A 144,179-nucleotide genomic window follows, 5' to 3' on the forward strand; every position below is an offset into this window, starting at 1 on the left:
TCGGCCGTGACTCGGTTTTTTTAGCACGAACTTCAAACGTCCCAGATTAGGGTTTCCGAATTAGGGTCTCGATTTTATGCACTCTTTTACTGTTTTATGCACTCCGTTTCTTCAAAATTCTATTCTAAATCATCACGCCTAATCATTCCCTACAAAATTTTGGAAAAAACGTCGGCCATGGCACGATTTTTTTAGCACGTCCATCAAACGTCCCAAATTAGGGTTTTTCGAATTAAGGTATCGATTTTTAGCACTCTTTTACTGTTTTATGCACTCCGTTTCTTCGAAATTCTATTGTAAATCAACAAGCCTAATCATTCCCCACAAAAGTTTTGAAAAACGTCGGCCGTGACTCGGTTTTTTTAGCACGAACTTCAAACGTCCCAGATTAGGGTTTCCGAATTAGGGTGTTAATTTTATGCACTCTTTTACTGTTTTATGCACTCCGTTTCTTCAAAATTCTATTCTAAATCATCACGCCTAATCATTCCCTACAAAATTTTGGAAAAAACGTCGGCCATGGCACGATTTTTTTAGCACGTCCATCAAACGTCCCAAATTAGGGTTTTCGAATTAAGGTATCGATTTTTAGCACTCGTTTACTGTTTTATGCACTCCGTTTCTTCGAAATTCTATTGTAAATCAACAAGCCTAATCATTCCCCACAAAAGTTTTGAAAAACGTCGGCCGTGACTCGGTTTTTTTAGCACGAACTTCAAACGTCCCAGATTAGGGTTTCCGAATTAGGGTGTCGATTTTATGCACTCTTTTACTGTTTTATGCACTCCGTTTATTCGAAATTCTATTATAAATCATCAAGCCTAATCATTCCCCACAAAAGTTTCCAAAGACGTCGGCCGTGACTCGGTTTTTTTAGCACGTCCATCAAACGTCACAGATTAGGGATTTCGAAATAAGGTCTCGATTTTTAGTACTCTTTCACTGTTTTATGCACTCCGTTTCTTTGAAATTCTATTATAAATCATCAAGCCTAATCATTCCCCACAAAAGTTTTGAAAAACGTCGGCCGTGACTCGGTTTTTTTAGCACGAACTTCAAACGTCCCAGATTAGGGTTTCCGAATTAGGGTCTCGATTTTATGCACTCTTTTACTGTTTTATGCACTCCGTTTCTTCAAAATTCTATTCTAAATCATCACGCCTAATCATTCCCTACAAAATTTTGGAAAAAACGTCGGCCATGGCACGATTTTTTTAGCACGTCCATCAAACGTCCCAAATTAGGGTTTTTCGAATTAAGGTATCGATTTTTAGCACTCTTTTACTGTTTTATGCACTCCGTTTCTTCGAAATTCTATTGTAAATCAACAAGCCTAATCATTCCCCACAAAAGTTTTGAAAAACGTCGGCCGTGACTCGGTTTTTTTAGCACGAACTTCAAACGTCCCAGATTAGGGTTTCCGAATTAGGGTGTTGATTTTATGCACTCTTTTACTGTTTTATGCACTCCGTTTCTTCAAAATTCTATTCTAAATCATCACGCCTAATCATTCCCTACAAAATTTTGGAAAAAACGTCGGCCATGGCACGATTTTTTTAGCACGTCCATCAAACGTCCCAAATTAGGGTTTTCGAATTAAGGTATCGATTTTTAGCACTCGTTTACTGTTTTATGCACTCCGTTTCTTCGAAATTCTATTGTAAATCAACAAGCCTAATCATTCCCCACAAAAGTTTTGAAAAACGTCGGCCGTGACTCGGTTTTTTTAGCACGAACTTCAAACGTCCCAGATTAGGGTTTCCGAATTAGGGTGTCGATTTTATGCACTCTTTTACTGTTTTATGCACTCCGTTTATTCGAAATTCTATTATAAATCATCAAGCCTAATCATTCCCCACAAAAGTTTCCAAAGACGTCGGCCGTGACTCGGTTTTTTTAGCACGTCCATCAAACGTCACAGATTAGGGATTTCGAATTAAGGTCTCGATTTTTAGTACTCTTTCACTGTTTTATGCACTCCGTTTCTTTGAAATTCTATTATAAATCATCACGCCTAATCATTCCCCACAAAAGTTTTGAAAAACGTCGGCCGTGACTCGGTTTTTTTAGCACAAACTTCAAACGTCCCAGATTATGGTTTCCGAATTAGGGTCTCGATTTTATGCACACTTTTACTGTTTTATGCACTCCGTTTCTTCGAAATTCTTTTATAAATCATCAAGCCAAATCATTCCCCACAAAAGTTTCGAAAAACGTCGGCCATGACTCGGATTTTTTAGCACGAACTTCAAACGTCCCAGATTAGGGTTTCCGAATTAGGGTCTCGATTTTATGCACTCTTTTACTGTTTTATGCACTCCGTTTCTTCAAAATTCTATTCTAAATCATCACGCCTAATCATTCCCTACAAAATTTTGGAAAAAACGTCGGCCATGTCACGATTTTTTTAGCACGTCCATCAAACGTCCCAAATTAGGGTTTTCGAATTAAGGTATCGATTTTTAGCACTCTTTTACTGTTTTATGCACTCCGTTTCTTCGAAATTCTATTGTAAATCAACAAGCCTAATCATTCCCCACAAAAGTTTTGAAAAACGTCGGTCGTGACTCGGTTTTTTTAGCACGAACTTCAAACGTCCCAGATTAGGGTTTCCGAATTAGGGTGTCGATTTTATGCACTCTTTTACTGTTTTATGCACTCCGTTTATTCGAAATTCTATTATAAATCATCAAGCCTAATCATTCCCCACAAAAGTTTCGAAAGACGACGGCCGTGACTCGGTTTTTTTAGCACGTCCATCAAACGTCACAGATTAGGGATTTCGAAATAAGGTCTCGATTTTTAGTACTCTTTCACTATTTTATGCACTCCGTTTCTTTGAAATTCTATTATAAATCATCAAGCCTAATCATTCCCCACAAAAGTTTTGAAAATCGTCGGCCGTGACTCGGTTTTTTTAGCACGAACTTCAAACGTCCCAGATTAGGGTTTCCGAATTAGGGTCTCAATTTTATGCACTCTTTTACTGTTTTATGCACTCCGTTTCTTCAAAATTCTATTCTAAATCATCACGCCTAATCATTCCCTACAAAATTTTGGAAAAAACGTCGGCCATGGCACGATTTTTTTAGCACGTCCATCAAACGTCCCAAATTAGGGTTTTCGAATTAAGGTATCGATTTTTAGCACTGTTTTACTGTTTTATGCACTCCGTTTCTTCGAAATTCTATTGTAAATCAACAAGCCTAATCATTCCCCACAAAAGTTTTGAAAAACGTCGGTCGTGACTCGGTTTTTTTAGCACAAACTTCAAACGTCCCAGATTAGGGTTTCCGAATTAGGGTGTCTATTTTATGCACTCTTTTACTGTTTTATGCACTCCGTTTATTCGAAATTCTATTATAAATCATCAAGCCTAATCATTCCCCACAAAAGTTTCGAAAAACGTCGGCCGTGACACGGTTTTTTTAGCACGTCCATCAAACGTCACAGATTAGGGATTCCGAATTAGGGTCTCGATTTTATGCACACTTTTACTTTTTTATGCACTCCGTTTCTTCGAAATTCTTTTATAAATCATCAAGCCTAATCATTCCCCACAAAAGTTTCGAAAAACGTCGGCCATGACTCGGATTTTTTAGCACGAACTTCAAACGTCCCAGATTAGGGTTTCTGAATTAAGGTCTCGATTTTATCCACTCTTTTACTATTTTATGAACTCCGTTTCTTTGAAATTCTATTATAAATCATCAAGCCTAATCATTGCCCATAAAAGTTTTGAAAAACGTCGGCCGTGACTCGGATTTTTTAGCACGAACTTCAAACGTCCCAGATTATGGTTTCCAAATTAGGGTCTCGATTTTATGCACACTTTTACTGTTTTATGCACTCCGTTTCTTCGAAATTCTTTTATAAACCATCAAGCCTAATCATTCCCCACAAAAGTTTCGAAAAACGTCGGCCATGACTCGGATTTTTTAGCACGAACTTCAAACGTCCCAGATTAGGGTTTCCGAATTAAGGTCTCGATTTTATCCACTCTTTTACTATTTTATGAACTCCGTTTCTTTGAAATTCTATTATAAATCATCAAGCCTAATCATTCCCCATAAAAGTTTTGAAAAACGTCGGTCGTGACTCGGATTTTTTAGCACGAACTTCAAACGTCCCAGATTAGGGTTTCCGAATTAGGGTGTCGATTTTATGCACTCTTTTACTGTTTTATGCACTCCGTTTCTTCGAAATTCTTTTATAAATCATCAAGCCTAATCATTCCCCACAAAAGTTTCGAAAAACGTCGGCCATGACTCGGATTTTTTAGCACGAACTTCAAACGTCCCAGATTAGGGTTTCCGAATTAAGGTCTCGATTTTATCCACTCTTTCACTATTTTATGAACTCCGTTTCTTCGAAATTCTATTATAAATCATCAAGCCTAATCATTCCCCACAAAAGTTTGGAAAAACGTCGGCCGTGACTCGGATTTTTTAGCACGAACTTCAAACGTCCCAGATTAGGGTTTCCGAATTAGGGTCTCGATTTTATGCACTCTTTTACTGTTTTATGCACTCCGTTTCTTCAAAATTCTATTCTAAATCATCACGCCTAATCATTCCCTACAAAATTTTGGAAAAAACGTCGGCCATGTCACGATTTTTTTAGCACGTCCATCAAACGTCCCAAATTAGGGTTTTCGAATTAAGGTATCGATTTTTAGCACTCTTTTACTGTTTTATGCACTCCGTTTCTTCGAAATTCTATTGTAAATCAACAAGCCTAATCATTCCCCACAAAAGTTTTGAAAAACGTCGGCCGTGACTCGGTTTTTTTAGCACGAACTTCAAACGTCCCAGATTAGGGTTTCCGAATTAGGGTGTCGATTTTATGCACTCTTTTACTGTTTTATGCACTCCGTTTATTCGAAATTCTATTATAAATCATCAAGCCTAATCATTCCCCACAAAAGTTTTGAAAAACGTCGGCCGTGACTCGGTTTTTTTAGCACGTCCATCAAACGTCACAGATTAGGGATTTCGAAATAAGGTCTCGATTTTTAGTACTCTTTCACTGTTTTATGCACTCCGTTTCTTTGAAATTCTATTATAAATCATCAAGCCTAATCATTCCCCACAAAAGTTTTGAAAAACGTCGGCCGTGACTCGGTTTTTTTAGCACGAACTTCAAACGTCCCAGATTAGGGTTTCCGAATTAGGGTCTCGATTTTATGCACTCTTTTACTGTTTTATGCACTCCGTTTCTTCAAAATTCTATTCTAAATCATCACGCCTAATCATTCCCTACTAAATTTTGGAAAAAATGTCGGCCATGGCTCGATTTTTTTAGCACGTCCATCAAACGTCCCAAATTAGGGTTTTCGAATTAAGGTATCGATTTTTAGCACTCTTTTACTGTTTTATGCACTCCGTTTCTTCGAAATTCTATTGTAAATCAACAAGCCTAATCATTCCCCACAAAAGTTTTGAAAAACGTCGGCCGTGACTCGGTTTTTTTAGCACGAACTTCAAACGTCCCAGATTAGGGTTTCCGACTTAGGGTGTCGATTTTATGCACTCTTTTACTGTTTTATGCACTCCGTTTATTCGAAATTCTATTATAAATCATCAAGCCTAATCATTCCCCACAAAAGTTTCGAAAAACGTCGGCCGTGACTCGGTTTTTTTAGCACGTCCATCAAACGTCACAGATTAGGGATTTCGAATTAAGGTCTCGATTTTTAGTACTCTTTCACTGTTTTATGCACTCCGTTTCTTTGAAATTCTATTATAAATCATCAAGCCTAATCATTCCCCACAAAAGTTTTGAAAAACGTCGGCCGTGACTCGGTTTTTTGAGCACGAACTTCAAACGTCCCAGATTATGGTTTCCGAATTAGGGTCTCGATTTTATGCACACTTTTACTGTTTTATGCACTCCGTTTCTTCGAAATTCTTTTATAAATCATCAAGCCTAATCATTCCCCACAAAAGTTTCGAAAAACGTCGGCCATGACTCGGATTTTTTAGCACGAACTTCAAACGTCCCAGATTAGGGTTTCTGAATTAAGGTCTCGATTTTATCCACTCTTTTACTATTTTATGAACTCCGTTTCTTTGAAATTCTATTATAAATCATCAAGCCTAATCATTGCCCATAAAAGTTTTGAAAAACGTCGGCCGTGACTCGGATTTTTTAGCACGAACTTCAAACGTCCCAGATTATGGTTTCCGAATTAGGGTCTCGATTTTATGCACACTTTTACTGTTTTATGCACTCCGTTTCTTCGAAATTCTTTTATAAACCATCAAGCCTAATCATTCCCCACAAAAGTTTCGAAAAACGTCGGCCATAACTCGGATTTTTTAGCACGAACTTCAAACGTCCCAGATTAGGGTTTCCGAATTAAGGTCTCGATTTTATCCACTCTTTTACTATTTTATGAACTCCGTTTCTTTGAAATTCTATTATAAATCATCAAGCCTAATCATTCCCCATAAAAGTTTTGAAAAACGTCGGCCGTGACTCGGATTTTTTAGCACGTCCATCAAATGTCACAGATTAGGGATTTCGAATTAAGGTCTCGATTTTTAGTACTCTTTCACTGTTTTATGCACTCCGTTTCTTTGAAATTCTATTATAAATCATCAAGCCTAATCATTCCCCACAAAAGTTTTGAAAAACGTCGGCCGTGACTCGGTTTTTTTAGCACGAACTTCAAACGTCCCAGATTATGGTTTCCGAATTAGGGAATCGATTTTATGCACACTTTTACTGTTTTATGCACTCCGTTTCTTCGAAATTCTTTTATAAATCATCAAGCCTAATCATTCCCCACAAAAGTTTCGAAAAACGTCGGACATGACTCGGTTTTTTTAGCACGAACTTCAAACGTCCCAGATTAGGGTTTCCGAATTAGGGTGTCGATTTTATGCACTCTTTTACTTTTTTATGCACTCCGTTTTTTCGAAATTCTATTATAAATCATCAAGCCTAATCATTCACCACAAAAGTTTCGAAAGACGTCGGCCGTGACTCGGTTTTTTTAGCACGTCCATCAAATGTCACAGATTAGGGATTTCGAATTAAGGTCTCGATTTTTAGTACTCTTTCACTGTTTTATGCACTCCGTTTCTTTGAAATTCTATTATAAATCATCAAGCCTAATCATTCCCCACAAAAGTTTTGAAAAACGTCGGCCGTGACTCGGTTTTTTTAGCACGAACTTCAAACGTCCCAGATTATGGTTTCCGAATTAGGGAATCGATTTTATGCACACTTTTACTGTTTTATGCACTCCGTTTCTTCGAAATTCTTTTATAAATCATCAAGCCTAATCATTCCCCACAAAAGTTTCGAAAAACGTCGGACATGACTCGGTTTTTTTAGCACGAACTTCAAACGTCCCAGATTAGGGTTTCCGAATTAAGGTCTCGATTTTATCCACTCTTTTACTATTTTATGAACTCCGTTTCTTTGAAATTCTATTATAAATCATCAAGCCTAATCATTCCCCATAAAAGTTTTGAAAAACGTCGGCCGTGACTCGGATTTTTTAGCACGAACTTCAAACGTCCGAGATTATGGTTTCCGAATTAGGGTCTCGATTTTATGCACACTTTTACTGTTTTATGCACTCCGTTTCTCCTAAATTCTTTTATAAATCATCAAGCCTAATCATTCCCCACAAAAGTTTCGAAAAACGTCGGCCGTGACTCGGTTTTTTTAGCACGAACTTCAAACGTCCCAGATGAGGGTTTCCGAATTAGGGTGTCGATTTTATGCACTCTTTTACTGTTTTATGCACTCCGTTTCTTCAAAATTCTATTCTAAATCATCACGCCTAATCATTCCCTACAAAATTTTGGAAAAAATGTCGGCCATGGCTCGATTTTTTTAGCACGTCCATCAAACGTCCCAAATTAGGGTTTTCGAATTAAGGTATCGATTTTTAGCACTCTTTTACTGTTTTATGCACTCCGTTTCTTCGAAATTCTATTGTAAATCAACAAGCCTAATCATTCCCCACAAAAGTTTTGAAAAACGTCGGCCGTGACTCGGTTTTTTTAGCACGAACTTCAAACGTCCCAGATTAGGGTTTCCGAATTAGGGTGTCGATTTTATGCACTCTTTTACTGTTTTATGCACTCCGTTTATTCGAAATTCTATTATAAATCATCAAGCCTAATCATTCCCCACAAAAGTTTCGAAAAACGTCGGACATGACTCGGTTTTTTTAGCACGTCCATCAAACGTCACAGATTAGGGATTTCGAATTAAGGTCTCGATTTTTAGTACTCTTTCACTGTTTTATGCACTCCGTTTCTTTGAAATTCTATTATAAATCATCAAGCCTAATCATTCCCCACAAAAGTTTTGAAAAACGTCGGCCGTGACTCGGTTTTTTTAGCACGAACTTCAAACGTCCCAGATTATGGTTTCCGAATTAGGGTCTCGATTTTATGCACACTTTTACTGTTTTATGCACTCCGTTTCTTCGAAATTCTTTTATAAATCATCAAGCCTAATCATTCCCCACAAAAGTTTCGAAAAACGTCGGCCATGACTCGGATTTTTTAGCACGAACTTCAAACGTCCCAGATTAGGGTTTCTGAATTAAGGTCTCGATTTTCTCCACTCTTTTACTATTTTATGAACTCCGTTTCTTTGAAATTCTATTATAAATCATCAAGCCTAATCATTGCCCATAAAAGTTTTGAAAAACGTCGGCCGTGACTCGGATTTTTTAGAACGAACTTCAAACGTCCCAGATTATGGTTTCCGAATTAGGGTCTCGATTTTATGCACACTTTTACTGTTTTATGCACTCCGTTTCTTCGAAATTCTTTTATAAATCATCAAGCCTAATCATTCCCCACAAAAGTTTCGAAAAACGTCGGCCATGACTCGGATTTTTTAGCACGAACTTCAAACGTCCCAGATTAGGGTTTCCGAATTAAGGTCTCGATTTTAACCACTCTTTTACTATTTTATGAACTCCGTTTCTTCGAAATTCTATTATAAATCATCAAGCCTAATCATTCCCCATAAAAGTTTTGAAAAACGTCGGCCGTGACTCGGATTTTTTAGCACGAACTTCAAACGTCCCAGATTAGGGTTTCCGAATTAGGGACTCGATTTTAAGCACTCTTTTACTGTTTTATGCACTCTGTTTCTTCGAAATTCTATTCTAAATCATCACGCCTAATCATTCCCTACAAAATTTTGGAAAAAACGTCGGCCATGGCTCGATTTTTTTAGCACGTCCATCAAACGTCCCAAATTAGGGTTTCCGAATTAAGGTATCGATTTTTAGCACTCTTTTACTGTTTTATGCACTCCGTTTCTTCGAAATTCTATTGTAAATCATCAAGCCTAATCATTCCCCACAAAAGTTTTGAAAAACGTCGGCCGTGACTCGGGTTTTTAGCACGAACTTCAAACGTCCCAGATTAGGGTTTCTGAATTAGGGTGTCGATTTTATGCACTCTTTTACTGTTTTATGCACTCCGTTTCTTCGAAATTCTATTCTAAATCATCACGCCTAATCATTCCCTACAAAATTTTGGAAAAAACGTCGGCCATGGCTCGATTTTTTTAGCAGTCCATCAAACGTCCCAAATTAGGGTTTTCGAATTAAGGTATCGATTTTTAGCACTCTTTTACTGTTTTATGCACTCCGTTTCTTCGAAATTCTATTGTAAATAATCAAGCCTAATCATTCCCCACAAAAGTTTTGAAAAACGTCGGCCGTGACTCGGTTTTTTTAGCACGAACTTCAAACGTCCCAGATTAGGGTTTCCGAATTAGGGTGTCGATTTTATGCACTCTTTTACTTTTTTATGCACTCCGTTTTTTCGAAATTCTATTATAAATCATCAAGCCTAATCATTCAGCACAAAAGTTTCGAAAGACGTCGGCCGTGACTCGGTTTTTTTAGCACGTCCATCAAATGTCACAGATTAGGGATTTCGAATTAAGGTCTCGATTTTTAGTACTCTTTCACTGTTTTATGCACTCCGTTTCTTTGAAATTCTATTATAAATCATCAAGCCTAATCATTCCCCACAAAAGTTTTGAAAAACGTCGGCCGTGACTCGGTTTTTTTAGCACGAACTTCAAACGTCCCAGATTATGGTTTCCGAATTAGGGAATCGATTTTATGCACACTTTTACTGTTTTATGCACTCCGTTTCTTCGAAATTCTTTTATAAATCATCAAGCCTAATCATTCCCCACAAAAGTTTCGAAAAACGTCGGACATGACTCGGTTTTTTTAGCACGAACTTCAAACGTCCCAGATTAGGGTTTCCGAATTAGGGTGTCGATTTTATGCACTCTTTTACTTTTTTATGCACTCCGTTTTTTCGAAATTCTATTATAAATCATCAAGCCTAATCATTCACCACAAAAGTTTCGAAAGACGTCGGCCGTGACTCGGTTTTTTTAGCACGTCCATCAAATGTCACAGATTAGGGATTTCGAATTAAGGTCTCGATTTTTAGTACTCTTTCACTGTTTTATGCACTCCGTTTCTTTGAAATTCTATTATAAATCATCAAGCCTAATCATTCCCCACAAAAGTTTTGAAAAACGTCGGCCGTGACTCGGTTTTTTTAGCACGAACTTCAAACGTCCCAGATTATGGTTTCCGAATTAGGGAATCGATTTTATGCACACTTTTACTGTTTTATGCACTCCGTTTCTTCGAAATTCTTTTATAAATCATCAAGCCTAATCATTCCCCACAAAAGTTTCGAAAAACGTCGGACATGACTCGGTTTTTTTAGCACGAACTTCAAACGTCCCAGATTAGGGTTTCCGAATTAAGGTCTCGAGTTTATCCACTCTTTTACTATTTTATGAACTCCGTTTCTTTGAAATTCTATTATAAATCATCAAGCCTAATCATTCCCCATAAAAGTTTTGAAAAACGTCGGCCGTGACTCGGATTTTTTAGCACGAACTTCAAACGTCCGAGATTATGGTTTCCGAATTAGGGTCTCGATTTTATGCACACTTTTACTGTTTTATGCACTCCGTTTCTTCGAAATTCTTTTATAAATCATCAAGCCTAATCATTCCCCACAAAAGTTTCGAAAAACGTCGGCCATGACTCGGATTTTTTAGCACGAACTTAAAACGTCCCAGATTAGGGTTTCCGAATTAAGGTCTCGATTTTATCCACTCTTTTACTATTTTATGAACTCCGTTTCTTCGAAATTCTATTATAAATCATCAAGCCTAATCATTCCCCATAAAAGTTTTGAAAAATGTCGGCCGTGACTCGGATTTTTAGCACGAACTTCAAACGTCCCAGATTAGGGTTTCCGAATTAGGGTCTCGATTTTATGCACTCTTTTACTGTTTTATGCACTCTGTTTCTTCGAAATTCTATTCTAAATCATCACGCCTAATCATTCCCTACAAAATTTTGGAAAAAACGTCGGCCATGGCTCGATTTTTTTAGCACGTCCATCAAACGTCCCAAATTAGGGTTTCCGAATTAAGGTATCGATTTTTAGCACTCTTTTACTGTTTTATGCACTCCGTTTCTTCGAAATTCTATTGTAAATCATCAAGCCTAATCATTCCCCACAAAAGTTTTAAAAAACGTCGGCCGTGACTCGGTTTTTTTAGAACGAACTTCAGACGTCCCAGATTAGGGTTTCGGAATTAGGGACTCGATTTTATGCACACTTTTACTGTTTTATGCACTCCGTTTCTTCGAAATTCTTTTATAAATCATCAAGCCTAATCATTCCCCACAAAAGTTTCGAAAGACGTCGGCCGTGACTCGGTTTTTTTAGCACGTCCATCAAATGTCACAGATTAGGGATTTCGAATTAAGGTCTCGATTTTTAGTACTCTTTCACTGTTTTATGCACTCCGTTTCTTTGAAATTCTATTATAAATCATCAAGTCTAATCATTCCCCACAAAAGTTTTGAAAAACGTCGGCCGTGACTCGGTTTTTTTAGAACGAACTTCAAACATCCCAGATTAAGGTTTCCGAATTAAGGTCTCGATTTTATGCACTCTTTTACTGTTTTATGCACTCCGTTTCTTCGAAATTCTATTCTAAATCATCACGCCTAATCATTCCCTACAAAATTTTGGAAAAAACGTCGGCCATGGCTCGATTTTTTTAGCACGTCCATCAAACGTCCCAAATTAGGGTTTTCGAATTAAGGTATCGATTTTTAGCACTCTTTTACTGTTTTATGCACTCCGTTTCTTCGAAATTCTATTGTAAATCATCAAGCCTAATCATTCCCCACAAAAGTTTTGAAAAACGTCGGCCGTGACTCGGTTTTTTTAGCACGAACTTCAAACGTCCCAGATTAGGGTTTCCGAATTAGGGTGTCGATTTTATGCACTCTTTTACTGTTTTATGCACTCCGTTTATTCGAAATTCTATTATAAATCATCAAGCCTAATCATTCCCCACAAAAGTTTCGAAAGACGTCGGCCGTGACTCGGTTTTTTTAGCACGTCCATCAAACGTCACAGATTAGGGATTTCGAAATAAGGTCTCGATTTTTAGTACTCTTTCACTGTTTTATGCACTCCGTTTCTTTGAAATTCTATTATAAATCATCAAGCCTAATCATTCCCCACAAAAGTTTTGAAAAACGTCGGCCGTGACTCGGTTTTTTTAGCACGAACTTCAAACATCCCAGATTATGGTTTCCGAATTAGGGAATCGATTTTATGCACACTTTTACTGTTTTATGCACTCCGTTTCTTCGAAATTCTTTTATAAATCATCAAGCCTAATCATTCCCCACAAAAGTTTCGAAAAACGTCGGACATGACTCGGTTTTTTTAGCACGAACTTCAAACGTCCCAGATTAGGGTTTCCGAATTAAGGTCTCGAGTTTATCCACTCTTTTACTATTTTATGAACTCCGTTTCTTTGAAATTCTATTATAAATCATCAAGCCTAATCATTCCCCATAAAAGTTTTGAAAAACGTCGGCCGTGACTCGGATTTTTTAGCACGAACTTCAAACGTCCGAGATTATGGTTTCCGAATTAGGGTCTCGATTTTATGCACACTTTTACTGTTTTATGCACTCCGTTTCTTCGAAATTCTTTTATAAATCATCAAGCCTAATCATTCCCCACAAAAGTTTCGAAAAACGTCGGCCATGACTCGGATTTTTTAGCACGAACTTAAAACGTCCCAGATTAGGGTTTCCGAATTAAGGTCTCGATTTTATCCACTCTTTTACTATTTTATGAACTCCGTTTCTTCGAAATTCTATTATAAATCATCAAGCCTAATCATTCCCCATAAAAGTTTTGAAAAATGTCGGCCGTGACTCAGATTTTTTAGCACGAACTTCAAACGTCCCAGATTAGGGTTTCCGAATTAGGGTCTCGATTTTATGCACTCTTTTACTGTTTTATGCACTCTGTTTCTTCGAAATTCTATTCTAAATCATCACGCCTAATCATTCCCTACAAAATTTTGGAAAAAACGTCGGCCATGGCTCGATTTTTTTAGCACGTCCATCAAACGTCCCAAATTAGGGTTTCCGAATTAAGGTATCGATTTTTAGCACTCTTTTACTGTTTTATGCACTCCGTTTCTTCGAAATTCTATTGTAAATCATCAAGCCTAATCATTCCCCACAAAAGTTTTAAAAAACGTCGGCCGTGACTCGGTTTTTTTAGAACGAACTTCAGACGTCCCAGATTAGGGTTTCGGAATTAGGGACTCGATTTTATGCACACTTTTACTGTTTTATGCACTCCGTTTCTTCGAAATTCTTTTATAAATCATCAAGCCTAATCATTCCCCACAAAAGTTTCGAAAGACGTCGGCCGTGACTCGGTTTTTTTAGCACGTCCATCAAATGTCACAGATTAGGGATTTCGAATTAAGGTCTCGATTTTTAGTACTCTTTCACTGTTTTATGCACTCCGTTTCTTTGAAATTCTATTATAAATCATCAAGTCTAATCATTCCCCACAAAAGTTTTGAAAAACGTCGGCCGTGACTCGGTTTTTTTAGAACGAACTTCAAACATCCCAGATTAAGGTTTCCGAATTAAGGTCTCGATTTTATGCACTCTTTTACTGTTTTATGCACTCCGTTTCTTCGAAATTCTATTCTAAATCATCACGCCTAATCATTCCCTACAAAATTTTGGAAAAAACGTCGGCCATGGCTCGATTTTTTTAGCACGTCCATCAAACGTCCCAAATTAGGGTTTTCGAATTAAGGTATCGATTTTTAGCACTCTTTTACTGTTTTATGCACTCCGTTTCTTCGAAATTCTATTGTAAATCATCAAGCCTAATCATTCCCCACAAAAGTTTTGAAAAACGTCGGCCGTGACTCGGTTTTTTTAGCACGAACTTCAAACGTCCCAGATTAGGGTTTCCGAATTAGGGTGTCGATTTTATGCACTCTTTTACTGTTTTATGCACTCCGTTTATTCGAAATTCTATTATAAATCATCAAGCCTAATCATTCCCCACAAAAGTTTCGAAAGACGTCGGCCGTGACTCGGTTTTTTTAGCACGTCCATCAAACGTCACAGATTAGGGATTTCGAAATAAGGTCTCGATTTTTAGTACTCTTTCACTGTTTTATGCACTCCGTTTCTTTGAAATTCTATTATAAATCATCAAGCCTAATCATTCCCCACAAAAGTTTTGAAAAACGTCGGCCGTGACTCGGTTTTTTTAGCACGAACTTCAAACATCCCAGATTATGGTTTCCGAATTAGGGAATCGATTTTATGCACACTTTTACTGTTTTATGCACTCCGTTTCTTCGAAATTCTTTTATAAATCATCAAGCCTAATCATTCCCCACAAAAGTTTCGAAAAACGTCGGACATGACTCGGTTTTTTTAGCACGAACTTCAAACGTCCCAGATTAGGGTTTCCGAATTAAGGTCTCGAGTTTATCCACTCTTTTACTATTTTATGAACTCCGTTTCTTTGAAATTCTATTATAAATCATCAAGCCTAATCATTCCCCATAAAAGTTTTGAAAAACGTCGGCCGTGACTCGGATTTTTTAGCACGAACTTCAAACGTCCGAGATTATGGTTTCCGAATTAGGGTCTCGATTTTATGCACACTTTTACTGTTTTATGCACTCCGTTTCTTCGAAATTCTTTTATAAATCATCAAGCCTAATCATTCCCCACAAAAGTTTCGAAAAACGTCGGCCATGACTCGGATTTTTTAGCACGAACTTAAAACGTCCCAGATTAGGGTTTCCGAATTAAGGTCTCGATTTTATCCACTCTTTTACTATTTTATGAACTCCGTTTCTTCGAAATTCTATTATAAATCATCAAGCCTAATCATTCCCCATAAAAGTTTTGAAAAATGTCGGCCGTGACTCAGATTTTTTAGCACGAACTTCAAACGTCCCAGATTAGGGTTTCCGAATTAGGGTCTCGATTTTATGCACTCTTTTACTGTTTTATGCACTCTGTTTCTTCGAAATTCTATTCTAAATCATCACGCCTAATCATTCCCTACAAAATTTTGGAAAAAACGTCGGCCATGGCTCGATTTTTTTAGCACGTCCATCAAACGTCCCAAATTAGGGTTTCCGAATTAAGGTATCGATTTTTAGCACTCTTTTACTGTTTTATGCACTCCGTTTCTTCGAAATTCTATTGTAAATCATCAAGCCTAATCATTCCCCACAAAAGTTTTAAAAAACGTCGGCCGTGACTCGGTTTTTTTAGAACGAACTTCAGACGTCCCAGATTAGGGTTTCGGAATTAGGGACTCGATTTTATGCACACTTTTACTGTTTTATGCACTCCGTTTCTTCGAAATTCTTTTATAAATCATCAAGCCTAATCATTCCCCACAAAAGTTTCGAAAGACGTCGGCCGTGACTCGGTTTTTTTAGCACGTCCATCAAATGTCACAGATTAGGGATTTCGAATTAAGGTCTCGATTTTTAGTACTCTTTCACTGTTTTATGCACTCCGTTTCTTTGAAATTCTATTATAAATCATCAAGTCTAATCATTCCCCACAAAAGTTTTGAAAAACGTCGGCCGTGACTCGGTTTTTTTAGAACGAACTTCAAACGTCCCAGATTAAGGTTTCCGAATTAAGGTCTCGGTTTTATGCACTCTTTTACTGTTTTATGCACTCCGTTTCTTCGAAATTCTATTCTAAATCATCACGCCTAATCATTCCCTACAAAATTTTGGAAAAAACGTCGGCCATGGCTCGATTTTTTTAGCACGTCCATCAAACGTCCCAAATTAGGGTTTTCGAATTAAGGTATCGATTTTTAGCACTCTTTTACTGTTTTATGCACTCCGTTTCTTCGAAATTCTATTGTAAATCATCAAGCCTAATCATTCCCCACAAAAGTTTTGAAAAACGTCGGCCGTGACTCGGTTTTTTTAGCACGAACTTCAAACGTCCCAGATTAGGGTTTCCGAATTAGGGTGTCGATTTTATGCACTCTTTTACTGTTTTATGCACTCCGTTTATTCGAAATTCTATTATAAATCATCAAGCCTAATCATTCCCCACAAAAGTTTCGAAAAACGTCGGCCATGACTCGGATTTTTTAGCACGAACTTCAAACGTCCCAGATTAGGGTTTCCGAATTAAGGTCTCGATTTTATCCACTCTTTTACTATTTTATGAACTCCGTTTCTTTGAAATTCTATTATAAATCATCAAGCCTAATCATTCCCCATAAAAGTTTTGAAAAACGTCGGCCGTGACTCGGATTTTTTAGCACGAACTTCAAACGTCCCAGATTAGGGTTTCCGAATTAGGGACTCGATTTTATGCACTCTTTTACTGTTTTATGCACTCTGTTTCTTCGAAATTCTATTCTAAATCATCACGCCTAATCATTCCCTACAAAAGTTTTGAAAAACGTCGGCCGTGACTCGATTTGTTTAGCACGAACTTTAAACGTCCCAGATTATTATTTCCGAATTAGGGTCTCGATTTTTAGCACTCTTTTACTGTTTTATGCACTCCGTTTCTTCGAAATTCTATTGTAAATCATCAAGCCTAATCATTCCCCACAAAAGTTTTGAAAAACGTCGGCCGTGACTCGGTTTTTTTAGCACGAACTTCAAACGTCCCAGATTAGGGTTTCCGAATTAGGGTGTCGATTTTATGCACTCTTTTACTGTTTTATGCACTCCGTTTATTCGAAATTCTATTATAAATCATCAAGCCTAATCATTCCCCACAAAAGTTTCGAAAAACGTCGGCCGTGACTCGGTTTTTTTAGCACGAACTTCAAACGTCCCAGATTATGGTTTCCGAATTAGGGTCTCGATTTTATGCACACTTTTACTGTTTTATGCACTCCGTTTCTTCTAAATTCTTTTATAAATCATCAAGCCTAATCATTCCCCACAAAAGTTTCGAAAAACGTCGGCCATGACTCGGATTTTTTAGCACGAACTTCAAACGTCCCAGATTAGGGTTTCCGAATTAAGGTCTCGATTTTATCCACTCTTTTACTATTTTATTTACTCCGTTTCTTTGAAATTCTATTATAAATCATCAAGCCTAATCATTCCCCATAAAAGTTTTGAAAAACGTCGGCCGTGACTCGGATTTTTTAGCACGAACTTCAAACGTCCCAGATTAGGGTTTCCGAATTAGGGACTCGATTTTATGCACTCTTTTACTGTTTTATGCACTCTGTTTCTTCGAAATTCTATTCTAAATCATCACGCCTAATCATTCCCTACAAAATTTTGGAAAAAACGTCGGCCATGGCTCGATTTTTTTAGCACGTCCATCAAAGGTCCCAAATTAGGGTTTCCGAATTAAGGTATCGATTTTTAGCACTCTTTTACTGTTTTATGCACTCCGTTTCTTCGAAATTCTATTGTAAATCATCAAGCCTAATCATTCCCCACAAAAGTTTTGAAAAACGTCGGCCGTGACTCGGTTTTTTTAGCACGAACTTCAAACGTCCCAGATTAGGGTTTCCGAATTAGGGTGTCGATTTTATGCACTCTTTTACTGTTTTATGCACTCCGTTTATTCGAAATTCTATTATAAATCATCAAGCCTAATCATTCCCCACAAAAGTTTCGAAAAACGTCGGCCGTGACTCGGTTTTTTTAGCACGTCCATCAAACGTCACAGATTAGGGATTTCGAATTAAGGAATCGATTTTTAGTACTCTTTCACTGTTTTATGCACTCCGTTTCTTTGAAATTCTATTATAAATCATCAAGCCTAATCATTCCCCACAAAAGTTTTGAAAAACGTCGGCCGTGACTCGGTTTTTTTAGCACGAACTTCAAACGTCCCAGATTATGGTTTCCGAATTAGGGTCTCGATTTTATGCACACTTTTACTGTTTTATGCACTCCGTTTCTCCTAAATTCTTTTATAAATCATCAAGCCTAATCATTCCCCACAAAAGTTTCGAAAAACGTCGGCCATGACTCGGATTTTTTAGCACGAACTTCAAACGTCCCAGATTAGGGTTTCCGAATTAAGGTCTCGATTTTATCCACTCTTTTACTATTTTATGAACACCGTTTCTTTGAAATTCTATTATAAATCATCAAGCCTAATCATTCCCCATAAAAGTTTTGAAAAACGTCGGCCGTGACTCGGATTTTTTAGCACGAACTTCAAACGTCCCAGATTATGGTTTCCGAATTAGGGTCTCGATTTTATGCACACTTTTACTGTTTTATGCACTCCGTTTCTTCGAAATTCTTTTATAAATCATCAAGCCTAATCATTCCCCACAAAAGTTTCGAAAAACGTCGGCCATGACTCGGATTTTTTAGCACGAACTTCAAACGTCCCAGATTAGGGTTTCCGAATTAAGGTCTCGATTTTATCCACTCTTTTACTATTTTATGAACTCCGTTTCTTCGAAATTCTATTATAAATCATAAAGCCTAATCACTCCCCATAAAAGTTTTGAAAAACGTCGGCCGTGACTCGGATTTTTTAGCACGAACTTCAAACGTCCCAGATTAGGGTTTCCGAATTAGGGACTCGATTTTATGCACTCTTTTACTGTTTTATGCACTCTGTTTCTTCGAAATTCTATTCTAAATCATCACGCCTAATCATTCCCTACAAAATTTTGGAAAAAACGTCGGCCATGGCTCGATTTTTTTAGCACGTCCATCAAACGTCCTAAATTAGGGTTTCCGAATTAAGGTATCGATTTTTAGCACTCTTTTACTGTTTTATGCACTCCGTTTCTTCGAAATTCTATTGTAAATCATCAAGCCTAATCATAACCCACAAAAGTTTTGAAAAACGTCGGCCGTGACTCGGTTTTTTTAGCACGAACTTCAAACGTCCCAGATTAGGGTTTCTGAATTAGGGTGTCGATTTTATAAACTCTTTTACTGTTTTATGCACTCCGTTTCTTCGAAATTCTATTCTAAATCATCACGCCTAATCATTCCCTACAAAATTTTGGAAAAAACGTCGGCCATGGCTCGATTTTTTTAGCACGTCCATCAAACGTCCCAAATTAGGGTTTTCGAATTAAGGTATCGATTTTTAGCACTCTTTTACTGTTTTATGCACTCCGTTTCTTCGAAATTCTATTGTAAATCATCAAGCCTAATCATTCCCCACAAAAGTTTTGAAAAACGTCGGCCGTGACTCGGTTTTTTTAGCACGAACTTCAAACGTCCCAGATTAGGGTTTCCGAATTAGGGTGTCGATTTTATGCACTCTTTTACTGTTTTATGCACTCTGTTTCTTCGAAATTCTATTCTAAATCATCATGCCTAATCATTCCCTACAAAATTTTGGAAAAAACGTCGGCCATGGCTCGATTTTTTTAGCACGTCCAACAAACGTCCCAAATTAGGGTTTCCGAATTAAGGTATCGATTTTTAGCACTCTTTTACTGTTTTATGCACTCCGTTTCTTCGAAATTCTATTGTAAATCATCAAGCCTAATCATTCCCCACAAAAGTTTTGAAAAACGTCGGCCGTGACTCGGTTTTTTTAGCACGAACTTCAAACGTCCCAGATTAGGGTTTCCGAATTAGGGTGTCGATTTTATGCACTCTTTTACTGTTTTATGCACTCCGTTTATTCGAAATTCTATTATAAATCATCAAGCCTAATCATTCCCCACAAAAGTTTCGAAAAATGTCGGCCGTGACTCGGTTTTTTTAGCACGTCCATCAAACGTCACAGATTAGGGATTTCGAATTAAGGTCTCGATTTTTAGTACTCTTTCACTGTTTTATGCACTCCGTTTCTTTGAAATTCTATTATAAATCATCAAGCCTAATCATTCCCCACAAAAGTTTTGAAAAACGTCGGCCGTGACTCGGTTTTTTTAGCACGAACTTCAAACGTCCCAGATTATGGTTTCCGAATTAGGGTCTCGATTTTATGCACACTTTTACTGTTTTATGCACTCCGTTTCTTCTAAATTCTTTTATAAATCATCAAGCCTAATCATTCCCCACAAAAGTTTCGAAAAACGTCGGCCATGACTCGGATTTTTTAGCACGAACTTCAAACGTCCCAGATTAGGGTTTCCGAATTAAGGTCTCGATTTTATCCACTCTTTTACTATTTTATGAACTCCGTTTCTTCGAAATTCTATTATAAATCATCAAGCCTAATCATTCCCCATAAAAGTTTTGAAAAACGTCGGCCGTGACTCGGATTTTTTAGCACGATCTTAAAACGTCCCAGATTAGGGTTTCCGAATTAGGGTCTCGATTTTATGCACTCTTTTACTGTTTTAGGCACTCTGTTTCTTCGAAATTCTATTCTAAATCATCACGCCTAATCATTCCCTACAAAATTTTGGAAAAAACGTCGGCCATGGCTCGATTTTTTTAGCACGTCCATCAAACGTCCCAAATTAGGGTTTTCGAATTAAGGTATCGATTTTTAGCACTCGTTTACTGTTTTATGCACTCCGTTTCTTCGAAATTCTATTGTAAATCATCAAGCCTAATCATTCCCCATAAAAGTTTTGAAAAACGTCGGCCGTGACTCGGTTTTTTTAGCACGAACTTCAAACGTCCCAGATTAGGGTTTCCGAATTAGGGTGTCGATTTTATGCACTCTTTTACTGTTTTATGCACTCCGTTTATTCGAAATTCTATTATAAATCATCAAGCCTAATCATTCCCCACAAAAGTTTCCAAAAACGTCGGCCGTGACTCGGTTTTTTTAGCACGTCCATCAAACGTCACAGATTAGGGATTTCGAATTAAGGTCTCGATTTTTACTACTCTTTCACTGTTTTGTGCACTCCGTTTCTTTGAAATTCTATTCTAAATCATCACGCCTAATCATTCAACACAAAAGTTTTGAAAAACGTCTGCCGTGACTCGATTTTTTTAGCACGTCCATCAAACGTCCCAGATTATGGTTTCCGAATTAGGGTCTCGATTTTATGCACACTTTTACTGTTTTATGCACTCCGTTTCTTCGAAATTCTTTTATAAATCATCAAGCCTAATCATTCCCCACAAAAGTTTCGAAAAACGTCGGCCATGACTCGGTTTTTTTAGCACGAACTTCAAACGTCCCAGATTAGGGTTTCCGAATTAAGGTCTCGATTTTATCCACTCTTTTACTATTTTATGAACTCCGTTTCTTCGAAATTCTATTATAAATCATCAAGCCTAATCATTCCCCATAAAAGTTTTGAAAAACGTCGGCCGTGACTCGGATTTTTTAGCACGATCTTAAAACGTCCCAGATTAGGGTTTCCGAATTAGGGTCTCGATTTTATGCACTCTTTTACTGTTTTATGCACTCTGTTTCTTCGAAATTCTATTCTAAATCATCACGCCTAATCATTCCCTACAAAATTTTGGAAAAAACGTCGGCCATGGCTCGATTTTTTTAGCACGTCCATCAAACGTCCCAAATTAGGGTTTTCGAATTAAGGTATCGATTTTTAGCACTCTTTTACTGTTTTATGCACTCCGTTTCTTCGAAATTCTTTTATAAATCATCAAGCCTAATCATTCCCCACAAAAGTTTCGAAAAACGTCGGCCATGACTCGGATTTTTTAGCACGAACTTCAAACGTCCCAGATTAGGGTTTCCGAATTAAGGTCTCGATTTTATCCACTCTTTTACTATTTTATGAACTCCGTTTCTTCGAAATTCTATTATAAATCATCAAGCCTAATCATTCCCCATAAAAGTTTTGAAAAACGTCGGCCGTGACTCGGATTTTTTAGCACGATCTTAAAACGTCCCAGATTAGGGTTTCCGAATTAGGGTCTCGATTTTATGCACTCTTTTACTGTTTTATGCACTCTGTTTCTTCGAAATTCTATTCTAAATCATCACGCCTAATCATTCCCTACAAAATTTTGGAAAAAACGTCGGCCATGGCTCGATTTTTTTAGCACGTCCATCAAACGTCCCAAATTAGGGTTTTCGAATTAAGGTATCGATTTTTAGCACTCGTTTACTGTTTTATGCACTCCGTTTCTTCGAAATTCTATTGTAAATCATCAAGCCTAATCATTCCCCATAAAAGTTTTGAAAAACGTCGGCCGTGACTCGGTTTTTTTAGCACGAACTTCAAACGTCCCAGATTAGGATTTCCGAATTAGGGTGTCCATTTTATGCACTCTTTTACTGTTTTATGCACTCCGTTTATTCGAAATTCTATTATAAATCATCAAGCCTAATCATTCCCCACAAAAGTTTCCAAAAACGTCGGCCGTGACTCGGTTTTTTTAGCACGTCCATCAAACGTCACAGATTAGGGATTTCGAATTAAGGTCTCGATTTTTACTACTCTTTCACTGTTTTGTGCACTCCGTTTCTTTAAAATTCTATTATAAATCATCACGCCTAATCATTCTCCACAAAAGTTTTGAAAAACGTCTGCCGTGACTCGATTTTTTTAGCACGAACATGAAACGTCCCAGATTATGGTTTCCGAATTAGGGTCTCGATTTTATGCACACTTTTACTGTTTTATGCACTCCGTTTCTTCGAAATTCTTTTATAAATCATCAAGCCTAATCATTCCCCACAAAAGTTTCGAAAAACGTCGGCCATGACTCGGTTTTTTTAGCACGAACTTCAAACGTCCCAGATTAGGGTTTCCGAATTAAGGTCTCGATTTTATCCACTCTTTTACTATTTTATGAACTCCGTTTCTTCGAAATTCTATTATAAATCATCAAGCCTAATCATTCCCCATAAAAGTTTTGAAAAACGTCGGCCGTGACTCGGATTTTTTAGCACGATCTTAAAACGTCCCAGATTAGGGTTTCCGAATTAGGGTCTCGATTTTATGCACTCTTTTACTGTTTTATGCACTCTGTTTCTTCGAAATTCTATTCTAAATCATCACGCCTAATCATTCCCTACAAAATTTTGGAAAAAACGTCGGCCATGGCTCGATTTTTTTAGCACGTCCATCAAACGTCCCAAATTAGGGTTTTCGAATTAAGGTATCGATTTTTAGCACTCGTTTACTGTTTTATGCACTCCGTTTCTTCGAAATTCTATTGTAAATCATCAAGCCTAATCATTCCCCATAAAAGTTTTGAAAAACGTCGGCCGTGACTCGGTTTTTTTAGCACGAACTTCAAACGTCCCAGATTAGGGTTTCCGAATTAGGGTGTCCATTTTATGCACTCTTTTACTGTTTTATGCACTCCGTTTATTCGAAATTCTATTATAAATCATCAAGCCTAATCATTCCCCACAAAAGTTTCCAAAAACGTCGGCCGTGACTCGGTTTTTTTAGCACGTCCATCAAACGTCACAGATTAGGAATTTCGAATTAAGGTCTCGATTTTTACTACTCTTTCACTGTTTTGTGCACTCCGTTTCTTTGAAATTCTATTATAAATCATCACGCCTAATCATTCCCCACAAAACTTTTGAAAAACGTCTGCCGTGACTCGATTTTTTTAGCACGAACATGAAACGTCCCAGATTATGGTTTCCGAATTAGGGTCTCGATTTTATGCACACTTTTACTGTTTTATGCACTCCGTTTCTTCGAAATTCTTTTATAAATCATCAAGCCTAATCATTCCCCACAAAAGTTTCGAAAAACGTCGGCCATGACTCGGTTTTTTTAGCACGAACTTCAAACGTCCCAGATTAGGGTTTCCGAATTAAGGTCTCGATTTTATCCACTCTTTTACTATTTTATGAACTCCGTTTCTTCGAAATTCTATTATAAATCATCAAGCCTAATCATTCCCCACAAAAGTTTCGAAAGACGTCGGCCGTGACTCGGTTGTTTTAGCACGTCCATCAAACGTCACAGATTAGGGATTTCGAATTAAGGTCTCGATTTTTAGTACTCTTTCATTGTTTTATGCGCTCCGTTTCTTTGAAATTCTATTATAAATCATCAAGCCTAATCATTCCCCACAAAAGTTTTGAAAAACGTCGGCCGTGACTCGGTTTTTTTAGCACGTCCATCAAACGTCACAGATTAGGGATTTCGAATTAAGGTCTCGATTTTTACTACTCTTTCACTGTTTTGTGCACTCCGTTTATTTGAAATTCTATTATAAATCATCACGCCTAATCATTCCCCACAAAAGTTTTGAAAAAAGTCGGCCGTGACTCGGTTTTTTTAGCACGAACATCAAACGTCCCAGATTATGGTTTCCGAATTAGGGTCTCGATTTTATGCACACTTTTACTGTTTTATGCACTCCGTTTCATCGAAATTCTTTTATAAATCATCAAGCCTAATCATTCCCCACAAAAGTTTCGAAAAACGTCGGCCATGACTCGGTTTTTTTAGCACGAACTTCAAACGTCCCAGATTAGGGTTTCCGAATTAGGGTGTCGATTTTATGCACTCTTTTACTGTTTTATGCACTCCGTTTATTCGAAATTCTATTATAAATCATCAAGCCTAATCATTCCCCACAAAAGTTTCGAAAGACGTCGGCCGTGACTCGGTTTTTTTAGCACGTCCATCAAACGTCACAGATTAGGGATTTCGAATTAAGGTCTCGATTTTTAGTACTCTTTCACTGTTTTATGCACTACGTTTCTTTAAAATTCTATTATAAATCATCACGCCTAATCATTCCCCACAAAAGTTTTGAAAAACGTCGGCCGTGACTCGGTTTTTTTAGCACGAACTTCAAACGTCCCAGATTATGGTTTCCGAATTAAGGTCTCGATTTTATCCACTCTTTTACTATTTTATGAACTCCGTTTCTTTGAAATTCTATTATAAATCATCAAGCCTAATCATTCCCCATAAAAGTTTTGAAAAACGTCGGCCATGACTCGGATTTTTTAGCACGAACTTAAAACGTCCCAGATTAGGGTTTCCGAATTAGGGTCTCGATTTTATGCACTCTTTTACTATTTTATGCACTCTGTTTCTTCGAAATTCTATTCTAAATCATCACGCCTAATCATTCCCTACAAAATTTTGGAAAAAACGTCGGCCATGGCTCGATTTTTTTAGCACGTCCATCAAACGTCCCAAATTAGGGTTTTCGAATTAAGGTATCGATTTTTAGCACTCGTTTACTGTTTTATGCACTCCGTTTCTTCGAAATTCTATTGTAAATCATCAAGCCTAATCATTCCCCACAAAAGTTTTGAAAAACGTCGGCCGTGACTCGGTTTTTTTAGCACGAACTTCAAACGTCCCAGATTAGGGTTTCCGAATTAGGGTGTCGATTTTATGCACTCTTTTACTGTTTTATGCACTCCGTTTATTCGAAATTCTATTCTAAATCATCAAGCCTAATCATTCCCCACAAAAGTTTCGAAAAACGTCGGCCGTGACTCGGTTTTTGTAGCACGTCCATCAAACGTCACAGATTAGGGATTTCGAAATAAGGTCTGGATTTTTAGTACTCTTTCACTGTTTTATGCACTCCGTTTCTTTGAAATTCTATTATAAATCATCAAGCCTAATCATTCCCCACAAAAGTTTTGAAAAACGTCGGCCGTGACTCGGTTTTTTTAGCACGAACTTCAAACGTCCTAGATTAGGGTTTCCGAATTAGGGTGTCGATTTTATGCACTCTTTTACTGTTTTATGCACTCCGTTTATTCGAAATTCTATTATAAATCCTCACGCCTAATCATTCCCCACAAAAGTTTCCAAAAACGTCGGTCGTGACTCGGTTTTTTTAGCACGTCCATCAAACGTCACAGATTAGGGATTTCGAATTAAGGTCTCGATTTTTACTACTCTTTCACTGTTTTGTGCACTCCGTTTCTTTGAAATTCTATTATAAATCATCACGCCTAATCATTCCCCACAAAAGTTTTGAAAAACGTCTGCCGTGACTCGATTTTTTTAGCACGAACATCAAACGTCCCAGATTATGGTTTAAGAATTAGGGTCTCGATTTTATGCACACTTTTACTGTTTTATGCACTCCGTTTCTTCGAAATTCTTTTATAAATCATCAAGCCTAATCATTCCCCACAAAAGTTTCGAAAAACGTCGGCCATGACTCGGTTTTTTTAGCACGAACTTCAAACGTCCCAGATTAGGGTTTCCGAATTAAGGTCTCGATTTTATCCACTCTTTTACTATTTTATGAACTCCGTTTCTTCGAAATTCTATTATAAATCATCAAGCCTAATCATTCCCCATAAAAGTTTTGAAAAACGTCGGCCGTGACTCGGTTTTTTTAGCACGAACTTCAAACGTTCCAGATTAGGGTTTCCGAATTAGGGTGTCCATTTTATGCACTCTTTTACTGTTTTATGCACTCCGTTTATTCGAAATTCTATTTTAAATCATCAAGCCTAATCATTCCCCACAAAAGTTTCGAAAAACGTCGGCCGTGACTCGGTTTTTTTAGCACGTCCATCAAACGTCACAGATTAGGGATTTCGAATTAAGGTCTCGATTTTTAGTACTCTTTCACTGTTTTATGCACTCCGTTTCTTCGAAATTCTATTATAAATCATCAAGCCTAATCATTCCCCACAAAAGTTTTGAAAAACGTCGGCCGTGACTCGGTTTTTTTAGCACGAACTTCAAACGTCCCAGATTATGGTTTCCGAATTAGGGTCTCGATTTTATGCACACTTTTACTGTTTTATGCACTCCGTTTCATCGAAATTCTTTTATAAATCATCAAGCCTAATCATTCCCCACAAAAGTTTCGAAAAACGTCGGCCATGACTCGGTTTTTTTAGCACGAACTTCAAACGTCCCAGATTAGGGTTTCCGAATTAAGGTCTCGATTTTATCCACTCTTTTACTATTTTATGAACTCCGTTTCTTCGAAATTCTATTATAAATCATCAAGCCTAATCATTCCCCATAAAAGTTTTGAAAAACGTCGGCCGTGACTCGGATTTTTTAGCACGAACTTCAAACGTCCCAGATTAGGGTTTCCGAATTAGGGTCTCGATTTTATGCACTCTTTTACTGTTTTATGCACTCCGTTTATTCGAAATTCTATTATAAATCATCAAGCCTAATCATTCCCCACAAAAGTTTCGAAAAACGTCGGCCGTGACTCGGTTTTTTTAGCACGTCCATCAAACGTCACAGATTAGGGATTTCGAATTAAGGTCTCGATTTTTAGTACTCTTTCACTGTTTTATGCACTCCGTTTCTTCGAAATTCTATTATAAATCATCAAGCCTAATCATTCCCCACAAAAGTTTTGAAAAATGTCGGCCGTGACTCGGTTTTTTTAGCACGAACTTCAAACGTCCCAGATTATGGTTTCCGAATTAGGGTCTCGATTCTATGCACACTTTTACTGTTTTATGCACTCCGTTTCATCGAAATTCTTTTATAAATCATCAAGCCTAATCATTCCCCACAAAAGTTTCGAAAAACGTCGGCCATGACTCGGTTTTTTTAGCACGAACTTCAAACGTCCCAGATTAGGGTTTCCGAATTAAGGTCTCGATTTTATCCACTCTTTTACTATTTTATGAACTCCGTTTCTTCGAAATTCTATTATAAATCATCAAGCCTAATCATTCCCCATAAAAGTTTTGAAAAACGTCGGCCGTGACTCGGATTTTTTAGCACGAACTTCTAACGTCCCAGATTAGGGTTTCCGAATTAGGGTCTCGATTTTATGCACTCTTTTACTGTTTTATGCACTCCGTTTCTTCGAAATTCTATTCTAAATCATCACGCCTAATCATTCCCTACAAAATTTTGGAAAAAACGTCGGTCATGGCTCGATTTTTTTAGCACGTCCATCAAACGTCCCAAATTAGGGTTTTCGAATTAAGGTATCGATTTTTAGCAATCTTTTACTGTTTTATGCACTCCGTTTCTTCGAAATTCTATTGTAAATCATAGCGCCTAATCATTCCCCACAAAATTTTTGTAAAACGTCGGCCGTGACTCGGTTTTTTTAGCACTTACTTCAAACGTCCCAGATTAGGGTTTCCGAATTAGGGTGTCGATTTTATGCACTCTTTTACTGTTTTATGCACTCCGTTTATTCGAAATTCTATTATAAATCATCAAGCCTAATCATTCCCCACAAAAGTTTCCAAAGACGTCGGCCGTGACTCGGTTTTTTTAGCACGTCCATCAAACGTCACAGATTAGGGATTTCGAATTAAGGTCTCGATTTTTAGTACTCTTTCACTGTTTTATGCACTCCGTTTCTTTGAAATTCTATTATAAATCATCACGCCTAATCATTCCCCACAAAAGTTTTGAAAAACGTCGGCCGTGACTCGGATTTTTTAGCACGAACTTCAAACGTCCCAGATTATGGTTTCCGAATTAGGGTCTCGATTTTATGCACTCTTTTACTGTTTTATGCACTCCGTTTCTTCGAAATTCTATTCGAATTCATCACGCCTAATCATTCCCTACAAAATTTTGGAAAAAACGTCGGCCATGGCTCGATTTTTTTAGCACGTCCATCAAACGTACCAAATTAGGGTTTTCGAATTAAGGTATCGATTTTTAGCACTCTTTTACTGTTTTATGCACTCTGTTTCTTCGAAATTCTATTGTAAATCATCAAGCCTAATCATTCCCCACAAAAGTTTTGAAAAATGTCGGCCGTGACTCGGTTTTTTTAGCACGAACTTCAAACGTCCCAGATTATGGTTTCCGAATTAGGGAATCGATTTTATGCACACTTTTACTGTTTTATGCACTCCGTTTCTTCGAAATTCTTTTATAAATCATCAAGCCTAATCATTCCCCACAAAAGTTTCGAAAAACGTCGGCCATGACTCGGTTTTTTTAGCACGAACTTCAAACGTCCCAGATTAGGGTTTCTGAATTATGGTCTCGATTTTATCCACTCTTTTACTATTTTATGAACTCCGTTTCTTCGAAATTCTATTATAAATCATCAAGCCTAATCATTCCCCATAAAATTTTTGAAAAACATCGGCCGTGACTCGGATTTTTTAGCACGAACTTCAAACGTCCCAGATTAGGGTTTCCGAATTAGGGTCTCGATTTTATGCACTCTTTTACTGTTTTATGCACTCTGTTTCTTCGAAATTCTATTCTAAATCATCACGCCTAATCATTCCCTACAAAATTTTGGAAAAAACGTCGGCCATGGCTCGATTTTTTTAGCACGTCCATCAAACGTCCCAAATTAGGGTTTTCGAATTAAGGTATCGATTTTTAGCACTCGTTTACTGTTTTATGCACTCCGTTTCTTTGAAATTCTATTATAAATCATCAAGCCTAATCATTCCCCACAAAAGTTTTGAAAAACGTCGGCCGTGACTCGGTTTTTTTAGCACGAACTTCAAACGTCCTAGATTAGGGTTTCCGAATTAGGGTGTCGATTTTATGCACTCTTTTACTGTTTTATGCACTCCGTTTATTCGAAATTCTATTATAAATCATCACGCCTAATCATTCCCCACAAAAGTTTCCAAAAACGTCGGTCGTGACTCGGTTTTTTTAGCACGTCCATCAAACGTCACAGATTAGGGATTTCGAATTAAGGTCTCGATTTTTACTACTCTTTCACTGTTTTGTGCACTCCGTTTCTTTGAAATTCTATTATAAATCATCACGCCTAATCATTCCCCACAAAAGTTTTGAAAAACGTCTGCCGTGACTCGATTTTTTTGGCACGAACATCAAACGTCCCAGATTATGGTTTAAGAATTAGGGTCTCGATTTTATGCACACTTTTACTGTTTTATGCACTCCGTTTCTTCGAAATTCTTTTATAAATCATCAAGCCTAATCATTCCCCACAAAAGTTTCGAAAAACGTCGGCCATGACTCGGTTTTTTTAGCACGAACTTCAAACGTCCCAGATTAGGGTTTCCGAATTAAGGTCTCGATTTTATCTACTCTTTTACTATTTTATGAACTCCGTTTCTTCGAAATTCTATTATAAATCATCAAGCCTAATCATTCCCCATAAAAGTTTTGAAAAACGTCGGCCGTGACTCGGATTTTTTAGCACGATCTTAAAACGTCCCAGATTAGGGTTTCCGAATTAGGGTCTCGATTTTATGCACTCTTTTACTGTTTTATGCACTCTGTTTCTTCGAAATTCTATTCTAAATCATCACGCTTAATCATTCCCTACAAAATTTTGGAAAAAACGTCGACCATGGCTCGATTTTTTTAGCACGTCCATCAAACGTCCCAAATTAGGGTTTTCGAATTAAGGTATCGATTTTTAGCACTCGTTTACTGTTTTATGCATTCCGTTTCTTCGAAATTCTATTGTAAATCATCAAGCCTAATCATTCCCCACAAAAGTTTTGAAAAACGTCGGCCGTGACTCGGTTTTTTTAGCACGAACTTCAAACGTCCCAGATTAGGGTTTCCGAATTAGGGTGTCGATTTTATGCACTCTTTTACTGTTTTATGCACTCCGTTTATTCGAAATTCTATTATAAATCATCAAGCCGAATCATTCCCCACAAAAGTTTCGAAAAACGTCGGCCGTGACTCGGTTTTTTTAGCACGTCCATCAAACGTCACAGATTAGGGATTTCGAATTAAGGTTTCGATTTTTTGTACTCTTTCACTGTTTTATGCACTCCGTTTCTTTGAAATTCTATTATAAATCATCAAGCCTAATCATTCCCCACAAAAGTTTTGAAAAACGTCGGCCGTGACTCGATTTGTTTAGCACGAACTTTAAACGTCCCAGATTATTATTTCCGAATTAGGGTCTCGATTTTTAGCACTCTTTTACTGTTTTATGCACTCCGTTTCTTCGAAATTCTATTGTAAATCATCAAGCCTAATCATTCCCCACAAAAGTTTTGAAAAACGTCGGCCGTGACTCGGTTTTTTTAGCACGAACTTCAAACGTCCCAGATTATGGTTTCCGAATTAGGGTCTCGATTTTATGCACACTTTTACTGTTTTATGCACTCCGTTTCATCGAAATTCTTTTATAAATCATCAAGCCTAATCATTCCCCACAAAAGTTTCGAAAAACGTCGGCCATGACTCGGTTTTTTTAGCACGAAATTCAAACGTCCCAGATTAGGGTTTCCGAATTAAGGTCTCGATTTTATCCACTCTTTTACTATTTTATGAACTCCGTTTCTTCGAAATTCTATTATAAATCATCAAGCCTAATCATTCCCCATAAAAGTTTTGAAAAACGTCGGCCGTGACTCGGATTTTATAGCACGAACTTCAAACGTCCCAGATTAGGGTTTCCGAATTAGGGTCTCGATTTTATGCACTCTTTTACTGTTTTATGCACTCTGTTTCTTCGAAATTCTATTCTAAATCATCACGCCTAATCATTCCCTACAAAATTTTGGAAAAAACGTCGGCCATGGCTCGATTTTTTTAGCACGTCCATCAAACGTCCCAAATTAGGGTTTTCGAATTAAGGTATCGATTTTTAGCACTCGTTTACGGTTTTATGCACTCCGTTTCTTTGAAATTCTATTATAAATCATCAAGCCTAATCATTCCCCACAAAAGTTTTGAAAAACGTCGGCCGTGACTCGGTTTTTTTAGCACGAACTTCAAACGTCCTAGATTAGGGTTTCCGAATTAGGGTGTCGATTTTATGCACTCTTTTACTGTTTTATGCACTCCGTTTATTCGAAATTCTATTATAAATCATCACGCCTAATCATTCCCCACAAAAGTTTCCAAAAACGTCGGTCGTGACTCGGTTTTTTTAGCACGTCCATCAAACGTCACAGATTAGGGATTTCGAATTAAGGTCTCGATTTTTACTACTCTTTCACTGTTTTGTGCACTCCGTTTCTTTGAAATTCTATTATAAATCATCACGCCTAATCATTCCCCACAAAAGTTTTGAAAAACGTCTGCCGTGACTCGATTTTTTTGGCACGAACATCAAACGTCCCAGATTATGGTTTAAGAATTAGGGTCTCGATTTTATGCACACTTTTACTGTTTTATGCACTCCGTTTCTTCGAAATTCTTTTATAAATCATCAAGCCTAATCATTCCCCACAAAAGTTTCGAAAAACGTCGGCCATGACTCGGTTTTTTTAGCACGAACTTCAAACGTCCCAGATTAGGGTTTCCGAATTAAGGTCTCGATTTTATCTACTCTTTTACTATTTTATGAACTCCGTTTCTTCGAAATTCTATTATAAATCATCAAGCCTAATCATTCCCCATAAAAGTTTTGAAAAACGTCGGCCGTGACTCGGATTTTTTAGCACGATCTTAAAACGTCCCAGATTAGGGTTTCCGAATTAGGGTCTCGATTTTATGCACTCTTTTACTGTTTTATGCACTCTGTTTCTTCGAAATTCTATTCTAAATCATCACGCTTAATCATTCCCTACAAAATTTTGGAAAAAACGTCGACCATGGCTCGATTTTTTTAGCACGTCCATCAAACGTCCCAAATTAGGGTTTTCGAATTAAGGTATCGATTTTTAGCACTCGTTTACTGTTTTATGCATTCCGTTTCTTCGAAATTCTATTGTAAATCATCAAGCCTAATCATTCCCCACAAAAGTTTTGAAAAACGTCGGCCGTGACTCGGTTTTTTTAGCACGAACTTCAAACGTCCCAGATTAGGGTTTCCGAATTAGGGTGTCGATTTTATGCACTCTTTTACTGTTTTATGCACTCCGTTTATTCGAAATTCTATTATAAATCATCAAGCCGAATCATTCCCCACAAAAGTTTCGAAAAACGTCGGCCGTGACTCGGTTTTTTTAGCACGTCCATCAAACGTCACAGATTAGGGATTTCGAATTAAGGTTTCGATTTTTTGTACTCTTTCACTGTTTTATGCACTCCGTTTCTTTGAAATTCTATTATAAATCATCAAGCCTAATCATTCCCCACAAAAGTTTTGAAAAACGTCGGCCGTGACTCGATTTGTTTAGCACGAACTTTAAACGTCCCAGATTATTATTTCCGAATTAGGGTCTCGATTTTTAGCACTCTTTTACTGTTTTATGCACTCCGTTTCTTCGAAATTCTATTGTAAATCATCAAGCCTAATCATTCCCCACAAAAGTTTTGAAAAACGTCGGCCGTGACTCGGTTTTTTTAGCACGAACTTCAAACGTCCCAGATTAGGGTTTCCGAATTAGGGTGTCGATTTTATGCACTCTTTTACTGTTTTATGCACTCCGTTTATTCGAAATTCTATTATAAATCATCAAGCCTGATCATTCCCCACAAAAGTTTCGAAAGACGTCGGCCGTGACTCGGTTTTTTTAGCACGTCCATCAAACGTCACAGATTAGGGATTTCGAATTAAGGTCTCGATTTTTAGTACTCTTTCACTGTTTTATGCACTCCGTTTCTTCGAAATTCTATTATAAATCATCAAGCCTAATCATTCCCCACAAAAGTTTTGAAAAACGTCGGCCGTGACTCGGTTTTTTTAGCACGAACTTCAAACGTCCCAGATTATGGTTTCCGAATTAGGGTCTCGATTTTATGCACACTTTTACTGTTTTATGCACTCCGTTTCATCGAAATTCTTTTATAAATCATCAAGCCTAATCATTCCCCACAAAAGTTTCGAAAAACGTCGGCCATGACTCGGTTTTTTTAGCACGAAATTCAAACGTCCCAGATTAGGGTTTCCGAATTAAGGTCTCGATTTTATCCACTCTTTTACTATTTTATGAACTCCGTTTCTTCGAAATTCTATTATAAATCATCAAGCCTAATCATTCCCCATAAAAGTTTTGAAAAACGTCGGCCGTGACTCGGATTTTTTAGCACGATCTTAAAACGTCCCAGATTAGGGTTTCCGAATTAGGGTCTCGATTTTATGCACTCTTTTACTGTTTTATGCACTCTGTTTCTTCGAAATTCTATTCTAAATCATCACGCTTAATCATTCCCTACAAAATTTTGGAAAAAACGTCGACCATGGCTCGATTTTTTTAGCACGTCCATCAAACGTCCCAAATTAGGGTTTTCGAATTAAGGTATCGATTTTTAGCACTCGTTTACTGTTTTATGCATTCCGTTTCTTCGAAATTCTATTGTAAATCATCAAGCCTAATCATTCCCCACAAAAGTTTTGAAAAACGTCGGCCGTGACTCGGTTTTTTTAGCACGAACTTCAAACGTCCCAGATTAGGGTTTCCGAATTAGGGTGTCGATTTTATGCACTCTTTTACTGTTTTATGCACTCCGTTTATTCGAAATTCTATTATAAATCATCAAGCCGAATCATTCCCCACAAAAGTTTCGAAAAACGTCGGCCGTGACTCGGTTTTTTTAGCACGTCCATCAAACGTCACAGATTAGGGATTTCGAATTAAGGTTTCGATTTTTTGTACTCTTTCACTGTTTTATGCACTCCGTTTCTTTGAAATTCTATTATAAATCATCAAGCCTAATCATTCCCCACAAAAGTTTTGAAAAACGTCGGCCGTGACTCGATTTGTTTAGCACGAACTTTAAACGTCCCAGATTATTATTTCCGAATTAGGGTCTCGATTTTTAGCACTCTTTTACTGTTTTATGCACTCCGTTTCTTCGAAATTCTATTGTAAATCATCAAGCCTAATCATTCCCCACAAAAGTTTTGAAAAACGTCGGCCGTGACTCGGTTTTTTTAGCACGAACTTCAAACGTCCCAGATTAGGGTTTCCGAATTAGGGTGTCGATTTTATGCACTCTTTTACTGTTTTATGCACTCCGTTTATTCGAAATTCTATTATAAATCATCAAGCCTGATCATTCCCCACAAAAGTTTCGAAAGACGTCGGCCGTGACTCGGTTTTTTTAGCACGTCCATCAAACGTCACAGATTAGGGATTTCGAATTAAGGTCTCGATTTTTAGTACTCTTTCACTGTTTTATGCACTCCGTTTCTTCGAAATTCTATTATAAATCATCAAGCCTAATCATTCCCCACAAAAGTTTTGAAAAACGTCGGCCGTGACTCGGTTTTTTTAGCACGAACTTCAAACGTCCCAGATTATGGTTTCCGAATTAGGGTCTCGATTTTATGCACACTTTTACTGTTTTATGCACTCCGTTTCATCGAAATTCTTTTATAAATCATCAAGCCTAATCATTCCCCACAAAAGTTTCGAAAAACGTCGGCCATGACTCGGTTTTTTTAGCACGAAATTCAAACGTCCCAGATTAGGGTTTCCGAATTAAGGTCTCGATTTTATCCACTCTTTTACTATTTTATGAACTCCGTTTCTTCGAAATTCTATTATAAATCATCAAGCCTAATCATTCCCCATAAAAGTTTTGAAAAACGTCGGCCGTGACTCGGTTTTTTTAGCACGTCCATCAAACGTCACAGTTTAGGGATTTCGAATTAAGGTTTCGATTTTTTGTACTCTTTCACTGTTTTATGCACTCCGTTTCTTTGAAATTCTATTATAAATCATCAAACCTAATCATTCCCCACAAAAGTTTTGAAAAACGTCGGCCGTGACTCGATTTGTTTAGCACGAACTTTAAACGTCCCAGATTATTATTTCCGAATTAGGGTCTCGATTTTTAGCACTCTTTTACTGTTTTATGCACTCCGTTTCTTCGAAATTCTATTGTAAATCATCAAGCCTAATCATTCCCCACAAAAGTTTTGAAAAACGTCGGCCGTGACTCGGTTTTTTTAGCACGAACTTCAAACGTCCCAGATTAGGGTTTCCGAATTAGGGTGTCGATTTTATGCACTCTTTTACTGTTTTATGCACTCCGTTTATTCGAAATTCTATTATAAATCATCAAGCCTAATCATTCCCCACAAAAGTTTCGAAAGACGTCGGCCGTGACTCGGTTTTTTTAGCACGTCCATCAAACGTCACAGATTAGGGATTTCGAATTAAGGTCTCGATTTTTAGTACTCTTTCACTGTTTTATGCACTCCGTTTCTTCGAAATTCTATTATAAATCATCAAGCCTAATCATTCCCCACAAAAGTTTCGAAAGACGTCGGCCGTGACTCGGTTTTTTTAGCACGTCCATCAAACGTCACAGATTAGGGATTTCGAATTAAGGTCTCGATTTTTAGTACTCTTTCACTGTTTTATGCATTCCGTTTCTTCGAAATTCTATTATAAATCATCAAGCCTAATCATTCCCCACAAAAGTTTTGAAAAACGTCGGCCGTGACTCGGTTTTTTTAGCACGAACTTCAAACGTCCCAGATTAGGGTTTCCGAATTAGGGTGTCGATTTTATGCACTCTTTTACTGTTTTATGCACTCCGTTTATTCGAAATTCTATTATAAATCATCAAGCCGAATCATTCCCCACAAAAGTTTCGAAAAACGTCGGCCGTGACTCGGTTTTTTTAGCACGTCCATCAAACGTCACAGATTAGGGATTTCGAATTAAGGTTTCGATTTTTTGTACTCTTTCACTGTTTTATGCACTCCGTTTCTTTGAAATTCTATTATAAATCATCAAGCCTAATCATTCCCCACAAAAGTTTTGAAAAACGTCGGCCGTGACTCGATTTGTTTAGCACGAACTTTAAACGTCCCAGATTATTATTTCCGAATTAGGGTCTCGATTTTTAGCACTCTTTTACTGTTTTATGCACTCCGTTTCTTCGAAATTCTATTGTAAATCATCAAGCCTAATCATTCCCCACAAAAGTTTTGAAAAACGTCGGCCGTGACTCGGTTTTTTTAGCACGAACTTCAAACGTCCCAGATTAGGGTTTCCGAATTAGGGTGTCGATTTTATGCACTCTTTTACTGTTTTATGCACTCCGTTTATTCGAAATTCTATTATAAATCATCAAGCCTAATCATTCCCCACAAAAGTTTCGAAAGACGTCGGCCGTGACTCGGTTTTTTTAGCACGTCCATCAAACGTCACAGATTAGGGATTTCGAATTAAGGTCTCGATTTTTAGTACTCCGTTTCTTCGAAATTCTATTATAAATCATCAAGCCTAATCATTCCCCATAAAAGTTTTGAAAAACGTCGGCCGTGACTCGGTTTTTTTAGCACGTCCATCAAACGTCACAGTTTAGGGATTTCGAATTAAGGTTTCGATTTTTTGTACTCTTTCACTGTTTTATGCACTCCGTTTCTTTGAAATTCTATTATAAATCATCAAACCTAATCATTCCCCACAAAAGTTTTGAAAAACGTCGGCCGTGACTCGATTTGTTTAGCACGAACTTTAAACGTCCCAGATTATTATTTCCGAATTAGGGTCTCGATTTTTAGCACTCTTTTAATGTTTTATGCACTCCGTTTCTTCGAAATTCTATTGTAAATCATCAAGCCTAATCATTCCCCACAAAAGTTTTGAAAAACGTCGGCCCTGACTCGGTTTTTTTAGCACGAACTTCAAACGTCCCAGATTAGGGTTTCCGAATTAGGGTGTCGATTTTATGCACTCTTTTACTGTTTTATGCACTCCGTTTATTCGAAATTCTATTATAAATCATCAAGCCTAATCATTCCCCACAAAAGTTTCGAAAGACGTCGGCCGTGACTCGGTTTTTTTAGCACGTCCATCAAACGTCACAGATTAGGGATTTCGAATTAAGGTCTCGATTTTTAGTACTCTTTCACTGTTTTATGCACTCCGTTTCTTCGAAATTCTATTATAAATCATCAAGCCTAATCATTCCCCACAAAAGTTTCGAAAGACGTCGGCCGTGACTCGGTTTTTTTAGCACGTCCATCAAACGTCACAGATTAGGGATTTCGAATTAAGGTCTCGATTTTTAGTACTCTTTCACTGTTTTATGCACTCCGTTCCTTCGAAATTCTATTATAAATCATCAAGCCTAATCATTCCCCACAAAAGTTTTGAAAAACGTCGGCCGTGACTCGGTTTTTTTAGCACGAACTTCAAACGTCCCAGATTATGGTTTCCGAATTAGGGTCTCGATTTTATGCACACTTTTACTGTTTTATGCACTCCGTTTCATCGAAATTCTTTTATAAATCATCAAGCCTAATCATTCCCCACAAAAGTTTCGAAAAACGTCGGCCATGACTCGGTTTTTTTAGCACGAACTTCAAACGTCCCAGATTAGGGTTTCCGAATTAGGGTCTCGATTTTATGCACTCGTTTACTGTTTTATGCAATCCGTTTCTTCGAAATTCTATTCTAAATCATCACGCCTAATCATTCCCTACAAAATTTTGGAAAAAACTTCGGTCATGGCTCGATTTTTTTAGCACGTCCATCAAACGTCCCAAATTAGAGTTTTCGAATTAAGGTATCGATTTTTAGCAATCTTTTACTGTTTTATGCACTCCGTTTCTTCGAAATTCTATTGTAAATCATAGCGCCTAATCATTCCCCACAAAATTTTTGTAAAACGTCGGCCGTGACTCGGTTTTTTTAGCACGAACTTCAAACGTCCCAGATTAGGGTTTCCGAATTAGGGTGTCGATTTTATGCACTCTTTTACTGTTTTATGCACTTTGTTTATTCGAAATTCTATTATAAATCATCAAGCCTAATCATTCCCCACAAAAGTTTCGAAAGACGTCGGCCGTGACTCGGTTTTTTTAGCACGTCCATCAAACGTCACAGATTAGGGATTTCGAATTAAGGTCTCGATTTTTACTACTCTTTCACTGTTTTGTGCACTCCGTTTCTTTGAAATTCTATTATAAATCATCACGCCTAATCATTCCCCACAAAAGTTTTGAAAAACGTCTGCCGTGACTCGGTTTTTTTAGCACGAACATCAAACGTCCCAGATTATGGTTTCCGAATTAGGGTCTCGATTTTATGCACACTTTTACTGTTTTATGCACTCCGTTTCTTCGAAATTCTTTTATAAATCATCAAGCCTAATCATTCCCCACAAAAGTTTCGAAAAACGTCGGCCATGACTCGGTTTTTTTAGCACGAACATCAAACGTCCCAGATTATGGTTTCCGAATTAGGGTCTCGATTTTATGCACACTTTTACTGTTTTATGCACTCCGTTTCTTCGAAATTCTTTTATAAATCATCAAGCCTAATCATTCCCCACAAAAGTTTCGAAAAACGTCGGCCATGACTCGGTTTTTTTAGCACGAACTTCAAACGTCCCAGATTAGGGTTTCCGAATTAAGGTCTCGATTTTATCCACTCTTTTACTATTTTATGAACTCCGTTTCTTCGAAATTCTATTATAAATCATCAAGCCTAATCATTCCCCATAAAAGTTTTGAAAAACGTCGGCCGTGACTCGGTTTTTTTAGCACGTCCATCAAACGTCACAGATTAGGGATTTCGAATTAAGGTCTCGATTTTTACTACTCTTTCACTGTTTTGTGCACTCCGTTTCTTTGAAATTCTATTATAAATCATCACGCCTAATCATTCCCTACAAAATTTTGGAAAAAACGTCGGCCATGGCTCGATTTTTTTAGCACGTCCATCAAACGTCCCAAATTAGGGTTTTCGAATTAAGGTATCGATTTTTAGCACTCCTTTACTGTTTTATGCACTCCGTTTCTTCGAAATTCTATTGTAAATCATCAAGCCTAATCATTCCCCACAAAAGTTTTGAAAAACGTCGGCCGTGACTCGGTTTTTTTTAGCACGAACTTCAAACGTCCCAGATTAGGGTTTCCGAATTAGGGTGTCGATTTTATGCACTCTTTTACTGTTTTATGCACTCCGTTTATTCGAAATTCTATTCTAAATCATCAAGCCTAATCATTCCCCACAAAAGTTTCGAAAAACGTCGGCCGTGACTCGGTTTTTGTAGCACGTCCATCAAACGTCACAGATTAGGGATTTCGAAATAAGGTCTGGATTTTTAGTACTCTTTCACTGTATTATGCACTCCGTTTCTTTGAAATTCTATTATAAATCATCAAGCCTAATCATTCCCCACAAAAGTTTTGAAAAACGTCGGCCGTGACTCGGTTTTTTTAGCACGAACTTCAAACGTCCCAGATTAGGGTTTCCGAATTAGGGTGTCGATTTTATGCACTCTTTTACTGTTTTATGCACTCCGTTTATTCGAAATTCTATTATAAATCATCAAGCCTAATCATTCCCCACAAAAGTTTCGAAAAACGTCGGCCGTGACTCGGTTTTTGTAGCACGTCCATCAAACGTCACAGATTAGGGATTTCAAAATAAGGTCTGGATTTTTAGTACTCTTTCACTGTTTTATGCACTCCGTTTCTTTGAAATTCTATTATAAATCATCAAGCCTAATCATTCCCCACAAAAGTTTCGAAACACGTCGGCCGTGACTCGGTTTTTTTAGCACGTCCATCAAACGTCACAGATTAGGGATTTCGAATTAAGGTCTCGATTTTTAGTACTCTTTCACTGTTTTATGCACTCCGTTTCTTTGAAATTCTATTATAAATCATCAAGCCTAATCATTCCCCACAAAAGTTTTGAAAAACGTCGGCCGTGACTCGGTTTTTTTAGCACGAACTTCAAACGTCCCAGATTATGGTTTCCAAATTAGGGTCTCGATTTTATGCACACTTTTACTGTTTTATGCACTCCATTTTTTCGAAATTCTTTTATAAATCATCAAGCCTAATCATTCCCCACAAAAGTTTCAAAAAACGTCGGCCATGACTCGGTTTTTTTAGCATGAACTTCAAACATCCCAGATTAGGGTTTCCGAATTAAGGTCTCGATTTTATCCACTCTTTTACTATTTTATGAACTCCGTTTCTTCGAAATTCTATTATAAATCATCAAGCCTAATCATTCCCCATAAAAGTTCTGAAAAACGTCGGCCGTGACTCGGATTTTTTAGCACGAACTTCAAACGTCCCAGATTAGGGTTTCCGAATTAGGGTCTCGATTTTTAGCACTCTTTTAACTTTTTATGCACTCCGTTTCTTCGAAATTCTATTGTAAATCATCAAGCCTAATCATTCCCCACAAAAGTTTTGAAAAACGTCGGCCGTGACTCGGTTTTTTTAGCACGAACTTCAAACGTCCCAGATTAGGGTTTCCGAATTAGGGTGTCGATTTTATGCACTCTTTTACTGTTTTATGCACTCTGTTTATTTGAAATTCTTTTATAAATCATCAAGCCTAATCATTCCCCACAAAAGTTTCGAAAGACGTCGGCCGTGACTCGGTTTTTTTAGCACGTCCATCAAACGTCACAGATTAGGGATTTCGAATTTAGGTCTCGATTTTTAGTACTCTTTCACTGTTTTATGCACTCCGTTTCTTTGAAATTCTATTATAAATCATCACGCCTAATCATTCCCCACAAAAGTTTTGAAAAACGTCGGCCATGACTCGGTTTTTTTAGCACGAACTTAAAACGTCCCAGATTAGGGTTTCTGAATTAAGGTCTCGATTTTATCCACTCTTTTACTATTTTATGAACTCCGTTTCTTCGAAATTCTATTATAAATCATCAAGCCTAATCATTCCCCATAAAAGTTGTGAAAAACGTCGACCGTGACTCGGATTTTTTAGCACGAACTTCAAACGTCCCAGATTAGGGTTTCCGAATTAGGGTCTCGATTTAATGCACTCTGTTTCTTCGAAATTCTATTCTAAATCATCACGCCTAATCATTACCTACAAAATTTTGGAAAAAACGTCGGCCATGGCTCGAGTTTTTTAGCACGTCCATCAAACGTCCCAAATTAGGGTTTTCGAATTAAGGTATCGATTTTTAGCACTCGTTTACTGTTTTATGCACTCTGTTTCTTCGAAATTCTATTGTAAATCATCAAGCCTAATCATTCCCCACAAAAGTTTTGAAAAACGTCGGCCGTGACTCGGTTTTTTTAGCACGAACTTCAAACGTCCCAGATTAGGGTTTCCGAATTAGGGTGTCGATTTTATGCACTCTTTTACTGTTTTATGCACTCCGTTTCTTCGAAATTCTTTTATAAATCATCAAGCCTAATCATTCACCACAAAAGTTTCGAAAAACGTCGGCCATGACTCGGTTTTTTTAGCACGAACTTAAAACGTCCCAGATTAGGGTTTCTGAATTAAGGTCTCGATTTTATCCACTCTTTTACTATTTTATGAACTCGTTTCTTCGAAATTCTATTATAAATCATCAAGCCTAATCATTCCCCATAAAAGTTTTGAAAAACGTCGGCCGTGACTCGGATTTTTTAGCACGAACTTAAAACGTCCCAGATTAGGGTTTCCGAATTAGGGTCTCGATTTTTAGCACTCTTTTAACTTTTTATGCACTCCGTTTCTTCGAAATTCTATTGTAAATCATCAAGCCTAATCATTCCCCACAAAAGTTTTGAAAAACGTCGGCCGTGACTCGGTTTTTTTAGCACGAACTTCAAACGTCCCAGATTAGGGTTTCCGAATTAGGGTGTCGATTTTATGCACTCTTTTACTGTTTTATGCACTCTGTTTATTTGAAATTCTTTTATAAATCATCAAGCCTAATCATTCCCCACAAAAGTTTCGAAAGACGTCGGCCGTGACTCGGTTTTTTTAGCACGTCCATCAAACGTCACAGATTAGGGATTTCGAATTAAGGTCTCGATTTTTAGTACTCTTTCACTGTTTTATGCACTCCGTTTCTTTGAAATTCTATTATAAATCATCACGCCTAATCATTCCCCACAAAAGTTTTGAAAAACGTCGGCCATGACTCGGTTTTTTTAGCACGAACTTAAAACGTCCCAGATTAGGGTTTCTGAATTAAGGTCTCGATTTTATCCACTCTTTTACTATTTTATGAACTCCGTTTCTTCGAAATTCTATTATAAATCATCAAGCCTAATCATTCCCCATAAAAGTTGTGAAAAACGTCGACCGTGACTCGGATTTTTTAGCACGAACTTCAAACGTCCCAGATTAGGGTTTCCGAATTAGGGTCTCGATTTTATGCACTCTGTTTCTTCGAAATTCTATTCTAAATCATCACGCCTAATCATTACCTACAAAATTTTGGAAAAAACGTCGGCCATGGCTCGAGTTTTTTAGCACGTCCATCAAACGTCCCAAATTAGGGTTTTCGAATTAAGGTATCGATTTTTAGCACTCGTTTACTGTTTTATGCACTCTGTTTCTTCGAAATTCTATTGTAAATCATCAAGCCTAATCATTCCCCACAAAAGTTTTGAAAAACGTCGGCCGTGACTCGGTTTTTTTAGCACGAACTTCAAACGTCCCAGATTAGGGTTTCCGAATTAGGGTGTCGATTTTATGCACTCTTTTACTGTTTTATGCACTCCGTTTCATCGAAATTCTTTTATAAATCATCAAGCCTAATCATTCCCCACAAAAGTTTCGAAAAACGTCGGCCATGACTCGGTTTTTTTAGCACGAACTTAAAACGTCCCAGATTAGGGTTTCTGAATTAAGGTCTCGATTTTATCCACTCTTTTACTATTTTATGAACTCGTTTCTTCGAAATTCTATTATAAATCATCAAGCCTAATCATTCCCCATAAAAGTTTTGAAAAACGTCGGCCGTGACTCGGATTTTTTAGCACGAACTTCAAACGTCCCAGATTAGGGTTTCCGAATTAGGGTCTCGATTTTTAGCACTCTTTTAACTTTTTATGCACTCCGTTTCTTCGAAATTCTATTGTAAATCATCAAGCCTAATCATTCCCCACAAAAGTTTTGAAAAACGTCGGCCGTGACTCGGTTTTTTTAGCACGAACTTCAAACGTCCCAGATTAGGGTTTCCGAATTAGGGTGTCGATTTTATGCACTCTTTTACTGTTTTATGCACTCTGTTTATTTGAAATTCTATTATAAATCATCAAGCATAATCATTCCCCACAAAAGTTTCGAAAGACGTCGGCCGTGACTCGGTTTTTTTAGCACGTCCATCAAACGTCACAGATTAGGGATTTCGAATTAAGGTCTCGATTTTTAGTACTCTTTCACTGTTTTATGCACTCCGTTTCTTTGAAATTCTATTATAAATCATCACGCCTAATCATTCCCCACAAAAGTTTTGAAAAACGTCGGCCATGACTCGGTTTTTTTAGCACGAACTTAAAACGTCCCAGATTAGGGTTTCTGAATTAAGGTCTCGATTTTATCCACTCTTTTACTATTTTATGAACTCTGTTTCTTCGAAATTCTATTATAAATCATCAAGCCTAATCATTCCCCATAAAAGTTGTGAAAAACGTCGACCGTGACTCGGATTTTTTAGCACGAACTTCAAACGTCCCAGATTAGGGTTTCCGAATTAGGGTCTCGATTTTATGCACTCTGTTTCTTCGAAATTTTATTCTAAATCATCACGCCTAATCATTACCTACAAAATTTTGGAAAAAACGTCGGCCATGGCTCGAGTTTTTTAGCACGTCCATCAAACGTCCCAAATTAGGGTTTTCGAATTAAGGTATCGATTTTTAGCACTCGTTTACTGTTTTATGCACTCTGTTTCTTCGAAATTCTATTGTAAATCATCAAGCCTAATCATTCCCCACAAAAGTTTTGAAAAACGTCGGCCGTGACTCGGTTTTTTTAGCACGAACTTCAAACGTCCCAGATTAGGGTTTCCGAATTAGGGTGTCGATTTTATGCACTCTTTTACTGTTTTATGCACTCCGTTTCTTCGAAATTCTTTTATAAATCATCAAGCCTAATCATTCCCCACAAAAGTTTCGAAAAACGTCGGCCATGACTCGGTTTTTTTAGCACGAACTTAAAACGTCCCAGATTAGGGTTTCTGAATTAAGGTCTCGATTTTATCCACTCTTTTACTATTTTATGAACTCGTTTCTTCGAAATTCTATTATAAATCATCAAGCCTAATCATTCCCCATAAAAGTTTTGAAAAACGTCGGCCGTGACTCGGATTTTTTAGCACGAACTTCAAACGTCCCAGATTAGGGTTTCCGAATTAGGGTCTCGATTTTTAGCACTCTTTTAACTTTTTATGCACTCCGTTTCTTCGAAATTCTATTGTAAATCATCAAGCCTAATCATTCCCCACAAAAGTTTTGAAAAACGTCGGCCGTGACTCGGTTTTTTTAGCACGTCCATCAAACGTCACAGATTAGGGTTTCCGAATTAGGGTCTCGATTTTATGCACTCTGTTTCTTCGAAATTCTATTCTAAATCATCACGCCTAATCATTACCTACAAAATTTTGGAAAAAACGTCGGCCATGGCTCGAGTTTTTTAGCACGTCCATCAAACGTCCCAAATTAGGGTTTTCGAATTAAGGTATCAATTTTTAGCACTCGTTTACTGTTTTATGCACTCTGTTTCTTCGAAATTCTATTGTAAATCATCAAGCCTAATCATTCCCCACAAAAGTTTTGAAAAACGTCGGCCGTGACTCGGTTTTTTTAGCACGAACTTCAAACGTCCCAGATTAGGGTTTCCGAATTAGGGTGTCGATTTTATGCACTCTTTTACTGTTTTATGCACTCCGTTTCTTCGAAATTCTTTTATAAATCATCAAGCCTAATCATTCCCCACAAAAGTTTCGAAAAACGTCGGCCATGACTCGGTTTTTTTAGCACGAACTTAAAACGTCCCAGATTAGGGTTTCTGAATTAAGGTCTCGATTTTATCCACTCTTTTACTATTTTATGAACTCGTTTCTTCGAAATTCTATTATAAATCATCAAGCCTAATCATTCCCCATAAAAGTTTTGAAAAACGTCGGCCGTGACTCGGATTTTTTAGCACGAACTTCAAACGTCCCAGATTAGGGTTTCCGAATTAGGGTCTCGATTTTTAGCACTCTTTTAACTTTTTATGCACTCCGTTTCTTCGAAATTCTATTGTAAATCATCAAGCCTAATCATTCCCCACAAAAGTTTTGAAAAACGTCGGCCGTGACTCGGTTTTTTTAGCACGTCCATCAAACGTCACAGATTAGGGTTTCCGAATTAGGGTCTCGATTTTATGCACTCTGTTTCTTCGAAATTCTATTCTAAATCATCACGCCTAATCATTACCTACAAAATTTTGGAAAAAACGTCGGCCATGGCTCGAGTTTTTTAGCACGTCCATCAAACGTCCCAAATTAGGGTTTTCGAATTAAGGTATCGATTTTTAGCACTCGTTTACTGTTTTATGCACTCTGTTTCTTCGAAATTCTATTGTAAATCATCAAGCCTAATCATTCCCCACAAAAGTTTTGAAAAACGTCGGCCGTGACTCGGTTTTTTTAGCACGAACTTCAAACGTCCCAGATTAGGGTTTCCGAATTAGGGTGTCGATTTTATGCACTCTTTTACTGTTTTATGCACTCCGTTTCTTCGAAATTCTTTTATAAATCATCAAGCCTAATCATTCACCACAAAAGTTTCGAAAAACGTCGGCCATGACTCGGTTTTTTTAGCACGAACTTAAAACGTCCCAGATTAGGGTTTCTGAATTAAGGTCTCGATTTTATCCACTCTTTTACTATTTTATGAACTCGTTTCTTCGAAATTCTATTATAAATCATCAAGCCTAATCATTCCCCATAAAAGTTTTGAAAAACGTCGGCCGTGACTCGGATTTTTTAGCACGAACTTCAAACGTCCCAGATTAGGGTTTCCGAATTAGGGTCTCGATTTTTAGCACTCTTTTAACTTTTTATGCACTCCGTTTCTTCGAAATTCTATTGTAAATCATCAAGCCTAATCATTCCCCACAAAAGTTTTGAAAAACGTCGGCCGTGACTCGGTTTTTTTAGCACGAACTTCAAACGTCCCAGATTAGGGTTTCCGAATTAGGGTGTCGATTTTATGCACTCTTTTACTGTTTTATGCACTCTGTTTATTTGAAATTCTTTTATAAATCATCAAGCCTAATCATTCCCCACAAAAGTTTCGAAAGACGTCGGCCGTGACTCGGTTTTTTTAGCACGTCCATCAAACGTCACAGATTAGGGATTTCGAATTAAGGTCTCGATTTTTAGTACTCTTTCACTGTTTTATGCACTCCGTTTCTTTGAAATTCTATTATAAATCATCACGCCTAATCATTCCCCACAAAAGTTTTGAAAAACGTCGGCCATGACTCGGTTTTTTTAGCACGAACTTAAAACGTCCCAGATTAGGGTTTCTGAATTAAGGTCTCGATTTTATCCACTCTTTTACTATTTTATGAACTCCGTTTCTTCGAAATTCTATTATAAATCATCAAGCCTAATCATTCCCCATAAAAGTTGTGAAAAACGTCGACCGTGACTCGGATTTTTTAGCACGAACTTCAAACGTCCCAGATTAGGGTTTCCGAATTAGGGTCTCGATTTTATGCACTCTGTTTCTTCGAAATTCTATTCTAAATCATCACGCCTAATCATTACCTACAAAATTTTGGAAAAAATGTCGGCCATGGCTCGAGTTTTTTAGCACGTCCATCAAACGTCCCAAATTAGGGTTTTCGAATTAAGGTATCGATTTTTAGCACTCGTTTACTGTTTTATGCACTCTGTTTCTTCGAAATTCTATTGTAAATCATCAAGCCTAATCATTCCCCACAAAAGTTTTGAAAAACGTCGGCCGTGACTCGGTTTTTTTAGCACGAACTTCAAACGTCCCAGATTAGGGTTTCCGAATTAGGGTGTCGATTTTATGCACTCTTTTACTGTTTTATGCACTCCGTTTCTTCGAAATTCTTTTATAAATCATCAAGCCTAATCATTCCCCACAAAAGTTTCGAAAAACGTCGGCCATGACTCGGTTTTTTTAGCACGAACTTAAAACGTCCCAGATTAGGGTATCTGAATTAAGGTCTCGATTTTATCCACTCTTTTACTATTTTATGAACTCGTTTCTTCGAAATTCTATTATAAATCATCAAGCCTAATCATTCCCCATAAAAGTTTTGAAAAACGTCGGCCGTGACTCGGATTTTTTAGCACGAACTTCAAACGTCCCAGATTAGGGTTTCCGAATTAGGGTGTCGATTTTATGCACTCTTTTAACTTTTTATGCACTCCGTTTCTTCGAAATTCTATTGTAAATCATCAAGCCTAATCATTCCCCACAAAAGTTTTGAAAAACGTCGGCCGTGACTCGGTTTTTTTAGCACGAACTTCAAACGTCCCAGATTAGGGTTTCCGAATTAGGGTGTCGATTTTATGCACTCTTTTACTGTTTTATGCACTCTGTTTATTTGAAATTCTATTATAAATCATCAAGCATAATCATTCCCCACAAAAGTTTCGAAAGACGTCGGCCGTGACTCGGTTTTTTTAGCACGTCCATCAAACGTCACAGATTAGGGATTTCGAATTAAGGTCTCGATTTTTAGTACTCTTTCACTGTTTTATGCACTCCGTTTCTTTGAAATTCTATTATAAATCATCACGCCTAATCATTCCCCACAAAAGTTTTGAAAAACGTCGGCCATGACTCGGTTTTTTTAGCACGAACTTAAAACGTCCCAGATTAGGGTTTCTGAATTAAGGTCTCGATTTTATCCACTCTTTTACTATTTTATGAACTCCGTTTCTTCGAAATTCTATTATAAATCATCAAGCCTAATCATTCCCCATAAAAGTTGTGAAAAACGTCGACCGTGACTCGGATTTTTTAGCACGAACTTCAAACGTCCCAGATTAGGGTTTCCGAATTAGGGTCTCGATTTTATGCACTCTGTTTCTTCGAAATTCTATTCTAAATCATCACGCCTAATCATTACCTACAAAATTTTGGAAAAAATGTCGGCCATGGCTCGAGTTTTTTAGCACGTCCATCAAACGTCCCAAATTAGGGTTTTCGAATTAAGGTATCGATTTTTAGCACTCGTTTACTGTTTTATGCACTCTGTTTCTTCGAAATTCTATTGTAAATCATCAAGCCTAATCATTCCCCACAAAAGTTTTGAAAAACGTCGGCCGTGACTCGGTTTTTTTAGCACGAACTTCAAACGTCCCAGATTAGGGTTTCCGAATTAGGGTGTCGATTTTATGCACTCTTTTACTGTTTTATGCACTCCGTTTCTTCGAAATTCTTTTATAAATCATCAAGCCTAATCATTCCCCACAAAAGTTTCGAAAAATGTCGGCCATGACTCGGTTTTTTTAGCACGAACTTAAAACGTCCCAGATTAGGGTTTCTGAATTAAGGTCTCGATTTTATCCACTCTTTTACTATTTTATGAACTCCGTTTCTTCGAAATTCTATTATAAATCATCAAGCCTAATCATTCCCCATAAAAGTTGTGAAAAACGTCGACCGTGACTCGGATTTTTTAGCACGAACTTCAAACGTCCCAGATTAGGGTTTCCGAATTAGGGTCTCGATTTTATGCACTCTGTTTCTTCGAAATTCTATTCTAAATCATCACGCCTAATCATTACCTACAAAATTTTGGAAAAAATGTCGGCCATGGCTCGAGTTTTTTAGCACGTCCATCAAACGTCCCAAATTAGGGTTTTCGAATTAAGGTATCGATTTTTAGCACTCGTTTACTGTTTTATGCACTCTGTTTCTTCGAAATTCTATTGTAAATCATCAAGCCTAATCATTCCCCACAAAAGTTTTGAAAAACGTCGGCCGTGACTCGGTTTTTTTAGCACGAACTTCAAACGTCCCAGATTAGGGTTTCCGAATTAGGGTGTCGATTTTATGCACTCTTTTACTGTTTTATGCACTCCGTTTCTTCGAAATTCTTTTATAAATCATCAAGCCTAATCATTCCCCACAAAAGTTTCGAAAAATGTCGGCCATGACTCGGTTTTTTTAGCACGAACTTAAAACGTCCCAGATTAGGGTTTCTGAATTAAGGTCTCGATTTTATCCACTGTTTTACTATTTTATGAACTCGTTTCTTCGAAATTCTATTATAAATCATCAAGCCTAATCATTCCCCATAAAAGTTTTGAAAAACGTCGGCCGTGACTCGGATTTTTTAGCACGAACTTCAAACGTCCCAGATTAGGGTTTCCGAATTAGGGTCTCGATTTTTAGCACTCTTTTAACTTTTTATGCACTCCGTTTCTTCGAAATTCTATTGTAAATCATCAAGCCTAATCATTCCCCACAAAAGTTTTGAAAAACGTCGGCCGTGACTCGGTTTTTTTAGCACGAACTTCAAACGTCCCAGATTAGGGTTTCCGAATTAGGGTGTCGATTTTATGCACTCTTTTACTGTTTTATGCACTCTGTTTATTTGAAATTCTATTATAAATCATCAAGCATAATCATTCCCCACAAAAGTTTCGAAAGACGTCGGCCGTGACTCGGTTTTTTTAGCACGTCCATCAAACGTCACAGATTAGGGATTTCGAATTAAGGTCTCGATTTTTAGTACTCTTTCACTGTTTTATGCACTCCGTTTCTTTGAAATTCTATTATAAATCATCACGCCTAATCATTCCCCACAAAAGTTTTGAAAAACGTCGGCCATGACTCGGTTTTTTTAGCACGAACTTAAAACGTCCCAGATTAGGGTTTCTGAATTAAGGTCTCGATTTTATCCACTCTTTTACTATTTTATGAACTCTGTTTCTTCGAAATTCTATTATAAATCATCAAGCCTAATCATTCCCCATAAAAGTTGTGAAAAACGTCGACCGTGACTCGGATTTTTTAGCACGAACTTCAAACGTCCCAGATTAGGGTTTCCGAATTAGGGTCTCGATTTTATGCACTCTGTTTCTTCGAAATTTTATTCTAAATCATCACGCCTAATCATTACCTACAAAATTTTGGAAAAAACGTCGGCCATGGCTCGAGTTTTTTAGCACGTCCATCAAACGTCCCAAATTAGGGTTTTCGAATTAAGGTATCGATTTTTAGCACTCGTTTACTGTTTTATGCACTCTGTTTCTTCGAAATTCTATTGTAAATCATCAAGCCTAATCATTCCCCACAAAAGTTTTGAAAAACGTCGGCCGTGACTCGGTTTTTTTAGCACGAACTTCAAACGTCCCAGATTAGGGTTTCCGAATTAGGGTGTCGATTTTATGCACTCTTTTACTGTTTTATGCACTCCGTTTCTTCGAAATTCTTTTATAAATCATCAAGCCTAATCATTCCCCACAAAAGTTTCGAAAAACGTCGGCCATGACTCGGTTTTTTTAGCACGAACTTAAAACGTCCCAGATTAGGGTATCTGAATTAAGGTCTCGATTTTATCCACTCTTTTACTATTTTATGAACTCGTTTCTTCGAAATTCTATTATAAATCATCAAGCCTAATCATTCCCCATAAAAGTTTTGAAAAACGTCGGCCGTGACTCGGATTTTTTAGCACGAACTTCAAACGTCCCAGATTAGGGTTTCCGAATTAGGGTCTCGATTTTATGCACTCTTTTAACTTTTTATGCACTCCGTTTCTTCGAAATTCTATTGTAAATCATCAAGCCTAATCATTCCCCACAAAAGTTTTGAAAAACGTCGGCCGTGACTCGGTTTTTTTAGCACGAACTTCAAACGTCCCAGATTAGGGTTTCCGAATTAGGGTGTCGATTTTATGCACTCTTTTACTGTTTTATGCACTCTGTTTATTTGAAATTCTATTATAAATCATCAAGCATAATCATTCCCCACAAAAGTTTCGAAAGACGTCGGCCGTGACTCGGTTTTTTTAGCACGTCCATCAAACGTCACAGATTAGGGATTTCGAATTAAGGTCTCGATTTTTAGTACTCTTTCACTGTTTTATGCACTCCGTTTCTTTGAAATTCTATTATAAATCATCACGCCTAATCATTCCCCACAAAAGTTTTGAAAAACGTCGGCCATGACTCGGTTTTTTTAGCACGAACTTAAAACGTCCCAGATTAGGGTTTCTGAATTAAGGTCTCGATTTTATCCACTCTTTTACTATTTTATGAACTCCGTTTCTTCGAAATTCTATTATAAATCATCAAGCCTAATCATTCCCCATAAAAGTTTTGAAAAACGTCGGCCGTGACTCGGATTTTTTAGCACGAACTTCAAACGTCCCAGATTAGGGTTTCCGAATTAGGGTCTCGATTTTATGCACTCTTTTACTATTTTATGCACTCTGTTTCTTCGAAATTCTATTCTAAATCATCACGCCTAATCATTCCCTACAAAATTTTTGAAAAAACGTCGGCCATGGCTCGAGTTTTTTAGCACGTCCATCAAACGTCCCAAATTAGGGTTTTCGAATTAAGGTATCGATTTTTAGCACTCGTTTACTGTTTTATGCACTCCGTTTCTTCGAAATTCTATTGTAAATCATCAAGCCTAATCATTCCCCACAAAAGTTTTGAAAAACGTCGGCCGTGACTCGGTTTTTTTAGCACGAACTTCAAACGTCCCAGATTAGGGTTTCCGAATTAGGGTGTCGATTTTATGCACTCTTTTACTGTTTTATGCACTCCGTTTCTTCGAAATTCTTTTATAAATCATCAAGCCTAATCATTCCCCACAAAAGTTTCGAAAAACGTCGGCCATGACTCGGTTTTTTTAGCACGAACTTAAAACGTCCCAGATTAGGGTATCTGAATTAAGGTCTCGATTTTATCCACTCTTTTACTATTTTATGAACTCGTTTCTTCGAAATTCTATTATAAATCATCAAGCCTAATCATTCCCCATAAAAGTTTTGAAAAACGTCGGCCGTGACTCGGATTTTTTAGCACGAACTTCAAACGTCCCAGATTAGGGTTTCCGAATTAGGGTGTCGATTTTATGCACTCTTTTAACTTTTTATGCACTCCGTTTCTTCGAAATTCTATTGTAAATCATCAAGCCTAATCATTCCCCACAAAAGTTTTGAAAAACGTCGGCCGTGACTCGGTTTTTTTAGCACGAACTTCAAACGTCCCAGATTAGGGTTTCCGAATTAGGGTGTCGATTTTATGCACTCTTTTACTGTTTTATGCACTCTGTTTATTTGAAATTCTATTATAAATCATCAAGCATAATCATTCCCCACAAAAGTTTCGAAAGACGTCGGCCGTGACTCGGTTTTTTTAGCACGTCCATCAAACGTCACAGATTAGGGATTTCGAATTAAGGTCTCGATTTTTAGTACTCTTTCACTGTTTTATGCACTCCGTTTCTTTGAAATTCTATTATAAATCATCACGCCTAATCATTCCCCACAAAAGTTTTGAAAAACGTCGGCCATGACTCGGTTTTTTTAGCACGAACTTAAAACGTCCCAGATTAGGGTTTCTGAATTAAGGTCTCGATTTTATCCACTCTTTTACTATTTTATGAACTCGTTTCTTCGAAATTCTATTATAAATCATCAAGCCTAATCATTCCCCATAAAAGTTTTGAAAAACGTCGGCCGTGACTCGGATTTTTTAGCACGAACTTCAAACGTCCCAGATTAGGGTTTCCGAATTAGGGTCTCGATTTTTAGCACTCTTTTAACTTTTTATGCACTCCGTTTCTTCGAAATTCTATTGTAAATCATCAAGCCTAATCATTCCCCACAAAAGTTTTGAAAAACGTCGGCCGTGACTCGGTTTTTTTAGCACGAACTTCAAACGTCCCAGATTAGGGTTTCCGAATTAGGGTGTCGATTTTATGCACTCTTTTACTGTTTTATGCACTCTGTTTATTTGAAATTCTATTATAAATCATCAAGCATAATCATTCCCCACAAAAGTTTCGAAAGACGTCGGCCGTGACTCGGTTTTTTTAGCACGTCCATCAAACGTCACAGATTAGGGATTTCGAATTAAGGTCTCGATTTTTAGTACTCTTTCACTGTTTTATGCACTCCGTTTCTTTGAAATTCTATTATAAATCATCACGCCTAATCATTCCCCACAAAAGTTTTGAAAAACGTCGGCCATGACTCGGTTTTTTTAGCACGAACTTAAAACGTCCCAGATTAGGGTTTCTGAATTAAGGTCTCGATTTTATCCACTCTTTTACTATTTCATGAACTCCGTTTCTTCGAAATTCTATTATAAATCATCAAGCCTAATCATTCCCCATAAAAGTTTTGAAAAACGTCGGCCGTGACTCGGATTTTTTAGCACGAACTTCAAACGTCCCAGATTAGGGTTTCCGAATTAGGGTCTCGATTTTATGCACTCTTTTACTATTTTATGCACTCTGTTTCTTCGAAATTCTATTCTAAATCATCACGCCTAATCATTCCCTACAAAATTTTGGAAAAAACGTCGGCCATGGCTCGAGTTTTTTAGCACGTCCATCAAACGTCCCAAATTAGGGTTTTCGAATTAAGGTATCGATTTTTAGCACTCGTTTACTGTTTTATGCACTCCGTTTCTTCGAAATTCTATTGTAAATCATCAAGCCTAATCATTCCCCACAAAAGTTTTGAAAAACGTCGGCCGTGACTCGGTTTTTTTAGCACGAACTTCAAACGTCCCAGATTAGGGTTTCCGAATTAGGGTGTCGATTTTATGCACTCTTTTACTGTTTTATGCACTCCGTTTCTTCGAAATTCTTTTATAAATCATCAAGCCTAATAATTCCCCACAAAAGTTTCGAAAAACGTCGGCCATGACTCGGTTTTTTTAGCACGAACTTAAAACGTCCCAGATTAGGGTTTCTGAATTAAGGTCTCGATTTTATCCACTCTTTTACTATTTTATGAACTCCGTTTCTTCGAAATTCTATTATAAATCATCAAGCCTAATCATTCCCCATAAAAGTTTTGAAAAACGTCGGCCGTGACTCGGATTTTTTAGCACGAACTTCAAACGTCCCAGATTAGGGTTTCCGAATTAGGGTCTCGATTTTTAGCACTCTTTTAACTTTTTATGCACTCCGTTTCTTCGAAATTCTATTGTAAATCATCAAGCCTAATCATTCCCCACAAAAGTTTTGAAAAACGTCGGCCGTGACTCGGTTTTTTTAGCACGAACTTCAAACGTCCCAGATTAGGGTTTCCGAATTAGGGTGTCGATTTTATGCACTCTTTTACTGTTTTATGCACTCCGTTTATTCGAAATTCTATTATAAATCATCAAGCCTAATCATTCCCCACAAAAGTTTCGAAAGACGTCGGCCGTGACTCGGTTTTTTTAGCACGTCCATCAAACGTCACAGATTAGGGATTTCGAATTAAGGTCTCGATTTTTAGTACTCTTTCACTGTTTTATGCACTCCTTTTCTTTGAAATTCTATTATAAATCATCACGCCTAATCATTCCCCACAAAAGTTTTGAAAAACGTCGGCCGTGACTCGGTTTTTTTAGCACGAACTTCAAACGTCCCAGATTATGGTTTCCGAATTAGGGTCTCGATTTTATGCACACTTTTACTGTTTTATGCACTCCGTTTCTTCGAAATTCTTTTATAAATCATCAAGCCTAATCATTCCCCACAAAATTTTCGAAAAACGTCGGCCATGACTCGGTTTTTTTAGCACGTCCATCAAACGTCACAGATTAGGGATTTCGAATTAAGGTCTCGATTTTTAGTACTCTTTCACTGTTTTATGCACTCCGTTTCTTTGAAATTCTATAATAAATCATCAAGCCTAATCATTCCCCACAAAAGTTTTGAAAAACGTCGGCCGTGACTCGGTTTTTTTAGCACGAACTTCAAACGTCCCAGATTATGGTTTCCAAATTAGGGTCTCGATTTTATGCACACTTTTACTGTTTTATGCACTCAGTTTTTTCGAAATTCTTTTATAAATCATCAAGCCTAATCATTCCCCACAAAAGTTTCAAAAAACGTCGGCCATGACTCGGGTTTTTTAGCATGAACTTCAAACATCCCAGATTAGGGTTTCCGAATTAAGGTCTCGATTTTATCCACTCTTTTACTATTTCATGAACTCCGTTTCTTCGAAATTCTATTATAAATCATCAAGCCTAATCATTCCCCATAAAAGTTTTGAAAAACGTCGGCCGTGACTCGGATTTTTTAGCACGAATTTCAAACGTCCCAGATTAGGGTTTCCGAATTAGGGTCTCGATTTTTAGCACTCTTTTAACTTTTTATGCACTCCGTTTCTTCGAAATTCTATTGTAAATCATCAAGCCTAATCATTCCCCACAAAAGTTTTGAAAAACGTCAGCGGTGACTCGGTTTTTTTAGCACGAACTTCAAACGTCCCAGATTAGGGTTTCCGAATTAGGGTGTCGATTTTATGCACTCTTTTACTGTTTTATGCACTCTGTTTATTCGAAATTCTATTATAAATCATCAAGCCTAATCATTCCCCACAAAAGTTTCGAAAGACGTCGGCCGTGACTCGGTTTTTTTAGCACGTCCATCAAACGTCACAGATTAGGGATTTCGAATTAAGGTCTCGATTTTTAGTACTCTTTCACTGTTTTATGCACTCCGTTTCTTTGAAATTCTATTATAAATCATCACGCCTAATCATTCCCCACAAAAGTTTTGAAAAACGTCGGCCATGACTCGGTTTTTTTAGCATGAACTTAAAACGTCCCAGATTAGGGTTTCTGAATTAAGGTCTCGATTTTATCCACTCTTTTACTATTTTATGAACTCCGTTTCTTCGAAATTCTATTATAAATCATCAAGCCTAATCATTCCCCATAAAAGTTTTGAAAAACGTCGGCCGTGACTCGGATTTTTTAGCACGAACTTCAAACGTCCCAGATTAGGGTTTCCGAATTAGGGTCTCGATTTTATGCACTCTTTTACTGTTTTATGCACTCCGTTTCTTCGAAATTCTATTCGAATTCATCACGCATAATCATTCCCTACAAAATTTTGGAAAAAACGTCGGCCATGGCTCGATTTTTTTAGCACGTCCATCAAACGTCCCAAATTAGGGTTTTCGAATTAAGGTATCGATTTTTAGCACTCTTTTACTGTTTTATGCACTCCGTTTCTTCGAAATTCTATTGTAAATCATCAAGCCTAATCATTCCCCACAAAAGTTTTGAAAAACGTCGGCCGTGACTCGGTTTTTTTAGCACGAACTTCAAACGTCCCAGATTAGGGTTTCCGAATTAGGGTGTCGATTTTATGCACTCTTTTACTGTTTTATGCACTCCGTTTCTTCGAAATTCTTTTATAAATCATCAAGCCTAATCATTCCCCACAAAAGTTTCGAAAAACGTCGGCCATGACTCGGTTTTTTTAGTACGAACTTAAAACGTCCCAGATTAGGGTTTCTGAATTAAGGTCTCGATTTTATCCACTCTTTTACTATTTTATGAACTCCGTTTCTTCGAAATTCTATTATAAATCATCAAGCCTAATCATTCCCCATAAAAGTTTTGACAAACGTCGGCCGTGACTCGGATTTTATAGCACGAACTTCAAACGTCCCAGATTAGGGTTTCCGAATTAGGGTCTCGATTTTATGCACTCTTTTACTGTTTTATGCACTCCGTTTCTTCGAAATTCTATTCGAATTCATCACGCCTAATCATTCCCTACAAAATTTTGGAAAAAACGTCGGCCATGGCTCGATTTTTTTAGCACGTCCATCAAACGTCCCAAATTAGGGTTTTCGAATTAAGGTATCGATTTTTAGCACTCGTTTACTGTTTTATGCACTCCGTTTCTTCGAAATTCTATTGTAAATCATCAAGCCTAATCATTCCCCACAAAAGTTTTGAAAAACGTCGGCCGTGACTCAGTTTTTTTAGCACGAACTTCAAACGTCCCAGATTAGGGTTTCCGAATTAGGGTGTCGATTTTATGCACTCTTTTACTGTTTTATGCACTCCGTTTATTCGAAATTCTATTATAAATCATCAAGCCTAATCATTCCCCACAAAAGTTTCGAAAGACGTCGGCCGTGACTCGGTTTTTTTAGCACGTCCATCAAATGTCACAGATTAGGGATTTCGAATTAAGGTCTCGATTTTTAGTACTCTTTCACTGTTTTATGCACTCCGTTTCTTTGAAATTCTATTATAAATCATCAAGCCTAATCATTCCCCACAAAAGTTTTGAAAAACGTCGGCCGTGACTCTGTTTTTTTAGCACGATCTTCAAACGTCCCAGATTATGGTTTCCAAATTAGGGTCTCGATTTTATGCACACTTTTACTGTTTTATGCACTCAGTTTTTTCGAAATTCTTTTATAAATCATCAAGCCTAATCATTCCCCACAAAAGTTTCAAAAAACGTCGGCCATGACTCGGGTTTTTTAGCATGAACTTCAAACATCCCAGATTAGGGTTTCCGAATTAAGGTCTCGATTTTATCCACTCTTTTACTATTTCATGAACTCCGTTTCTTCGAAATTCTATTATAAATCATCAAGCCTAATCATTCCCCATAAAAGTTTTGAAAAACGTCGGCCGTGACTCGGATTTTTTAGCACGAATTTCAAACGTCCCAGATTAGGGTTTCCGAATTAGGGTCTCGATTTTTAGCACTCTTTTAACTTTTTATGCACTCCGTTTCTTCGAAATTCTATTGTAAATCATCAAGCCTAATCATTCCCCACAAAAGTTTTGAAAAACGTCAGCGGTGACTCGGTTTTTTTAGCACGAACTTCAAACGTCCCAGATTAGGGTTTCCGAATTAGGGTGTCGATTTTATGCACTCTTTTACTGTTTTATGCACTCTGTTTATTCGAAATTCTATTATAAATCATCAAGCCTAATCATTCCCCACAAAAGTTTCGAAAGACGTCGGCCGTGACTCGGTTTTTTTAGCACGTCCATCAAACGTCACAGATTAGGGATTTCGAATTAAGGTCTCGATTTTTAGTACTCTTTCACTGTTTTATGCACTCCGTTTCTTTGAAATTCTATTATAAATCATCACGCCTAATCATTCCCCACAAAAGTTTTGAAAAACGTCGGCCATGACTCGGTTTTTTTAGCATGAACTTAAAACGTCCCAGATTAGGGTTTCTGAATTAAGGTCTCGATTTTATCCACTCTTTTACTATTTTATGAACTCCGTTTCTTCGAAATTCTATTATAAATCATCAAGCCTAATCATTCCCCATAAAAGTTTTGAAAAACGTCGGCCGTGACTCGGATTTTTTAGCACGAACTTCAAACGTCCCAGATTAGGGTTTCCGAATTAGGGTCTCGATTTTATGCACTCTTTTACTGTTTTATGCACTCCGTTTCTTCGAAATTCTATTCGAATTCATCACGCATAATCATTCCCTACAAAATTTTGGAAAAAACGTCGGCCATGGCTCGATTTTTTTAGCACGTCCATCAAACGTCCCAAATTAGGGTTTTCGAATTAAGGTATCGATTTTTAGCACTCTTTTACTGTTTTATGCACTCCGTTTCTTCGAAATTCTATTGTAAATCATCAAGCCTAATCATTCCCCACAAAAGTTTTGAAAAACGTCGGCCGTGACTCGGTTTTTTTAGCACGAACTTCAAACGTCCCAGATTAGGGTTTCCGAATTAGGGTGTCGATTTTATGCACTCTTTTACTGTTTTATGCACTCCGTTTCTTCGAAATTCTTTTATAAATCATCAAGCCTAATCATTCCCCACAAAAGTTTCGAAAAACGTCGGCCATGACTCGGTTTTTTTAGTACGAACTTAAAACGTCCCAGATTAGGGTTTCTGAATTAAGGTCTCGATTTTATCCACTCTTTTACTATTTTATGAACTCCGTTTCTTCGAAATTCTATTATAAATCATCAAGCCTAATCATTCCCCATAAAAGTTTTGACAAACGTCGGCCGTGACTCGGATTTTATAGCACGAACTTCAAACGTCCCAGATTAGGGTTTCCGAATTAGGGTCTCGATTTTATGCACTCTTTTACTGTTTTATGCACTCCGTTTCTTCGAAATTCTATTCGAATTCATCACGCCTAATCATTCCCTACAAAATTTTGGAAAAAACGTCGGCCATGGCTCGATTTTTTTAGCACGTCCATCAAACGTCCCAAATTAGGGTTTTCGAATTAAGGTATCGATTTTTAGCACTCGTTTACTGTTTTATGCACTCCGTTTCTTCGAAATTCTATTGTAAATCATCAAGCCTAATCATTCCCCACAAAAGTTTTGAAAAACGTCGGCCGTGACTCAGTTTTTTTAGCACGAACTTCAAACGTCCCAGATTAGGGTTTCCGAATTAGGGTGTCGATTTTATGCACTCTTTTACTGTTTTATGCACTCCGTTTATTCGAAATTCTATTATAAATCATCAAGCCTAATCATTCCCCACAAAAGTTTCGAAAGACGTCGGCCGTGACTCGGTTTTTTTAGCACGTCCATCAAATGTCACAGATTAGGGATTTCGAATTAAGGTCTCGATTTTTAGTACTCTTTCACTGTTTTATGCACTCCGTTTCTTTGAAATTCTATTATAAATCATCAAGCCTAATCATTCCCCACAAAAGTTTTGAAAAACGTCGGCCGTGACTCTGTTTTTTTAGCACGATCTTCAAACGTCCCAGATTATGGTTTCCAAATTAGGGTCTCGATTTTATGCACACTTTTACTGTTTTATGCACTCAGTTTTTTCGAAATTCTTTTATAAATCATCAACCCTAATCATTCCCCACAAAAGTTTCAAAAAACGTCGGCCATGACTCGGTTTTTTTAGCATGAACTTCAAACATCCCAGATTAGGGTTTCCGAATTAAGGTCTCGATTTTATCCACTCTTTTACTATTTTATGAACTCCGTTTCTTCGAAATTCTATTATAAATCATCAAGCCTAATCATTTCCCACAAAAGTTTTGAAAAACGTCGGCCGTGACTCTGTTTTTTTAGCACGATCTTCAAACGTCCCAGATTATGGTTTCCAAATTAGGGTCTCGATTTTATGCACACTTTTACTGTTTTATGCACTCAGTTTTTTCGAAATTCTTTTATAAATCATCAACCCTAATCATTCCCCACAAAAGTTTCAAAAAACGTCGGCCATGACTCGGTTTTTTTAGCATGAACTTCAAACATCCCAGATTAGGGTTTCCGAATTAAGGTCTCGATTTTATCCACTCTTTTACTATTTTATGAACTCCGTTTCTTCGAAATTCTATTATAAATCATCAAGCCTAATCATTTCCCACAAAAGTTTTGAAAAACGTCGGCCGTGACTCGGATTTTTTAGCACGAACTTCAAACGTCCCAGATTAGGGTTTCCGAATTAGGGTCTCGATTTTTAGCACTCTTTTAACTTTTTATGCACTCCGTTTCTTCGAAATTCTATTGTAAATCATCAAGCCTAATCATTCCCCACAAAAGTTTTGAAAAACGTCGGCCGTGACTCGGTTTTTTTAGCACGAACTTCAAACGTCCCAGATTAGGGTTTCCGAATTAGGGTGTCGTTTTTATGCACTCTTTTACTGTTTTATGCACTCTGTTTATTCGAAATTCTATTATAAATCATCAAGCCTAATCATTCCCCACAAAAGTTTCAAAAGACGTCGGCCGTGACTCGGTTTTTTTAGCACGTCCATCAAACGTCACAGATTAGGGATTTCGAATTAAGGTCTCGATTTTTAGTACTCTTTCACTGTTTTATGCACTCCGTTTCTTTGAAATTCTATTATAAATCATCACGCCTAATCATTCCCCACAAAAGTTTTGAAAAACGTCGGCCATGACTCGGTTTTTTTAGCATGAACTTAAAACGTCCCAGATTAGGGTTTCTGAATTAAGGTCTCGATTTTATCCACTCTTTTACTATTTTATGAACTCCGTTTCTTCGAAATTCTATTATAAATCATCAAGCCTAATCATTCCCCATAAAAGTTTTGAAAAACGTCGGCCGTGACTCGGATTTTTTAGCACGAACTTCAAACGTCCCAGATTAGGGTTTCCGAATTAGGGTCTCGATTTTATGCACTCTTTTACTGTTTTATGCACTCCGTTTCTTCGAAATTCTATTCGAATTCATCACGCATAATCATTCCCTACAAAATTTTGGAAAAAACGTCGGCCATGGCTCGATTTTTTTAGCACGTCCATCAAACGTCCCAAATTAGGGTTTTCGAATTAAGGTATCGATTTTTAGCACTCTTTTACTGTTTTATGCACTCCGTTTCTTCGAAATTCTATTGTAAATCATCAAGCCTAATCATTCCCCACAAAAGTTTTGAAAAACGTCGGCCGTGACTCGGTTTTTTTAGCACGAACTTCAAACGTCCCAGATTAGGGTTTCCGAATTAGGGTGTCGATTTTATGCACTCTTTTACTGTTTTATGCACTCCGTTTCTTCGAAATTCTTTTATAAATCATCAAGCCTAATCATTCCCCACAAAAGTTTCGAAAAACGTCGGCCATGACTCGGTTTTTTTAGTACGAACTTAAAACGTCCCAGATTAGGGTTTCTGAATTAAGGTCTCGATTTTATCCACTCTTTTACTATTTTATGAACTCCGTTTCTTCGAAATTCTATTATAAATCATCAAGCCTAATCATTCCCCATAAAAGTTTTGACAAACGTCGGCCGTGACTCGGATTTTATAGCACGAACTTCAAACGTCCCAGATTAGGGTTTCCGAATTAGGGTCTCGATTTTATGCACTCTTTTACTGTTTTATGCACTCCGTTTCTTCGAAATTCTATTCGAATTCATCACGCCTAATCATTCCCTACAAAATTTTGGAAAAAACGTCGGCCATGGCTCGATTTTTTTAGCACGTCCATCAAACGTCCCAAATTAGGGTTTTCGAATTAAGGTATCGATTTTTAGCACTCTTTTACTGTTTTATGCACTCCGTTTCTTCGAAATTCTATTGTAAATCATCAAGCCTAATCATTCCCCACAAAAGTTTTGAAAAACGTCGGCCGTGACTCGGTTTTTTTAGCACGAACTTCAAACGTCCCAGATTAGGGTTTCCGAATTAGGGTGTCGATTTTATGCACTCTTTTACTGTTTTATGCACTCCGTTTATTCGAAATTCTATTATAAATCATCAAGCCTAATCATTCCCCACAAAAGTTTCGAAAGACGTCGGCCGTGACTCGGTTTTTTTAGCACGTCCATCAAATGTCACAGATTAGGGATTTCGAATTAAGGTCTCGATTTTTAGTACTCTTTCACTGTTTTATGCACTCCTTTTCTTTGAAATTCTATTATAAATCATCACGCCTAATCATTCCCCACAAAAGATTCGAAAAACGTCGGCCGTGACTCGGTTTTTTTAGCACGAACTTCAAACGTCCCAGATTATGGTTTCCGAATTAGGGTCTCGATTTTATGCACACTTTTACTGTTTTATGCACTCCGTTTCTTCGAAATTCTTTTATAAATCATCAAGCCTAATCATTCCCCACAAAATTTTCGAAAAACGTCGGCCATGACTCGGTTTTTTTAGCACGTCCATCAAACGTCACAGATTAGGGATTTCGAATTAAGGGCTCGATTTTTAGTACTCTTTCACTGTTTTATGCACTCCGTTTCTTTGAAATTCTATTATAAATCATCAAGCCTAATCATTCCCCACAAAAGTTTTGAAAAACGTCGGCCGTGACTCTGTTTTTTTAGCACGATCTTCAAACGTCCCAGATTATGGTTTCCAAATTAGGGTCTCGATTTTATGCACACTTTTACTGTTTTATGCACTCAGTTTTTTCGAAATTCTTTTATAAATCATCAACCCTAATCATTCCCCACAAAAGTTTCAAAAAACGTCGGCCATGACTCGGTTTTTTTAGCATGAACTTCAAACATCCCAGATTAGGGTTTCCGAATTAAGGTCTCGATTTTATCCACTCTTTTACTATTTTATGAACTCCGTTTCTTCGAAATTCTATTATAAATCATCAAGCCTAATCATTTCCCACAAAAGTTTTGAAAAACGTCGGCCGTGACTCGGATTTTTTAGCACGAACTTCAAACGTCCCAGATTAGGGTTTCCGAATTAGGGTCTCGATTTTTAGCACTCTTTTAACTTTTTATGCACTCCGTTTCTTCGAAATTCTATTGTAAATCATCAAGCCTAATCATTCCCCACAAAAGTTTTGAAAAACGTCGGCCGTGACTCGGTTTTTTTAGCACGAACTTCAAACGTCCCAGATTAGGGTTTCCGAATTAGGGTGTCGTTTTTATGCACTCTTTTACTGTTTTATGCACTCTGTTTATTCGAAATTCTATTATAAATCATCAAGCCTAATCATTCCCCACAAAAGTTTCGAAAGACGTCGGCCGTGACTCGGTTTTTTTAGCACGTCCATCAAACGTCACAGATTAGGGATTTCGAATTAAGGTCTCGATTTTTAGTACTCTTTCACTGTTTTATGCACTCCGTTTCTTTGAAATTCTATTATAAATCATCACGCCTAATCATTCCCCACAAAAGTTTTGAACAACGTCGGCCATGACTCGGTTTTTTTAGCATGAACTTAAAACGTCCCAGATTAGGGTTTCTGAATTAAGGTCTCGATTTTATCCACTCTTTTACTATTTTATGAACTCCGTTTCTTCGAAATTCTATTATAAATCATCAAGCCTAATCATTCCCCATAAAAGTTTTGAAAAACGTCGGCCGTGACTCGGATTTTTTAGCACGAACTTCAAACGTCCCAGATTAGGGTTTCCGAATTAGGGTCTCGATTTTATGCACTCTTTTACTGTTTTATGCACTCCGTTTCTTCGAAATTCTATTCGAATTCATCACGCATAATCATTCCCTACAAAATTTTGGAAAAAACGTCGGCCATGGCTCGATTTTTTTAGCACGTCCATCAAACGTCCCAAATTAGGGTTTTCGAATTAAGGTATCGATTTTTAGCACTCTTTTACTGTTTTATGCACTCCGTTTCTTCGAAATTCTATTGTAAATCATCAAGCCTAATCATTCCCCACAAAAGTTTTGAAAAACGTCGGCCGTGACTCGGTTTTTTTAGCACGAACTTCAAACGTCCCAGATTAGGGTTTCCGAATTAGGGTGTCGATTTTATGCACTCTTTTACTGTTTTATGCACTCCGTTTCTTCGAAATTCTTTTATAAATCATCAAGCCTAATCATTCCCCACAAAAGTTTCGAAAAACGTCGGCCATGACTCGGTTTTTTTAGTACGAACTTAAAACGTCCCAGATTAGGGTTTCTGAATTAAGGTCTCGATTTTATCCACTCTTTTACTATTTTATGAACTCCGTTTCTTCGAAATTCTATTATAAATCATCAAGCCTAATCATTCCCCATAAAAGTTTTGACAAACGTCGGCCGTGACTCGGATTTTATAGCACGAACTTCAAACGTCCCAGATTAGGGTTTCCGAATTAGGGTCTCGATTTTATGCACTCTTTTACTGTTTTATGCACTCCGTTTCTTCGAAATTCTATTCGAATTCATCACGCCTAATCATTCCCTACAAAATTTTGGAAAAAACGTCGGCCATGGCTCGATTTTTTTAGCACGTCCATCAAACGTCCCAAATTAGGGTTTTCGAATTAAGGTATCGATTTTTAGCACTCTTTTACTGTTTTATGCACTCCGTTTCTTCGAAATTCTATTGTAAATCATCAAGCCTAATCATTCCCCACAAAAGTTTTGAAAAACGTCGGCCGTGACTCGGTTTTTTTAGCACGAACTTCAAACGTCCCAGATTATGGTTTCCGAATTAGGGAATCGATTTTATGCACACTTTTACTGTTTTATGCACTCCGTTTCTTCGAAATTCTTTTATAAATCATCAAGCCTAATCATTCCCCACAAAAGTTTCGAAAAACGTCGGCCATGACTCGGTTTTTTTAGCACGAACTTAAAACGTCCCAGATTAGGGTTTCTGAATTAAGGTCTCGATTTTATCCACTCTTTTACTATTTTATGAACTCCGTTTCTTCGAAATTCTATTATAAATCATCAAGCCTAATCATTCCCCATAAAAGTTTTGAAAAACGTCGGCCGTGACTCGGATTTTATAGCACGAACTTCAAACGTCCCAGATTAGGGTTTCCGAATTAGGGTCTCGATTTTATGCACTCTTTTACTGTTTTATGCACTCCGTTTCTTCGAAATTCTATTCGAATTCATCACGCATAATCATTCCCTACAAAATTTTGGAAAAAACGTCGGCCATGGCTCGATTTTTTTAGCACGTCCATCAAACGTCCCAAATTAGGGTTTTCGAATTAAGGTATCGATTTTTAGCACTCTTTTACTGTTTTATGCACTCCGTTTCTTCGAAATTCTATTGTAAATCATCAAGCCTAATCATTCCCCACAAAAGTTTTGAAAAACGTCGGCCGTGACTCGTTTTTTTTAGCACGAACTTCAAACGTCCCAGATTAGGGTTTCCGAATTAGGGTGTCGATTTTATGCACTCTTTTTCTGTTTTATGCACTCCGTTTCTTCGAAATTCTTTTATAAATCATCAAGCCTAATCATTCCCCACAAAAGTTTCGAAAAACGTCGGCCATGACTCGGTTTTTTTAGTACGAACTTAAAACGTCCCAGATTAGGGTTTCTGAATTAAGGTCTCGATTTTATCCACTCTTTTACTATTTTATGAACTCCGTTTCTTCGAAATTCTATTATAAATCATCAAGCCTAATCATTCCCCATAAAAGTTTTGAAAAACGTCGACCGTGACTCGGATTTTATAGCACGAACTTCAAACGTCCCAGATTAGGGTTTCCGAATTAGGGTCTCGATTTTATGCACTCTTTTACTGTTTTATGCACTCCGTTTCTTCGAAATTCTATTCGAATTCATCACGCCTAATCATTCCCTACAAAATTTTGGAAAAAACGTCGGCCATGGCTCGATTTTTTTAGCACGTCCATCAAACGTCCCAAATTAGGGTTTTCGAATTAAGGTATCGATTTTTAGCACTCTTTTACTGTTTTATGCACTCCGTTTCTTCGAAATTCTATTGTAAATCATCAAGCCTAATCATTCCCCACAAAAGTTTTGAAAAACGTCGGCCGTGACTCGGTTTTTTTAGCACGAACTTCAAACGTCCCAGATTATGGTTTCCGAATTAGGGAATCGATTTTATGCACACTTTTACTGTTTTATGCACTCCGTTTCTTCGAAATTCTTTTATAAATCATCAAGCCTAATCATTCCCCACAAAAGTTTCGAAAAACGTCGGCCATGACTCGGTTTTTTTAGCACGAACTTAAAACGTCCCAGATTAGGGTTTCTGAATTAAGGTCTCGATTTTATCCACTCTTTTACTATTTTATGAACTCCGTTTCTTCGAAATTCTATTATAAATCATCAAGCCTAATCATTCCCCATAAAAGTTTTGAAAAACGTCGACCGTGACTCGGATTTTTTAGCACGAACTTCAAACGTCCCAGATTAGGGTTTCCGAATTAGGGTCTCGATTTTATGCACTCTGTTTCTTCGAAATTCTATTCTAAATCATCACGCCTAATCATTCCCTACAAAATTTTGGAAAAAACGTCGGCCATGGCTCGAGTTTTTTAGCACGTCCATCAAACGTCCCAAATTAGGGTTTTCGAATTAAGGTATCGATTTTTAGCACTCGTTTACTGTTTTATGCACTCCGTTTCTTCGAAATTCTATTGTAAATCATCAAGCCTAATCATTCCCCACAAAAGTTTTGAAAAACGTCGGCCGTGACTCGGTTTTTTTAGCACGAACTTCAAACGTCCCAGATTAGGGTTTCCGAATTAGGGTGTCGATTTTATGCACTCGTTTACTGTTTTATGCACTCCGTTTCTTTGAAATTCTTTTATAAATCATCAAGCCTAATCATTCCCCACAAAAGTTTCGAAAAACGTCGGCCATGACTCGGTTTTTTTAGCACGAACTTAAAACGTCCCAGATTAGGGTTTCTGAATTAAGGTCTCGATTTTATCCACTCTTTTACTATTTTATGAACTCCGTTTCTTCGAAATTCTATTATAAATCATCAAGCCTAATCATTCCCCATAAAAGTTTTGAAAAACGTCGGCCGTGACTCGGATTTTATAGCACGAACTTCAAACGTCCCAGATTAGGGTTTCCGAATTAGGGTCTCGATTTTATGCACTCTTTTACTGTTTTATGCACTCCGTTTCTTCGAAATTCTATTCGAATTCATCACGCCTAATCATTCCCTACAAAATTTTGGAAAAAACGTCGGCCATGGCTCGATTTTTTTAGCACGTCCATCAAACGTCCCAAATTAGGGTTTTCGAATTAAGGTATCGATTTTTAGCACTCTTTTACTGTTTTATGCACTCCGTTTCTTCGAAATTCTATTGTAAATCATCAAGCCTAATCATTCCCCACAAAAGTTTTGAAAAACGTCGGCCGTGACTCGGTTTTTTTAGCACGAACTTCAAACGTCCCAGATTAGGGTTTCCGAATTAGGGTGTCGATTTTATGCACTCTTTTACTGTTTTATGCACTCCGTTTCTTTGAAATTCTTTTATAAATCATCAAGCCTAATCATTCCCCACAAAAGTTTCGAAAAACGTCGGCCATGACTCGGTTTTTTTAGCACGAACTTAAAACGTCCCAGATTAGGGTTTCTGAATTAAGGTCTCGATTTTATCCACTCTTTTACTATTTTATGAACTCCGTTTCTTCGAAATTCTATTATAAATCATCAAGCCTAATCATTCCCCATAAAAGTTTTGAAAAACGTCGACCGTGACTCGGATTTTTTAGCACGAACTTCAAACGTCCCAGATTAGGGTTTCCGAATTAGGGTCTCGATTTTATGCACTCTGTTTCTTCGAAATTCTATTCTAAATCATCACGCCTAATCATTCCCTACAAAATTTTGGAAAAAACGTCGGCCATGGCTCGAGTTTTTTAGCACGTCCATCAAACGTCCCAAATTAGGGTTTTCGAATTAAGGTATCGATTTTTAGCACTCGTTTACTGTTTTATGCACTCCGTTTCTTCGAAATTCTATTGTAAATCATCAAGCCTAATCATTCCCCACAAAAGTTTTGAAAAACGTCGGCCGTGACTCGGTTTTTTTAGCACGAACTTCAAACGTCCCAGATTAGGGTTTCCGAATTAGGGTGTCGATTTTATGCACTCGTTTACTGTTTTATGCACTCCGTTTCTTTGAAATTCTTTTATAAATCATCAAGCCTAATCATTCCCCACAAAAGTTTCGAAAAACGTCGGCCATGACTCGGTTTTTTTAGCACGAACTTAAAACGTCCCAGATTAGGGTTTCTGAATTAAGGTCTCGATTTTATCCACTCTTTTACTATTTTATGAACTCCGTTTCTTCGAAATTCTATTATAAATCATCAAGCCTAATCATTCCCCATAAAAGTTTTGAAAAACGTCGGCCGTGACTCGGATTTTATAGCACGAACTTCAAACGTCCCAGATTAGGGTTTCCGAATTAGGGTCTCGATTTTATGCACTCTTTTACTGTTTTATGCACTCCGTTTCTTCGAAATTCTATTCGAATTCATCACGCCTAATCATTCCCTACAAAATTTTGGAAAAAACGTCGGCCATGGCTCGATTTTTTTAGCACGTCCATCAAACGTCCCAAATTAGGGTTTTCGAATTAAGGTATCGATTTTTAGCACTCTTTTACTGTTTTATGCACTCCGTTTCTTCGAAATTCTATTGTAAATCATCAAGCCTAATCATTCCCCACAAAAGTTTTGAAAAACGTCGGCCGTGACTCGGTTTTTTTAGCACGAACTTCAAACGTCCCAGATTAGGGTTTCCGAATTAGGGTGTCGATTTTATGCACTCGTTTACTGTTTTATGCACTCCGTTTCTTTGAAATTCTTTTATAAATCATCAAGCCTAATCATTCCCCACAAAAGTTTCGAAAAACGTCGGCCATGACTCGGTTTTTTTAGCACGAACTTAAAACGTCCCAGATTAGGGTTTCTAAATTAAGGTCTCGATTTTATCCACTCTTTTACTATTTTATGAACTCCGTTTCTTCGAAATTCTATTATAAATCATCAAGCCTAATCATTCCCCATAAAAGTTTTGAAAAACGTCGGCCGTGACTCGGATTTTATAGCACGAACTTCAAACGTTCCAGATTAGGGTTTCCGAATTAGGGTCTCGATTTTATGCACTCTTTTACTGTTTTATGCACTCCGTTTCTTCGAAATTCTATTCGAATTCATCACGCCTAATCATTCCCTACAAAATTTTGGAAAAAACGTCGGCCATGGCTCGATTTTTTTAGCACGTCCATCAAACGTCCCAAATTAGGGTTTTCGAATTAAGGTATCGATTTTTAGCACTCTTTTACTGTTTTATGCACTCCGTTTCTTCGAAATTCTATTGTAAATCATCAAGCCTAATCATTCCCCACAAAAGTTTTGAAAAACGTCGGCCGTGACTCGGTTTTTTTAGCACGAACTTCAAACGTCCCAGATTAGGGTTTCCGAATTAGGGTGTCGATTTTATGCACTCTTTTACTGTTTTATGCACTCCGTTTCTTTGAAATTCTTTTATAAATCATCAAGCCTAATCATTCCCCACAAAAGTTTCGAAAAACGTCGGCCATGACTCGGTTTTTTTAGCACGAACTTAAAACGTCCCAGATTAGGGTTTCTGAATTAAGGTCTCGATTTTATCCACTCTTTTACTATTTTATGAACTCCGTTTCTTCGAAATTCTATTATAAATCATCAAGCCTAATCATTCCCCATAAATGTTTTGAAAAACGTCGACCGTGACTCGGATTTTTTAGCACGAACTTTAAACGTCCCAGATTAGGGTTTCCGAATTAGGGTCTCGATTTTATGCACTCTGTTTCTTCGAAATTCTATTCTAAATCATCACGCCTAATCATTCCCTACAAAATTTTGGAAAAAACGTCGGCCATGGCTCGAGTTTTTTAGCACGTCCATCAAACGTCCCAAATTAGGGTTTTCGAATTAAGGTATCGATTTTTAGCACTCGTTTACTGTTTTATGCACTCCGTTTCTTCGAAATTCTATTGTAAATCATCAAGCCTAATCATTCCCCACAAAAGTTTTGAAAAACGTCGGCCGTGACTCGGTTTTTTTAGCACGAACTTCAAACGTCCCAGATTAGGGTTTTCCGAATTAGGGTGTCGATTTTATGCACTCGTTTACTGTTTTATGCACTCCGTTTCTTTGAAATTCTTTTATAAATCATCAAGCCTAATCATTCCCCACAAAAGTTTCGAAAAACGTCGGCCATGACTCGGTTTTTTTAGCACGAACTTAAAACGTCCCAGATTAGGGTTTCTGAATTAAGGTCTCGATTTTATCCACTCTTTTACTATTTTATGAACTCCGTTTCTTCGAAATTCTATTATAAATCATCAAGCCTAATCATTCCCCATAAAAGTTTTGAAAAACGTCGGCCGTGACTCGGATTTTATAGCACGAACTTCAAACGTCCCAGATTAGGGTTTCCGAATTAGGGTCTCGATTTTATGCACTCTTTTACTGTTTTATGCACTCCGTTTCTTCGAAATTCTATTCGAATTCATCACGCCTAATCATTCCCTACAAAATTTTGGAAAAAACGTCGGCCATGGCTCGATTTTTTTAGCACGTCCATCAAACGTCCCAAATTAGGGTTTTCGAATTAAGGTATCGATTTTTAGCACTCTTTTACTGTTTTATGCACTCCGTTTCTTCGAAATTCTATTGTAAATCATCAAGCCTAATCATTCCCCACAAAAGTTTTGAAAAACGTCGGCCGTGACTCGGTTTTTTTAGCACGAACTTCAAACGTCCCAGATTAGGGTTTCCGAATTAGGGTGTCGATTTTATGCACTCTTTTACTGTTTTATGCACTCCGTTTCTTTGAAATTCTTTTATAAATCATCAAGCCTAATCATTCCCCACAAAAGTTTCGAAAAACGTCGGCCATGACTCGGTTTTTTTAGCACGAACTTAAAACGTCCCAGATTAGGGTTTCTGAATTAAGGTCTCGATTTTATCCACTCTTTTACTATTTTATGAACTCCGTTTCTTCGAAATTCTATTATAAATCATCAAGCCTAATCATTCCCCATAAAAGTTTTGAAAAACGTCGACCGTGACTCGGATTTTTTAGCACGAACTTTAAACGTCCCAGATTAGGGTTTCCGAATTAGGGTCTCGATTTTATGCACTCTGTTTCTTCGAAATTCTATTCTAAATCATCACGCCTAATCATTCCCTACAAAATTTTGGAAAAAACGTCGGCCATGGCTCGAGTTTTTTAGCACGTCCATCAAACGTCCCAAATTAGGGTTTTCGAATTAAGGTATCGATTTTTAGCACTCGTTTACTGTTTTATGCACTCCGTTTCTTCGAAATTCTATTGTAAATCATCAAGCCTAATCATTCCCCACAAAAGTTTTGAAAAACGTCGGCCGTGACTCGGTTTTTTTAGCACGAACTTCAAACGTCCCAGATTAGGGTTTCCGAATTAGGGTGTCGATTTTATGCACTCGTTTACTGTTTTATGCACTCCGTTTCTTTGAAATTCTTTTATAAATCATCAAGCCTAATCATTCCCCACAAAAGTTTCGAAAAACGTCGGCCATGACTCGGTTTTTTTAGCACGAACTTAAAACGTCCCAGATTAGGGTTTCTAAATTAAGGTCTCGATTTTATCCACTCTTTTACTATTTTATGAACTCCGTTTCTTCGAAATTCTATTATAAATCATCAAGCCTAATCATTCCCCATAAAAGTTTTGAAAAACGTCGGCCGTGACTCGGATTTTATAGCACGAACTTCAAACGTCCCAGATTAGGGTTTCCGAATTAGGGTCTCGATTTTATGCACTCTTTTACTGTTTTATGCACTCCGTTTCTTCGAAATTCTATTCGAATTCATCACGCCTAATCATTCCCTACAAAATTTTGGAAAAAACGTCGGCCATGGCTCGATTTTTTTAGCACGTCCATCAAACGTCCCAAATTAGGGTTTTCGAATTAAGGTATCGATTTTTAGCACTCTTTTACTGTTTTATGCACTCCGTTTCTTCGAAATTCTATTGTAAATCATCAAGCCTAATCATTCCCCACAAAAGTTTTGAAAAACGTCGGCCGTGACTCGGTTTTTTTAGCACGAACTTCAAACGTCCCAGATTAGGGTTTCCGAATTAGGGTGTCGATTTTATGCACTCTTTTACTGTTTTATGCACTCCGTTTCTTTGAAATTCTTTTATAAATCATCAAGCCTAATCATTCCCCACAAAAGTTTCGAAAAACGTCGGCCATGACTCGGTTTTTTTAGCACGAACTTAAAACGTCCCAGATTAGGGTTTCTGAATTAAGGTCTCGATTTTATCCACTCTTTTACTATTTTATGAACTCCGTTTCTTCGAAATTCTATTATAAATCATCAAGCCTAATCATTCCCCATAAAAGTTTTGAAAAACGTCGACCGTGACTCGGATTTTTTAGCACGAACTTTAAACGTCCCAGATTAGGGTTTCCGAATTAGGGTCTCGATTTTATGCACTCTGTTTCTTCGAAATTCTATTCTAAATCATCACGCCTAATCATTCCCTACAAAATTTTGGAAAAAACGTCGGCCATGGCTCGAGTTTTTTAGCACGTCCATCAAACGTCCCAAATTAGGGTTTTCGAATTAAGGTATCGATTTTTAGCACTCGTTTACTGTTTTATGCACTCCGTTTCTTCGAAATTCTATTGTAAATCATCAAGCCTAATCATTCCCCACAAAAGTTTTGAAAAACGTCGGCCGTGACTCGGTTTTTTTAGCACGAACTTCAAACGTCCCAGATTAGGGTTTCCGAATTAGGGTGTCGATTTTATGCACTCGTTTACTGTTTTATGCACTCCGTTTCTTTGAAATTCTTTTATAAATCATCAAGCCTAATCATTCCCCACAAAAGTTTCGAAAAACGTCGGCCATGACTCGGTTTTTTTAGCACGAACTTAAAACGTCCCAGATTAGGGTTTCTGAATTAAGGTCTCGATTTTATCCACTCTTTTACTATTTTATGAACTCCGTTTCTTCGAAATTCTATTATAAATCATCAAGCCTAATCATTCCCCATAAAAGTTTTGAAAAACGTCGGCCGTGACTCGGATTTTATAGCACGAACTTCAAACGTCCCAGATTAGGGTTTCCGAATTAGGGTCTCGATTTTATGCACTCTTTTACTGTTTTATGCACTCCGTTTCTTCGAAATTCTATTCGAATTCATCACGCCTAATCATTCCCTACAAAATTTTGGAAAAAACGTCGGCCATGGCTCGATTTTTTTAGCACGTCCATCAAACGTCCCAAATTAGGGTTTTCGAATTAAGGTATCGATTTTTAGCACTCTTTTACTGTTTTATGCACTCCGTTTCTTCGAAATTCTATTGTAAATCATCAAGCCTAATCATTCCCCACAAAAGTTTTGAAAAACGTCGGCCGTGACTCGGTTTTTTTAGCACGAACTTCAAACGTCCCAGATTAGGGTTTCCGAATTAGGGTGTCGATTTTATGCACTCTTTTACTGTTTTATGCACTCCGTTTCTTTGAAATTCTTTTATAAATCATCAAGCCTAATCATTCCCCACAAAAGTTTCGAAAAACGTCGGCCATGACTCGGTTTTTTTAGCACGAACTTAAAACGTCCCAGATTAGGGTTTCTTAATTAAGGTCTCGATTTTATCCACTCTTTTACTATTTTATGAACTCCGTTTCTTCGAAATTCTATTATAAATCATCAAGCCTAATCATTCCCCATAAAAGTTTTGAAAAACGTCGACCGTGACTCGGATTTTTTAGCACGAACTTTAAACGTCCCAGATTAGGGTTTCCGAATTAGGGTCTCGATTTTATGCACTCTGTTTCTTCGAAATTCTATTCTAAATCATCACGCCTAATCATTCCCTACAAAATTTTGGAAAAAACGTCGGCCATGGCTCGAGTTTTTTAGCACGTCCATCAAACGTCCCAAATTAGGGTTTTCGAATTAAGGTATCGATTTTTAGCACTCGTTTACTGTTTTATGCACTCCGTTTCTTCGAAATTCTATTGTAAATCATCAAGCCTAATCATTCCCCACAAAAGTTTTGAAAAACGTCGGCCGTGACTCGGTTTTTTTAGCACGAACTTCAAACGTCCCAGATTAGGGTTTCCGAATTAGGGTGTCGATTTTATGCACTCGTTTACTGTTTTATGCACTCCGTTTCTTTGAAATTCTTTTATAAATCATCAAGCCTAATCATTCCCCACAAAAGTTTCGAAAAACGTCGGCCATGACTCGGTTTTTTTAGCACGAACTTAAAACGTCCCATTTTAGGGTTTCTGAATTAAGGTCTCGATTTTATCCACTCTTTTACTATTTTATGAACTCCGTTTCTTCGAAATTCTATTATAAATCATCAAGCCTAATCATTCCCCATAAAAGTTTTGAAAAACGTCGGCCGTGACTCGGATTTTATAGCACGAACTTCAAACGTCCCAGATTAGGGTTTCCGAATTAGGGTCTCGATTTTATGCACTCTTTTACTGTTTTATGCACTCCGTTTCTTCGAAATTCTATTCGAATTCATCACGCCTAATCATTCCCTACAAAATTTTGGAAAAAACGTCGGCCATGGCTCGATTTTTTTAGCACGTCCATCAAACGTCCCAAATTAGGGTTTTCGAATTAAGGTATCGATTTTTAGCACTCTTTTACTGTTTTATGCACTCCGTTTCTTCGAAATTCTATTGTAAATCATCAAGCCTAATCATTCCCCACAAAAGTTTTGAAAAACGTCGGCCGTGACTCGGTTTTTTTAGCACGAACTTCAAACGTCCCAGATTAGGGTTTCCGAATTAGGGTGTCGATTTTATGCACTCTTTTACTGTTTTATGCACTCCGTTTCTTTGAAATTCTTTTATAAATCATCAAGCCTAATCATTCCCCACAAAAGTTTCGAAAAACGTCGGCCATGACTCGGTTTTTTTAGCACGAACTTAAAACGTCCCAGATTAGGGTTTCTGAATTAAGGTCTCGATTTTATCCACTCTTTTACTATTTTATGAACTCCGTTTCTTCGAAATTCTATTATAAATCATCAAGCCTAATCATTCCCCATAAAAGTTTTGAAAAACGTCGACCGTGACTCGGATTTTTTAGCACGAACTTTAAACGTCCCAGATTAGGGTTTCCGAATTAGGGTCTCGATTTTATGCACTCTGTTTCTTCGAAATTCTATTCTAAATCATCACGCCTAATCATTCCCTACAAAATTTTGGAAAAAACGTCGGCCATGGCTCGAGTTTTTTAGCACGTCCATCAAACGTCCCAAATTAGGGTTTTCGAATTAAGGTATCGATTTTTAGCACTCGTTTACTGTTTTATGCACTCCGTTTCTTCGAAATTCTATTGTAAATCATCAAGCCTAATCATTCCCCACAAAAGTTTTGAAAAACGTCGGCCGTGACTCGGTTTTTTTAGCACGAACTTCAAACGTCCCAGATTAGGGTTTCCGAATTAGGGTGTCGATTTTATGCACTCGTTTACTATTTTATGCACTCCGTTTCTTTGAAATTCTTTTATAAATCATCAAGCCTAATCATTCCCCACAAAAGTTTCGAAAAACGTCGGCCATGACTCGGTTTTTTTAGCACGAACTTAAAACGTCCCAGATTAGGGTTTCTGAATTAAGGTCTCGATTTTATCCACTCTTTTACTATTTTATGAACTCCGTTTCTTCGAAATTCTATTATAAATCATCAAGCCTAATCATTCCCCATAAAAGTTTTGAAAAACGTCGGCCGTGACTCGGATTTTATAGCACGAACTTCAAACGTCCCAGATTAGGGTTTCCGAATTAGGGTCTCGATTTTATGCACTCTGTTTCTTCGAAATTCTATTCTAAATCATCACGCCTAATCATTCCCTACAAAATTTTGGAAAAAACGTCGGCCATGGCTCGATTTTTTTAGCACGTCCATCAAACGTCCCAAATTAGGGTTTTCGAATTAAGGTATCGATTTTTAGCACTCTTTTACTGTTTTATGCACTCCGTTTCTTCGAAATTCTATTGTAAATCATCAAGCCTAATCATTCCCCACAAAAGTTTTGAAAAACGTCGGCCGTGACTCGGTTTTTTTAGCACGAACTTCAAACGTCCCAGATTAGGGTTTCCGAATTAGGGTGTCGATTTTATGCACTCTTTTACTGTTTTATGCACTCCGTTTCTTTGAAATTCTTTTATAAATCATCAAGCCTAATCATTCCCCACAAAAGTTTCGAAAAACGTCGGCCATGACTCGGTTTTTTTAGCACGAACTTAAAACGTCCCAGATTAGGGTTTCTGAATTAAGGTCTCGATTTTATCCACTCTTTTACTATTTTATGAACTCCGTTTCTTCGAAATTCTATTATAAATCATCAAGCCTAATCATTCCCCATAAAAGTTTTGAAAAACGTCGACCGTGACTCGGATTTTTTAGCACGAACTTGAAACGTCCCAGATTAGGGTTTCCGAATTAGGGTCTCGATTTTATGCACTCTGTTTCTTCGAAATTCTATTCTAAATCATCACGCCTAATCATTCCCTACAAAATTTTGGAAAAAACGTCGGCCATGGCTCGAGTTTTTTAGCACGTCCATCAAACGTCCCAAATTAGGGTTTTCGAATTAAGGTATCGATTTTTAGCACTCGTTTACTGTTTTATGCACTCCGTTTCTTCGAAATTCTATTGTAAATCATCAAGCCTAATCATTCCCCACAAAAGTTTTGAAAAACGTCGGCCGTGACTCGGTTTTTTTAGCACGAACTTCAAACGTCCCAGATTAGGGTTTCCGAATTAGGGTGTCGATTTTATGCACTCGTTTACTGTTTTATGCACTCCGTTTCTTTGAAATTCTTTTATAAATCATCAAGCCTAATCATTCCCCACAAAAGTTTCGAAAAACGTCGGCCATGACTCGGTTTTTTTAGCACGAACTTAAAACGTCCCAGATTAGGGTTTCTGAATTAAGGTCTCGATTTTATCCACTCTTTTACTATTTTATGAACTCCGTTTCTTCGAAATTCTATTATAAATCATCAAGCCTAATCATTCCCCATAAAAGTTTTGAAAAACGTCGGCCGTGACTCGGATTTTATAGCACGAACTTCAAACGTCCCAGATTAGGGTTTCCGAATTAGGGTCTCGATTTTATGCACTCTTTTACTGTTTTATGCACTCCGTTTCTTCGAAATTCTATTCGAATTCATCACGCCTAATCATTCCCTACAAAATTTTGGAAAAAACGTCGGCCATGGCTCGATTTTTTTAGCACGTCCATCAAACGTCCCAAATTAGGGTTTTCGAATTAAGGTATCGATTTTTAGCACTCTTTTACTGTTTTATGCACTCCGTTTCTTCGAAATTCTATTGTAAATCATCAAGCCTAATCATTCCCCACAAAAGTTTTGAAAAACGTCGGCCGTGACTCGGTTTTTTTAGCACGAACTTCAAACGTCCCAGATTAAGGTTTCCGAATTAGGGTGTCGATTTTATGCACTCTTTTACTGTTTTATGCACTCCGTTTCTTTGAAATTCTTTTATAAATCATCAAGCCTAATCATTCCCCACAAAAGTTTCGAAAAACGTCGGCCATGACTCGGTTTTTTTAGCACGAACTTAAAACGTCCCAGATTAGGGTTTCTGAATTAAGGTCTCGATTTTATCCACTCTTTTACTATTTTATGAACTCCGTTTCTTCGAAATTCTATTATAAATCATCAAGCCTAATCATTCCCCATAAAAGTTTTGAAAAACGTCGACCGTGACTCGGATTTTTTAGCACGAACTTCAAACGTCCCAGATTAGGGTTTCCGAATTAGGGTCTCGATTTTATGCACTCTGTTTCTTCGAAATTCTATTCTAAATCATCACGCCTAATCATTCCCTACAAAATTTTGGAAAAAACGTCGGCCATGGCTCGAGTTTTTTAGCACGTCCATCAAACGTCCCAAATTAGGGTTTTCGAATTAAGGTATCGATTTTTAGCACTCGTTTACTGTTTTATGCACTCCGTTTCTTCGAAATTCTATTGTAAATCATCAAGCCTAATCATTCCCCACAAAAGTTTTGAAAAACGTCGGCCGTGACTCGGTTTTTTTAGCACGAACTTCAAACGTCCCAGATTAGGGTTTCCGAATTAGGGTGTCGATTTTATGCACTCGTTTACTATTTTATGCACTCCGTTTCTTTGAAATTCTTTTATAAATCATCAAGCCTAATCATTCCCCACAAAAGTTTCGAAAAACGTCGGCCATGACTCGGTTTTTTTAGCACGAACTTAAAACGTCCCAGATTAGGGTTTCTGAATTAAGGTCTCGATTTTATCCACTCTTTTACTATTTTATGAACTCCGTTTCTTCGAAATTCTATTATAAATCATCAAGCCTAATAATTCCCCATAAAAGTTTTGAAAAACGTCGGCCGTGACTCGGATTTTATAGCACGAACTTCAAACGTCCCAGATTAGGGTTTCCGAATTAGGGTCTCGATTTTATGCACTCTTTTACTGTTTTATGCACTCCGTTTCTTCGAAATTCTATTCGAATTCATCACGCCTAATCATTCCCTACAAAATTTTGGAAAAAACGTCGGCCATGGCTCGATTTTTTTAGCACGTCCATCAAACGTCCCAAATTAGGGTTTTCGAATTAAGGTATCGATTTTTAGCACTCTTTTACTTTTTTATGCACTCCGTTTCTTCGAAATTCTATTGTAAATCATCAAGCCTAATCATTCCCCACAAAAGTTTTGAAAAACGTCGGCCGTGACTCGGTTTTTTTAGCACGAACTTCAAACGTCCCAGATTAGGGTTTCCGAATTAGGGTGTCGATTTTATGCACTCTTTTACTGTTTTATGCACTCCGTTTCTTTGAAATTCTTTTATAAATCATCAAGCCTAATCATTCCCCACAAAAGTTTCGAAAAACGTCGGCCATGACTCGGTTTTTTTAGCACGAACTTAAAACGTCCCAGATTAGGGTTTCTGAATTAAGGTCTCGATTTTATCCACTCTTTTACTATTTTATGAACTCCGTTTCTTCGAAATTCTATTATAAATCATCAAGCCTAATCATTCCCCATAAAAGTTTTGAAAAACGTCGACCGTGACTATTGATTTTTTAGCACGAACTTCAAACGTCCCAGATTAGGGTTTCCGAATTAGGGTCTCGATTTTATGCACTCTGTTTCTTCGAAATTCTATTCTAAATCATCACGCCTAATCATTCCCTACAAAATTTTGGAAAAAACGTCGGCCATGGCTCGAGTTTTTTAGCACGTCCATCAAACGTCCCAAATTAGGGTTTTCGAATTAAGGTATCGATTTTTAGCACTCGTTTACTGTTTTATGCACTCCGTTTCTTCGAAATTCTATTGTAAATCATCAAGCCTAATCATTCCTCACAAAAGTTTTGAAAAACGTCGGCCGTGACTCGGTTTTTTTAGCACGAACTTCAAACGTCCCAGATTAGGGTTTCCGAATTAGGGTGTCGATTTTATGCACTCGTTTACTGTTTTATGCACTCCGTTTCTTTGAAATTCTTTTATAAATCATCAAGCCTAATCATTCCCCACAAAAGTTTCGAAAAACGTCGGCCATGACTCGGTTTTTTTAGCACGAACTTAAAACGTCCCAGATTAGGGTTTCTGAATTAAGGTCTCGATTTTATCCACTCTTTTACTATTTTATGAACTCCGTTTCTTCGAAATTCTATTATAAATCATCAAGCCTAATCATTCCCCATAAAAGTTTTGAAAAACGTCGGCCGTGACTCGGATTTTATAGCACGAACTTCAAACGTCCCAGATTAGGGTTTCCGAATTAGGGTCTCGATTTTATGCACTCTTTTACTGTTTTATGCACTCCGTTTCTTCGAAATTCTATTCGAATTCATCACGCCTAATCATTCCCTACAAAATTTTGGAAAAAACGTCGGCCATGGCTCGATTTTTTTAGCACGTCCATCAAACGTCCCAAATTAGGGTTTTCGAATTAAGGTATCGATTTTTAGCACTCTTTTACTTTTTTATGCACTCCGTTTCTTCGAAATTCTATTGTAAATCATCAAGCCTAATCATTCCCCACAAAAGTTTTGAAAAACGTCGGCCGTGACTCGGTTTTTTTAGCACGAACTTCAAACGTCCCAGATTAGGGTTTCCGAATTAGGGTGTCGATTTTATGCACTCTTTTACTGTTTTATGCACTCCGTTTCTTTGAAATTCTTTTATAAATCATCAAGCCTAATCATTCCCCACAAAAGTTTCGAAAAACGTCGGCCATGACTCGGTTTTTTTAGCACGAACTTAAAACGTCCCAGATTAGGGTTTCTGAATTAAGGTCTCGATTTTATCCACTCTTTTACTATTTTATGAACTCCGTTTCTTCGAAATTCTATTATAAATCATCAAGCCTAATCATTCCCCATAAAAGTTTTGAAAAACGTCGACCGTGACTATTGATTTTTTAGCACGAACTTCAAACGTCCCAGATTAGGGTTTCCGAATTAGGGTCTCGATTTTATGCACTCTGTTTCTTCGAAATTCTATTCTAAATCATCACGCCTAATCATTCCCTACAAAATTTTGGAAAAAACGTCGGCCATGGCTCGAGTTTTTTAGCACGTCCATCAAACGTCCCAAATTAGGGTTTTCGAATTAAGGTATCGATTTTTAGCACTCGTTTACTGTTTTATGCACTCCGTTTCTTCGAAATTCTATTGTCAATCATCAAGCCTAATCATTCCTCACAAAAGTTTTGAAAAACGTCGGCCGTGACTCGGTTTTTTTAGCACGAACTTCAAACGTCCCAGATTAGGGTTTCCGAATTAGGGTGTCGATTTTATGCACTCGTTTACTGTTTTATGCACTCCGTTTCTTTGAAATTCTTTTATAAATCATCAAGCCTAATCATTCCCCACAAAAGTTTCGAAAAACGTCGGCCATGACTCGGTTTTTTTAGCACGAACTTAAAACGTCCCAGATTAGGGTTTCTGAATTAAGGTCTCGATTTTATCCACTCTTTTACTATTTTATGAACTCCGTTTCTTCGAAATTCTATTATAAATCATCAAGCCTAATCATTCCCTATAAAAGTTTTGAAAAACGTCGGCCGTGACTCGGATTTTATAGCACGAACTTCAAACGTCCCAGATTAGGGTTTCCGAATTAGGGTCTCGATTTTATGCACTCTTTTACTGTTTTATGCACTCCGTTTCTTCGAAATTCTATTCGAATTCATCACGCCTAATCATTCCCTACAAAATTTTGGAAAAAACGTCAGCCATGGCTCGATTTTTTTAGCACGTCCATCAAACGTCCCAAATTAGGGTTTTCGAATTAAGGTATCGATTTTTAGCACTCTTTTACTTTTTTATGCACTCCGTTTCTTCGAAATTCTATTGTAAATCATCAAGCCTAATCATTCCCCACAAAAGTTTTGAAAAACGTCGGCCGTGACTCGGTTTTTTTAGCACGAACTTCAAACGTCCCAGATTAGGGTTTCCGAATTAGGGTGTCGATTTTATGCACTCTTTTACTGTTTTATGCACTCCGTTTCTTTGAAATTCTTTTATAAATCATCAAGCCTAATCATTCCCCACAAAAGTTTCGAAAAACGTCGGCCATGACTCGGTTTTTTTAGCACGAACTTAAAACGTCCCAGATTAGGGTTTCTGAATTAAGGTCTCGATTTTATCCACTCTTTTACTATTTTATGAACTCCGTTTCTTCGAAATTCTATTATAAATCATCAAGCCTAATCATTCCCCATAAAAGTTTTGAAAAACGTCGACCGTGACTCGGATTTTTTAGCACGAACTTCAAACGTCCCAGATTAGGGTTTCCGAATTAGGGTCTCGATTTTATGCACTCTGTTTCTTCGAAATTCTATTCTAAATCATCACGCCTAATCATTCCCTACAAAATTTTGGAAAAAACGTCGGCCATGGCTCGAGTTTTTTAGCACGTCCATCAAACGTCCCAAATTAGGGTTTTCGAATTAAGGTATCGATTTTTAGCACTCGTTTACTGTTTTATGCACTCCGTTTCTTCGAAATTCTATTGTAAATCATCAAGCCTAATCATTCCCCACAAAAGTTTTGAAAAACGTCGGCCGTGACTCGGTTTTTTTAGCACGAACTTCAAACGTCCCAGATTAGGGTTTCCGAATTAGGGTGTCGATTTTATGCACTCGTTTACTGTTTTATGCACTCCGTTTCTTTGAAATTCTTTTATAAATCATCAAGCCTAATCATTCCCCACAAAAGTTTCGAAAAACGTCGGCCATGACTCGGTTTTTTTAGCACGAACTTAAAACGTCCCAGATTAGGGTTTCTGAATTAAGGTCTCGATTTTATCCACTCTTTTACTATTTTATGAACTCCGTTTCTTCGAAATTCTATTATAAATCATCAAGCCTAATCATTCCCCATAAAAGTTTTGAAAAACGTCGGCCGTGACTCGGATTTTATAGCACGAACTTCAAACGTCCCAGATTAGGGTTTCCGAATTAGGGTCTCGATTTTATGCACTCTTTTACTGTTTTATGCACTCCGTTTCTTCGAAATTCTATTCGAATTCATCACGCCTAATCATTCCCTACAAAATTTTGGAAAAAACGTCGGCCATGGCTCGATTTTTTTAGCACGTCCATCAAACGTCCCAAATTAGGGTTTTCGAATTAAGGTATCGATTTTTAGCACTCTTTTACTTTTTTATGCACTCCGTTTCTTCGAAATTCTATTGTAAATCATCAAGCCTAATCATTCCCCACAAAAGTTTTGAAAAACGTCGGCCGTGACTCGGTTTTTTTAGCACGAACTTCAAACGTCCCAGATTAGGGTTTCCGAATTAGGGTGTCGATTTTATGCACTCTTTTACTGTTTTATGCACTCCGTTTCTTTGAAATTCTTTTATAAATCATCAAGCCTAATCATTCCCCACAAAAGTTTCGAAAAACGTCGGCCATGACTCGGTTTTTTTAGCACGAACTTAAAACGTCCCAGATTAGGGTTTCTGAATTAAGGTCTCGATTTTATCCACTCTTTTACTATTTTATGAACTCCGTTTCTTCGAAATTCTATTATAAATCATCAAGCCTAATCATTCCCCATAAAAGTTTTGAAAAACGTCGACCGTGACTCGGATTTTTTAGCACGAACTTCAAACGTCCCAGATTAGGGTTTCCGAATTAGGGTCTCGATTTTCTGCACTCTGTTTCTTCGAAATTCTATTCTAAATCATCACGCCTAATCATTCCCTACAAAATTTTGGAAAAAACGTCGGCCATGGCTCGAGTTTTTTAGCACGTCCATCAAACGTCCCAAATTAGGGTTTTCGAATTAAGGTATCGATTTTTAGCACTCGTTTACTGTTTTATGCACTCCGTTTCTTCGAAATTCTATTGTAAATCATCAAGCCTAATCATTCCCCACAAAAGTTTTGAAAAACGTCGGCCGTGACTCGGTTTTTTTAGCACGAACTTCAAACGTCCCAGATTAGGGTTTCCGAATTAGGGTGTCGATTTTATGCACTCGTTTACTGTTTTATGCACTCCGTTTCTTTGAAATTCTTTTATAAATCATCAAGCCTAATCATTCCCCACAAAAGTTTCGAAAAACGTCGGCCATGACTCGGTTTTTTTAGCACGAACTTAAAACGTCCCAGATTAGGGTTTCTGAATTAAGGTCTCGATTTTATCCACTCTTTTACTATTTTATGAACTCCGTTTCTTCGAAATTCTATTATAAATCATCAAGCCTAATCATTCCCCATAAAAGTTTTGAAAAACGTCGGCCGTGACTCGGATTTTATAGCACGAACTTCAAACGTCCCAGATTAGGGTTTCCGAATTAGGGTCTCGATTTTATGCACTCTTTTACTGTTTTATGCACTCCGTTTCTTCGAAATTCTATTCGAATTCATCACGCCTAATCATTCCCTACAAAATTTTGGAAAAAACGTCGGCCATGGCTCGATTTTTTTAGCACGTCCATCAAACGTCCCAAATTAGGGTTTTCGAATTAAGGTATCGATTTTTAGCACTCTTTTACTTTTTTATGCACTCCGTTTCTTCGAAATTCTATTGTAAATCATCAAGCCTAATCATTCCCCACAAAAGTTTTGAAAAACGTCGGCCGTGACTCGGTTTTTTTAGCACGAACTTCAAACGTCCCAGATTAGGGTTTCCGAATTAGGGTGTCGATTTTATGCACTCTTTTACTGTTTTATGCACTCCGTTTCTTTGAAATTCTTTTATAAATCATCAAGCCTAATCATTCCCCACAAAAGTTTCGAAAAACGTCGGCCATGACTCGGTTTTTTTAGCACGAACTTAAAACGTCCCAGATTAGGGTTTCTGAATTAAGGTCTCGATTTTATCCACTCTTTTACTATTTTATGAACTCCGTTTCTTCGAAATTCTATTATAAATCATCAAGCCTAATCATTCCCCATAAAAGTTTTGAAAAACGTCGACCGTGACTCGGATTTTTTAGCACGAACTTCAAACGTCCCAGATTAGGGTTTCCGAATTAGGGTCTCGATTTTATGCACTCTGTTTCTTCGAAATTCTATTCTAAATCATCATGCCTAATCATTCCCTACAAAATTTTGGAAAAAACGTCGGCCATGGCTCGAGTTTTTTAGCACGTCCATCAAACGTCCCAAATTAGGGTTTTCGAATTAAGGTATCGATTTTTAGCACTCGTTTACTGTTTTATGCACTCCGTTTCTTCGAAATTCTATTGTAAATCATCAAGCCTAATCATTCCCCACAAAAGTTTTGAAAAACGTCGGCCGTGACTCGGTTTTTTTAGCACGAACTTCAAACGTCCCAGATTAGGGTTTCCGAATTAGGGAATCGATTTTATGCACACTTTTACTGTTTTATGCACTCCGTTTCTTCGAAATTATTTTATAAATCATCAAGCCTAATCATTCCCCACAAAAGTTTCGAAAAACGTCGGCCATGACTCGGTTTTTTTAGCACGAACTTAAAACGTCCCAGATTAGGGTTTCTGAATTAAGGTCTCGATTTTATCCACTCTTTTACTATTTTATGAACTCCGTTTCTTCGAAATTCTATTATAAATCATCAAGCCTAATCATTCCCCATAAAAGTTTTGAAAAACGTCGGCCGTGACTCGGATTTTTTAGCACGAACTTCAAACGTCCCAGATTAGGGTTTCCGAATTAGGGTCTCGATTTTATGCACTCTTTTACTGTTTTATGCACTCCGTTTCTTCGAAATTCTATTCGAATTCATCACGCCTAATCATTCCCTACAAAATTTTGGAAAAAACGTCGGCCATGGCTCGATTTTTTTAGCACGTCCATCAAACGTTCCAAATTAGGGTTTTCGAATTAAGGTATCGATTTTTAGCACTCTTTTACTGTTTTATGCACTCCGTTTCTTCGAAATTCTATTGTAAATCATCATGCCTAATCATTCCCCACAAAAGTTTTGAAAAACGTCGGCCGTGACTCGGTTTTTTTAGCACGAACTTCAAACGTCCCAGATTAGGGTTTCCGAATTAGGGTGTCGATTTTATGCACACTTTTACTGTTTTATGCACTCCGTTTCTTCGAAATTCTTTTATAAATCATCAAGCCTAATCATTCCCCACAAAAGTTTCGAAAAACGTCGGCCATGACTCTGTTTTTTTAGCACGAACTTCAAACGTCCCAGATTAGGGTTTCTGAATTAGGGTCTCGATTTTATGCACTCTTTTACTGTTTTATGCACTCTGTTTCTTCGAAATTCTATTCTAAATCATCACGCCTAATCATTCCCTACAAAATTTTGGAAAAAACGTCGGCCATGGCTCGATTTTTTGAGCACGTCCATCAAACGTCCCAAATTAGGGTTTTCGAATTAAGGTATCGATTTTTAGCACTCGTTTACTGTTTTATGTACTCCGTTTCTTCGAAATTCTATTGTAAATCATCAAGCCTAATCATTCCCCACAAAATTTTTGAAAAACGTCGGTCGTGACTCGGTTTTTTTAGCACGAACTTCAAACGTCCCAGATTAGGGTTTCCGAATTAGGGTGTCGATTTTATGCACTCTTTTACTGTTTTATGCACTCCGTTTCTTCGAAATTCTTTTATAAATCATCAAGCCTAATCATTCCCCACAAAAGTTTCGAAAAACGTCGGCCATGACTCGGTTTTTTTAGCACGAACTTAAAACGTCCCAGATTAGGGTTTCTGAATTAAGGTCTCGATTTTATCCACTCTTTTACTATTTTATGAACTCCGTTTCTTCGAAATTCTATTATAAATCATCAAGCCTAATCATTCCCCATAAAAGTTTTGAAAAACGTCGGCCGTGACTCGGATTTTATAGCACGAACTTCAAACGTCCCAGATTAGGGTTTCCGAATTAGGGTCTCGATTTTATGCACTCTTTTACTGTTTTATGCACTCCGTTTCTTCGAAATTCTATTCGAATTCATCACGCCTAATCATTCCCTACAAAATTTTGGAAAAAACGTCGGCCATGGCTCGATTTTTTTAGCACGTCCATCAAACGTCCCAAATTAGGGTTTTCGAATTAAGGTATCGATTTTTAGCACTCTTTTACTTTTTTATGCACTCCGTTTCTTCGAAATTCTATTGTAAATCATCAAGCCTAATCATTCCCCACAAAAGTTTTGAAAAACGTCGGCCGTGACTCGGTTTTTTTAGCACGAACTTCAAACGTCCCAGATTAGGGTTTCCGAATTAGGGTGTCGATTTTATGCACTCTTTTACTGTTTTATGCACTCCGTTTCTTTGAAATTCTTTTATAAATCATCAAGCCTAATCATTCCCCACAAAAGTTTCGAAAAACGTCGGCCATGACTCGGTTTTTTTAGCACGAACTTAAAACGTCCCAGATTAGGGTTTCTGAATTAAGGTCTCGATTTTATCCACTCTTTTACTATTTTATGAACTCCGTTTCTTCGAAATTCTATTATAAATCATCAAGCCTAATCATTCCCCATAAAAGTTTTGAAAAACGTCGACCGTGACTCGGATTTTTTAGCACGAACTTCAAACGTCCCAGATTAGGGTTTCCGAATTAGGGTCTCGATTTTATGCACTCTGTTTCTTCGAAATTCTATTCTAAATCATCATGCCTAATCATTCCCTACAAAATTTTGGAAAAAACGTCGGCCATGGCTCGAGTTTTTTAGCACGTCCATCAAACGTCCCAAATTAGGGTTTTCGAATTAAGGTATCGATTTTTAGCACTCGTTTACTGTTTTATGCACTCCGTTTCTTCGAAATTCTATTGTAAATCATCAAGCCTAATCATTCCCCACAAAAGTTTTGAAAAACGTCGGCCGTGACTCGGTTTTTTTAGCACGAACTTCAAACGTCCCAGATTAGGGTTTCCGAATTAGGGAATCGATTTTATGCACACTTTTACTGTTTTATGCACTCCGTTTCTTCGAAATTATTTTATAAATCATCAAGCCTAATCATTCCCCACAAAAGTTTCGAAAAACGTCGGCCATGACTCGGTTTTTTTAGCACGAACTTAAAACGTCCCAGATTAGGGTTTCTGAATTAAGGTCTCGATTTTATCCACTCTTTTACTATTTTATGAACTCCGTTTCTTCGAAATTCTATTATAAATCATCAAGCCTAATCATTCCCCATAAAAGTTTTGAAAAACGTCGACCGTGACTCGGATTTTTTAGCACGAACTTTAAACGTCCCAGATTAGGGTTTCCGAATTAGGGTCTCGATTTTATGCACTCTGTTTCTTCGAAATTCTATTCTAAATCATCACGCCTAATCATTCCCTACAAAATTTTGGAAAAAACGTCGGCCATGGCTCGAGTTTTTTAGCACGTCCATCAAACGTCCCAAATTAGGGTTTTCGAATTAAGGTATCGATTTTTAGCACTCGTTTACTGTTTTATGCACTCCGTTTCTTCGAAATTCTATTGTAAATCATCAAGCCTAATCATTCCCCACAAAAGTTTTGAAAAACGTCGGCCGTGACTCGGTTTTTTTAGCACGAACTTCAAACGTCCCAGATTAGGGTTTCCGAATTAGGGTGTCGATTTTATGCACTCGTTTACTGTTTTATGCACTCCGTTTCTTTGAAATTCTTTTATAAATCATCAAGCCTAATCATTCCCCACAAAAGTTTCGAAAAACGTCGGCCATGACTCGGTTTTTTTAGCACGAACTTAAAACGTCCCAGATTAGGGTTTCTGAATTAAGGTCTCGATTTTATCCACTCTTTTACTATTTTATGAACTCCGTTTCTTCGAAATTCTATTATAAATCATCAAGCCTAATCATTCCCCATAAAAGTTTTGAAAAACGTCGGCCGTGACTCGGATTTTTTAGCACGAACTTCAAACGTCCCAGATTAGGGTTTCCGAATTAGGGTCTCGATTTTATGCACTCTTTTACTGTTTTATGCACTCCGTTTCTTCGAAATTCTATTCGAATTCATCACGCCTAATCATTCCCTACAAAATTTTGGAAAAAACGTCGGCCATGGCTCGATTTTTTTAGCACGTCCATCAAACGTTCCAAATTAGGGTTTTCGAATTAAGGTATCGATTTTTAGCACTCTTTTACTGTTTTATGCACTCCGTTTCTTCGAAATTCTATTGTAAATCATCAAGCCTAATCATTCCCCACAAAAGTTTTGAAAAACGTCGGCCGTGACTCGGTTTTTTTAGCACGAACTTCAAACGTCCCAGATTAGGGTTTCCGAATTAGGGTGTCGATTTTATGCACACTTTTACTGTTTTATGCACTCCGTTTCTTCGAAATTCTTTTATAAATCATCAAGCCTAATCATTCCCCACAAAAGTTTCGAAAAACGTCGGCCATGACTCTGTTTTTTTAGCACGAACTTCAAACGTCCCAGATTAGGGTTTCTGAATTAGGGTCTCGATTTTATGCACTCTTTTACTGTTTTATGCACTCTGTTTCTTCGAAATTCTATTCCAAATCATCACGCCTAATCATTCCCTACAAAATTTTGGAAAAAACGTCGGCCATGGCTCGATTTTTTGAGCACGTCCATCAAACGTCCCAAATTAGGGTTTTCGAATTAAGGTATCGATTTTTAGCACTCGTTTACTGTTTTATGTACTCCGTTTCTTCGAAATTCTATTGTAAATCATTAAGCCTAATCATTCCCCACAAAATTTTTGAAAAACGTCGGCCGTGACTCGGTTTTTTTAGCACGAACTTCAAACGTCCCAGATTAGGGTTTCCGAATTAGGGTGTCGATTTTATGCACTCTTTTACTGTTTTATGCACTCCGTTTCTTCGAAATTCTTTTATAAATCATCAAGCCTAATCATTCCCCACAAAAGTTTCGAAAAACGTCGGCCATGACTCGGTTTTTTTAGCACGAACTTAAAACGTCCCAGATTAGGGTTTCTGAATTAAGGTCTCGATTTTATCCACTCTTTTACTATTTTATGAACTCCGTTTCTTCGAAATTCTATTATAAATCATCAAGCCTAATCATTCCCCATAAAAGTTTTGAAAAACGTCGGCCGTGACTCGGATTTTTTAGCACGAACTTCAAACGTCCCAGATTAGGGTTTCCGAATTAGGGTCTCGATTTTATGCACTCTTTTACTGTTTTATGCACTCCGTTTCTTCGAAATTCTATTCGAATTCATCACGCCTAATCATTCCCTACAAAATTTTGGAAAAAACGTCGGCCATGGCTCGATTTTTTTAGCACGTCCATCAAACGTTCCAAATTAGGGTTTTCGAATTAAGGTATCGATTTTTAGCACTCTTTTACTGTTTTATGCACTCCGTTTCTTCGAAATTCTATTGTAAATCATCAAGCCTAATCATTCCCCACAAAAGTTTTGAAAAACGTCGGCCGTGACTCGGTTTTTTTAGCACGAACTTCAAACGTCCCAGATTAGGGTTTCCGAATTAGGGTGTCGATTTTATGCACACTTTTACTGTTTTATGCACTCCGTTTCTTCGAAATTCTTTTATAAATCATCAAGCCTAATCATTCCCCACAAAAGTTTCGAAAAACGTCGGCCATGACTCTGTTTTTTTAGCACGAACTTCAAACGTCCCAGATTAGGGTTTCTGAATTAGGGTCTCGATTTTATGCACTCTTTTACTGTTTTATGCACTCTGTTTCTTCGAAATTCTATTCCAAATCATCACGCCTAATCATTCCCTACAAAATTTTGGAAAAAACGTCGGCCATGGCTCGATTTTTTGAGCACGTCCATCAAACGTCCCAAATTAGGGTTTTCGAATTAAGGTATCGATTTTTAGCACTCGTTTACTGTTTTATGTACTCCGTTTCTTCGAAATTCTATTGTAAATCATCAAGCCTAATCATTCCCCACAAAATTTTTGAAAAACGTCGGCCGTGACTCGGTTTTTTTAGCACGAACTTCAAACGTCCCAGATTAGGGTTTCCGAATTAGGGTGTCGATTTTATGCACTCTTTTACTGTTTTATGCACTCCGTTTCTTCGAAATTCTTTTATAAATCATCAAGCCTAATCATTCCCCACAAAAGTTTCGAAAAACGTCGGCCATGACTTGGTTTTTTTAGCACGAACTTAAAACGTCCCAGATTAGGGTTTTTGAATTAAGGTCTCGATTTTATCCACTCTTTTACTATTTTATGAACTCCGTTTCTTCGAAATTCTATTATAAATCATCAAGCCTAATCATTCCCCATAAAAGTTTTGAAAAACGTCGGCCGTGACTCGGATTTTATAGCACGAACTTCAAACGTCCCAGATTAGGGTTTCCGAATTAGGGTCTCGATTTTATGCACTCTTTTACTGTTTTATGCACTCCGTTTCTTCGAAATTCTATTCGAATTCATCACGCCTAATCATTCCCTACAAAATTTTGGAAAAAACGTCGGCCATGGCTCGATTTTTTTAGCACGTCCATCAAACGTCCCAAATTAGGGTTTTCGAATTAAGGTATCGATTTTGAGCACTCTTTTACTGTTTTATGCACTCCGTTTCTTCGAAATTCTATTGTAAATCATCAAGCCTAATCATTCCCCACAAAAGTTTTGAAAAACGTCGGCCGTGACTCGGTTTTTTTAGCACGAACTTCAAACGTCCCAGATTAGGGTTTCCGAATTAGGGAATCGATTTTATGCACACTTTTACTGTTTTATGCACTCCGTTTCTTCGAAATTCTTTTATAAATCATCAAGCCTAATCATTCCCCACAAAAGTTTCGAAAAACGTCGGCCATGACTCGGTTTTTTTAGCACGAACTTAAAACGTCCCAGATTAGGGTTTCTGAATTAAGGTCTCGATTTTATCCACTCTTTTACTATTTTATGAACTCCGTTTCTTCGAAATTCTATTATAAATCATCAAGCCTAATCATTCCCCATAAAAGTTTTGAAAAACGTCGGCCGTGACTCGGATTTTATAGCACGAACTTCAAACGTCCCAGATTAGGGTTTCCGAATTAGGGTCTCGATTTTATGCACTCTTTTACTGTTTTATGCACTCCGTTTCTTCGAAATTCTATTCGAATTCATCACGCCTAATCATTCCCTACAAAATTTTGGAAAAAACGTCGGCCATGGCTCGATTTTTTTAGCACGTCCATCAAACGTCCCAAATTAGGGTTTTCGAATTAAGGTATCGATTTTTAGCACTCTTTTACTGTTTTATGCACTCCGTTTCTTCGAAATTCTATTGTAAATCATCAAGCCTAATCATTCCCCACAAAAGTTTTGAATAACGTCGGCCGTGACTCGGTTTTTTTAGCACGAACTTCAAACGTCCCAGATTAGGGTTTCCGAATTAGGGAATCGATTTTATGCACACTTTTACTGTTTTATGCACTCCGTTTCTTCGAAATTCTTTTATAAATCATCAAGCCTAATCATTCCCCACAAAAGTTTCGAAAAACGTCGGCCATGACTCTGTTTTTTTAGCACGAACTTCAAACGTCCCAGATTAGGGTTTCTGAATTAGGGTCTCGATTTTATGCACTCTTTTACTGTTTTATGCACTCTGTTTCTTCGAAATTCTATTCTAAATCATCACGCCTAATCATTCCCTACAAAATTTTGGAAAAAACGTCGGCCATGGCTCGATTTTTTGAGCACGTCCATCAAACGTCCAAAATTAGGGTTTTCGAATTAAGGTATCGATTTTTAGCACTCGTTTACTGTTTTATGCACTCCGTTTCTTCGAAATTCTATTGTAAATCATCAAGCCTAATCATTCCCCACAAAATTTTTGAAAAACGTCGGCCGTGACTCGGTTTTTTTAGCACGAACTTCAAACGTCCCAGATTAGGGTTTCCGAATTAGGGTGTCGATTTTATGCACTCTTTTACTGTTTTATGCACTCCGTTTCTTCGAAATTCTTTTATAAATCATCAAGCCTAATCATTCCCCACAAAAGTTTCGAAAAACGTCGGCCATGACTCGGTTTTTTTAGCACGATCTTAAAACGTCCCAGATTAGGGTTTCTGAATTAAGGTCTCGATTTTATCCACTCTTTTACTATTTTATGAACTCCGTTTCTTCGAAATTCTATTATAAATCATCAAGCCTAATCATTCCCCATAAAAGTTTTGAAAAACGTCGGCCGTGACTCGGATTTTATAGCACGAACTTCAAACGTCCCAGATTAGGGTTTCCGAATTAGGGTCTCGATTTTATGCACTCTTTTACTGTTTTATGCACTCCGTTTCTTCGAAATTCTATTCGAATTCATCACGCCTAATCATTCCCTACAAAATTTTGGAAAAAACGTCGGCCATGGCTCGATTTTTTTAGCACGTCCATCAAACGTCCCAAATTAGGGTTTTCGAATTAAGGTATCGATTTTTAGCACTCTTTTACTGTTTTATGCACTCCGTTTCTTCGAAATTCTATTGTAAATCATCAAGCCTAATCATTCCCCACAAAAGTTTTGAAAAACGTCGGCCGTGACTCGGTTTTTTTAGCACGAACTTCAAACGTCCCAGATTATGGTTTCCGAATTAGGGAATCGATTTTATGCACACTTTTACTGTTTTATGCACTCCGTTTCTTCGAAATTCTTTTATAAATCATCAAGCCTAATCATTCCCCACAAAAGTTTCGAAAAACGTCGGCCATGACTCGGTTTTTTTAGCACGAACTTAAAACGTCCCAGATTAGGGTTTCTGAATTAAGGTCTCGATTTTATCCACTCTTTTACTATTTTATGAACTCCGTTTCTTCGAAATTCTATTATAAATCATCAAGCCTAATCATTCCCCATAAAAGTTTTGAAAAACGTCGGCCGTGACTCGGATTTTATAGCACGAACTTCAAACGTCCCAGATTAGGGTTTCCGAATTAGGGTCTCGATTTTATGCACTCTTTTACTGTTTTATGCACTCCGTTTCTTCGAAATTCTATTCGAATTCATCACGCCTAATCATTCCCTACAAAATTTTGGAAAAAACGTCGGCCATGGCTCGATTTTTTTAGCACGTCCATCAAACGTCCCAAATTAGGGTTTTCGAATTAAGGTATCGATTTTGAGCACTCTTTTACTGTTTTATGCACTCCGTTTCTTCGAAATTCTATTGTAAATCATCAAGCCTAATCATTCCCCACAAAAGTTTTGAAAAACGTCGGCCGTGACTCGGTTTTTTTAGCACGAACTTCAAACGTCCCAGATTAGGGTTTCCGAATTAGGGAATCGATTTTATGCACACTTTTACTGTTTTATGCACTCCGTTTCTTCGAAATTCTTTTATAAATCATCAAGCCTAATCATTCCCCACAAAAGTTTCGAAAAACGTCGGCCATGACTCGGTTTTTTTAGCACGAACTTAAAACGTCCCAGATTAGGGTTTCTGAATTAAGGTCTCGATTTTATCCACTCTTTTACTATTTTATGAACTCCGTTTCTTCGAAATTCTATTATAAATCATCAAGCCTAATCATTCCCCATAAAAGTTTTGAAAAACGTCGGCCGTGACTCGGATTTTATAGCACGAACTTCAAACGTCCCAGATTAGGGTTTCCGAATTAGGGTCTCGATTTTATGCACTCTTTTACTGTTTTATGCACTCCGTTTCTTCGAAATTCTATTCGAATTCATCACGCCTAATCATTCCCTACAAAATTTTGGAAAAAACGTCGGCCATGGCTCGATTTTTTTAGCACGTCCATCAAACGTCCCAAATTAGGGTTTTCGAATTAAGGTATCGATTTTTAGCACTCTTTTACTGTTTTATGCACTCCGTTTCTTCGAAATTCTATTGTAAATCATCAAGCCTAATCATTCCCCACAAAAGTTTTGAATAACGTCGGCCGTGACTCGGTTTTTTTAGCACGAACTTCAAACGTCCCAGATTAGGGTTTCCGAATTAGGGAATCGATTTTATGCACACTTTTACTGTTTTATGCACTCCGTTTCTTCGAAATTCTTTTATAAATCATCAAGCCTAATCATTCCCCACAAAAGTTTCGAAAAACGTCGGCCATGACTCTGTTTTTTTAGCACGAACTTCAAACGTCCCAGATTAGGGTTTCTGAATTAGGGTCTCGATTTTATGCACTCTTTTACTGTTTTATGCACTCTGTTTCTTCGAAATTCTATTCTAAATCATCACGCCTAATCATTCCCTACAAAATTTTGGAAAAAACGTCGGCCATGGCTCGATTTTTTGAGCACGTCCATCAAACGTCCAAAATTAGGGTTTTCGAATTAAGGTATCGATTTTTAGCACTCGTTTACTGTTTTATGCACTCCGTTTCTTCGAAATTCTATTGTAAATCATCAAGCCTAATCATTCCCCACAAAATTTTTGAAAAACGTCGGCCGTGACTCGGTTTTTTTAGCACGAACTTCAAACGTCCCAGATTAGGGTTTCCGAATTAGGGTGTCGATTTTATGCACTCTTTTACTGTTTTATGCACTCCGTTTCTTCGAAATTCTTTTATAAATCATCAAGCCTAATCATTCCCCACAAAAGTTTCGAAAAACGTCGGCCATGACTCGGTTTTTTTAGCACGATCTTAAAACGTCCCAGATTAGGGTTTCTGAATTAAGGTCTCGATTTTATCCACTCTTTTACTATTTTATGAACTCCGTTTCTTCGAAATTCTATTATAAATCATCAAGCCTAATCATTCCCCATAAAAGTTTTGAAAAACGTCGGCCGTGACTCGGATTTTATAGCACGAACTTCAAACGTCCCAGATTAGGGTTTCCGAATTAGGGTCTCGATTTTATGCACTCTTTTACTGTTTTATGCACTCCGTTTCTTCGAAATTCTATTCGAATTCATCACGCCTAATCATTCCCTACAAAATTTTGGAAAAAACGTCGGCCATGGCTCGATTTTTTTAGCACGTCCATCAAACGTCCCAAATTAGGGTTTTCGAATTAAGGTATCGATTTTTAGCACTCTTTTACTGTTTTATGCACTCCGTTTCTTCGAAATTCTATTGTAAATCATCAAGCCTAATCATTCCCCACAAAAGTTTTGAAAAACGTCGGCCGTGACTCGGTTTTTTTAGCACGAACTTCAAACGTCCCAGATTATGGTTTCCGAATTAGGGAATCGATTTTATGCACACTTTTACTGTTTTATGCACTCCGTTTCTTCGAAATTCTTTTATAAATCATCAAGCCTAATCATTCCCCACAAAAGTTTCGAAAAACGTCGGCCATGACTCGGTTTTTTTAGCACGAACTTAAAACGTCCCAGATTAGGGTTTCTGAATTAAGGTCTCGATTTTATCCACTCTTTTACTATTTTATGAACTCCGTTTCTTCGAAATTCTATTATAAATCATCAAGCCTAATCATTCCCCATAAAAGTTTTGAAAAACGTCGGCCGTGACTCGGATTTTATAGCACGAACTTCAAACGTCCCAGATTAGGGTTTCCGAATTAGGGTCTCGATTTTATGCACTCTTTTACTGTTTTATGCACTCCGTTTCTTCGAAATTCTATTCGAATTCATCACGCCTAATCATTCCCTACAAAATTTTGGAAAAAACGTCGGCCATGGCTCGATTTTTTTAGCACGTCCATCAAACGTCCCAAATTAGGGTTTTCGAATTAAGGTATCGATTTTTAGCACTCTTTTACTGTTTTATGCACTCTGTTTCTTCGAAATTCTATTGTAAATCATCAAGCCTAATCATTCCCCACAAAAGTTTTGAAAAACGTCGGCCGTGACTCGGTTTTTTTAGCACGAACTTCAAACGTCCCAGATTAGGGTTTCCGAATTAGGGTGTCGATTTTATGCACTCTTTTACTGTTTTATGCACTCCGTTTCTTTGAAATTCTTTTATAAATCATCAAGCCTAATCATTCCCCACAAAAGTTTCGAAAAACGTCGGCCATGACTCGGTTTTTTTAGCACGAACTTAAAACGTCCCAGATTAGGGTTTCTGAATTAAGGTCTCGATTTTATCCACTCTTTTACTATTTTATGAACTCCGTTTCTTCGAAATTCTATTATAAATCATCAAGCCTAATCATTCCCCATAAAAGTTTTGAAAAACGTCGGCCGTGACTCGGATTTTATAGCACGAACTTCAAACGTCCCAGATTAGGGTTTCCGAATTATGGTCTCGATTTTATGCACTCTTTTACTGTTTTATGCACTCCGTTTCTTCGAAATTCTATTCGAATTAATCACGCCTAATCATTCCCTACAAAATTTTGGAAAAAACGTCGGCCATGGCTCGATTTTTTTAGCACGTCCATCAAACGTCCCAAATTAGGGTTTTCGAATTAAGGTATCGATTTTTAGCACTCTTTTACTGTTTTATGCACTCCGTTTCTTCGAAATTCTATTGTAAATCATCAAGCCTAATCATTCCCCACAAAAGTTTTGAAAAACGTCGGTCGTGACTCGGTTTTTTTAGCACGAACTTCAAACGTCCCAAATTAGGGTTTCCGAATTAAGGTCTCGATTTTATCCACTCTTTTACTGTTTTATGCACTCCGTTTCTTCGAAATTCTATTGTAAATCATCAAGCCTAATCATTCCCCACAAAAGTTTGCAAAAACGTCGGCCGTGACTCGGTTTTTTTAGCACGAACTTCAAACGTCCCAGATTAGGGTTTCCGAATTAGGGTGTCGATTTTATGCACACTTTTACTGTTTTATGCACTCCGTTTCTTCGAAATTCTTTTATAAATCATCAAGCCTAATCATTCCCCACAAAAGTTTCGAAAAATGTCGGCCATGACTCGGTTTTTTTAGCACGAACTTCAAACGTCCTAGATTAGGGTTTCTGAATTAGGGTCTCGATTTTATGCACTCTTTTACTGTTTTATGCACTCTGTTTCTTCGAAATTCTATTCTAAATCATCACGCCTAATCATTCCCTACAAAATTTTGGAAAAAACGTCGGCCATGGCTCGATTTTTTGAGCACGTCCATCAAACGTCCCAAATTAGGGTTTTCGAATTAAGGTATCGATTTTTAGCACTCGTTTACTGTTTTATGCACTCCGTTTCTTCGAAATTCTATTGTAAATCATCAAGCCTAATCATTCCCCACAAAATTTTTGAAAAACGTCGGCCGTGACTCGGTTTTTTTAGCACGAACTTCAAACGTCCCAGATTAGGGTTTCCGAATTAGGGTGTCGATTTTATGCACTCTTTTACTGTTTTATGCACTCCGTTTATTCGAAATTCTATTCTAAATCATCAAGCCTAATCATTCCCCACAAAAGTTTCGAAAAACGTCGGCCGTGACTCGGTTTTTGTAGCACGTCCATCAAACGTCACAGATTAGGGATTTCGAAATAAGGTATGGATTTTTAGTACTCTTTCACTGTTTTATGCACTCCGTTTCTTTGAAATTCTACTATAAATCATCAAGCCTAATCATTCCCCACAAAAGTTTTGAAAAACGTCGGCCGTGACTCGGTTTTTTTAGCACGAACTTCAAACGTCCCAGATTAGGGTTTCCGAATTAGGGTGTCGATTTTATGCACTCTTTTACTGTTTTATGCACTCCGTTTATTCGAACTTCTATTATAAATCATCAAGCCTAATCATTCCCCACAAAAGTTTCCAAAAACGTCGGCCGTGACTCGGTTTTTTTAGCACGTCCATCAAACGTCACAGATTAGGGATTTCGAATTAAGGTCTCGATTTTTACTACTCTTTCACTGTTTTGTGCACTCCGTTTCTTTGAAATTCTATTATAAATCATCACGCCTAATCATTCCCCACAAAAGTTTTGAAAAACGTTTGCCGTGACTCGGTTTTTTTAGCACGAACATCAAACGTCCCAGATTATGGTTTCCGAATTAGGGTCTCGATTTTATGCACACTTTTACTGTTTTATGCACTCCGTTTCTTCGAAATTCTTTTATAAATCATCAAGCCTAATCATTCCCCACAAAAGTTTCGAAAAACGTCGGCCATGACTCGGTTTTTTAGCACGAACTTCAAACGTCCCAGATTAGGGTTTCCGAATTAAGGTCTCGATTTTATCCACTCTTTTACTATTTTATGAACTCCGTTTCTTCGAAATTCTATTATAAATCATCAAGCCTAATCATTCCCCATAAAAGTTTTGAAAAACGTCGGCCGTGACTCGGATTTTTTAGCACGAACTTCAAACGTCCCAGATTAGGGTTTCCGAATTAGGGTCTCGATTTTATGCACTCTTTTACTGTTTTATGCACTCTGTTTCTTCGAAATTCTATTCTAAATCATCACGCTTAATCATTCCCTACAAAATTTTGGAAAAAACGTCGGCCATGGCTCGATTTTTTTAGCACGTCCATCAAACGTCCCAAATTAGGGTTTTCGAATTAAGGTATCGATTTTTAGCACTCGTTTACTGTTTTATGCACTCCGTTTCTTCGAAATTCTATTGTAAGTCATCAAGCCTAATCATTCCCCACAAAAGTTTTGAAAAACGTCGGCCGTGACTCGGTTTTTTTAGCACGAACTTCAAACGTCCCAGATTAGGGTTTCCGAATTAGGGTGTCGATTTTATGTACTCTTTTACTGTTTTATGCACTCCGTTTATTCGAAATTCTATTATAAATCATCAAGCCTAATCATTCCCCACAAAAGTTTCCAAAAACGTCTGCCGTGACTCGGTTTTTTTAGCACGTCCATCAAACGTCACAGATTAGGGATTTCGAATTAAGGTCTCGATTTTTAGTACTCTTTCACTGTTTTATGCACTCCGTTTCTTCGAAATTCTATTATAAATCATCAAGCCTAATCAATCCCCACAAAAGTTTTGAAAAACGTCGGCCGTGACTCGGTTGTTTTAGCACGAACTTCAAACGTCCCAGATTATGGTTTCCGAATTAGGGTCTCGATTTTATGCACACTTTTACTGTTTTATGCACTCCGTTTCATCGAAATTCTTTTATAAATCATCAAGCCTAATCATTCCCCACAAAAGTTTCGAAAAACGTCGGCCATGACTCGGTTTTTTTAGCACGAACTTCAAACGTCCCAAATTAGGGTTTCCGAATTAAGGTCTCGATTTTATCCACTCTTTTACTATTTTATGAACTCCGTTTCTTCGAAATTCTATTATAAATCATCAAGCCTAATCATTCCCCATAAAAGTTTTGAAAAACGTCGGCCGTGACTCGGATTTTTTAGCACGAACTTCAAACGTCCCAGATTAGGGTTTCCGAATTAGGGTCTCGATTTTATGCACTCTTTTACTGTTTTATGCACTCCGTTTCTTCGAAATTCTATTCGAATTCATCACGCCTAATCATTCCCTACAAAATTTTGGAAAAAACGTCGGCCATGGCTCGATTTTTTTAGCACGTCCATCAAACGTCCCAAATTAGGGTTTTCGAATTAAGGTATCGATTTTTAGCACTCTTTTACTGTTTTATGCACTCCGTTTCTTCGAAATTCTATTATAAATCATCAAGCCTAATCATTCCCCACAAAAGTTTTGAAAAACGTCGGCCGTGACTCGGTTTTTTTAGCACGAACTTCAAACGTCCCAGATTATGGTTTCCGAATTAAGGAATCGATTTTATGCACACTTTTACTGTTTTATGCACTCCGTTTCTTCGAAATTCTTTTATAAATCATCAAGCCTAATCATTCCCCACAAAAGTTTCGAAAAACGTCGGCCATGACTCGGTTTTTTTAGCACGAACTTCAAACGTCCCAGATTAGGGTTTCTGAATTATGGTCTCGATTTTATCCACTCTTTTACTATTTTATGAACTCCGTTTCTTCGAAATTCTATTATAAATCATCAAGCCTAATCATTCCCCATAAAATTTTTGAAAAACGTCGGCCGTGACTCGGATTTTTTAGCACGAACTTCAAACGTCCCAGATTAGGGTTTCCGAATTAGGGTCTCGATTTTATGCACTCTTTTACTGTTTTATGCACTCTGTTTATTCGAAATTCTATTATAAATCATCAAGCCTAATCATTCCCCACAAAAGTTTCGAAAGACGTTGGCCGTGACTCGGTTGTTTTAGCACGTCCATCAAACGTCACAGATTAGGGATTTCGAATTAAGGTCTCGATTTTTAGTACTCTTTCACTGTTTTATGCACTCCGTTTCTTCGAAATTCTATTATAAATCATCAAGCCTAATCATTCCCCATAAAAGTTTTGAAAAACGTTGGCCGTGACTCGGATTTTTAGCACGAACTTCAAACGTCCTAGATTAGGGTTTCCGAATTAGGGTCTCGATTTTATGCACTCTTTTACTGTTTTATGCACTCCGTTTCTTCGAAATTCTTTTATAAATCATCAAGCCTAATCATTCCCCACAAGAGTTTCGGAAAACGTCGGCCATGACTCGGATTTTTTAGCACGAACTTCAAACGTCCCAGATTAGGGTTTCTGAATTAAGGTCTCGATTTTATCCACTCTTTTACTATTTTATGAACTCCGTTTCTTTGAAATTCTATTATAAATCATCAAGCCTAATCATTGCCCATAAAAGTTTTGAAAAACGTCGGCCGTGACTCGGATTTTTTAGCACGAACTTCAAACGTCCCAGATTATGGTTTCCGAATTAGGGTCTCGATTTTATGCACACTTTTACAGTTTTATGCACTCCGTTTCTTCGAAATTCTTTTATAAACCATCAAGCCTAATCATTCCCCACAAAAGTTTCGAAAAACGTCGCCCATGACTCGGTTTTTTTAGCACGAACTTCAAACGTCCCAGATTAGGGTTTCCGAATTAAGGTCTCGATTTTATCCACTCTTTTACTATTTTATGAACTCCGTTTCTTCGAAATTCTATTATAAATCATCAAGCCTAATCATTCCCCATAAAAGTTTTGAAAAACGTCGGCCGTGACTCGGATTTTTTAGCACGAACTTCAAACGTCCCAGATTAGGGTTTCCGAATTAGGGTCTCGATTTTATGCACTCTTTTACTGTTTTATGCACTCTGTTTCTTCGAAATTCTATTCTAAATCATCACGCTTAATCATTCCCTACAAAATTTTGGAAAAAACGTCGGCCATGGCTCGATTTTTTTAGCACGTCCATCAAACGTCCCAAATTAGGGTTTTCGAATTAAGGTATCGATTTTTAGCACTCGTTTACTGTTTTATGCACTCCGTTTCTTCGAAATTCTATTGTAAGTCATCAAGCCTAATCATTCCCCACAAAAGTTTTGAAAAACGTCGGCCGTGACTCGGTTTTTTTAGCACGAACTTCAAACGTCCCAGATTAGGGTTTCCGAATTAGGGTGTCGATTTTATGTACTCTTTTACTGTTTTATGCACTCCGTTTATTCGAAATTCTATTATAAATCATCAAGCCTAATCATTCCCCACAAAAGTTTCCAAAAACGTCTGCCGTGACTCGGTTTTTTTAGCACGTCCATCAAACGTCACAGATTAGGGATTTCGAATTAAGGTGTCGATTTTTAGTACTCTTTCACTGTTTTATGCACTCCGTTTCTTCGAAATTGTATTATAAATCATCAAGCCTAATCAATCCCCACAAAAGTTTTGAAAAACGTCGGCCGTGACTCGGTTGTTTTAGCACGAACTTCAAACGTCCCAGATTATGGTTTCCGAATTAGGGTCTCGATTTTATGCACACTTTTACTGTTTTATGCACTCCGTTTCATCGAAATTCTTTTATAAATCATCAAGCCTAATCATTCCCCACAAAAGTTTCGAAAAACGTCGGCCATGACTCGGTTTTTTTAGCACGAACTTCAAACGTCCCAAATTAGGGTTTCCGAATTAAGGTCTCGATTTTATCCACTCTTTTACTATTTTATGAACTCCGTTTCTTCGAAATTCTATTATAAATCATCAAGCCTAATCATTCCCCATAAAAGTTTTGAAAAACGTCGGCCGTGACTCGGATTTTTTAGCACGAACTTCAAACGTCCCAGATTAGGGTTTCCGAATTAGGGTCTCGATTTTATGCACTCTTTTACTGTTTTATGCACTCCGTTTATTCGAACTTCTATTATAAATCATCAAGCCTAATCATTCCCCACAAAAGTTTCCAAAAACGTCGGCCGTGACTCGGTTTTTTTAGCACGTCCATCAAACGTCACAGATTAGGGATTTCGAATTAAGGTCTCGATTTTTACTACTCTTTCACTGTTTTATGCACTCCGTTTCTTCGAAATTCTATTATAAATCATCAAGCCTAATCATTCCCCATAAAAGTTTTGAAAAACGTTGGCCGTGACTCGGATTTTTAGCACGAACTTCAAACGTCCTAGATTAGGGTTTCCGAATTAGGGTCTCGATTTTATGCACTCTTTTACTGTTTTATGCACTCCGTTTCTTCGAAATTCTTTTATAAATCATCAAGCCTAATCATTCCCCACAAGAGTTTCGGAAAACGTCGGCCATGACTCGGATTTTTTAGCACGAACTTCAAACGTCCCAGATTAGGGTTTCTGAATTAAGGTCTCGATTTTATCCACTCTTTTACTATTTTATGAACTCCGTTTCTTTGAAATTCTATTATAAATCATCAAGCCTAATCATTGCCCATAAAAGTTTTGAAAAACGTCGGCCGTGACTCGGATTTTTTAGCACGAACTTCAAACGTCCCAGATTATGGTTTCCGAATTAGGGTCTCGATTTTATGCACACTTTTACAGTTTTATGCACTCCGTTTCTTCGAAATTCTTTTATAAACCATCAAGCCTAATCATTCCCCACAAAAGTTTCGAAAAACGTCGCCCATGACTCGGTTTTTTTAGCACGAACTTCAAACGTCCCAGATTAGGGTTTCCGAATTAAGGTCTCGATTTTATCCACTCTTTTACTATTTTATGAACTCCGTTTCTTCGAAATTCTATTATAAATCATCAAGCCTAATCATTCCCCATAAAAGTTTTGAAAAACGTCGGCCGTGACTCGGATTTTTTAGCACGAACTTCAAACGTCCCAGATTAGGGTTTCCGAATTAGGGTCTCGATTTTATGCACTCTTTTACTGTTTTATGCACTCTGTTTCTTCGAAATTCTATTCTAAATCATCACGCTTAATCATTCCCTACAAAATTTTGGAAAAAACGTCGGCCATGGCTCGATTTTTTTAGCACGTCCATCAAACGTCCCAAATTAGGGTTTTCGAATTAAGGTATCGATTTTTAGCACTCGTTTACTGTTTTATGCACTCCGTTTCTTCGAAATTCTATTGTAAGTCATCAAGCCTAATCATTCCCCACAAAAGTTTTGAAAAACGTCGGCCGTGACTCGGTTTTTTTAGCACGAACTTCAAACGTCCCAGATTAGGGTTTCCGAATTAGGGTGTCGATTTTATGTACTCTTTTACTGTTTTATGCACTCCGTTTATTCGAAATTCTATTATAAATCATCAAGCCTAATCATTCCCCACAAAAGTTTCCAAAAACGTCTGCCGTGACTCGGTTTTTTTAGCACGTCCATCAAACGTCACAGATTAGGGATTTCGAATTAAGGTGTCGATTTTTAGTACTCTTTCACTGTTTTATGCACTCCGTTTCTTCGAAATTGTATTATAAATCATCAAGCCTAATCAATCCCCACAAAAGTTTTGAAAAACGTCGGCCGTGACTCGGTTGTTTTAGCACGAACTTCAAACGTCCCAGATTATGGTTTCCGAATTAGGGTCTCGATTTTATGCACACTTTTACTGTTTTATGCACTCCGTTTCATCGAAATTCTTTTATAAATCATCAAGCCTAATCATTCCCCACAAAAGTTTCGAAAAACGTCGGCCATGACTCGGTTTTTTTAGCACGAACTTCAAACGTCCCAAATTAGGGTTTCCGAATTAAGGTCTCGATTTTATCCACTCTTTTACTATTTTATGAACTCCGTTTCTTCGAAATTCTATTATAAATCATCAAGCCTAATCATTCCCCATAAAAGTTTTGAAAAACGTCGGCCGTGACTCGGATTTTTTAGCACGAACTTCAAACGTCCCAGATTAGGGTTTCCGAATTAGGGTCTCGATTTTATGCACTCTTTTACTGTTTTATGCACTCCGTTTATTCGAACTTCTATTATAAATCATCAAGCCTAATCATTCCCCACAAAAGTTTCCAAAAACGTCGGCCGTGACTCGGTTTTTTTAGCACGTCCATCAAACGTCACAGATTAGGGATTTCGAATTAAGGTCTCGATTTTTACTACTCTTTCACTGTTTTGTGCACTCCGTTTCTTTGAAATTCTATTATAAATCATCACGCCTAATCATTCCCCACAAAAGTTTTGAAAAACGTCTGCCGTGACTCGGTTTTTTTAGCACGAACATCAAACGTCCCAGATTATGGTTTCCGAATTAGGGTCTCGATTTTATGCACACTTTTACTGTTTTATGCACTCCGTTTCTTCGAAATTCTTTTATAAATCATCAAGCCTAATCATTCCCCACAAAAGTTTCGAAAAACGTCGGCCATGACTCGGTTTTTTAGCACGAACTTCAAACGTCCCAGATTAGGGTTTCCGAATTAAGGTCTCGATTTTATCCACTCTTTTACTATTGTATGAACTCCGTTTCTTCGAAATTCTATTATAAATCATCAAGCCTAATCATTCCCCATAAAAGTTTTGAAAAACGTCGGCCGTGACTCGGATTTTTTAGCACGAACTTCAAACGTCCCAGATTAGGGTTTCCGAATTATGGTCTCGATTTTATGCACTCTTTTACTGTTTTATGCACTCCGTTTCTTCGAAATTCTATTCGAATTAATCACGCCTAATCATTCCCTACAAAATTTTGGAAAAAACGTCGGCCATGGCTCGATTTTTTTAGCACGTCCATCAAACGTCCCAAATTAGGGTTTTCGAATTAAGGTATCGATTTTTAGCACTCTTTTACTGTTTTATGCACTCCGTTTCTTCGAAATTCTATTGTAAATCATCAAGCCTAATCATTCCCCACAAAAGTTTTGAAAAACGTCGGTCGTGACTCGGTTTTTTTAGCACGAACTTCAAACGTCCCAAATTAGGGTTTCCGAATTAAGGTCTCGATTTTATCCACTCTTTTACTGTTTTATGCACTCCGTTTCTTCGAAATTCTATTGTAAATCATCAAGCCTAATCATTCCCCACAAAAGTTTCCAAAAACGTCGGCCGTGACTCGGTTTTTTTAGCACGAACTTCAAACGTCCCAGATTAGGGTTTCCGAATTAGGGTGTCGATTTTATGCACACTTTTACTGTTTTATGCACTCCGTTTCTTCCAAATTCTTTTATAAATCATCAAGCCTAATCATTCCCCACAAAAGTTTCGAAAAATGTCGGCCATGACTCGGTTTTTTTAGCACGAACTTCAAACGTCCCAGATTAGGGTTTCTGAATTAGGGTCTCGATTTTATGCACTCTTTTACTGTTTTATGCACTCTGTTTCTTCGAAATTCTATTCTAAATCATCACGCCTAATCATTCCCTACAAAATTTTGGAAAAAACGTCGGCCATGGCTCGATTTTTTGAGCACGTCCATCAAACGTCCCAAATTAGGGTTTTCGAATTAAGGTATCGATTTTTAGCACTCGTTTACTGTTTTATGCACTCCGTTTCTTCGAAATTCTATTGTAAATCATCAAGCCTAATCATTCCCCACAAAATTTTTGAAAAACGTCGGCCGTGACTCGGTTTTTTTAGCACGAACTTCAAACGTCCCAGATTAGGGTTTCCGAATTAGGGTGTCAATTTTATGCACTCTTTTACTGTTTTATGCACTCCGTTTATTCGAAATTCTATTCTAAATCATCAAGCCTAATCATTCCCCACAAAAGTTTCGAAAAACGTCGGCCGTGACTCGGTTTTTGTAGCACGTCCATCAAACGTCACAGATTAGGGATTTCGAAATAAGGTATGGATTTTTAGTACTCTTTCACTGTTTTATGCACTCCGTTTCTTTGAAATTCTACTATAAATCATCAAGCCTAATCATTCCCCACAAAAGTTTTGAAAAACGTCGGCCGTGACTCGGTTTTTTTAGCACGAACTTCAAACGTCCCAGATTAGGGTTTCCGAATTAGGGTGTCGATTTTATGCACTCTTTTACTGTTTTATGCACTCCGTTTATTCGAACTTCTATTATAAATCATCAAGCCTAATCATTCCCCACAAAAGTTTCCAAAAACGTCGGCCGTGACTCGGTTTTTTTAGCACGTCCATCAAACGTCACAGATTAGGGATTTCGAATTAAGGTCTCGATTTTTACTACTCTTTCACTGTTTTGTGCACTCCGTTTCTTTGAAATTCTATTATAAATCATCACGCCTAATCATTCCCCACAAAAGTTTTGAAAAACGTCTGCCGTGACTCGGTTTTTTTAGCACGAACATCAAACGTCCCAGATTATGGTTTCCGAATTAGGGTCTCGATTTTATGCACACTTTTACTGTTTTATGCACTCCGTTTCTTCGAAATTCTTTTATAAATCATCAAGCCTAATCATTCCCCACAAAAGTTTCGAAAAACGTCGGCCATGACTCGGTTTTTTAGCACGAACTTCAAACGTCCCAGATTAGGGTTTCCGAATTAAGGTCTCGATTTTATCCACTCTTTTACTATTTTATGAACTCCGTTTCTTCGAAATTCTATTATAAATCATCAAGCCTAATCATTCCCCATAAAAGTTTTGAAAAACGTCGGCCGTGACTCGGATTTTTTAGCACGAACTTCAAACGTCCCAGATTAGGGTTTCCGAATTAGGGTCTCGATTTTATGCACTCTTTTACTGTTTTATGCACTCTGTTTCTTCGAAATTCTATTCTAAATCATCACGCTTAATCATTCCCTACAAAATTTTGGAAAAAACGTCGGCCATGGCTCGATTTTTTTAGCACGTCCATCAAACGTCCCAAATTAGGGTTTTCGAATTAAGGTATCGATTTTTAGCACTCGTTTACTGTTTTATGCACTCCGTTTCTTCGAAATTCTATTGTAAGTCATCAAGCCTAATCATTCCCCACAAAAGTTTTGAAAAACGTCGGCCGTGACTCGGTTTTTTTAGCACGAACTTCAAACGTCCCAGATTAGGGTTTCCGAATTAGGGTGTCGATTTTATGTACTCTTTTACTGTTTTATGCACTCCGTTTATTCGAAATTCTATTATAAATCATCAAGCCTAATCATTCCCCACAAAAGTTTCCAAAAACGTCTGCCGTGACTCGGTTTTTTTAGCACGTCCATCAAACGTCACAGATTAGGGATTTCGAATTAAGGTCTCGATTTTTAGTACTCTTTCACTGTTTTATGCACTCCGTTTCTTCGAAATTCTATTATAAATCATCAAGCCTAATCAATCCCCACAAAAGTTTTGAAAAACGTCGGCCGTGACTCGGTTGTTTTAGCACGAACTTCAAACGTCCCAGATTATGGTTTCCGAATTAGGGTCTCGATTTTATGCACACTTTTACTGTTTTATGCACTCCGTTTCATCGAAATTCTTTTATAAATCATCAAGCCTAATCATTCCCCACAAAAGTTTCGAAAAACGTCGGCCATGACTCGGTTTTTTTAGCACGAACTTCAAACGTCCCAAATTAGGGTTTCCGAATTAAGGTCTCGATTTTATCCACTCTTTTACTATTTTATGAACTCCGTTTCTTCGAAATTCTATTATAAATCATCAAGCCTAATCATTCCCCATAAAAGTTTTGAAAAACGTCGGCCGTGACTCGGATTTTTTAGCACGAACTTCAAACGTCCCAGATTAGGGTTTCCGAATTAGGGTCTCGATTTTATGCACTCTTTTACTGTTTTATGCACTCCGTTTCTTCGAAATTCTATTCTAAATCATCACGCCTAATCATTCCCTACAAAGTTTTGGAAAAAACGTCGGCCATGGCTCGATTTTTTTAGCACGTCCATCAAACGTCCCAAATTAGGGTTTTCGAATTAAGGTATCGATTTTTAGCAATCTTTTACTGTTTTATGCACTCCGTTTCTTCGAAATTCTATTGTAAATCATAGCGCCTAATCATTCCCCACAAAATTTTTGTAAAACGTCGGCCGTGACTCGGTTTTTTTAGCACGAACTTCAAACGTACCAGATTAGGGTTTCCGAATTAGGGTGTCGATTTTATGCACTCTTTTACTGTTTTATGCACTCCGTTTATTCGAAATTCTATTATAAATCATCAAGCCTAATCATTCCCCACAAAAGTTTCGAAAGACGTCGGCCGTGACTCGGTTTTTTTAGCACGTCCATCAAACGTCACAGATTAGGGATTTTGAATTAAGGTCTTGATTTTTAGTACTCTTTCACTGTTTTATGCACTCCGTTTCTTTGAAATTCTATTATAAATCATCACGCCTAATCATTCCCCAAAAAAGTATTGAAAAACGTCGGCCATGACTCGGTTTTTTTAGCACGAACTTAAAACGTCCCAGATTAGGGTTTCCGAATTAGGGTGTCGATTTTATGCACTCTTTTACTATTTTATGAACTCCGTTTCTTCGAAATTCTATTATAAATCATCAAGCCTAATCATTCCCCATAAAAGTTTTGAAAAACGTCGGCCGTGACTCGGATTTTTTAGCACGAACTTCAAACGTCCCAGATTAGGGTTTCCGAATTAGGGTCTCGATTTTATGCACTCTTTTACTGTTTTATGCACTCTGTTTCTTCGAAATTCTATTATAAATCATCACGCCTAATCATTCCCTACAAAATTTTGGAAAAAACGTCGGCCATGGCTCGAGTTTTTTAGCACGTCCATCAAACGTCCCAAATTAGGGTTTTCGAATTAAGGTATCGATTTTTAGCACTCGTTTACTGTTTTATGCACTCCGTTTCTTCGAAATTCTATTGTAAATCATCAAGCCTAATCATTCCCCACAAAAGTTTTGAAAAACGTCGGCCGTGACTCGGTTTTTTTAGCACGAACTTCAAACGTCCCAGATTAGGGTTTCCGAATTAGGGTCTCGATTTTATGCACTCTTTTACTGTTTTATGCACTCCGTTTCTTCGAAATTCTATTCGAATTCATCACGCCTAATCATTCCCTACAAAATTTTGGAAAAAACGTCGGCCATGGCTCGATTTTTTTAGCACGTCCATCAAACGTCCCAAATTAGGGTTTTCGAATTAAGGTATCGATTTTTAGCACTCTTTTACTGTTTTATGCACTCCGTTTCTTCGAAATTCTATTATAAATCATCAAGCCTAATCATTCCCCACAAAAGTTTTGAAAAACGTCGGCCGTGACTCGGTTTTTTTAGCACGAACTTCAAACGTCCCAGATTATGGTTTCCGAATTAAGGAATCGATTTTATGCACACTTTTACTGTTTTATGCACTCCGTTTCTTCGAAATTCTTTTATAAATCATCAAGCCTAATCATTCCCCACAAAAGTTTCGAAAAACGTCGGCCATGACTCGGTTTTTTTAGCACGAACTTCAAACGTCCCAGATTAGGGTTTCTGAATTATGGTCTCGATTTTATCCACTCTTTTACTATTTTATGAACTCCGTTTCTTCGAAATTCTATTATAAATCATCAAGCCTAATCATTCCCCATAAAATTTTTGAAAAACGTCGGCCGTGACTCGGATTTTTTAGCACGAACTTCAAACGTCCCAGATTAGGGTTTCCGAATTAGGGTCTCGATTTTATGCACTCTTTTACTGTTTTATGCACTCTGTTTATTCGAAATTCTATTATAAATCATCAAGCCTAATCATTCCCCACAAAAGTTTCGAAAGACGTTGGCCGTGACTCGGTTGTTTTAGCACGTCCATCAAACGTCACAGATTAGGGATTTCGAATTAAGGTCTCGATTTTTAGTACTCTTTCACTGTTTTATGCACTCCGTTTCTTCGAAATTCTATTATAAATCATCAAGCCTAATCATTCCCCATAAAAGTTTTGAAAAACGTTGGCCGTGACTCGGATTTTTAGCACGAACTTCAAACGTCCTAGATTAGGGTTTCCGAATTAGGGTCTCGATTTTATGCACTCTTTTACTGTTTTATGCACTCCGTTTCTTCGAAATTCTTTTATAAATCATCAAGCCTAATCATTCCCCACAAGAGTTTCGAAAAACGTCGGCCATGACTCGGATTTTTTAGCACGAACTTCAAACGTCCCAGATTAGGGTTTCTGAATTAATGTCTCGATTTTATCCACTCTTTTACTATTTTATGAACTCCGTTTCTTTGAAATTCTATTATAAATCATCAAGCCTAATCATTGCCCATAAAAGTTTTGAAAAACGTCGGCCGTGACTCGGATTTTTTAGCACGAACTTCAAACGTCCCAGATTATGGTTTCCGAATTAGGGTCTCGATTTTATGCACACTTTTACAGTTTTATGCACTCCGTTTCTTCGAAATTCTTTTATAAACCATCAAGCCTAATCATTCCCCACAAAAGTTTCGAAAAACGTCGCCCATGACTCGGTTTTTTTAGCACGAACTTCAAACGTCCCAGATTAGGGTTTCCGAATTAAGGTCTCGATTTTATCCACTCTTTTACTATTTTATGAACTCCGTTTCTTTGAAATTCTATTATAAATCATCAAGCCTAATCATTCCCCATAAAAGTTTTGAAAAACGTCGGCCGTGACTCGGTTTTTTTAGCACGAACTTCAAACGTCCCAGATTAGGGTTTCCGAATTAGGGTGTCGATTTTATGCACTCTTTTACTTTTTTATGCACTCCGTTTATTCGAAATTCTATTATAAATCATCAAGCCTAATCATTCCCCACAAAAGTTTCGAAAGACGTCGGCCGTGACTCGGTTGTTTTAGCACGTCCATCAAACGTCACAGATTAGGGATTTCGAATTAAGGTCTCGATTTTTAGTACTCTTTCACTGTTTTATGCACTCCGTTTCTTCGAAATTCTATTATAAATCATCAAGCCTAATCATTCCCCATAAAAGTTTTGAAAAACGTCGGCCGTGACTCGGATTTTTTAGCACGAACTTCAAACGTCCTAGATTAGGGTTTCCGAATTAGGGTCTCGATTTTATGCACTCTTTTACTGTTTTATGCACTCCGTTTCTTCGAAATTCTTTTATAAATCATCAAGCCTAATCATTCCCCACAAGAGTTTCGAAAAACGTCGGCCATTACTCGGATTTTTTAGCACGAACTTCAAACGTCCAAGATTAGGGTTTCTGAATTAAGGTCTCGATTTTATCCACTCTTTCACTGTTTTATGCACTCCGTTTCTTTGAAATTCTATTATAAATCATCAAGCCTAATCATTCCCCACAAAAGTTTTGAAAAACGTCGGCCGTGACTCGGTTTTTTTAGCACGAACTTCAAACGTCCCAGATTATGGTTTCCGAATTAGGGAATCGATTTTATGCACACTTTTACTGTTTTATGCACTCCGTTTCTTCGAAATTCTTTTATAAATCATCAAGCCTAATCATTCCCCACAAAAGTTTCGAAAAACGTCGGCCATGACTCGGTTTTTTTAGCACGAACTTCAAACGTCCCAAATTAGGGTTTCCGAATTAAGGTCTCGATTTTATCCACTCTTTTACTATTTTATGAACTCCGTTTCTTCGAAATTCTATTATAAATCATCAAGCCTAATCATTCCCCATAAAAGTTTTGAAAAACGTCGGCCGTGACTCGGATTTTTTAGCACGAACTTCAAACGTCCCAGATTAGGGTTTCCGAATTAGGGTCTCGATTTTATGCACTCTTTTACTGTTTTATGCACTCCGTTTCTTCGAAATTCTATTCTAAATCATCACGCCTAATCATTCCCTACAAAGTTTTGGAAAAAACGTCGGCCATGGCTCGATTTTTTTAGCACGTCCATCAAACGTCCCAAATTAGGGTTTTCGAATTAAGGTATCGATTTTTAGCAATCTTTTACTGTTTTATGCACTCCGTTTCTTCGAAATTCTATTGTAAATCATAGCGCCTAATCATTCCCCACAAAATTTTTGTAAAACGTCGGCCGTGACTCGGTTTTTTTAGCACGAACTTCAAACGTACCAGATTAGGGTTTCCGAATTAGGGTGTCGATTTTATGCACTCTTTTACTGTTTTATGCACTCCGTTTATTCGAAATTCTATTATAAATCATCAAGCCTAATCATTCCCCACAAAAGTTTCGAAAGACGTCGGCCGTGACTCGGTTTTTTTAGCACGTCCATCAAACGTCACAGATTAGGGATTTTGAATTAAGGTCTTGATTTTTAGTACTCTTTCACTGTTTTATGCACTCCGTTTCTTTGAAATTCTATTATAAATCATCACGCCTAATCATTCCCCAAAAAAGTATTGAAAAACGTCGGCCATGACTCGGTTTTTTTAGCACGAACTTAAAACGTCCCAGATTAGGGTTTCCGAATTAGGGTGTCGATTTTATGCACTCTTTTACTATTTTATGAACTCCGTTTCTTCGAAATTCTATTATAAATCATCAAGCCTAATCATTCCCCATAAAAGTTTTGAAAAACGTCGGCCGTGACTCGGATTTTTTAGCACGAACTTCAAACGTCCCAGATTAGGGTTTCCGAATTAGGGTCTCGATTTTATGCACTCTTTTACTGTTTTATGCACTCTGTTTCTTCGAAATTCTATTATAAATCATCACGCCTAATCATTCCCTACAAAATTTTGGAAAAAACGTCGGCCATGGCTCGAGTTTTTTAGCACGTCCATCAAACGTCCCAAATTAGGGTTTTCGAATTAAGGTATCGATTTTTAGCACTCGTTTACTGTTTTATGCACTCCGTTTCTTCGAAATTCTATTGTAAATCATCAAGCCTAATCATTCCCCACAAAAGTTTTGAAAAACGTCGGCCGTGACTCGGTTGTTTTAGCACGAACTTCAAACGTCCCAGATTAGGGTTTCCGAATTAGGGTCTCGATTTTATGCACTCTTTTACTGTTTTATGCACTCCGTTTCTTCGAAATTCTATTCGAATTCATCACGCCTAATCATTCCCTACAAAATTTTGGAAAAAACGTCGGCCATGGCTCGATTTTTTTAGCACGTCCATCAAACGTCCCAAATTAGGGTTTTCGAATTAAGGTATCGATTTTTAGCACTCTTTTACTGTTTTATGCACTCCGTTTCTTCGAAATTCTATTATAAATCATCAAGCCTAATCATTCCCCACAAAAGTTTTGAAAAACGTCGGCCGTGACTCGGTTTTTTTAGCACGAACTTCAAACGTCCCAGATTATGGTTTCCGAATTAAGGAATCGATTTTATGCACACTTTTACTGTTTTATGCACTCCGTTTCTTCGAAATTCTTTTATAAATCATCAAGCCTAATCATTCCCCACAAAAGTTTCGAAAAACGTCGGCCATGACTCGGTTTTTTTAGCACGAACTTCAAACGTCCCAGATTAGGGTTTCTGAATTATGGTCTCGATTTTATCCACTCTTTTACTATTTTATGAACTCCGTTTCTTCGAAATTCTATTATAAATCATCAAGCCTAATCATTCCCCATAAAATTTTTGAAAAACGTCGGCCGTGACTCGGATTTTTTAGCACGAACTTCAAACGTCCCAGATTAGGGTTTCCGAATTAGGGTCTCGATTTTATGCACTCTTTTACTGTTTTATGCACTCTGTTTATTCGAAATTCTATTATAAATCATCAAGCCTAATCATTCCCCACAAAAGTTTCGAAAGACGTTGGCCGTGACTCGGTTGTTTTAGCACGTCCATCAAACGTCACAGATTAGGGATTTCGAATTAAGGTCTCGATTTTTAGTACTCTTTCACTGTTTTATGCACTCCGTTTCTTCGAAATTCTATTATAAATCATCAAGCCTAATCATTCCCCATAAAAGTTTTGAAAAACGTTGGCCGTGACTCGGATTTTTAGCACGAACTTCAAACGTCCTAGATTAGGGTTTCCGAATTAGGGTCTCGATTTTATGCACTCTTTTACTGTTTTATGCACTCCGTTTCTTCGAAATTCTTTTATAAATCATCAAGCCTAATCATTCCCCACAAGAGTTTCGAAAAACGTCGGCCATGACTCGGATTTTTTAGCACGAACTTCAAACGTCCCAGATTAGGGTTTCTGAATTAAGGTCTCGATTTTATCCACTCTTTTACTATTTTATGAACTCCGTTTCTTTGAAATTCTATTATAAATCATCAAGCCTAATCATTGCCCATAAAAGTTTTGAAAAACGTCGGCCGTGACTCGGATTTTTTAGCACGAACTTCAAACGTCCCAGATTATGGTTTCCGAATTAGGGTCTCGATTTTATGCACACTTTTACAGTTTTATGCACTCCGTTTCTTCGAAATTCTTTTATAAACCATCAAGCCTAATCATTCCCCACAAAAGTTTCGAAAAACGTCGCCCATGACTCGGTTTTTTTAGCACGAACTTCAAACGTCCCAGATTAGGGTTTCCGAATTAAGGTCTCGATTTTATCCACTCTTTTACTATTTTATGAACTCCGTTTCTTTGAAATTCTATTATAAATCATCAAGCCTAATCATTCCCCATAAAAGTTTTGAAAAACGTCGGCCGTGACTCGGTTTTTTTAGCACGAACTTCAAACGTCCCAGATTAGGGTTTCCGAATTAGGGTGTCGATTTTATGCACTCTTTTACTTTTTTATGCACTCCGTTTATTCGAAATTCTATTATAAATCATCAAGCCTAATCATTCCCCACAAAAGTTTCGAAAGACGTCGGCCGTGACTCGGTTGTTTTAGCACGTCCATCAAACGTCACAGATTAGGGATTTCGAATTAAGGTCTCGATTTTTAGTACTCTTTCACTGTTTTATGCACTCCGTTTCTTCGAAATTCTATTATAAATCATCAAGCCTAATCATTCCCCATAAAAGTTTTGAAAAACGTCGGCCGTGACTCGGATTTTTTAGCACGAACTTCAAACGTCCTAGATTAGGGTTTCCGAATTAGGGTCTCGATTTTATGCACTCTTTTACTGTTTTATGCACTCCGTTTCTTCGAAATTCTTTTATAAATCATCAAGCCTAATCATTCCCCACAAGAGTTTCGAAAAACGTCGGCCATGACTCGGATTTTTTAGCACGAACTTCAAACGTCCAAGATTAGGGTTTCTGAATTAAGGTCTCGATTTTATCCACTCTTTCACTGTTTTATGCACTCCGTTTCTTTGAAATTCTATTATAAATCATCAAGCCTAATCATTCCCCACAAAAGTTTTGAAAAACGTCGGCCGTGACTCGGTTTTTTTAGCACGAACTTCAAACGTCCCAGATTATGGTTTCCGAATTAGGGAATCGATTTTATGCACACTTTTACTGTTTTATGCACTCCGTTTCTTCGAAATTCTTTTATAAATCATCAAGCCTAATCATTCCCCACAAAAGTTTCGAAAAACGTCGCCCATGACTCGGATTTTTTAGCACGAACTTCAAACGTCCCAGATTAGGGTTTCCGAATTAAGGTCTCGATTTTATCCACTCTTTTACTATTTTATGAACTCCGTTTCTTTGAAATTCTATTATAAATCATCAAGCCTAATCATTCCCCATAAAAGTTTTGAAAAACGTCGGCCGTGACTCGGTTTTTTTAGCACGAACTTCAAACGTCCCAGATTAGGGTTTCCGAATTAGGGTGTCGATTTTATGCACTCTTTTACTTTTTTATGCACTCCGTTTATTCGAAATTCTATTATAAATCATCAAGCCTAATCATTCCCCACAAAAGTTCCGAAAAACGTCGGCCGTGACTCGGTTTTTTTAGCACGTCCATCAAACGTAACAGATTAGGGATTTCGAATTAAGGTCTCGATTTTTAGTACTCGTTCACTGTTTTATGCACTCCGTTTCTTTGAAATTCTATTATAAATCATCAAGCCTAATCATTCACCACAAGAGTTTTGAAAAACGTCGGCCGTGACTCGGTTTTTTTAGCACGAACTTCAAACGTCCCAGATTATGGTTTCCGAATTAGGGTCTCTATTTTATGCACACTTTTACTGTTTTATGCACTCCGTTTCATCGAAATTCTTTTTTAAATCATCAAGCCTAATCATTCCCCACAAAAGTTTCGAAAAACGTCGGCCATGACTCGGTTTTTTTAGCATGAACTTCAAACGTCCCAGATTAGGGTTTCCGAATTAAGGTCTCGATTTTATCCACTCTTTTACTATTTTATGAACTCCGTTTCTTCGAAATTCTATTATAAATCATCAAGCCTAATCATTCCCCATAAAAGTTTTGAAAAACGTCGGCCGTGACTCGGATTTTTTAGCACGAACTTCAAACGTCCCAGATTAGGGTTTCCGAATTAGGGTCTCGATTTTATGCACTCTTTTACTGTTTTATGCACTCCGTTTCTTCGAAATTCTATTCGAATTAATCACGCCTAATCATTCCCTACAAAATTTTGGAAAAAACGTCGGCCATGGCTCGATTTTTTTAGCACGTCCATCAAACGTCCCAAATTAGGGTTTTCGAATTAAGGTATCGATTTTTAGCACTCGTTTACTGTTTTATGCACTCCGTTTCTTCGAAATTCTATTGTAAATCATCAAGCCTAATCATTCCCCACAAAAGTTTTGAAAAACGTCGGCCGTGACTCGGTTTTTTTAGCACGAACTTCAAACGTCCCAGATTAGGGTTTCCGAATTAAGGTCTCGATTTTATGCACTCTTTTACTGTTTTATGCACTCCGTTTCTTCGAAATTCTATTCGAATTCATCACGCCTAATCATTCCCTACAAAATTTTGGAAAAAACGTCGGCCATGGCTCGATTTTTTTAGCACGTCCATCAAACGTCCCAAATTAGGGTTTTCGAATTAAGGTATCGATTTTTAGCACTCTTTTACTGTTTTATGCACTCCGTTTCTTCGAAATTCTATTATAAATCATCAAGCCTAATCATTCCCCACAAAAGTTTTGAAAAACGTCGGCCGTGACTCGGTTTTTTTAGCACGAACTTCAAACGTCCCAGATTATGGTTTCCGAATTAAGGAATCGATTTTATGCACACTTTTACTGTTTTATGCACTCCGTTTCTTCGAAATTCTTTTATAAATCATCAAGCCTAATCATTCCCCACAAAAGTTTCGAAAAACGTCGGCCATGACTCGGTTTTTTTAGCACGAACTTCAAACGTCCCAAATTAGGGTTTCCGAATTAAGGTCTCGATTTTATCCACTCTTTTACTATTTTATGAACTCCGTTTCTTCGAAATTCTATTATAAATCATCAAGCCTAATCATTCCCCATAAAAGTTTTGAAAAACGTCGGCCGTGACTCGGATTTTTTAGCACGAACTTCAAACGTCCCAGATTAGGGTTTCCGAATTAGGGTCTCGATTTTATGCACTCTTTTACTGTTTTATGCACTCCGTTTCTTCGAAATTCTATTCTAAATCATCACGCCTAATCATTCCCTACAAAGTTTTGGAAAAAACGTCGGCCATGGCTCGATTTTTTTAGCACGTCCATCAAACGTCCCAAATTAGGGTTTTCGAATTAAGGTATCGATTTTTAGCAATCTTTTACTGTTTTATGCACTCCGTTTCTTCGAAATTCTATTGTAAATCATAGCGCCTAATCATTCCCCACAAAATTTTCGAAAGACGTCGGCCGTGACTCGGTTTTTTTAGCACGAACTTCAAACGTCCCAGATTATGGTTTCCGAATTAAGGAATCGATTTTATGCACACTTTTACTGTTTTATGCACTCCGTTTCTTCGAAATTCTTTTATAAATCATCAAGCCTAATCATTCCCCACAAAAGTTTCGAAAAACGTCGGCCATGACTCGGTTTTTTTAGCACGAACTTCAAACGTCCCAGATTAGGGTTTCTGAATTATGGTCTCGATTTTATCCACTCTTTTACTATTTTATGAACTCCGTTTCTTCGAAATTCTATTATAAATCATCAAGCCTAATCATTCCCCATAAAATTTTTGAAAAACGTCGGCCGTGACTCGGATTTTTTAGCACGAACTTCAAACGTCCCAGATTAGGGTTTCCGAATTAGGGTCTCGATTTTATGCACTCTTTTACTGTTTTATGCACTCTGTTTATTCGAAATTCTATTATAAATCATCAAGCCTAATCATTCCCCATAAAAGTTTTGAAAAACGTCGGCCGTGACTCGGATTTTTTAGCACGAACTTCAAACGTACCAGATTAGGGTTTCCGAATTAGGGTGTCGATTTTATGCACTCTTTTACTGTTTTATGCACTCCGTTTATTCGAAATTCTATTATAAATCATCAAGCCTAATCATTCCCCACAAAAGTTTCGAAAGACGTCGGCCGTGACTCGGTTTTTTTAGCACGTCCATCAAACGTCACAGATTAGGGATTTTGAATTAAGGTCTTGATTTTTAGTACTCTTTCACTGTTTTATGCACTCCGTTTCTTTGAAATTCTATTATAAATCATCACGCCTAATCATTCCCCAAAAAAGTATTGAAAAACGTCGGCCATGACTCGGTTTTTTTAGCACGAACTTAAAACGTCCCAGATTAGGGTTTCCGAATTAGGGTGTCGATTTTATGCACTCTTTTACTATTTTATGAACTCCGTTTCTTCGAAATTCTATTATAAATCATCAAGCCTAATCATTCCCCATAAAAGTTTTGAAAAACGTCGGCCGTGACTCGGATTTTTTAGCACGAACTTCAAACGTCCCAGATTAGGGTTTCCGAATTAGGGTCTCGATTTTATGCACTCTTTTACTGTTTTATGCACTCTGTTTCTTCGAAATTCTATTATAAATCATCACGCCTAATCATTCCCTACAAAATTTTGGAAAAAACGTCGGCCATGGCTCGAGTTTTTTAGCACGTCCATCAAACGTCCCAAATTAGGGTTTTCGAATTAAGGTATCGATTTTTAGCACTCGTTTACTGTTTTATGCACTCCGTTTCTTCGAAATTCTATTGTAAATCATCAAGCCTAATCATTCCCCACAAAAGTTTTGAAAAACGTCGGCCGTGACTCGGTTTTTTTAGCACGAACTTCAAACGTCCCAGATTAGGGTTTCCGAATTAGGGTCTCGATTTTATGCACTCTTTTACTGTTTTATGCACTCCGTTTCTTCGAAATTCTATTCGAATTCATCACGCCTAATCATTCCCTACAAAATTTTGGAAAAAACGTCGGCCATGGCTCGATTTTTTTAGCACGTCCATCAAACGTCCCAAATTAGGGTTTTCGAATTAAGGTATCGATTTTTAGCACTCTTTTACTGTTTTATGCACTCCGTTTCTTCGAAATTCTATTATAAATCATCAAGCCTAATCATTCCCCACAAAAGTTTTGAAAAACGTCGGCCGTGACTCGGTTTTTTTAGCACGAACTTCAAACGTCCCAGATTATGGTTTCCGAATTAAGGAATCGATTTTATGCACACTTTTACTGTTTTATGCACTCCGTTTCTTCGAAATTCTTTTATAAATCATCAAGCCTAATCATTCCCCACAAAAGTTTCGAAAAACGTCGGCCATGACTCGGTTTTTTTAGCACGAACTTCAAACGTCCCAGATTAGGGTTTCTGAATTATGGTCTCGATTTTATCCACTCTTTTACTATTTTATGAACTCCGTTTCTTCGAAATTCTATTATAAATCATCAAGCCTAATCATTCCCCATAAAATTTTTGAAAAACGTCGGCCGTGACTCGGATTTTTTAGCACGAACTTCAAACGTCCCAGATTAGGGTTTCCGAATTAGGGTCTCGATTTTATGCACTCTTTTACTGTTTTATGCACTCTGTTTATTCGAAATTCTATTATAAATCATCAAGCCTAATCATTCCCCACAAAAGTTTCGAAAGACGTTGGCCGTGACTCGGTTGTTTTAGCACGTCCATCAAACGTCACAGATTAGGGATTTCGAATTAAGGTCTCGATTTTTAGTACTCTTTCACTGTTTTATGCACTCCGTTTCTTCGAAATTCTATTATAAATCATCAAGCCTAATCATTCCCCATAAAAGTTTTGAAAAACGTTGGCCGTGACTCGGATTTTTAGCACGAACTTCAAACGTCCTAGATTAGGGTTTCCGAATTAGGGTCTCGATTTTATGCACTCTTTTACTGTTTTATGCACTCCGTTTCTTCGAAATTCTTTTATAAATCATCAAGCCTAATCATTCCCCACAAGAGTTTCGAAAAACGTCGGCCATGACTCGGATTTTTTAGCACGAACTTCAAACGTCCCAGATTAGGGTTTCTGAATTAAGGTCTCGATTTTATCCACTCTTTTACTATTTTATGAACTCCGTTTCTTTGAAATTCTATTATAAATCATCAAGCCTAATCATTGCCCATAAAAGTTTTGAAAAACGTCGGCCGTGACTCGGATTTTTTAGCACGAACTTCAAACGTCCCAGATTATGGTTTCCGAATTAGGGTCTCGATTTTATGCACACTTTTACAGTTTTATGCACTCCGTTTCTTCGAAATTCTTTTATAAACCATCAAGCCTAATCATTCCCCACAAAAGTTTCGAAAAACGTCGCCCATGACTCGGTTTTTTTAGCACGAACTTCAAACGTCCCAGATTAGGGTTTCCGAATTAAGGTCTCGATTTTATCCACTCTTTTACTATTTTATGAACTCCGTTTCTTTGAAATTCTATTATAAATCATCAAGCCTAATCATTCCCCATAAAAGTTTTGAAAAACGTCGGCCGTGACTCGGTTTTTTTAGCACGAACTTCAAACGTCCCAGATTAGGGTTTCCGAATTAGGGTGTCGATTTTATGCACTCTTTTACTTTTTTATGCACTCCGTTTATTCGAAATTCTATTATAAATCATCAAGCCTAATCATTCCCCACAAAAGTTTCGAAAGACGTCGGCCGTGACTCGGTTGTTTTAGCACGTCCATCAAACGTCACAGATTAGGGATTTCGAATTAAGGTCTCGATTTTTAGTACTCTTTCACTGTTTTATGCACTCCGTTTCTTCGAAATTCTATTATAAATCATCAAGCCTAATCATTCCCCATAAAAGTTTTGAAAAACGTCGGCCGTGACTCGGATTTTTTAGCACGAACTTCAAACGTCCTAGATTAGGGTTTCCGAATTAGGGTCTCGATTTTATGCACTCTTTTACTGTTTTATGCACTCCGTTTCTTCGAAATTCTTTTATAAATCATCAAGCCTAATCATTCCCCACAAGAGTTTCGAAAAACGTCGGCCATGACTCGGATTTTTTAGCACGAACTTCAAACGTCCAAGATTAGGGTTTCTGAATTAAGGTCTCGATTTTATCCACTCTTTCACTGTTTTATGCACTCCGTTTCTTTGAAATTCTATTATAAATCATCAAGCCTAATCATTCCCCACAAAAGTTTTGAAAAACGTCGGCCGTGACTCGGTTTTTTTAGCACGAACTTCAAACGTCCCAGATTATGGTTTCCGAATTAGGGAATCGATTTTATGCACACTTTTACTGTTTTATGCACTCCGTTTCTTCGAAATTCTTTTATAAATCATCAAGCCTAATCATTCCCCACAAAAGTTTCGAAAAACGTCGGCCATGACTCGGTTTTTTTAGCACGAACTTCAAACGTCCCAAATTAGGGTTTCCGAATTAAGGTCTCGATTTTATCCACTCTTTTACTATTTTATGAACTCCGTTTCTTCGAAATTCTATTATAAATCATCAAGCCTAATCATTCCCCATAAAAGTTTTGAAAAACGTCGGCCGTGACTCGGATTTTTTAGCACGAACTTCAAACGTCCCAGATTAGGGTTTCCGAATTAGGGTCTCGATTTTATGCACTCTTTTACTGTTTTATGCACTCCGTTTCTTCGAAATTCTATTCTAAATCATCACGCCTAATCATTCCCTACAAAGTTTTGGAAAAAACGTCGGCCATGGCTCGATTTTTTTAGCACGTCCATCAAACGTCCCAAATTAGGGTTTTCGAATTAAGGTATCGATTTTTAGCAATCTTTTACTGTTTTATGCACTCCGTTTCTTCGAAATTCTATTGTAAATCATAGCGCCTAATCATTCCCCACAAAATTTTTGTAAAACGTCGGCCGTGACTCGGTTTTTTTAGCACGAACTTCAAACGTACCAGATTAGGGTTTCCGAATTAGGGTGTCGATTTTATGCACTCTTTTACTGTTTTATGCACTCCGTTTATTCGAAATTCTATTATAAATCATCAAGCCTAATCATTCCCCACAAAAGTTTCGAAAGACGTCGGCCGTGACTCGGTTTTTTTAGCACGTCCATCAAACGTCACAGATTAGGGATTTTGAATTAAGGTCTTGATTTTTAGTACTCTTTCACTGTTTTATGCACTCCGTTTCTTTGAAATTCTATTATAAATCATCACGCCTAATCATTCCCCAAAAAAGTATTGAAAAACGTCGGCCATGACTCGGTTTTTTTAACACGAACTTAAAACGTCCCAGATTAGGGTTTCCGAATTAGGGTGTCGATTTTATGCACTCTTTTACTATTTTATGAACTCCGTTTCTTCGAAATTCTATTATAAATCATCAAGCCTAATCATTCCCCATAAAAGTTTTGAAAAACGTCGGCCGTGACTCGGATTTTTTAGCACGAACTTCAAACGTCCCAGATTAGGGTTTCCGAATTAGGGTCTCGATTTTATGCACTCTTTTACTGTTTTATGCACTCTGTTTCTTCGAAATTCTATTATAAATCATCACGCCTAATCATTCCCTACAAAATTTTGGAAAAAACGTCGGCCATGGCTCGAGTTTTTTAGCACGTCCATCAAACGTCCCAAATTAGGGTTTTCGAATTAAGGTATCGATTTTTAGCACTCGTTTACTGTTTTATGCACTCCGTTTCTTCGAAATTCTATTGTAAATCATCAAGCCTAATCATTCCCCACAAAAGTTTTGAAAAACGTCGGCCGTGACTCGGTTTTTTTAGCACGAACTTCAAACGTCCCAGATTAGGGTTTCCGAATTAGGGTCTCGATTTTATGCACTCTTTTACTGTTTTATGCACTCCGTTTCTTCGAAATTCTATTCGAATTCATCACGCCTAATCATTCCCTACAAAATTTTGGAAAAAACGTCGGCCATGGCTCGATTTTTTTAGCACGTCCATCAAACGTCCCAAATTAGGGTTTTCGAATTAAGGTATCGATTTTTAGAAATCTTTTACTGTTTTATGCACTCCGTTTCTTCGAAATTCTATTATAAATCATCAAGCCTAATCATTCCCCACAAAAGTTTTGAAAAACGTCGGCCGTGACTCGGTTTTTTTAGCACGAACTTCAAACGTCCCAGATTATGGTTTCCGAATTAAGGAATCGATTTTATGCACACTTTTACTGTTTTATGCACTCCGTTTCTTCGAAATTCTTTTATAAATCATCAAGCCTAATCATTCCCCACAAAAGTTTCGAAAAACGTCGGCCATGACTCGGTTTTTTTAGCACGAACTTCAAACGTCCCAGATTAGGGTTTCTGAATTATGGTCTCGATTTTATCCACTCTTTTACTATTTTATGAACTCCGTTTCTTCGAAATTCTATTATAAATCATCAAGCCTAATCATTCCCCATAAAATTTTTGAAAAACGTCGGCCGTGACTCGGATTTTTTAGCACGAACTTCAAACGTCCCAGATTAGGGTTTCCGAATTAGGGTCTCGATTTTATGCACTCTTTTACTGTTTTATGCACTCTGTTTATTCGAAATTCTATTATAAATCATCAAGCCTAATCATTCCCCACAAAAGTTTCGAAAGACGTTGGCCGTGACTCGGTTGTTTTAGCACGTCCATCAAACGTCACAGATTAGGGATTTCGAATTAAGGTCTCGATTTTTAGTACTCTTTCACTGTTTTATGCACTCCGTTTCTTCGAAATTCTATTATAAATCATCAAGCCTAATCATTCCCCATAAAAGTTTTGAAAAACGTTGGCCGTGACTCGGATTTTTAGCACGAACTTCAAACGTCCTAGATTAGGGTTTCCGAATTAGGGTCTCGATTTTATGCACTCTTTTACTGTTTTATGCACTCCGTTTCTTCGAAATTCTTTTATAAATCATCAAGCCTAATCATTCCCCACAAGAGTTTCGAAAAACGTCGGCCATGACTCGGATTTTTTAGCACGAACTTCAAACGTCCCAGATTAGGGTTTCTGAATTAAGGTCTCGATTTTATCCACTCTTTTACTATTTTATGAACTCCGTTTCTTTGAAATTCTATTATAAATCATCAAGCCTAATCATTGCCCATAAAAGTTTTGAAAAACGTCGGCCGTGACTCGGATTTTTTAGCACGAACTTCAAACGTCCCAGATTATGGTTTCCGAATTAGGGTCTCGATTTTATGCACACTTTTACAGTTTTATGCACTCCGTTTCTTCGAAATTCTTTTATAAACCATCAAGCCTAATCATTCCCCACAAAAGTTTCGAAAAACGTCGCCCATGACTCGGTTTTTTTAGCACGAACTTCAAACGTCCCAGATTAGGGTTTCCGAATTAAGGTCTCGATTTTATCCACTCTTTTACTATTTTATGAACTCCGTTTCTTTGAAATTCTATTATAAATCATCAAGCCTAATCATTCCCCATAAAAGTTTTGAAAAACGTCGGCCGTGACTCGGTTTTTTTAGCACGAACTTCAAACGTCCCAGATTAGGGTTTCCGAATTAGGGTGTCGATTTTATGCACTCTTTTACTTTTTTATGCACTCCGTTTATTCGAAATTCTATTATAAATCATCAAGCCTAATCATTCCCCACAAAAGTTTCGAAAGACGTCGGCCGTGACTCGGTTGTTTTAGCACGTCCATCAAACGTCACAGATTAGGGATTTCGAATTAAGGTCTCGATTTTTAGTACTCTTTCACTGTTTTATGCACTCCGTTTCTTCGAAATTCTATTATAAATCATCAAGCCTAATCATTCCCCATAAAAGTTTTGAAAAACGTCGGCCGTGACTCGGATTTTTTAGCACGAACTTCAAACGTCCTAGATTAGGGTTTCCGAATTAGGGTCTCGATTTTATGCACTCTTTTACTGTTTTATGCACTCCGTTTCTTCGAAATTCTTTTATAAATCATCAAGCCTAATCATTCCCCACAAGAGTTTCGAAAAACGTCGGCCATGACTCGGATTTTTTAGCACGAACTTCAAACGTCCAAGATTAGGGTTTCTGAATTAAGGTCTCGATTTTATCCACTCTTTCACTGTTTTATGCACTCCGTTTCTTTGAAATTCTATTATAAATCATCAAGCCTAATCATTCCCCACAAAAGTTTTGAAAAACGTCGGCCGTGACTCGGTTTTTTTAGCACGAACTTCAAACGTCCCAGATTATGGTTTCCGAATTAGGGAATCGATTTTATGCACACTTTTACTGTTTTATGCACTCCGTTTCTTCGAAATTCTTTTATAAATCATCAAGCCTAATCATTCCCCACAAAAGTTTCGAAAAACGTCGCCCATGACTCGGATTTTTTAGCACGAACTTCAAACGTCCCAGATTAGGGTTTCCGAATTAAGGTCTCGATTTTATCCACTCTTTTACTATTTTATGAACTCCGTTTCTTTGAAATTCTATTATAAATCATCAAGCCTAATCATTCCCCATAAAAGTTTTGAAAAACGTCGGCCGTGACTCGGTTTTTTTAGCACGAACTTCAAACGTCCCAGATTAGGGTTTCCGAATTAGGGTGTCGATTTTATGCACTCTTTTACTTTTTTATGCACTCCGTTTATTCGAAATTCTATTATAAATCATCAAGCCTAATCATTCCCCACAAAAGTTCCGAAAAACGTCGGCCGTGACTCGGTTTTTTTAGCACGTCCATCAAACGTAACAGATTAGGGATTTCGAATTAAGGTCTCGATTTTTAGTACTCGTTCACTGTTTTATGCACTCCGTTTCTTTGAAATTCTATTATAAATCATCAAGCCTAATCATTCACCACAAGAGTTTTGAAAAACGTCGGCCGTGACTCGGTTTTTTTAGCACGAACTTCAAACGTCCCAGATTATGGTTTCCGAATTAGGGTCTCTATTTTATGCACACTTTTACTGTTTTATGCACTCCGTTTCATCGAAATTCTTTTTTAAATCATCAAGCCTAATCATTCCCCACAAAAGTTTCGAAAAACGTCGGCCATGACTCGGTTTTTTTAGCATGAACTTCAAACGTCCCAGATTAGGGTTTCCGAATTAAGGTCTCGATTTTATCCACTCTTTTACTATTTTATGAACTCCGTTTCTTCGAAATTCTATTATAAATCATCAAGCCTAATCATTCCCCATAAAAGTTTTGAAAAACGTCGGCCGTGACTCGGATTTTTTAGCACGAACTTCAAACGTCCCAGATTAGGGTTTCCGAATTAGGGTCTCGATTTTATGCACTCTTTTACTGTTTTATGCACTCCGTTTCTTCGAAATTCTATTCGAATTAATCACGCCTAATCATTCCCTACAAAATTTTGGAAAAAACGTCGGCCATGGCTCGATTTTTTTAGCACGTCCATCAAACGTCCCAAATTAGGGTTTTCGAATTAAGGTATCGATTTTTAGCACTCTTTTACTGTTTTATGCACTCCGTTTCTTCGAAATTCTATTGTAAATCATCAAGCCTAATCATTCCCCACAAAAGTTTTGAAAAACGTCGGTCGTGACTCGGTTTTTTTAGCACCAACTTCAAACGTCCCAAATTAGGGTTTCCGAATTAAGGTCTCGATTTTATCCACTCTTTTACTGTTTTATGCACTCCGTTTCTTCGAAATTCTATTGTAAATCATCAAGCCTAATCATTCCCTACAAAATTTTGGAAAAAACGTCGGCCATGGCTCGATTTTTTTAGCACGTCCATCAAACGTCCCAAATTAGGGTTTTCGAATTAAGGTATCGATTTTTAGCAATCTTTTACTATTTTATGAACTCCGTTTCTTTGAAATTCTATTATAAATCATCAAGCCTAATCATTCCCCATAAAAGTTTTGAAAAACGTCGGCCGTGACTCGGTTTTTTTAGCACGAACTTCAAACGTCCCAGATTAGGGTTTCCGAATTAGGGTGTCGATTTTATGCACACTTTTACTGTTTTATGCACTCCGTTTCTTCGAAATTCTTTTATAAACCATCAAGCCTAATCATTCCCCACAAAAGTTTCGAAAAACGTCGGCCATGACTCGTATTTTTTAGCACGAACTTCAAACGTCACAGATTAGGGATTTCGAATTAAGGTCTCGATTTTATCCACTCTTTTACTATTTTATGAACTCCGTTTCTTTGAAATTCTATTATAAATCATCAAGCCTAATCATTCCCCATAAAAGTTTTGAAAAACGTCGGCCGTGACTCGGTTTTTTTAGCACGAACTTCAAACGTCCCAGATTAGGGTTTCCGAATTAGGGTGTCGATTTTATGCACTCTTTTACTTTTTTATGCACTCCGTTTATTCGAAATTCTATTATAAATCATCAAGCCTAATCATTCCCCACAAAAGTTTCGAAAGACGTCGGCCTTGACTCGGTTGTTTTAGCACGTCCATCAAACGTCACAGATTAGGGATTTCGAATTAAGGTCTCGATTTTTAGTACTCTTTCACTGTTTTATGCACTCCGTTTCTTCGAAATTCTATTATAAATCATCAAGCCTAATCATTCCCCATAAAAGTTTTGAAAAACGTCGGCCGTGACTCGGATTTTTTAGCACGAACTTCAAACGTCCCAAATTAGGGTTTCCGAATTAGGGTCTCGATTTTATGCACTCTTTTACTGTTTTATGCACTCCGTTTCTTCGAAATTCTTTTATAAATCATCAAGCCTAATCATTCCCCACAAGAGTTTCGAAAAACGTCGGCCATGACTCGGATTTTTTAGCACGAACTTCAAACGTCCCAGATTAGGGTTTCTGAATTAAGGTCTCGATTTTATCCACTCTTTTACTATTTTATGAACTCCGTTTCTTTGAAATTCTATTATAAATCATCAAGCCTAATCATTGCCCATAAAAGTTTTGAAAAACGTCGGCCGTGACTCGGATTTTTTAGCACGAACTTCAAACGTCCCAGATTATGGTTTCCGAATTAGGGTCTCGATTTTATGCACACTTTTACAGTTTTATGCACTCCGTTTCTTCGAAATTCTTTTATAAACCATCAAGCCTAATCATTCCCCACAAAAGTTTCGAAAAACGTCGCCCATGACTCGGATTTTTTAGCACGAACTTCAAACGTCCCAGATTAGGGTTTCCGAATTAAGGTCTCGATTTTATCCACTCTTTTACTATTTTATGAACTCCGTTTCTTTGAAATTCTATTATAAATCATCAAGCCTAATCATTCCCCATAAAAGTTTTGAAAAACGTCGGCCGTGACTCGGTTTTTTTAGCACGAACTTCAAACGTCCCAGATTAGGGTTTCCGAATTAGGGTGTCGATTTTATGCACTCTTTTACTTTTTTATGCACTCCGTTTATTCGAAATTCTATTATAAATCATCAAGCCTAATCATTCCCCACAAAAGTTTCGAAAGACGTCGGCCGTGACTCGGTTGTTTTAGCACGTCCATCAAACGTCACAGATTAGGTATTTCGAATTAAGGTCTCGATTTTTAGTACTCTTTCACTGTTTTATGCACTCCGTTTCTTTGAAATTCTATTATAAATCATCAAGCCTAATCATTCCCCACAAAAGTTTTGAAAAACGTCGGCCGTGACTCGGTTTTTTTAGCACGTCCATCAAACGTCACAGATTAGGGATTTCGAATTAAGGTCTCGATTTTTAGTACTCTTTCACTGTTTTATGCACTCCGTTTCTATGAAATTCTATTATAAATCATCACGCCTAATCATTCCCCACAAAAGTTTTGAAAAACGTCGGCCGTGACTCGGTTTTTTTAGCACGAACTTCAAACGTCCCAGATTATGGTTTCCGAATTAGGGTCTCGATTTTATGCACACTTTTACTGTTTTATGCACTCCGTTTCTTCGAAATTCTTTTATAAATCATCAAGCCTAATCATTCCCCACAAAATTTTCGAAAAACGTCGGCCATGACTCGGTTTTTTTAGCACGAACATCAAACGTCCCAGATTAGAGTTTCCGAATTATGGTCTCGATTTTATCCACTCTTTTACTATTTTATGAACTCCGTTTCTTCGAAATTCTATTATAAATCATCAAGCCTAATCATTCCCCATAAAAGTTTTGAAAAACGTCGGCCGTGACTCGGATTTTTTAGCACGAACTTCAAACGTCCCAGATTAGGGTTTCCGAATTAGGGTCTCGATTTTATGCAAGCTTTTACTGTTTTATGCACTCCGTTTCTTCGAAATTCTATTCTAAATCATCACGCCTAATCATTCCCTACAAATTTTGGAAAAAACGTCGGCCATGGCTAGATTTTTTTAGCACGTCCATCGAACGTCCCAAATTAGGGTTTTCGAATTAAGGTATCGATTTTTAGCACTCTTTTACTGTTTTATGCACTCCGTTTCTTCGAAATTCTATTGTAAATCATCAAGCCTAATCATTCCCCACAAAAGTTTCGAAAAACGTCGGCCGTGACTCGGTTTTTTTAGCACGAACTTCAAACGTCCCAGATTAGGGTTTCCGAATTAGGATGTCGATTTTATGCACTCTTTTACTGTTTTATGCACTCCGTTTATTCGAAATTCTATTATAAATCATCAAGCCTAATCATTCCCCACAAAAGTTTCGAAAGACGTCGGCCGTGACTCGGTTTTTTTAGCACGTCCATCAAACGTCACAGATTAGGGATTTCGAATTAAGGTCTCGATTTTTAGTACTCTTTCACTGTTTTATGCACTCCGTTTCTTTGAAATTCTATTATAAATCATCAAGCCTAATCATTCCCCACAAAAGTTTTGAAAAACGTCGGCCGTGACTCGGTTTTTTTAGCACGAACTTCAAACGTCCCAGATTAGGGTTTCCGAATTAGGGTGTCGATTTTATGCACACTTTTACTGTTTTATGCACTCCGTTTCTTCGAAATTCTTTTATAAACCATCAAGCCTAATCATTCCCCACAAAAGTTTCGAAAAACGTCGGCCATGACTCGGATTTTTTAGCACGAACTTCAAACGTCACAGATTAGGGATTTCGAATTAAGGTCTCGATTTTATCCACTCTTTTACTATTTTATGAACTCCGTTTCTTTGAAATTCTATTATAAATCATCAAGCCTAATCATTCCCCATAAAAGTTTTGAAAAACGTCGGCCGTGACTCGGTTTTTTTAGCACGAACTTCAAACGTCCCAGATTAGGGTTTCCGAATTAGGGTGTCGATTTTATGCACTCTTTTACTTTTTTATGCACTCCGTTTATTCGAAATTCTATTATAAATCATCAAGCCTAATCATTCCCCACAAAAGTTTCGAAAGACGTCGGCCGTGACTCGGTTGTTTTAGCACGTCCATCAAACGTCACAGATTAGGGATTTCGAATTAAGGTCTCGATTTTTAGTACTCTTTCACTGTTTTATGCACTCCGTTTCTTCGAAATTCTATTATAAATCATCAAGCCTAATCATTCCCCATAAAAGTTTTGAAAAACGTCGGCCGTGACTCGGATTTTTTAGCACGAACTTCAAACGTCCTAGATTAGGGTTTCCGAATTAGGGTCTCGATTTTATGCACTCTTTTACTGTTTTATGCACTCCGTTTCTTCGAAATTCTTTTATAAATCATCAAGCCTAATCATTCCCCACAAGAGTTTCGAAAAACGTCGGCCATGACTCGGATTTTTTAGCACGAACTTCAAACGTCGAAGATTAGGGTTTCTGAATTAAGGTCTCGATTTTATCCACTCTTTTACTATTTTATGAACTCCGTTTCTTTGAAATTCTATTATAAATCATCAAGCCTAATCATTGCCCATAAAAGTTTTGAAGAACGTCGGCCGTGACTCGGATTTTTTAGCACGAACTTCAAACGTCCCAGATTATGGTTTCCGAATTAGGGTCTCGATTTTATGCACACTTTTACAGTTTTATGCACTCCGTTTCTTCGAAATTCTTTTATAAACCATCAAGCCTAATCATTCCCCACAAAAGTTTCGAAAAATGTCGCCCATGACTCGGATTTTTTAGCACGAACTTCAAACGTCCCAGATTAGGGTTTCCGAATTAAGGTCTCGATTTTATCCACTCTTTTACTATTTTATGAACTCCGTTTCTTTGAAATTCTATTATAAATCATCAAGCCTAATCATTCCCCATAAAAGTTTTGAAAAACGTCGGCCGTGACTCGGTTTTTTTAGCACGAACTTCAAACGTCCCAGATTAGGGTTTCCGAATTAGGGTGTCGATTTTATGCACTCTTTTACTTTTTTATGCACTCCGTTTATTCGAAATTCTATTATAAATCATCAAGCCTAATCATTCCCCACAAAAGTTTCGAAAGACGTCGGCCGTGACTCGGTTGTTTTAGCACGTCCATCAAACGTCACAGATTAGGGATTTCGAATTAAGGTCTCGATTTTTAGTACTCTTTCACTGTTTTATGCACTCCGTTTCTTCGAAATTCTATTATAAATCATCAAGCCTAATCATTCCCCATAAAAGTTTTGAAAAACGTCGGCCGTGACTCGGTTTTTTTAGCACGTCCATCAAACGTCACAGATTAGGGATTTCGAATTAAGGTCTCGATTTTTAGTACTCTTTCACTGTTTTATGCACTCCGTTTCTTCGAAATTCTATTATAAATCATCAAGCCTAATCATTCCCCATAAAAGTTTTGAAAAACGTCGGCCGTGACTCGGATTTTTTAGCACGAACTTCAAACGTCCCAAATTAGGGTTTCCGAATTAGGGTCTCGATTTTATGCACTCTTTTACTGTTTTATGCACTCCGTTTCTTCGAAATTCTTTTATAAATCATCAAGCCTAATCATTCCCCACAAGAGTTTCGAAAAACGTCGGCCATGACTCGGATTTTTTAGCACGAACTTCAAACGTCCCAGATTAGGGTTTCTGAATTAAGGTCTCGATTTTATCCACTCTTTTACTATTTTATGAACTCCGTTTCTTTGAAATTCTATTATAAATCATCAAGCCTAATCATTGCCCATAAAAGTTTTGAAAAACGTCGGCCGTGACTCGGATTTTTTAGCACGAACTTCAAACGTCCCAGATTATGGTTTCCGAATTAGGGTCTCGATTTTATGCACACTTTTACAGTTTTATGCACTCCGTTTCTTCGAAATTCTTTTATAAACCATCAAGCCTAATCATTCCCCACAAAAGTTTCGAAAAACGTCGCCCATGACTCGGATTTTTTAGCACGAACTTCAAACGTCCCAGATTAGGGTTTCCGAATTAAGGTCTCGATTTTATCCACTCTTTTACTATTTTATGAACTCCGTTTCTTTGAAATTCTATTATAAATCATCAAGCCTAATCATTCCCCATAAAAGTTTTGAAAAACGTCGGCCGTGACTCGGTTTTTTTAGCACGAACTTCAAACGTCCCAGATTAGGGTTTCCGAATTAGGGTGTCGATTTTATGCACTCTTTTACTTTTTTATGCACTCCGTTTATTCGAAATTCTATTATAAATCATCAAGCCTAATCATTCCCCACAAAAGTTTCGAAAGACGTCGGCCGTGACTCGGTTGTTTTAGCACGTCCATCAAACGTCACAGATTAGGTATTTCGAATTAAGGTCTCGATTTTTAGTACTCTTTCACTGTTTTATGCACTCCGTTTCTTTGAAATTCTATTATAAATCATCAAGCCTAATCATTCCCCACAAAAGTTTTGAAAAACGTCGGCCGTGACTCGGTTTTTTTAGCACGTCCATCAAACGTCACAGATTAGGGATTTCGAATTAAGGTCTCGATTTTTAGTACTCTTTCACTGTTTTATGCACTCCGTTTCTTTGAAATTCTATTATAAATCATCACGCCTAATCATTCCCCACAAAAGTTTTGAAAAACGTCGGCCGTGACTCGGTTTTTTTAGCACGAACTTCAAACGTCCCAGATTATGGTTTCCGAATTAGGGTCTCGATTTTATGCACACTTTTACTGTTTTATGCACTCCGTTTCTTCGAAATTCTTTTATAAATCATCAAGCCTAATCATTCCCCACAAAATTTTCGAAAAACGTCGGCCATGACTCGGTTTTTTTAGCACGAACATCAAACGTCCCAGATTAGAGTTTCCGAATTATGGTCTCGATTTTATCCACTCTTTTACTATTTTATGAACTCCGTTTCTTCGAAATTCTATTATAAATCATCAAGCCTAATCATTCCCCATAAACGTTTTGAAAAACGTCGGCCGTGACTCGGATTTTTTAGCACGAACTTCAAACGTCCCAGATTAGGGTTTCCGAATTAGGGTCTCGATTTTATGCACGCTTTTACTGTTTTATGCACTCCGTTTCTTCGAAATTCTATTCTAAATCATCACGCCTAATCATTCCCTACAAATTTTGGAAAAAACGTCGGCCATGGCTAGATTTTTTTAGCACGTCCATCGAACGTCCCAAATTAGGGTTTTCGAATTAAGGTATCGATTTTTAGCACTCTTTTACTGTTTTATGCACTCCGTTTCTTCGAAATTCTATTGTAAATCATCAAGCCTAATCATTCCCCACAAAAGTTTCGAAAAACGTCGGCCGTGACTCGGTTTTTTTAGCACGAACTTCAAACGTCCCAGATTAGGGTTTCCGAATTAGGATGTCGATTTTATGCACTCTTTTACTGTTTTATGCACTCCGTTTATTCGAAATTCTATTATAAATCATCAAGCCTAATCATTCCCCACAAAAGTTTCGAAAGACGTCGGCCGTGACTCGGTTTTTTTAGCACGTCCATCAAACGTCACAGATTAGGGATTTCGAATTAAGGTCTCGATTTTTAGTACTCTTTCACTGTTTTATGCACTCCGTTTCTTTGAAATTCTATTATAAATCATCAAGCCTAATCATTCCCCACAAAAGTTTTGAAAAACGTCGGCCGTGACTCGGTTTTTTTAGCACGAACTTCAAACGTCCCAGATTAGGGTTTCCGAATTAGGGTGTCGATTTTATGCACACTTTTACTGTTTTATGCACTCCGTTTCTTCGAAATTCTTTTATAAACCATCAAGCCTAATCATTCCCCACAAAAGTTTCGAAAAACGTCGGCCATGACTCGGATTTTTTAGCACGAACTTCAAACGTCACAGATTAGGGATTTCGAATTAAGGTCTCGATTTTATCCACTCTTTTACTATTTTATGAACTCCGTTTCTTTGAAATTCTATTATAAATCATCAAGCCTAATCATTCCCCATAAAAGTTTTGAAAAACGTCGGCCGTGACTCGGTTTTTTTAGCACGAACTTCAAACGTCCCAGATTAGGGTTTCCGAATTAGGGTGTCGATTTTATGCACTCTTTTACTTTTTTATGCACTCCGTTTATTCGAAATTCTATTATAAATCATCAAGCCTAATCATTCCCCACAAAAGTTTCGAAAGACGTCGGCCGTGACTCGGTTGTTTTAGCACGTCCATCAAACGTCACAGATTAGGGATTTCGAATTAAGGTCTCGATTTTTAGTACTCTTTCACTGTTTTATGCACTCCGTTTCTTCGAAATTCTATTATAAATCATCAAGCCTAATCATTCCCCATAAAAGTTTTGAAAAACGTCGGCCGTGACTCGGATTTTTTAGCACGAACTTCAAACGTCCTAGATTAGGGTTTCCGAATTAGGGTCTCGATTTTATGCACTCTTTTACTGTTTTATGCACTCCGTTTCTTCGAAATTCTTTTATAAATCATCAAGCCTAATCATTCCCCACAAGAGTTTCGAAAAACGTCGGCCATGACTCGGATTTTTTAGCACGAACTTCAAACGTCGAAGATTAGGGTTTCTGAATTAAGGTCTCGATTTTATCCACTCTTTTACTATTTTATGAACTCCGTTTCTTTGAAATTCTATTATAAACCATCAAGCCTAATCATTCCCCACAAAAGTTTCGAAAAATGTCGCCCATGACTCGGATTTTTTAGCACGAACTTCAAACGTCCCAGATTAGGGTTTCCGAATTAAGGTCTCGATTTTATCCACTCTTTTACTATTTTATGAACTCCGTTTCTTTGAAATTCTATTATAAATCATCAAGCCTAATCATTCCCCATAAAAGTTTTGAAAAACGTCGGCCGTGACTCGGTTTTTTTAGCACGAACTTCAAACGTCCCAGATTAGGGTTTCCGAATTAGGGTGTCGATTTTATGCACTCTTTTACTTTTTTATGCACTCCGTTTATTCGAAATTCTATTATAAATCATCAAGCCTAATCATTCCCCACAAAAGTTTCGAAAGACGTCGGCCGTGACTCGGTTGTTTTAGCACGTCCATCAAACGTCACAGATTAGGGATTTCGAATTAAGGTCTCGATTTTTAGTACTCTTTCACTGTTTTATGCACTCCGTTTCTTCGAAATTCTATTATAAATCATCAAGCCTAATCATTCCCCATAAAAGTTTTGAAAAACGTCGGCCGTGACTCGGATTTTTTAGCACGAACTTCAAACGTCCTAGATTAGGGTTTCCGAATTAGGGTCTCGATTTTATGCACTCTTTTACTGTTTTATGCAGTCCGTTTCTTCGAAATTCTTTTATAAATCATCAAGCCTAATCATTCCCCACAAGAGTTTCGAAAAACGTCGGCCATGACTCGGATTTTTTAGCACGAACTTCAAACGTCCCAGATTAGGGTTTCTGAATTAAGGTCTCGATTTTATCCACTCTTTTACTATTTTATGAACTCCGTTTCTTTGAAATTCTATTATAAATCATCAAGCCTAATCATTGCCCATAAAAGTTTTGAAAAACGTCGGCCGTGACTCGGATTTTTTAGCACGAACTTCAAACGTCCTAGATTAGGGTTTCCGAATTAGGGTCTCGATTTTATGCACTCTTTTACTGTTTTATGCAGTCCGTTTCTTCGAAATTCTTTTATAAACCATCAAGCCTAATCATTCCCCACAAAAGTTTCGAAAAATGTCGCCCATGACTCGGATTTTTTAGCACGAACTTCAAACGTCCCAGATTAGGGTTTCCGAATTAAGGTCTCGATTTTATCCACTCTTTTACTATTTTATGAACTCCGTTTCTTTGAAATTCTATTATAAATCATCAAGCCTAATCATTCCCCATAAAAGTTTTGAAAAACGTCGGCCGTGACTCGGTTTTTTTAGCACGAACTTCAAACGTCCCAGATTAGGGTTTCCGAATTAGGGTGTCGATTTTATGCACTCTTTTACTTTTTTATGCACTCCGTTTATTCGAAATTCTATTATAAATCATCAAGCCTAATCATTCCCCACAAAAGTTTCGAAAGACGTCGGCCGTGACTCGGTTGTTTTAGCACGTCCATCAAACGTCACAGATTAGGGATTTCGAATTAAGGTCTCGATTTTTAGTACTCTTTCACTGTTTTATGCACTCCGTTTCTTTGAAATTCTATTATAAATCATCACGCCTAATCATTCCCCACAAAAGTTTTGAAAAACGTCGGCCGTGACTCGGTTTTTTTAGCACGAACTTCAAACGTCCCAGATTATGGTTTCCGAATTAGGGTCTCGATTTTATGCACACTTTTACTGTTTTATGCACTCCGTTTCTTCGAAATTCTTTTATAAATCATCAAGCCTAATCATTCCCCACAAAATTTTCGAAAAACGTCGGCCATGACTCGGTTTTTTTAGCACGAACATCAAACGTCCCAGATTAGAGTTTCCGAATTATGGTCTCGATTTTATCCACTCTTTTACTATTTTATGAACTCCGTTTCTTCGAAATTCTATTATAAATCATCAAGCCTAATCATTCCCCATAAAAGTTTTGAAAAACGTCGGCCGTGACTCGGATTTTTTAGCACGAACTTCAAACGTCCCAGATTAGGGTTTCCGAATTAGGGTCTCGATTTTATGCACACTTTTACAGTTTTATGCACTCCGTTTCTTCGAAATTCTTTTATAAACCATCAAGCCTAATCATTCCCCACAAAAGTTTCGAAAAACGTCGCCCATGACTCGGTTTTTTTAGCACGAACTTCAAACGTCCCAGATTAGGGTTTCCGAATTAAGGTCTCGATTTTATCCACTCTTTTACTATTTTATGAACTCCGTTTCTTTGAAATTCTATTATAAATCATCAAGCCTAATCATTCCCCATAAAAGTTTTGAAAAACGTCGGCCGTGACTCGGATTTTTTAGCACGAACTTCAAACGTCCCAGATTAGGGTTTCCGAATTAGGGTCTCGATTTTATGCACTCTTTTACTGTTTTATGCACTCCGTTTCTTCGAAATTCTATTCGAATTAATCACGCCTAATCATTCCCTACAAAATTTTGGAAAAAACGTCGGCCATGGCTCGAGTTTTTTAGCACGTCCATCAAACGTCCCAAATTAGGGTTTTCGAATTAAGGTATCGATTTTTAGCACTCGTTTACTGTTTTATGCACTCCGTTTCTTCGAAATTCTATTGTAAATCATCAAGCCTAATCATTCCCCACAAAAGTTTTGAAAAACGTCGGCCGTGACTCGGTTGTTTTAGCACGAACTTCAAACGTCCCAGATTAGGGTTTCCGAATTAGGGTCTCGATTTTATGCACTCTTTTACTGTTTTATGCACTCCGTTTCTTCGAAATTCTATTCGAATTCATCACGCCTAATCATTCCCTACAAAATTTTGGAAAAAACGTCGGCCATGGCTCGATTTTTTTAGCACGTCCATCAAACGTCCCAAATTAGGGTTTTCGAATTAAGGTATCGATTTTTAGCACTCTTTTACTGTTTTATGCACTCCGTTTCTTCGAAATTCTATTATAAATCATCAAGCCTAATCATTCCCCACAAAAGTTTTGAAAAACGTCGGCCGTGACTCGGTTTTTTTAGCACGAACTTCAAACGTCCCAGATTATGGTTTCCGAATTAAGGAATCGATTTTATGCACACTTTTACTGTTTTATGCACTCCGTTTCTTCGAAATTCTTTTATAAATCATCAAGCCTAATCATTCCCCACAAAAGTTTCGAAAAACGTCGGCCATGACTCGGTTTTTTTAGCACGAACTTCAAACGTCCCAGATTAGGGTTTCTGAATTATGGTCTCGATTTTATCCACTCTTTTACTATTTTATGAACTCCGTTTCTTCGAAATTCTATTATAAATCATCAAGCCTAATCATTCCCCATAAAATTTTTGAAAAACGTCGGCCGTGACTCGGATTTTTTAGCACGAACTTCAAACGTCCCAGATTAGGGTTTCCGAATTAGGGTCTCGATTTTATGCACTCTTTTACTGTTTTATGCACTCTGTTTATTCGAAATTCTATTATAAATCATCAAGCCTAATCATTCCCCACAAAAGTTTCGAAAGACGTTGGCCGTGACTCGGTTGTTTTAGCACGTCCATCAAACGTCACAGATTAGGGATTTCGAATTAAGGTCTCGATTTTTAGTACTCTTTCACTGTTTTATGCACTCCGTTTCTTCGAAATTCTATTATAAATCATCAAGCCTAATCATTCCCCATAAAAGTTTTGAAAAACGTTGGCCGTGACTCGGATTTTTAGCACGAACTTCAAACGTCCTAGATTAGGGTTTCCGAATTAGGGTCTCGATTTTATGCACTCTTTTACTGTTTTATGCACTCCGTTTCTTCGAAATTCTTTTATAAATCATCAAGCCTAATCATTCCCCACAAGAGTTTCGAAAAACGTCGGCCATGACTCGGATTTTTTAGCACGAACTTCAAACGTCCCAGATTAGGGTTTCTGAATTAAGGTCTCGATTTTATCCACTCTTTTACTATTTTATGAACTCCGTTTCTTTGAAATTCTATTATAAATCATCAAGCCTAATCATTGCCCATAAAAGTTTTGAAAAACGTCGGCCGTGACTCGGATTTTTTAGCACGAACTTCAAACGTCCCAGATTATGGTTTCCGAATTAGGGTCTCGATTTTATGCACACTTTTACAGTTTTATGCACTCCGTTTCTTCGAAATTCTTTTATAAACCATCAAGCCTAATCATTCCCCACAAAAGTTTCGAAAAACGTCGCCCATGACTCGGTTTTTTTAGCACGAACTTCAAACGTCCCAGATTAGGGTTTCCGAATTAAGGTCTCGATTTTATCCACTCTTTTACTATTTTATGAACTCCGTTTCTTTGAAATTCTATTATAAATCATCAAGCCTAATCATTCCCCATAAAAGTTTTGAAAAACGTCGGCCGTGACTCGGTTTTTTTAGCACGAACTTCAAACGTCCCAGATTAGGGTTTCCGAATTAGGGTGTCGATTTTATGCACTCTTTTACTTTTTTATGCACTCCGTTTATTCGAAATTCTATTATAAATCATCAAGCCTAATCATTCCCCACAAAAGTTTCGAAAGACGTCGGCCGTGACTCGGTTGTTTTAGCACGTCCATCAAACGTCACAGATTAGGGATTTCGAATTAAGGTCTCGATTTTTAGTACTCTTTCACTGTTTTATGCACTCCGTTTCTTCGAAATTCTATTATAAATCATCAAGCCTAATCATTCCCCATAAAAGTTTTGAAAAACGTCGGCCGTGACTCGGATTTTTTAGCACGAACTTCAAACGTCCTAGATTAGGGTTTCCGAATTAGGGTCTCGATTTTATGCACTCTTTTACTGTTTTATGCACTCCGTTTCTTCGAAATTCTTTTATAAATCATCAAGCCTAATCATTCCCCACAAGAGTTTCGAAAAACGTCGGCCATGACTCGGATTTTTTAGCACGAACTTCAAACGTCGAAGATTAGGGTTTCTGAATTAAGGTCTCGATTTTATCCACTCTTTTACTATTTTATGAACTCCGTTTCTTTGAAATTCTATTATAAACCATCAAGCCTAATCATTCCCCACAAAAGTTTCGAAAAATGTCGCCCATGACTCGGATTTTTTAGCACGAACTTCAAACGTCCCAGATTAGGGTTTCCGAATTAAGGTCTCGATTTTATCCACTCTTTTACTATTTTATGAACTCCGTTTCTTTGAAATTCTATTATAAATCATCAAGCCTAATCATTCCCCATAAAAGTTTTGAAAAACGTCGGCCGTGACTCGGTTTTTTTAGCACGAACTTCAAACGTCCCAGATTAGGGTTTCCGAATTAGGGTGTCGATTTTATGCACTCTTTTACTTTTTTATGCACTCCGTTTATTCGAAATTCTATTATAAATCATCAAGCCTAATCATTCCCCACAAAAGTTTCGAAAGACGTCGGCCGTGACTCGGTTGTTTTAGCACGTCCATCAAACGTCACAGATTAGGGATTTCGAATTAAGGTCTCGATTTTTAGTACTCTTTCACTGTTTTATGCACTCCGTTTCTTCGAAATTCTATTATAAATCATCAAGCCTAATCATTCCCCATAAAAGTTTTGAAAAACGTCGGCCGTGACTCGGATTTTTTAGCACGAACTTCAAACGTCCTAGATTAGGGTTTCCGAATTAGGGTCTCGATTTTATGCACTCTTTTACTGTTTTATGCAGTCCGTTTCTTCGAAATTCTTTTATAAATCATCAAGCCTAATCATTCCCCACAAGAGTTTCGAAAAACGTCGGCCATGACTCGGATTTTTTAGCACGAACTTCAAACGTCCCAGATTAGGGTTTCTGAATTAAGGTCTCGATTTTATCCACTCTTTTACTATTTTATGAACTCCGTTTCTTTGAAATTCTATTATAAATCATCAAGCCTAATCATTGCCCATAAAAGTTTTGAAAAACGTCGGCCGTGACTCGGATTTTTTAGCACGAACTTCAAACGTCCTAGATTAGGGTTTCCGAATTAGGGTCTCGATTTTATGCACTCTTTTACTGTTTTATGCAGTCCGTTTCTTCGAAATTCTTTTATAAACCATCAAGCCTAATCATTCCCCACAAAAGTTTCGAAAAATGTCGCCCATGACTCGGATTTTTTAGCACGAACTTCAAACGTCCCAGATTAGGGTTTCCGAATTAAGGTCTCGATTTTATCCACTCTTTTACTATTTTATGAACTCCGTTTCTTTGAAATTCTATTATAAATCATCAAGCCTAATCATTCCCCATAAAAGTTTTGAAAAACGTCGGCCGTGACTCGGTTTTTTTAGCACGAACTTCAAACGTCCCAGATTAGGGTTTCCGAATTAGGGTGTCGATTTTATGCACTCTTTTACTTTTTTATGCACTCCGTTTATTCGAAATTCTATTATAAATCATCAAGCCTAATCATTCCCCACAAAAGTTTCGAAAGACGTCGGCCGTGACTCGGTTGTTTTAGCACGTCCATCAAACGTCACAGATTAGGGATTTCGAATTAAGGTCTCGATTTTTAGTACTCTTTCACTGTTTTATGCACTCCGTTTCTTTGAAATTCTATTATAAATCATCACGCCTAATCATTCCCCACAAAAGTTTTGAAAAACGTCGGCCGTGACTCGGTTTTTTTAGCACGAACTTCAAACGTCCCAGATTATGGTTTCCGAATTAGGGTCTCGATTTTATGCACACTTTTACTGTTTTATGCACTCCGTTTCTTCGAAATTCTTTTATAAATCATCAAGCCTAATCATTCCCCACAAAATTTTCGAAAAACGTCGGCCATGACTCGGTTTTTTTAGCACGAACATCAAACGTCCCAGATTAGAGTTTCCGAATTATGGTCTCGATTTTATCCACTCTTTTACTATTTTATGAACTCCGTTTCTTCGAAATTCTATTATAAATCATCAAGCCTAATCATTCCCCATAAAAGTTTTGAAAAACGTCGGCCGTGACTCGGATTTTTTAGCACGAACTTCAAACGTCCCAGATTAGGGTTTCCGAATTAGGGTCTCGATTTTATGCACTCTTTTACTGTTTTATGCACTCCGTTTCTTCGAAATTCTATTCTAAATCATCACGCCTAATCATTCCCTACAAAATTTTGGAAAAAACGTCGGCCATGGCTAGATTTTTTTAGCACGTCCATCGAACGTCCCAAATTAGGGTTTTCGAATTAAGGTATCGATTTTTAGCACTCTTTTACTGTTTTATGCACTCCGTTTCTTCGAAATTCTATTGTAAATCATCAAGCCTAATCATTCCCCACAAAAGTTTTGAAAAACGTCGGCCGTGACTCGGTTTTTTTAGCACGAACTTCAAACGTCCCAGATTAGGGTTTCCGAATTAGGGTGTCGATTTTATGCACTCTTTTACTGTTTTATGCACTCCGTTTATTCGAAATTCTATTATAAATCATCAAGCCTAATCATTCCCCACAAAAGTTTCGAAAGACGTCGGCCGTGACTCGGTTTTTTTAGCACGTCCTTCAAACATCACAGATTAGGGATTTCGAATTAAGGTCTCGATTTTTAGTACTCTTTCACTGTTTTATGCACTCCGTTTCTTTGAAATTCTATTATAAATCATCAAGCCTAATCATTGCCCATAAAAGTTTTGAAGAACGTCGGCCGTGACTCGGATTTTTTAGCACGAACTTCAAACGTCCCAGATTATGGTTTCCGAATTAGGGTCTCGATTTTATGCACACTTTTACAGTTTTATGCACTCCGTTTCTTCGAAATTCTTTTATAAACCATCAAGCCTAATCATTCCCCACAAAAGTTTCGAAAAATGTCGCCCATGACTCGGATTTTTTAGCACGAACTTCAAACGTCCCAGATTAGGGTTTCCGAATTAAGGTCTCGATTTTATCCACTCTTTTACTATTTTATGAACTCCGTTTCTTTGAAATTCTATTATAAATCATCAAGCCTAATCATTCCCCATAAAAGTTTTGAAAAACGTCGGCCGTGACTCGGTTTTTTTAGCACGAACTTCAAACGTCCCAGATTAGGGTTTCCGAATTAGGGTGTCGATTTTATGCACTCTTTTACTTTTTTATGCACTCCGTTTATTCGAAATTCTATTATAAATCATCAAGCCTAATCATTCCCCACAAAAGTTTCGAAAGACGTCGGCCGTGACTCGGTTGTTTTAGCACGTCCATCAAACGTCACAGATTAGGGATTTCGAATTAAGGTCTCGATTTTTAGTACTCTTTCACTGTTTTATGCACTCCG

The sequence above is a fragment of the Cucurbita pepo genome, chromosome 5 (genome assembly GCF_057944985.1).
Source record: "Cucurbita pepo subsp. pepo isolate OVF chromosome 5, ASM5794498v1, whole genome shotgun sequence".
In the NCBI taxonomy this organism is placed as follows: Eukaryota; Viridiplantae; Streptophyta; class Magnoliopsida; order Cucurbitales; family Cucurbitaceae; genus Cucurbita; species Cucurbita pepo.